Source organism: Sinohyriopsis cumingii, chromosome 5 (assembly GCF_028554795.1).
Source record: "Sinohyriopsis cumingii isolate HCF-2022 chromosome 5, ASM2855479v2, whole genome shotgun sequence".
Taxonomy (NCBI): Eukaryota; Metazoa; Mollusca; class Bivalvia; order Unionida; family Unionidae; genus Sinohyriopsis; species Sinohyriopsis cumingii.
The window spans coordinates 92,253,627-92,392,277 of NC_142965.1; the positions used below are offsets into that span (position 1 = coordinate 92,253,627).

General features: G+C 35.7%; 2 protein-coding genes across 4 annotated transcripts; both read right to left on the reverse strand.

Annotated features, from left to right (window-relative positions):
• Positions 1 to 27,357: 27,357 nt before the first annotated feature.
• On the reverse strand, positions 27,358 to 27,897 carry LOC149799763 (general transcription factor II-I repeat domain-containing protein 2B-like). The gene has a single exon (XM_089958272.1). It carries the CDS (start codon positions 27,895 to 27,897, stop codon positions 27,358 to 27,360), a length of 540 nt encoding a protein of 179 aa, XP_089814398.1.
• Positions 27,898 to 44,117: 16,220 nt separating this feature from the next.
• On the reverse strand, positions 44,118 to 98,228 carry LOC149799764 (galactose-3-O-sulfotransferase 2-like). Of its 3 annotated transcripts, none has more exons than XR_016421233.1 (4): positions 97,976 to 98,228; positions 57,066 to 57,106; positions 47,693 to 54,643; positions 44,118 to 44,482 (listed from the first exon to the last, which is right to left on the reverse strand). XR_016421233.1 is itself a non-coding variant. In XM_089959153.1 (4 exons), the coding sequence occupies exons 3-4, from the start codon at positions 57,104 to 57,106 to the stop codon at positions 53,485 to 53,487; spliced, it is 1,200 nt and encodes a 399-aa protein (XP_089815279.1). In that variant the 5' UTR covers positions 59,793 to 59,883; positions 97,976 to 98,228; the 3' UTR covers positions 44,118 to 53,484. The 3 variants fall into 3 exon arrangements, 2 of the variants coding, with proteins under 2 accessions (XP_089815279.1, XP_089815278.1); XM_089959153.1 differs by adding an exon at positions 59,793 to 59,883 and having other exon boundaries at positions 44,118 to 54,643; XM_089959152.1 differs by having other exon boundaries at positions 44,118 to 54,643.
• Positions 98,229 to 138,651: the final 40,423 nt, after the last annotated feature.

Consider the following 138,651-nt stretch of genomic DNA (forward strand, 5'->3'; position numbering starts at 1 on the left):
TTAAGGATTTGTACCACTTTAAAAGTAATCAAGTAAAAGCATGCGCTACTCAAAATTTGAAATATAAAAATTCAAATCATTATGTGGTAAATACATTTAATGCTATAACAAAATCCATTACATAAAATCTGAATTTTGTATACCATGATTGCATATGTGTGCACATACGCCTCTGAGGTCATTTGAATACAATTCAAACGTATTTGAAAGACTACGTGATATTTTTCGTACTATATGCCTAAAATATACAGAGAAATACTTACGTTTTGACTCGTGGTGAGAGTAGTAGATTACGCTTCGGTTTGGCTTAGTACTGTCCCAAATACTGAATTAGTTTCACCCTGGTTAGGTTCTGATTATAGTTTAAGAGCACTACAACACAGGTAGGCTATTTCGTGTTGTGACAATTGGTATGAGATACTCTACCCCATGAGGTACCATTGTAGTACTCTAGCAGGTACTGTTATAGGATTTGAACACGCACCCTTTCAATTGTGAGTCGGGTAATCTCACCTGACTCTGTGAATGGCTAATCAGATATCAGAAACACAATGCTACATTGTGCTGAAAATGCATGACAACGTCACATGGGTAAATAACAAAATTTTATATTTTGGTGGCAGGAAGGTTTTTATCGGCGATGGACTCCATTTTTGCCGTTATAGAACTCTGTTTTTGTGATATCGAACTTTTGTTTGTTTCTGTCCGTTTCTCTGTGCATAAGTGCAGTTTTATGTTGGTTTCGGTACGTGTCTGCATTCAGCGTTTGCGACCGAACTTTGCGTACTAAGCTTTTGAGATTTTGTTTAATGTTTCCATAATTTGTATATTCCATAATATTTAGCTCCACAATTGTAATATTTGCTCATATTAAATTGTTATTATGGACCAACTGATTAGTATTATCTGCAAGCTTTTATCCATCGTAACAATATCAATACATAATAGTTCAAGTTGAACAACATCAATAATTAATTCACTATTCTATGATGGGACACATATGTGCTTATTCCAAATATGAGCTTTCTTTTTTATAATCTAAGTAACTATACCCGTGTGCAACATAAGATAAAGTCATTGCAACATTCCTTCAGTAGAAATTTACATTATCGAAGAAAATATATCAGTAATAAAACCAACGTGTTTTCATTATTTTAACAAGGTTGAATTTGATTTGTGTTCAGTAATTCAATATTCCTTTAAGAAAATGTCTGTTATAAATAAAATACTCCAGATTTAGAAAAGGACAGCTTGCTTACCATAATGGCGTCAAGTACCCAGCTTCAAATTCCTTTGTAAAACAAGAAGGCCTGGACTCCACCTAAACCTTTAAAAATCCTTTGGAAACAACCAATTGCCAGCTGGGAAAAAAGTCAAAATATTCCAATGACAAAATTATGAACAGAACCACAAAGTTCACCGTCCACGTACATTTATATCCAGCTGAGCAAAGCCTGGAATTTAGAATAATTAGAGCGACACGCCTTCGGTGAATTTGAGCATATGTGTTGAACATTGTAATACAATCATGATCTTGGTCCGACCTCACCAATCAAAAAGCATTTCAAAAGTAATAAGCCAGGTACATGAACCAATTTTTCATCCAGAACAGAAAAGCGTATGAGGTATTTAGACTGGTTATAAATTACGGCCAAAGATGTACAAAATAATTTCAACTGTTTTGATAAAGAAGCAGTTTCTCCACCAAATGACAAGGAGCATTAAACAGCTATATTTCAGAAACTTGCGCAACGTTACGCTCAGATTAGGCAAACCCTGTAGCGAAAGCTTATGTTGATAACAAAACAGCTTAGAGCAGAATAGTAGTCTACAATTATTAAATAAACTCCTCGCAACCTGTAGTCTTATGTGAGCTGTATGAAAGTAACACAGTACATGTACACAAATATAGCAAACCGGTGGCTTCTAATAGTTCAAATTTAGTAAGGGAGTGAATGACGAGCACACACACACACACACTCGCGCGCGCGCATTAAAAATAGCATGGTTTTAAAAGAGTTGGTATAAAGCAATTTGATCTATAAATACTATTTGTATATCAAATTGTGATCCAACCGGAGTACAATAATACAAATATTAATATTCTTGCAAGTGTGCTGTTGATGATAGATCAATGATTAATTTCCACTCATTATTCATTAGTGACGTATGACAAAAACGATAAAACGTATTAATAATCCCCGTCTTCTAATGACTTTAATATGGCACATACTTTCTTCGCAATCCTTTCAATTTTCCGTTCCCCCTCCTCTTTTATGTAAAAGGGACAAAAACATGCAGAAATCTGGAGTGTGAGAGAACCAGAATTAGGGCAGGATGAAAGACTTGAAATCGAACGTATACCAAGTAACCTATAAGAATATGGTTCGTCGTAACCGTATGTGTACACTTTCCTTGGGCTTGATATATACAGTGTTTATATAATCAAAGATACAAAGTTGCAATGGCCTGTCGACAATGTAAGATAAACATTTTTGGTTAAAGGCACACAAAATGTATTGCACATAATGCTTTATTGTTGTTGTTGTATTTGTTTTATAAACCTTTTATACTGCTCTAACAATATACTGGTATTAGTTAAATATGAAAATGTATAAAGGCCGCCCTCTGTATATCTCTCTCTCTCTCTCTGTCTGTTCCTGTCTCTCTGCCTCTCTGTTAGGTCTGTCTCTGTCTATCTCTCTGGACCATCGTAGGAAGATACGGACGAAAATACACGAAAAGACAAGGGTACAGGATTATCCCTCGAATTTTAGCTTGTGTCTTAAGACGATGTAGTCTCTGAACATATGAATGATGGTAAAAGTAAAGTCAAACCGACCAAAGGAAGAGAGAGAGAGAGAGAGAGAGAGAGAGAGAGAGAGAGAGAGATTATATATTTTAAATACCTCTTGTTGGTTTTGTCGTTTCGCTTAGTCCTATGCCACGTTTATTTCCATGAGCCAGAACATGAATGGTTGCGATCTGCTTTCTTCAGTAAACCATCTTTCAATTTTAGATCATAAGTGTGTCTTATATTGATTTATTCAATGGGAATAAAAAAGAAACTCAACAAAAGAAAACAATCAACTTATCAGAATGCAAAGAAGATTGTGAGTAGCCACATAAGGCACAGAACTACACTTTGTAGCCGACACACTCGGCAGGGACGTGAGGGGTTCATTCACTCGGTATATACACAGTTGACTGTAGTCAGTCTTAACTCCGTTCAAAGGGCAAATACGTGAATTTGCATGTGATATAATATATATATATATATATATATATATATATATATATATATATATATATATATATATATATATATATATATATATATATAATATGCATGTTGTACCAGAGATATGCAACTCTCTGTGTAAATTTTTCAGCAAAAGCAGACTCGGCAAGCCCCGTTTCCATTTGATGAAACATTTATACATCTCGTGGTGTATCAATGTTACAGCGTATATATATATATATATATATATATATATATACGCTGTAACAATATATATATATATTGAAGCATTCGTATGACCCTTACATTCGGCCTTGTATGCTTTTATAACACATGTTGTTACTGTGCATTACATATTTATTATAAATACAGTTATTTACATATTAACTAGAATATCAGTAACGATTATGCACACTGTACGAGTTTGATTGAAAGGAAAAAGTAAACTAAAAAACGGAAACAATGTTTGCCGAAAGAGTGCACTTTTCTTTTTAAAAAAGTGAAAAAAATATGTGACTTCTTTTGCGAAAGGGTGTTTTCAGTAAACAACTATTACAAAATCAATCAGCCTTTGAATTTTTCCTCACCCAATATATATCCATTGGTACAATGATACATTGAAATTTACCAAAATAATACAAAAGTATTCTGCATATTTGAAATGTATCTTCTTCTGTATGGTTCTTCTTTGAATCTTTTTATTAATCAGATTTAAGAAAGAATAGTTTCATCTCATTTTTGACACCATTCGTCGTTAGCTAAGAAAGAATAGTTTCATCTCATTTTTGACACCATTCGTCGTTAGCTAAGAAAGAATAGTTTCATCTCATTTTTGAATAGTTTCATCTCATTTTTGACACCATTCGTCGTTAGCTAAGAAATGGAATTTGTTTCTAAACAAATGATGGATAAACCGTTCTGATACTGTCAGAGACATCGGAAAAAGTTCTAATTATCAGATTATTTATAATCTTTATTGTTAAATGCATTGTAATTAATGAATTTTAAACATTTAACATGAAAAAAATCTGCTAGTCTCTTTTTCCTTACGTATGTTCTACCAGTAAGTAATAATACTTTTATAACCCTAGACCGCTTCTGTTGCAGGGTATAGTTTACTTTATCTTCAAAGAAACATCCAAGCTCACTACACAGAGTTCTGCACTCTAACAATTCGCAGTCAGCGTAAAACATTGGAAGGAACTCAACCTGAAAGACGACCTACTTTACATATATAGGCTACTGTAGTGGTGGTGGTGGTGGGGGAGTGCCGGGTACATGAGTCAGTTATTACATTATATATGTTGGTGTACGTATGAGAAAGAAAGTTGAACAAGGGAGTACTCTGCTACTTACAGAAACGAAGAAGGCCTGACATCACAGAGATGTAAACTAAAATTCGAAAAAAGAGGACGTTCTGAAAACCAGAAAACACACATAAAAGTATTTTGAAAATGTATGTTTACTTAACAAAGTTATCCACATGTTTAAAAAAAAAAATTATTTTTTTATTTCCTTTTTTCTTTATGTATTTTCTTCGTTAGTTATAAGTATGCTTCTTCCTTCGCCAACTTGTCTGAATACTTTGATACAGTATCAAGATTTTCATTATAAATAAATATATGCTCGTTTAAACACCTTGTACACGCACATATTATCTTGTACAAACATATTACCTTGTACACACTAATAACATCAACCAAAATCAAAGTAAGAATATTCGTTGGAATTGTCAGAGAAACTGAGAGTAGTTTTATATATCGAGTATTAGAATGTGAATGATTTACAGCATTTAACCAAAACTAAATCTATTAAATCTCTTCGCCTGTCCCCGTCCTGTAACATTTACACGAGAACGAACGATAGTATCGGTAGCTGATGACATGCCATCATAACTATTTGGCAAACGGGACTCACAAACGAAGAGTATGCTTCCTGCCAATAACTATTTTTGAACTGGCATATTAAGATGTACAATAAAACAAAAATGTAGTGTTTCAACCGACTTTATTATGGAAGGACGGACTCATGCTCCTCCACTAACGACCCCATCTACTACCCCAATTTCTGGCACTAAAACATCCGTTTCCTCAAATTATCTGATTTTGGTTTGAACATTACTAATATTTCAAAGACTTCACTCCGTTTCAAACTGCACCTTCATTTTATCTAATGACATAGGTGTTAAGCAAGCAGATAAACTCTCTTACATGCATGCATGCATGCATACGTACGTACGTACGTACGCACGCACGCACGCACATACACACATGCACATACATACATACATACATACATACATACATACATACATACATACATACATACACACATATACATACATACATACATACATACATACATACATACACACATATACAGACATACATACATACATACATACATACATACATACATACATACATACATACATACATAGTTGTCTCACTCATGTGTTTATATATTGCGGTTTCTTTAGTTTTCTTGTAATACAAGTAATTCATTTTAAATGCGAATTATGATCAAAACAAAAGTATGTTTAAGTGATTTGGCTTGGGGCAGTTAAATAAAGTTTAACATGGCTGCTAATGTGGTTTTGTTGTTATAGGTTTTAACGTCATTTTTCAGCACAAGATGGGCTATATATGGCGGCCAGTATAAATGGTGGAGGAAGAACCACCGACCCACGAGAAGCTACTGGCCAGCTTTCTCACATGCCCACATTGACCGAGCACAAGACTCTAACCCACGCAGGCTGTTCAGTACCGGAATACCAAATAGATTAGGCTCCGGCCTAGGGTCCCCGCGACAAAAGATCAAAGTAATATTGATAATACGTACAAGGAGATAGTTTGCGGGGGTGGGGTGGGGGAGGGGGGAACTCCGGTACTGAGGCTGTTTATGTGAATGACTGTTATAAATCGCTACCACAAATGTGTTACGGTTGTGCCTCTACGATCGGAATGATTACGAACATATGTAATTACTTCAAGTAATTTTTACCGAATAAGATAATAATTTCTCTTGCAGAGGGTACAACTTTCAATTTTTTTTTGAGTTGAATGTACTGTATTCCGATCTTTTCCGAAAGCAAGTAATTTATATGTTATTGCTTTAAATCAAACACTGACAGACAAATTCAGTCCCGAACGAAATATTTAAACATAACCTCTCGGTCAGAAATAAAAAGAGTGCTCTTCCTCAACAAATTTTCCAATATTTGAATACGCCTTTCTTGTAATAAAGACATTTTTATTTATTTCAACTTTGGATCAAATCGCAAAAAATCACTGATTTTCTGGTATTCGTGAATGAAAGTTTCGTCCACTCTGGTGTTTCCAAGTAAATACCATCATGCTTTTGTTTTGTTAAAATATTTAGTGGATAATTAATTTGTATTTGTGAGTTGATTTCACAAGGAATAGGTCAAGTTGATGCAAGAATTTTGGCTGTTAAGAGATAAATGCAAGGTGACGATATAACAATTCGTAACGCGCATGCACTATATGGACTACTTTTAATCGTGTCTCTCTATCACTGATATTTTTTTCAATTAATTTTTTTCTCTCTGATTGTTTTCACATAATCACTTCTGCGTTCACTTTACAGCCTTAATAATAATAATAATAATAATAATAATAATGAAATATTCATTTTCTTATTGATTCTTGGCATAAATTTGAAACATACATGTATTAGCCATTCTTTGATTTAGTCTAATTCTTATATACTAGTTCACATTATTGAAGAGGACCGATGCTAGATTCCCATATCAAAACTATAACATATTATTTACATGGGACAAACACTGTGATGGTTCCGTACACAAATTTAAGAATATACCGTTTTCATATAGAATGGGAGATTGCTAAACTTTTCAGATATGGAACCTTTCAAAAAACGGTGGATGAAGAAACACTGACCCACGAGAAGCTACTGGCAAGCTTTCTCACATACCCACATTGGCCAAACCCCCTCTGATGGTGTTATGCGGTGCGATCCTCACCCCCGCACGCCACCCCAGTGACGCTAATGTATCAACTAGAAGATAATAAAAATTAACTTCTTTGTTTACCACTGTTTTACATATCAATTTGCTTAGGCTATGTATAAAATAAACTTGTTCTTCACCTACACTATCGTTTCTTGTTGTCCCATTTTTGCCAAGTCTTCCATTATAATTAAGAAACTATGTTGATGAGGACAAATAAAAGGCCAATCTCTCTATGACTGGGAGGTATATTTATAGTCCCGTTTTGTCAATGACCTTGATAACAGCCATTGTTCAGCACTACGGGATTTATCGGAGATCAAATGTCTTATTGAAATAGATACTATAATTGGTAACATGATATTTCTTGTTGCCTTTAAAAGGGTCATTCGAAAGGTCATCAATAATACTTTATGTTCCCTATATTAAACTTTTTATAGAATGTTTCTCTTCGTCAGTTAGTTACCGTCCATAATTTAGGGGAGATTATGCTTTGTTTCATTTAATCGGAAACCTTGGTCAATCTCATAATGAATGTTAATTACTTTTGAAAACTACAGGTATCATCCGGTACGGTTGTTTCAGTTATCTTGAATTTTTTGGTGCCATTTTAAAGGTTTTAAATCTTTCTCTGAGGGCAATTTCAGTCTCCCATATTTTTTCGTATTTACGCTCCAGTTGATAGATATTTAAATTATGCGATAAATGACCTTTAGCCCAGACAGCTCCATGATAACGTTTTGTATTACGCTCTGTCCATGTCACCTGTGTAACTTGAGAAACCATCTATATCACTTTTATCATCAGCATTAATCTCGACTAGTGAAAATATATAAAAATCATGTACAAAATGGATAAAGTTACTACAACCCACATTAGACTGTTCGCAATATATTTTTCTTGTTATACCTGAGCAGCAAGGAGGGCGAACAGACTCTAATAGGTTTACCCTGGAATTGTGATACCCTGGAAGTGTAAAAAAAGCCCCCCTGCTGCTGTTCATTTCATCCAAATATTTTATCAAGTCCGATTCTATAAATTAAAATCATTATTATATCAATAATGACAGATATTGGAGAAGCACATTCTGCTAGATTAGCACGAGCGCGACTAGAAGCAATAAAAAATATCTTCGCGTAAGATATTCTGTTAGACTAAAAATACAAGCGAGAGAGGAAGCATGGGAAGATTTCGCAGAATCATCTGTATTATTATTTAAACCCATAACTACAGCTACTGAGAAAGTTGCAGCGACTACTGAAAGAGTTATATTGGGGGATATTAAAGATGAGGAGGAAAGAAAGAAGGGTATTCTTCCAGTATTAAAACAAACCGCAGCGCAGGCTGAAAAAATAGCAGGGAGAACTAAGAAAATAAAAGGGATTTTACGAGATCTTCCAGCTGATATAGCTGCAGCTCAACCTCCACCTCCACCTCAACCTCAATTTCAACTTCAACCTCAACCTCAACCTGATGACACTGACACTGCTGCTGATGAACTTGCTACTCTTATAGAAAAATTTACTAATGATGGTATACAGACAATAAGAAAATATCCATTTGAAAATCGTAGAGATATAACTGAAGTTGCTGCATTTGCACGTTCAAGTTTTCCATATAGGCGAAAAAATTTAAAACCTGAATATATTACAAGTGTTAGTAATTGTAGGACATGGGCTGATTGGTTGTATAAATTAAGACGGAATATTACCCTGATAACCAGGGATGATATTTATTATGCTTTTACTGAAGGAACAAGATCAAAAGAAATGTATGATCAAGATACAAAAGAAGAAAAAAGAAAGAAAAAGTAGAAACAAAGAAAGAAAAATTAGAAAAAAGACAAAAAAGACAAAAAATGATGCTAAGAGATGATGAGGAAATAATACAAGAAATGAGTAAATTAGCACAAGAAAGTGAGGAGAAATTGAAAGTGATCAAGAGCAAAAACTTTTATATACACATCAACTTTTTCCATTTTTGCAAAAACAACAATCTCCACCTGAACAAACAGAACAAAAACAACCTCCTCCACAACAACCTCCACAACAAAAACCTCCTCGGAAACAAACAGAACAACAAGAATTACCATTTCCTGCGACGATGTTTACCGACGATGCTTTTGATACTTTTGAAGATCGGGAGAAATTAGTTAATATTGCTTCGTATTGTTATCGTTCCAGAAAGAATTATCTAAAACCAAAATTTGTTGATAAAATAAGATATAATGATTGGATTCCTTTAGTATATTTTGCCTCTAAAAGATTAGATTTTGTTCTAGAAGATCCAGCGTTTAAAAGATTTAAAAGTGATGTGTACACAATAATAGTAAAACATTCTGAACAATTTCAACGACTAAAATCTCCAAAAGATGATGAACCTGGTACTACTGGTAGTGATTTGGGAAATAATTATGTTTGTCCTGATAATATTTTCAATGACGTCTCACGATTGGAAGTTCTTATTGGAGGAAAACGAGCTGGAAATAACTCACCGGAAATAATCACTGAAGCAGCTGATATCTGCCGGCGATTATTTCAAGGCGGTATCATGGGTATTAGTGTTTATCGAAATCTCATTGATGAAATTGTTGATGATTACAGTGTCTAGTTGTTAAATAAATTATTAAATAAAATGATTACACACAAAAACAATCGTAAATCCAAACCTGTCCTAGTAATGAACTCGCGTTTATCAATATACAGGATTACTTACGGAAGCGGAATCGGTGATGATATTAAAGGTTTTATTACGAGGATAGCTCCTAAAGCAACACCTATTGCAAAACAATTATGAAGGCAATGGATTTTGTTCGTGATAAAGCCACTGCTGTTATCGGTGTTGTTGCTAGTAAAGCGTTTAATGCGGTCAAAGATAGAATAGAAAAATTAATACGCCGACGAAAACAACCGGTCAAATTGCTGAGCACTGAGGTGATGCCTAGTGATGTTAGTAAGGTAATAAAAGAGGCAGCAAATAAAAAACTAACAGAGTTGATAAATCAACAAGGAACCGGACAAATAAATACAAGTCTAATATCAGGAAGTGGTCTTCGTTTTAGAAGATAACAAATTTATAATAAAATGTTTAAACGAATGTCCGACCCAGCTTTTAACATGGATGAACCGGTATATAAAGATGAATCAATGCTCGATTACCAACATTATTCATATGATGCAATATCACCAAATCAAGATGGACGAATTGAACTACGAGTTCAGGATACAAGCAGATATTTTCTACCCTGTGAAGCATTCATTGAAGTTGCGGGTGAAATTGTAACAAACGTCATCGCTAATACACCATATGGACTTAATTACATGGTTGGTTTTGTCAATAATGGTATTATGGCATTATTTAAAAGTGCAACATACATGATTGATGGAAAAGAAATTGAGTCAGTTCATGAAAATGTTGATGTTGCTACAACGATCATAGGCCTAGCGAGGTATTCAGATGATTATACTAGATCAGCTGGTCCGACTATGATGTTTGCCAAGGATAATTTTGACGAATCTGATTCGAATCCATATATTATAAGACGACCAAGAAATTTTGCTGGTAACGCTGACGCTGATACGGAAACAGTAGTTATTAGTGCTAATCCTAATTATAATTTAGGAGTTGCTACGAGTAAGTTAATGTTAAAAGATGATCGTAGACGGTTCTCATGTGCGATTCCATTATCTTACATCTTTGGATTTTGCAGAAATGTCACAAAGGTTATTTTTGGAGCTAAACACACAGTTGTTCTTCATCAAAAAGGTAGTAATGATGCTATCTGGAGAGACGCCGGTATTGGTGATGGTAAAGTAGTATTATCTAAACTTACACTATGCATGCCGGTAATGACTCCATCGATCGTTGAAGAACAGAAGATACTTTCTTTTATGGATCAAGGCGGTAAATCAATAATGTCGTGGTTAACAACAATTACTGATAGTATTACTACTAGAGTAAATAATATTTTTACTTGTCATATATCATCACAGCAGGGTATTTCTGCACCAAGACATATCTTTATTGCTCTTCAAAGGGCTGATCGATTAAATGATCAATTACTTAATCCAATGGTATTTGACAAATTTGATACCACTGAAGTATCATTGAGAATAAATGGACACCAAGAACCATCTGAGGAGACATTATTAAATTTTGATAATAATTCTGTATCACGTGTTTATTATCGTTTGATGAGTTTTATGGGACGCGATCAAAATGTTGATACTGGTTTACAAATATCACAATTGGATTTTACAACATTATATCCGATTTATTATTTTTCACTAGAACATATTGATTTGATTAAACAATCTGTCGTTGATATACATTTCCGAGCTAAAATAAATGATGCAGTTCCTGATGAATTTAAAGCAATTGCTGTTATACTTAGCGATAGAACAATGTTTCTTGAGGGTATTGGTGGACGAATGACAGTCATTGATGCTCCAGTGGAAAAAAATGTGAGATTAATTTAAATCAATCGTTTTTATTATAAAATGCCATACAGTTATGTCAGTGTGACTCTGACTCCGGGTCAGGTGAAAAAACTTCAATCAAACTCAAAAAATAATCTGTGGGACAAAAATAGCATTAAAACAAGATCAAATTTCTAATGGTGGTCCAAATAAATTATCGCTAACTAAAACCCAACTAAAAATTTTTAATAAGGCGAAATCAGCAAAGACTGGAATTCAAATTGATCTTTTTCCGAATGATATCAAGGATATGATTAAAACAGGTGGAATATTTCCTCTCTTCGCGGCATTACCAGCGTTAATAGCTGCTGTTGCTCCAGCCGTAGTAAAAGCGGCTGCATTAGGCGGTGTTGGATATCTTGTTAGTAAAGTAGTAGAAAAATAACAGGAGGAAAATATAAAATAAACAAAGGGATCCGGCCTAAGACTACCAGGAACCCCACCATCGTGGTACGGAAAGAGTCGTACACGAATATACCGCGGATAAATTAAATCAATCACTAATAAATAATGGTTTATATTTACGGAAAATCTCTCCTATCACGAATGAGAGGTAAAAAAACGCGACGACGTAGATTTGTCAAAATATGCAACAAAAGACGAAATTGACAATCTTTTAACATTATCCGGAACAGATCCAGACGAAGTTATTATTTTTTAAGACCAGCATGGAAAAATAAAAACGAGCAATATCAAATGGAATGATATAATTCGATGGAAGGAGTACAACAATCACGTGAATGATTTTACAAATCTTCAAGGAAACCTTAGAAAAACCGATGAAACTATTAATAAATTTTTGGTGTTCCAAATAATATTAGTATAAAACTCGCTGATATTAAAACCAACATTGACACGTTTGAAGGAATTAAAGTATCGATTCCTGGAATTATTGAAAAAACTGGTTTTATTACAATTCCACCCGGAATAACCTCGTCAAATGTCAGTAACATCGTATACACGATGTCATAGGGATCCGCAACATGGTCACAAGAAAATAATGCTATCAAATACACTGCAGCGGTCACTCGCGTATACAAATTATATGTATTTAGTTCTGTGAGATTCAGAAGAGTTACCACGAAATATACCTGGCGACATCCCAGAGATAGATTTCTCGGATTTTTGACTGTTTTATTAAATAAAGGAACCGAAGAAAGAAACACTAGAAACTGATAAGACAACAAACCCAACATCGTTCTGGTCGTGTATGGAATTTATAGCTGAAACACCTCAATAGTTTCGTCAATAAAATAATAATGAACGATGCATCTCAATACAGATACAATCAAGCGCGTGAATGGCAAACATCGCTGAAAAATATCATCGATGTGTACACGATAAAAAATATCTACTATGATTGGTAATCGTTGATGTAATTGTTTATTCAGTATCCGCCGCTGTTGCCGAAACCGGCGTAATATTATCAGCGGTGACAATGATGGCACCAGTAGCTGTAACTATTTGTATTTCAGCTACAACAACGATTGGAGGTGTTCTTAATATCATTGCAAAAAAATATGTACTTGTACGAATGAAAAATTATTCGATTATATGATAAAATTACACACAGCGACGGTCACATACTCCAAATTATTATCGTTGTTATCGGCGAGTCTCAGCGATGGAGTTATATCTGATTTTGAATTTTCATCAATGATTAAAATATACAAGTAAGTTGATATTAAAGATAGAAATATTAATAATGGTGGAATTACTCCAGCAGATCGCGACAAACACAATCCCGTACAGGACCACGATGACCTCGGCAAGTTCGACTAAACCAGAATTTAGTATTAAATTTTCAACTGCAATTCAGACAATTGAAATCGCACTAGCACAATTACGAGCATATCACAGCTGGCCAAATATTATATCAAAATCATTTGGTGAATTACTAGCAAATGATTCATTTGTATTTGTTAATAAGAACAAACCCGACGGCACTCCTGATAGGACTGTTGTTGGATTACCAACTGGCAGTTATCAAATCGACGAAATCAATGATGAATTAGCGCGTAGAATAAAAAATATCACCGGGGAAGAATAAAAAATAATAATATCTACCCATGAACCAACGTTGTCTTCGATCATCGAAATAAATTCACCTATGTCGTAGATATTTATCAATCTACGATAAGAACTGTCCTAAGATGTCCTGAAATTAAACCACGGACACCACCGCATCCACCAGAACCAAAAAAGTCTGATTATACTACGGACAAACAATCATATCATGATGTTGAACTAAATCCAAGTTACAAACGATATTTACTTTATTTTAAAAGATTAACTTTAAGTAGTAAATTTTACCACCAACACGATCACAATTTATCGTGGTATTTTATTAGTAGGATACTTCCCTCAGGAGCAGAATCTGGTTCCATTTTTCTCGATGATTCATATTAATGAATTATTCAAAGAAATTAATCAAGAGCATAAAAAACAACTACAGCTGCTACGAGAGAATTTTCAAGAGTATGTTTTTAATATATCAGGTTCATGTAGCGAGATTATCAAACGTGTAGAAATATTAAATCAGCTCGCATCCGACATGGAATATATTAACCAGCGGTTAATTCAGGCAATAATTGATGAAAAGTCAGACAATAAACAAAAATTTTTAGACACGTATTCGCTGACAGAGGCATTGCTGCCAAATTATAAATTGTCCGTATATACAGTACTAAAAAAGTAGGGTAGTTTACTAGTCAAAATCGTACAAATTATTCGATTTGTTTCTCTTGATAGGGTATTTACTAGTCAAAATCGTGCAAATCTAACAATTTTGTTCTCCTGATAAGGTAATTACTAGTCAAAAACAATATTTTTCAGTAAAAAAATAATATTTCAGAAAAAAATAAAATAATTACTTGAAATATTATAAAATTTTTAGTTCTTGTCATTATCTAATATTGTTTTTAATTGTCTCACACGAGTATTAATTATCTTTTTTGGTTCGTACTCGTGGGATAATCTGATCTAATTATTTCAATTGCTTGAGATAAATCAACAAATTCTTTTATTTGTGTTCATCTACGGCAGCCAATGACTGATACATTACCGATTGAATTTTCTTTATGAATCTGTATTCGGATGGTAGAATATATCTTCCTTCGTGTTTATTCTGTAGTAGTGTTTCAAAATCAAAAACAATTTTTTCAGGAATTAATTCATCAGATATTTTTATTCCATTATTTATTAATTTTTCAATAGCATTAATTACATCATTGATATTTTCATTATTCATTATACTAATATTTATATCTATAAATAGTATTTATAGTATTTGAAAATGATTTTTTGTTTATATTTCTTCGAATACGCTGATCTGTACATATTCGAAGCGACTATTTGTACTGATTGTGTGCAAATATCAAAATATTTGCCAGCCGAATACATTGATTGAAATATTATTTCTTCGTTAGTTTATGTATTTGTGGATTTAATCGCTCTAGGAATTTTTGAATATTTACATGTTTCTCCATGTGTAGAATTCTCACTTTGTGTAACCGCACAAAGGTTGGATATGGAATTATTTAATTTATTTCCATCAATATGAGCAATCACAAGACTATGTTTGATCAATCCAAAGAAACATTCATATATGAAACGACGACAAAGACAAGTTTTATCAAACGCGGTAAATATTAAATAACCACGATTACTAACCACACCAATAGGATTTTTCAATCTGCAATGTCTAACCGTGCCAGTACAAGATGCTTCGTAGTTTTTAATGATCGGATGCTTCACAAAGAGTTCGTTCATTATAAGAACACTATTTGTTTAAATTATAATTTGTCTGAGAACCTATTTGGATAATCCTCTTCGTTTTTGACAATTTTATCACGTCATTAATTTTTTGTTGCCATAATGTCTTTTAAGTTCTCTGTATCGTTTTCCACCACAGTTTGCACATAAGCGTGTTTTTCATCGGACTCCATCACCACATTGCTGGCATGGTATTGGTCCTAAACAACCTCTACGAATACAATGAGTCATTGAACCAACCATTAGCCATTTGCATTGATTCATTATTATATTAGCTATTTATCTAAAATATAATATGACTACAAACAAGCCTTTATTCGATCTTGATGATGTTGAACATGATTTGACTGATTAATGCCAAAAAAAGTTTTATCATGATGGAGCATCTCATGTATGGTCTACATGGAAAATTGTACACAACGACGAAATTATTGATAATACAATAAATGATTTACAAGCGAAAACAATCATTAATTATATCGGTACTTATGGTGAAAAGAAATTTATTTTTAGATTAAAATTCATTGCACAAATGATTGATTCTGATGTATGGATTATTCGTGATAAACGTGATCCTGTAGTTGGTGGGGAAAAAAAACTTATTCTAAGTGGGGATTATAAACCTGGTCTATTGACTGGCATTGATAAACCGTATTATGAACGATCGTATCCTGTAACTGCAGTTGTTTATGGAATTTATCAGCTAAATGATGAACCTAATGTTAGAGATCTTGCTCCGATGAAAATTTCGTCATTGACTTCGTCAGGGTTAAATTGTGTAGCCGAGCGAGTGATGGAATATTTTGCAAATACGAAACGTTGTAAAGGTTTAACAGATTTACGACGTGAAAAAATAATCACATGGGCTGAATCAGTAAATTAAAATTTCCTATGGTAGTAAAAACTCTATCGGGAGAAATTTCATACGAATCAGTAAATAAATCAAGAGGAACACCAATTATGATTATTGATCATAATGCTCACGCGTGGACATCCGCGACAACAATATTTCCACAAAATCGTGTTGCGAAATTTTATTCGTCAGAAAATTCTCCTAAGAAAAATATATTTAATTTTATTTACGAAATAAGTAAATCCGATCCAGTGTCAGTATGGTTATTTAAGAGCTCTGAGGAGGAATATGATCAATATGTAAGACCTAATGGTGATTTATACCGAAAAGAATCTTTACAGGAGGATATGAAAAAACACGCGGAAAAATATTCTATGAATGCTGAACAATTATTAGTTAATTGTTTTACAGTTCCATCGGTTGCTGCTCATGCTGCTCGAGAAAAAACTCATGGAAACCAACACGTGCTGAATGTCCAAATGAGTTGTATCCAATACGGACACGGTGGTTTGTGGAATACTAAATATGATTACAGCAATAAAATATCCGTAGATATGGTCGCGGGTTATCCAGGGAGTTTTCTAGGAATGGGTGAATGTGCTGAATACTTTAAAAAATTCGGACATCCTACAAACGAAATGACACGAGTATCAATTAATGGTCCGTTACCAGATTTTTCCATTGACAGGATTCGCTCGTGTAGTATCATTTGAGTTTGCTAAAGATCTCCATAGGATTTGTTATATTTTGGTTTGGTAGACATTTCTTGGAGCGACGCTGAGTTCAAATAGCATTATTGAGATATATGATTGATTGTGCGATGTTAACATCGTTGACAGTTAGTGAGGCGATTATATCGTATCAAAAACAAACTAATGTTTGGTTACCAACAGGAGAGCGCAATTCACATTATGAAAAAACAGCAAAAGATCTCGGTAGAAAAATAATTGGTAAATTTACTCTAGGTGGAGCATACGATCACCGACGGCATCATTCACGATTGATCATGGATGATGTTGAATTGGATTTTATAATCGCTGATACCGCTGCGAGAAATATATTTTGTAATCGAGAAAATATTTACTTACCAGATGGAAAAAATTAGGAACAGTTGTTAGTTACATTGATGGAGAATCTCCTCAATATACTCATTTAAGATCTTCAATGCTTGCTTATGTTTCTATAAATTTACTATCGATGATAAATAGATTTTCTCGTGACGCAGTTAGAGTTGCTACGGATTCGTTTTATATCAATAAAAAACATTCAATGTTGTTAGATCGTTTTACAAGCACTGATGATTCATGGGGTTCATGGAGAATCCAAAAAGAGAATATACTCGATTATTGTGAATCAGCGGATGTTTTGATTAAAGATAGTTATTATCGCGATGAAATGTTAGAAATGTCGTCAGAACCATCTGTGTATGATCCAGCATCTAGAAATAAAACAGTTTACCTAAATAGGATAGGTAGTTCTGGTAAAACAACACGAGTAATAGAATATTTCGAAATTCTGATATGATAGTGTTGACACATACACATAGACTCGCGCGAGAGATGAAACAACGAGGAGTTAATTCGTGTACTTATCATAGTTTTTTCAAATATAGCGGTGGTACATGGACTCCTGGTCGAATTGGAGAAAAATATATTCATAAGGTTATTATTTGGGATGAAATATGTACTCTGTCGTTGGAAGTATTAAAAACATTTCTTGATTGGTTATTACTGAAAAATACAGCTGTGATAATGTGCGGCGATCACGGTCAACCACATCCTATCGACGGAGCATCTCCACATGATTGTCCTAGGAATTTTGTTGATTATTACGAAGAAATTGATACCGATTATAGATCCCTTGATGCCGAATTAAATAAATTAAAAAAAATAACCAGACTACAGCCGAATAAAATTCAATGTGAAGTAATGCGCGGGGTAATTTCAGAAACATCCATGAAGGACTTTTTACAATCGTGGAAGCCAGATGATTTGATAGTTGCAAGTAGAAATATAATCAGAGACACACTTCAACGAAAATTATTTCAGTTACAACGAGAGAAATTTCCAATGCTGCCTGTTCCGCTGTGTTATCGACCAGCAGATACGCGACGGCAAAATATTGACGTTGATGTACCAGGACAAGGAAAAAACAATCTCGTGTTGAATGATATTGTTACAGTTGATATTGATGCTGTTGAAGATGCACTAAATATGGACAAATCTCCGTGGACACCTGGATATGCAATGACGATTCATTCATCTCAGGGATTAACTATTACTGATACAGTTGTTTGGATTGTTGATGATCGTATATAATGGTCAAATTTAGTTTATCTTGCAGTATCTAAAGTTCGAAAAATATCTCAGATACGGAAAATCGTTTTAGATAAATCAATAATTAATGGTGATATTGACTTTGATATAATAAGAAAAAATTATCTAGTTATAAACGAGATGACAAAACAAAAAAAAAACAAACAAAAAAAAAACAACAAAAAAACAATACGAATTTGATCTCGAAGTTGAATTTATTATATCGTTGAAACAACAGCAGAATAATCATTGCGCAAGTTGTAATTGTATAATGTTATGGAGATATCTGAAAAATGATCTAAGACAATTTACCGTAGATAGAAACAATAACCATCGTGTTCATACACGAGAAAATACCACGTTGACATGTCTTGAGTGCAATCGACGTCGGTTTGCTAGTTAAGTGATTTAGGTTCTAATTGAGTATCCTCGGGAATTACTTGTAATTGTTAGCGTGTAAATCCACGTTGAGGAGCAGTTGAATCAAGTATATAAATTGCTGGTCTACCAGTTGATCTTGTTACGCCAGATATGTTATGTGTTGTATGCTCCAAATAGGATCAATCGCTCTTTTTCTGCCGCCTTCAAGTTCATCCGGTTTATATGAACATCTCACGGTGATATTACCTATTACCGATTGTGTTGAAAAATCACGTCGTTGTATTGGTATTTTTTTTTTTTGTAATTACTTGAATAGGTATCATATTTATTGCCCGGGTTGTTTCATTATTTAATGCGGCTATAACATTTGGTAATCTTTCAACCCATTCATAAGATCTCATATTCTGAATAAATTCTTTCGCATATTGATATCCAAATTACCGCTCAGCAAGTGTTCGATTAAATCGTTCAACAATTGCCTGATCATTATGAATTCCGGTATGTCCTCGTCGTATTCTAACATTATGTTGTTTCATTAATGATGATACTGCACCAAACAATTCTCTCCCAGAATCAGTTTGTAACAACTTTGGCCATTGTAAAGGTCCCCGCTGATAAATTCTTTTAAATGCACCCGCTACCTCAACTGCAGTTTTTGTTGATAATGGTTCTGCTTCTTTATATCTACTTGCAATATCAGCTATTGTTAGCACGCATTGGTATGTTTTTTGATGAATAATATCATGCGGTAAAAACATAATATCAGCTTGATGAACTTCATTAGGAACACTAACATCAAAATGTGCAAATTGAATTCGTTTAGGCGGTGGTAGATAAATTTGCCATATTGCCTGTTTGGATAACCATAATTTAGCAGTAAAATATTTAACCGATGCTGCTTTAGCAAGTTTATTAATAGCTGTTTTACCCTTTCAGAATCCAATTGGGGAATAATAAATTGATTCCATTTTTATATATTACCAGCTCCTAGCGCTAATTTACCTTTCATCGCGGATTTTATTAACCAACTGGTTAAATTTTCCTTGAAGGATTTATCAGGAATATAATTTAATGTATGAATTAATTTTACGTCCGCGAGATGCCTTTGTTGCAGATCATTACTTCGATAAGCAATATCATGAACATAACATGCTCAATCAATAACATTTATTGGTTCTTCACTTGATTTTGGTTGATCTTGATTGTCAAGTCTAATATCAAGTCGGGTTCCGGGACCACAATAACTATAACCTGGAAGATGTTTTTCTCCTGGATATTTAGCCTAGGGAATTCCTGGTAATTTGCTAATTTTGCTGCAATATCACCTCCGTATTTTTTTATTTTTTCTTAACACTGACTTTGTCCCTGACTTTGTTACTGACTTTGTCCCTGACTTAGTAGAAATAAATCTAAATTTCTTTGTACCACACCGCGTACATTTACCCGTAGCAGCTGATCTATTATTTTTTGTTGTAACCATAGTTAAACCAATTGTTGGAGTACGCGTTTTACATTTTACACAATATAAGTCCATGATATAATTATATCATCAATGTAATTGATTTTTCCGCGACAAAGAAAACGAGAACCAGTTAAACATCATGCCGCGTTACCAACTTCTAATAGAATGATTCTAATAGGTCCATCTGGTAGTGGAAAGACACAGTTGTTGCTTAATTTGATAATGAGATGGTTAAAATGGGATAAATTGTATTTAGTAGCACCATCAGTTGATGATCAGCGATGTTATGAAGTACTTAAGGATTTTAATGAAAATGCAAAATTGTTAAATGATCACGGTGATGATATTGAATTTATTGCTGATATTAATGAAGCGTCATCAGTTGATTCTATTGATGGACTTATTAATAATTTAGTCGTGTACGATGATGTGATGCTAGACAAACAATCAAATCCAGCTAGGATATTCTCAAGATGAAGACATAAAAATACTGATGTTATTTATGTTACTCAGCGGTATACACAAATTCCAAAGGTGATCAAGGATAATCGAAATATTTCAATTGTATTTAGTGGAGTTGGCACACACACGCTGAGAAATATTCATCAAACTTGGTGCAGCGGTGACATGGATATAATTAAATTCAGAAATCTACTTAGTCAGGTTCAGTCATCTCCACATGGATTTATAACGATAAATTTACATGATCCTCGAACAAGATATCGAATCGGACTTGATAAAATATTTGGATGAAATGAACAGCAGCAGGGTGACGCGACTCCGACTTGGTACCATTCATTGCTGATTTTTTTTATACAATTCCAGGGTATCACAATTGCAGGATAAACCTATTAGAGTCTGTTCGCCCTCCCTGCTACTTACCTGAAATATGTTTAAATACATAACTTACGTTCATTGATCCTCGCATTGTTCATCATTCATACTTTGTAGTGCATCAATAAACACATATTCAGTTGTATTAATAAAACAGTACGTCATATCTCAGAAAGGCGGCTTTACCATCTCTGAGTGACTTGATGAAAATATGACAGATCGCTCTTTTTGCCCGATTTACTCTTCCAGGAAAGTCTTCGGATACTCTGATATGTGGGTCAATTACCTCTGCTAAGTTAACATCATCGTGGTCAATCCCAGTTGTTCTTCCTTCTCCTTCTCTCTCTTCGACAATGTGTTGTTTTGTGCTTTCTTGTTAATTTCTTTCTACTTCTCAATGTTTCCTTTTCATTGATGCGAGAAAAACTAACCATTGCAGGCCTTGGAATACGTTTTGAATGTAGGTAGCGCGCTAGTTCTTTTCAATGGGCTTAATGACTCTTGTTAGTCAAAGTTTAGCAGCTTCCATACTTAATATTAAGTGAGGTAATTTACGTTATCTTGCAAACCGTTTTTGGTACTCATTTGATATCCTTAATTCATAATTGTCTTTGCCCGAAGTAGTTGGATGTGTTCAAGCGTCTCGCGTCAAAAGGCCCATCACTCTTGATATGTATAAGAATGATTGATCTTCGAGAACTTGCATAGGGAAATGCTGGTCACGCATCTTCATGTTGCAGAAATTGTGATTTAGTAAAGTATAAAAATGTTATTCTCGCTGGACCAGCAGCCACCGATACCTGTTGAGATATGCCGCTGACACTCCATGTTTGATCTCGATTTGAGTCATGCGTTCATTCCTGCTAACTTGCAAATCCGTATTTGTAATTCTCTGTTTCTTTCGGTGGCAGGTTCCTAAAACCGACATTTAAAAAGGTAATTGCTTTCTTGGTGTCCTGCCTGGACTGATGGTTCTAGGTGATGGGTTTGATTCGATTCCATGTTAAACGAGGACAAAAAAGAAACGTAACAACCATTGTTAAGTATATTTTGCCAATCGTGAAATCGTATCCAAAGAGAACACCGGTCTTGTCTTTAATAACTGTGAAAAGTAGTTTATTCTGACCCATGTCCACTCACATACGTAATTCATGGCCCACACTATACAAATGAATGACTTCAACGACATGGGTATATGCACACTTTCAATGTGACTTATCTCTTTTAAGATTCAAGGTTATACAAGCGTATAAAAGCTCAGAATAGTAGCCTCTAAGAAAGTTCACCATAAGCATACGCGAGTCAGTGTTGTGATGTGATTTGGATTTTTAATGAAGCTTTAACAATTTTTCAGCCATATCACTACGATGTCTGCAATGTGGCAGTTGATAGTAATGTCTACCACTGGGGTATCATGCTGCAGACACGTAGCATGATGTCCCACCCATTCACATTATCCTGACACCAGATTGACCATCCCTAACACTAACCTCTTAATGCTGAGCGCAAAGCGAGGCAGCTGTTAGTACAATTTTTGTAACATACGCGATTCAGCTTATCTGCAATGTATACAACAGCTGAAGCCACAGTGTGTCCACTCACTGTTTACTTACCATGTGTCAATCTTCTTCTTCTTCTCATAATAATAATAATAATAATAGTAATAATGATAATAATAATAATGATGATGATGATGATGATGGTGATGGTGATAATAATAATATGTGTATGTGATTAGGATTTATAACGTAGCTTTAACAATTTAAAGGCACACAACATGTATTGCACATAATGCTTTATTTTTGTTGTTGTGTTTGTTTTTTAAACCTTTTATACTGCACTAACATTATACTGGTATTAGCTAGATATGAAAGTGTCTAAAGGCCGCACTCTGTATCTCTCTTTCTCTCTCTCTCTTTTTTCTTTGTGTCTGTTTCTGTATCTCTGCCTCTCTGTCTGTCTCTCTCTGGACCTTCGTAGGAAGATACGAGCGAAAATACACGAAAAGAGTAGGGTACAGGATTATCCCTCAAATTTTAGCTTGTGTCTTACGACGATGTAGTATCTGAACATATGAATGATGGTAAAAGTAAAGTCAAACCGACCAAAGGAAGAGAGAGACAGAGACAGAGACATAGACCGAGAGAGAGAGAGAGAGAGAGAGAGAGAGAGATTATATATTTTAAATACCTCTTGTTGGTTTGTCATTTTGCTTAGTCCTACGCCACGTTTATTTCCATGAGCCAGTACGTGAATGGTTGCGATCTCCTTTCTTCAGTAAACCATCTTTCAATTTTAGATCACAACTGTCTTATATTGATTTATTCAACGGGAATAAAAAAGAAACTCAACAAAAGAAAACAATCAACTTATCAGAATGCAAAGAAGATTGTGAGTAGCCACAGAAGGCACAGAACTACACTTTGTAGCCGACACACTCGGCAAGGGTGTGAGGGGTTCATTCACTAGGTATATACACAGTTGACTGTAGTCAGTCTTAACTCCGTTCAATGGGCAAGTACGTGAATTTGCATGCGATATAATATATATATATATATATATATATATATATATATATATATATATATATATATATATATATATATATATATATATATATATATATGTACGTTGTACCAGAGATATACAAATCTCTGTGTAAATTTTTCATCAAAAGCAAACTCGGCAAGCCCCGTTTCCTTTTCATGAAACATTTATACATCTCGTGGTAGATCATTTTACAGCGTATATAAATAAATAAATATATATATATATATATATATATATATATATATATATATATATATATATATATATATATATATATATATATTGAAGCATTCGTATGACCCTTACATTCGACCTTGTATACTTTTATAACACATGTTGTTACTGTACATTACATATTTATTTTATAGACAGTTATTTACATATTAAATAGAATATCAGTAACGATTATGCAAACTGTACGAGTTTGATTGAAAGGAATAAGTAAACTAAAAAACGGAAACAATTTGACTCTGATAACTTAGACTTATTGTAATAATAAAGTCACAATCACAGAGGCATGATTTGTATTTTCGTACGTTAGGGAAGTATAATGTTTCCTGTATACATGTATGCATCTTAAAGTTATGGACCTTTTTTGGCACACTACATGTATGCATCTTAAAGTTATGGACCTTTTTGGCACACTACATGCATGCATCTTAAAGTTATGGACCTTTTTGGCACACTACATGTATGCATCTTAAAGTTATGGACCTTTTTGGCACACTACATGTATGCATCTTAAAGTTATGGACCTTTTTGGCACACTACATGTATGCATCTTAAAGTTATGGACCTTTTTGGCACACTAGCATTACGACTGATGAGGTTAGATTGTAAAAAGCACCTTACATCATAAATACGTTTCACATTTTAGATTAGACACGTTTTCCAAAGAGAAAGAAAAAAACGAATTTGGATCTCAGTTCATCTCCATCTCGCATCTTATTTATTTAGCTGTCAAGTATTTATAATACATTATTGGCGATATCATACCCTTCAAAGTGGGGCTAAATGCCATTTGTATAAACTTAGAAACAGCTTACTCATGTATTTTAGGAAAGGCTCCCATTTCCTCAGCATGCTATCGACAAGAATGTTTCTTTAAAGTTTATTCAAAATCAACATCAACCAAAATCAAAGTAAGAATATTCGTTGGAACTGTTAGAGAAACTGAGAGTAGTTTTATATATCGAGTATTAAAATGTGAATGATTTACAGCATTTAACCAAAACTAAATCTATTAAATCTCTTCGCCTGTCCCCGTCCTGTAACATTTGCACGAGAACGAACAGCCGATGACATGCCGTCATAACTATTTGGCAAACGGGACTCACAAACGAAGAGTATGCTTCCTGCCGATAACTCTATTTGAACTGAGATATTAAGAGATACAATAAAACAAAAATGTAGTGTTTCAACCGACTTTATCATGGAAGAACGGACTCATGCTCCGCCACTAACTACCCCCCTCTACTACCCCAATTTCTGGCACTAAAACATCCGTTCGCTCAAATTATCTGAATTTGTTTGAACACTGACTCTTTTCGATGTGACGTTTAACAAAAAGAAACGATTTTCAAAATAATATTTCAAAGGCTTCACTCCGTTTCAAACTGCACCTTCATTTTATCTAATGACATAGGTGTTAAGCAAGCAGATAAACTCTCTTGCATGCATGCATACATACATACATGCATGCATGCATGCATACATACATACATACATACATACATGCATACATACATATACACATACATTTAACTCGTTACGGTCGAATGTAAATAATTCCAATTCCTCTATTTTCCTATTTTAATCTATGTTGTATATATATCTCGTTTGTAATGAGTTCTCTCACTCGTGTTTAGATACTGCGTTTTCATTACTTTTGTTGATAAATATATATATATATATATATATATATATATATATATATATATATATATATATATATATATATATATATATATATAAGTCCATTAATGTCAAGCTATGTTCCTATCTTTTCTGTATTAAGGAAAAATTAACTGAATAAAATCTCTTCTGAAGAGAAAATAAAGAACGTCAGGCAGTCAGGCAGGCAGGCATGCATGCATGCATGCATATATACATACATACATACATACATACATACAGACAGACAGACATACATTGTATTATAAAGCAAGCTCATATTAAAATGGTTTACCTCAACGAAAACATCTCGGATTTGAAATCAATACAATAAATGTCTAAGTGGATCTGATAACCTATTTGTAATACAAGTAACTCACTGCAAATGCGATCATGATCAAAGCAAAGTTATGCTTAAGTGATTTGGCTTGGGGCAGTTAAATAAAGTTTATCATGGCTGTTAGTGTGTTTTTGTTGATATAGGTTTCAACGCCATTTTTCAGCACAAGATAGGCTATATATGGCGGCCAGTATAAATGGTGGAGGAAGAACCACCGACCCACGATAAGCTACTGGCAAGCTTTCTCACATACCCACATTGACCGAGCACTAGACTCTAACCCACGCAGACTGTTCAGTACGGACTACCAAAGAGACGGATTAGGCTCTGGCCTAGGATTCCCGCGACAACAGATCAAAGTAATATTGATAAAATGTACAAGGAGATAATTTGCAGGGGAGGGACAAAATTTTGACTGCCTAAAGCAGGGGTGTCTAAACTTTTTGCAAAGAGAGCTAGATTTAATAAAGCGAAGATGCCCGGGGGCCAATAGTTCCTTCTGATGTTTTTGTTTAACCACAAAAGTTACATGCAAATGTACACTGTTATCGAACAATAAATAAATAAAAAACAAATAAACAATAAATAAATAAAACAATTTTCATTGTCACAATTATCTTTCTTTTTCAAATGGCGATGTAACTAAATATAAGCCAATCAGGTAGACATGAACAACTCTAAAAACACAATTATGCCTTTCAATCATATCTGGAGAGTCAGATAACATTGAACTGTATGTAATACCTTAAATTTCCATGAGTTAGATAAATATCTTTGCCTCATAGTCATTTTAAACAGGAGTTATAACTAATGCAAAGTTTTCTGTTATCATTAAAGTTTAAAACAAGTGAATTTTGTTTTTTCAGAAAATAATAGTTTGTGCCACATATACAGGTACATAACATCAACAGTTATAACCAAATCTTATTCAAGAGCTTAGCAAAATAAGCGTCTTATGTCCAAGTGTATAAGTGTGCTTTTGGCTTTTCACTGTTAATAGTGACATATGTTACCGTTCAAAACACTCAATTTCAGATTGATCAAGAAACCGATAACTTGCTGACACTAATGAGAAGGGTGATACTGAGATCTGGATTTCACTAAAGAGGCCAGGTCTGGTTTGAAGGCAGTGGTTGAGATGCGTAAAATGTCACGTAAGTGGGAGTCACTTAGTCTTGACCTCAATCGGTTTTTGTTTAAGTTCATGACAGAGAATGTCTGCTCACACAAATATGTGGAGCCGAATTAGCTCAGCATTTTCTTAGCAAATGTTCGCATTTCTGGAAATCTTCCTTTATCCAGCTGCCCGTAAAAGTCAACAAGAGAAAGCTGCTTGTGTTTGGCGCGCCACTTATCGTCACACTGCAGCTCAATGAGCTTCAGCTGCAGCTGTGGAGGAGCATCATCAAGGTCCACGGAGAAGGGAGAAGAGAAAAGCAACATGTCCTTTTCAATAACTGCAAAATCTTGAAAGCGTTTGTTGAATTCCACAGAAAGATATGCGATAGCTGTTGCATAACTCTTCATTTGCACGCTGATGTTGTCCTGTGGGAAACTGTCAATTACTTCTTTCAAAGCTGGGAAGTGTGCAGTGCAGAGCTCTGTTTGGGACAAGTGTCTTTGGAAACGTTGCAGATTCGTTCCAAAGTCCTTGATGTGAGCGTATAGCTCGCTCACCACTGCATCTAGTCCTTGAAGATTAACATTCAGCCCATTCAGATTTTTCGCTATGTCAACCAAAATAGACACATCTGCCAGCCAAACAGGATCGGACAATTCTTCCATCAGTTGCCTCTTTTCACACAAAAAAATGCCTTATTTCTTCTCTGAGGGAGAAAAATCGCTGCATTGCGGACCCCCGACTTAACCACCTCACATCGTTGTGATATATTACGTCTCCGTATTCAACATGGATGTCAAGCAAGAACTGATGAAACTTTTCGGTGGTGTAGAGCTTTAGAGCGAATATAACTGATTGCCTTTACCACTGGTTTCATAACATGATCAGATTTGAAATGTTTTGGCGCAGAGTGCTTGCTGATGAATTATACAGTGTAGTTTAATAGCGTTACCTCCTTCTTCGCTGACTTTATTGCAGATCAGTGTGGACAATCCACTTTGCTCACCAGCCATGGCAGGCGCACCATCGGTAATGATCCCAGAAACTTTACTCCACGGTTGTTTCATATCATCAACAGCATCACAAACAGAAACGAATAAATTCGTTCCTCTGGTTTGGTCTTTAAGGCTTTGGAGGTCAAGCAGCTCCTCTATTACGTTCATGTTGTCGTCAACTCCTCTTAAAAAATCAAGAGTTGTGCAGTGTCAGAAGCACCGGTGCTTTCATCGCAGGCTAATGAGAAATAATCAAAAGTCACTCCCCTGTCCCTCAGTTGTCTCTGAATATCTGACGATATGTCCTCAACTCTCCCCTAGGTCAGAAAAAAAGAGTGCTCTTCCTCAACAAATTTTCCGATACTTGAATTCGCCTTTCTTGTAATAAATATGTTTTTTTTTTATTTCAACTTTGGATCAAATCGCAAAAAAATCACTGATTTTCTGGTATTCGTGAATGAAAGTTTCGTCCACTCTGATGTTTCCAAGTAAATGCCATCATGCTTTTATTTTGTTCAAATATTTAGTGGATAATTAATATGCATTTGTGAGCTGATTTCACAAGGAATAGGTGAAGTTGATGTAAGAATTTTGGCAGTTAAGAGATAAATGCAAGGTGACGATATAACAACGCGTAACGCGCATTCACTATACAGAATACTTTTAATCTTGTCTCTCTATCGCTGATATCTTTTTCAATTAATTTTTTTCTCTTTGATTGTTTCCACGTAATCACTTCTGCGTTCACTTTACAGCCTTAATAATAATAATAAAAATAATAATAATAATAACAATAATAATAATAACAATAATAATAATAATAATAATAATAATAATAATAATAATAATAATAATGAAATATTCATTTTCTTATTGATTCTTGGCATACAATTATAAAATTTATGTGATTTGTATTAAGGTAAATGTTCATTTCTCAAGTTACGTTACATGGGTCATTTAATAGCAAAGTGAAACTCTTCAACTCATCTTCTATATCTACACACAAAAGGTATAGTCGTTCAACGATGGGAATAATTTGAAGCATACACGTATTTACCATTCTATGATTTAGTTTAATTCTTAAATACTAGTTGACGTTATTGAAGAGGACCGATGCTATATTCCCAAAATAAAAATATAGCATATTATTTACATGGGACAAACACTGTGATGGTTCCGCACACAAATTTAAGAATACACCGTTTTCATATAGAATGGGAGATTGCTAAACTCTTCCCACAGTGTCCGCTTACTAAGCATGTTCAGTTATGGAACCTTTCAAAAAACTGTGGATGAAGAACCACTGACCCACGAGAAGCTACTGGCAAGCTTTCTCACATACCCACATTGGCCAAGCCCCCTCTGATGGTGTCATCCGGTGCGATCCTCACCACCGCACGCCACTCCCAGTGACGCCAATGTATCAACTAAAAGATAATAAAAATTAACTTCTTTGTTTACCACAGTTTTACATATCAATTTGCTTAGGCTAAGTATAAAACAAACTTGTTCTTCGCCTACACTATCGTTTCTTTTTGTCCCATTTTTGCCAAGTCTTTCATTAAAATTAAGAAACTATGTTGATGAGGACAAATAAAAGGCCAGTCCCTCTATGACTGTGAAGTATATTTATAGTCCCGTTTTGTCGATGACCTTGATAACAGCCATTGTTCAGCACTACGGGATTTATCGGAGATCAAATGTCTTATTGAAAAGAGATACTATAATTGGTAACAGGATATTTCTTGTTGCCTTTAAAAGGGTCATTCGAAAGGTCATCAATAATACTTTATGTTCTCTATATTAAACTTTTCATAGCATGTTTCTCTTCGTCAGTTAGTTACCGTCTATAATTTAGGGGATATTATGCGTTGTTTCATTTAATCGGAAACTTTGGCCAATCTCATAAAGAATATTAATTACTTTTGAAAACTACAGGTATCATCCGGTACGGTTGATTTTTGTGTGCTAATTAAAAGGTTTTAAATCTTTCTCTGAGAGTGCTTTTACAAGACTTGTCTTTTCATTTCGGTGGTATTTGTTGCATTTGTTACTGTACAAATTGTTGTGGTGATTGTTTAAAACCAAGTTATATGTCATGTTATTTCCGAAGATTTTAACTGCATCAAGCGCACGATGTTTTTCTGCTTTACAGTTTGCATTGTATCAGTTTTGTATGTTGACCTAAACTCAACCTTCATTGTCTTTGCTGATCCACAAGTTCTCTCCATGATTTTTTTAAAAAACGGTATATAATTAATTTTGAAAAATTAAAGCAGTATAGAATTAATTATGAAGCATTAAAAGAGTATAGAGTTAATTATGAAAACTTAAAGCAGTATAGAGTTACTTATGTACTATCATTGTACACATGGCATGAGATTTCGCTGATAGTGAAGAGCTGAAGTTTGGGAAATATATTCATTTGTACTTCGGGAAACATATATCTCTTTCTTGAATAAATGCTTGTATTATTTTAAGATGAGAGTGTAATGGGATTAGTCTCATCCACGTGAAATATTACAGGTTCACGAATAGATTCAATCTTATTACAAAGTGTGAAGGTGTTTATGCATGCAAATACTAACGTATTATTATTACAGAACGTGAAGGTGTTTATGCATGCAAATACTAAACGCAACCTTATTACAATACGTGAAGGTGTTTATAAATGCAAATGCTAAATGTAATTATATTACAAAGTGTGAAGGTGTTTATGCATGCAGATACTAAACGTAAGTCGTCTATGGATGTAGCAGAGTTATCTTGTAAACATGTAAAGTTTCCAATCCCTCTATCATCCCATATTTACTTTTGAGCCCTTCCCCTAATCTACATCCTCGATATAGGCTATATTCTTATTATTGATATTATTACTAGGAATCGCAATAAAATCAGGTTCTGTATTGATATAGGCGTGGAAATCTAAAAAACTAATTAATTTCTGGATATGATAAAGGTCTCTATAATGTGCCGATTCGTCCTTTTCGTTTTGTTCTATTTTATGCTTTGTACTTTTTCGGTTTTATTTTTTGTTTTTGTAATCGTGAACATGTCTAAGTCTTCATGGGGAATTCAGGTGACATATATGCAATACCAAAAACGCTGGTGTTCCAGAACGGTTTCTATATAAGGGAGCAATTTCAATCTGCCCATAATTTTTCTTATTTACTCTCCAGTTGAGAGATATTGAAATTATGCGGTAAATGACCTTTAACCCAGACAGCAACACCTCCATAATAATGTTTTGTATTACGCTCTCTGTCCATGTCAGCTGTGTAGCTTGAGAAACCATTTATATCACTTTTTCATCAGCATTAATCTCGACTGGTGCAAATATATCAAAATCATGTACAAAATGGATAAAGTTTCTACAACCCACATTACACCGTTCGCTATATCTTTTTCTTGTTATACCTGAAATATGTTTAAATACAGAACTTACATCCACTGATCCTCGCATTGTTCATCATTTATATTTTGCAGTGCATCAATAAACACATATTCAGTTGTATTAAAAAAAACAGTATGTCATATCTCAGAAAGGCGGTTTTACCATCTCTGAATGACTTGATGAAAATATGAGAGATCGCTCTTCTTGTTCAATTTACTTTTTCAAGGAAAGTCTTCGGATACTCCGATATGTGGGTCAATTACCTCTGCAAGTTAACATAGTCGTGGTCAATTCCAGTTATTCTTCCTTCTCCTTCTCTCTCTTTGACAACGCGTTGTTTTGTGCTTTCTTGTTAATTTCTTACTACTTCTCAATGTTTCCTTCTCATTGATGCGAGAAAAACTAACCATTGCAAGCCTTGGAATACGTTTTGAATGTAGGTGGCGCGCTAGTTCTTTTCAATGGGTTTAATGACTCTTGTTAGTCAAAGTTTAGCAGCTTCTAGACTTAATATTGATTAAGTGAGGTAATGTACGTTATCTTGCAAACCGTTTTTGGTACTCATTTGATATCCTTAATTCATAATTGTCTTTGCCCGAAGTAGTTGGATGTGTTCAAGCGTCTCGCGTCAAAAGGCCCATCACTCTTGATATGTATAAGAATATTTGATCTTCGAGAACTTGCATAGGGAAATGCTGGTCATGCATCTTCATGTTGCAGAAATTGTGATTTAGTAAAGTATAAAATTGTTATTCTCGCCGGACCAGCAGCCATCGATACCTGTTGAGATACGCCGCTGACACTATATGTTTGATCTCGATTGAGTCATGCGTTCGTTCCTGCTAACTTGCAAATCCATATTTGTAATTCTTTGTTTTTTTCGGTGGCAGGTTCCTAAAACCGACATTCAAAAAGGTAATTGCTTTCTTGGTGTCTTGCCTGGTCTGATGGTTCTAGGTCATGGGTTTGATTCGATTCCATGTTAAACGAGGACAAAAAAGAAACGTAACAACCATTGTTAAGTATATGTTGCCAATCGTGAAATCGTATCCAAAGAGAACACCGGTCTTGTCTTTAATAACTGTGAAAATTAGTTTATCCTGACCCATGTCCACTCACATACGTAATTCAAGGCCTACACTGTACAAATGAATGACTTCAACGACATGGGTATATGCACGCTTTCAATGTGACGTCTCTTTTAAGATTCAAGGTTCTACAAGCGTGTAAGAGCTCAAAATAGTAGCCTCTAAGAAAGTTTACCATAAGCATACGCGAGTCAGTGTGTGTTGTGATGTGATTTGGATTTTTAACGAAGCTTTAACAATTTTTCAATCATATCGCTACGATATCTGCAATGTGGCAGTTTATAGTGATGTCTAGCACTGGGGCATCATGCCGCAGACATGTAGCATGATGTCCCACCCAGTCACATTATCCTGACACCAGATTGACCATACCCAACACTAACCTCTTAATGCTGAGCGCAAAGTGAGGCAGCTGTTAGTACCATTTTTGTAACATACGCGATTCAGCTTATCTACAATGTATACAACAGCTGAAGCCACAGTGTGTCCACTCACTGTTTACTTACCATGTATCAATCTTCTTCTTCTTCTTCTTTTTCTTCTTCTAATAATGATGATGATGATAATGTGTGTGTGTGTGTGTGTGTGTGTGATTAGGATTTATAACGTAGCTTTAACAATTTTTCAGTCATATCGCTACGATGTTTGCCGTGTGGCAGTTGATAGTGATGTCTAGCTCTGAGGCATCATGCCGCAGACATGTAGCATGATATCCCACCTAGTCACATTATACTGACACCTGGCCGACCAGTCCTAACACTAACCTCTTAATGCTGAGCGTCTAGTGAGGCAGTGTTAGTACCATTTTTGTAAGTCTTTGGTATGACTCGGCCAGGGTTCGAACCCACGACCTCCCGCTTCCGAGACGGACCACTAGCCACTAGGTCACCTAATAATAATAACAATAATGACAATAATAATAATAATAATAATAATAATAATAATATAAAAATCTGAAGGCGATTTTCAGATCATTATGGTATCATAAGATGTACATTCACTATTTACTTACCGTAAGTCAGTCTTATAATAATAATAATAATAATAATAATAATAATAATAATAATAATAATAATAAGGATATCAGAAGATGTTTGAAGCTAGCTGTAAAAACCAATACAAAATTGATCTGTACTTTGATTATATGCTTTAATATGTATGTATCCTTATAACCTATGTTCCCTCAAGCATATGGAACTCCTGAAACACCACTGTTCCCAAGTTGTGACTGAGAGATGGGCAGTGATTTCTTTTTCCTAATAACTCTTTAGAACATATTAACACGTCTCTCTGAGCTGTAAATACAATGATTAGGAAGAACTTTGGGTTGAGATTTTCAGATAAAACTGTGCATGAGATCCGAGTTAAAAGAATGCTTTACTCTAGTGGAAACGGGATTTGTTTTAGCAGTGTAATAACATCATGGATATCGGAAATTTTTTGTTTCGTTGTCATACTCGGCAGCCGGTTATTTTAATGCACATACTTCTTACTAACACAGGGACTTTCTGTAATGTCTAAAATATAGCCCTCACTGCTATACAGTATAATCGGGAATCTTGATTTACAAAAAATGCATAACAATAAGTGTTTGAGTATTCTAGGGTTTTTCTTTTATGCGAAAAGGAACATCTTATGAGCTCAAAGCTACGTGAACGTAAACTATATATTAATAAGTTAAGACTCGAACGATTCAGTCGATACATGTAGACGCTGATTCTGCATTGAAAACATATGACCCTTATTGTCTAATCAAAGCCTGAATTGCATGTATCTATACAGCGGTACTGCAACCATATTATCAGTAAAACATGCAAATTGCTTATTTATCAGCACCTTACTGTCAGTGGAGAAAATAATAGTAAATGCGAAAGTGTAGAATCTCCAAATACGAAAATATCATGCTTTTTCAATATGGCATTCAATGTGATACAATGATGTTATATGGATGCTTCCCTGCTTGTTCATGTCTTTATTTTACATAAATTACAAATAGTAGTAGATAAGAATATAATATGTGTAGCAAGTAAGCTAACAAGTACACTCTGAAAACTTTACAACAAACTTTTAAAGACATTTTACATAATGAATCTGCGTCTCGAAAATAGGTTACACCCCCACATCTCTCTCTCTCTCTCTCTCTCTCTCTCTCTCTCTGAAGAATGCGAGGATGCGATACATTGTATGTCAATTGATTTTTACCTGACAATAAAACCGAAAGCTTCTGATATTCTATTTTGGTGATGACGATGCGTCTTTCTCTCTCTCTTTCTCTCTGAAAGGAATGTGTGGATGCGATAATTTGTGTATCAATTGACTTTTACCTGATAATACAATTGATAACTTCTGATATTCTATTTTGGTGATGTTGATGCTACGCACATACACTCCTTTTGCCCCATAGTGTATTCCTTCTCTTGCACTATTTGTGTTTTCTCTATCTCTTTGATATTCTCGAGGCTTAATTTTACATGTTTTCAGTCATCGGTAGGTCAAACTAATGAAACAATGGGAACCAGTCTCGAAGTGGATGAAGATAAAATACAGTATACATGGGTTTGGCTGTCTTAGAAAGGTTGTTAATGAAAGTTAGATTTGAGTATGAAGAATCTTTAAAGAGCGTTGACAAGTTGTAAATAAAGCGAAATAGAGACCTTGTTTTATTGATGGAATGTCAGTCTCTTTAGAGACTTGAGGTTGGAAAACTCATTACTGAAATCAGTACCTGAATCTTCGGTACGGTATTCAAAGCATATGTTTTAAACAAATGTAGATCCAAAAAAATGCTATCGGTTTATACTGTTTTCTCCTTAAAGACGCTGTCATAAAGAATGTGTCTATACCGATAACTATGAGCCTGACCACTCTGAAATGTAAACTTATTGAATTTGTAATACCATGATGTTTGCTGAGGTTTATTATGGGAACAGATTTAATACTATAATTCCTTCAGCACATTCCCAGCAGCCACTCTCTCTCTCTCTCTCTCTCTCTCTCTCTCTCTCTCTCTCTCTCTCTCCTGTAACTTAAATATACTAATTATTTTTTTTTTCTCACCGTGTAAATGTATTGCTATACTTGTAGGTAAAATATATTTTCTTTTTATGTGAATTTAACTTCGATGGACATGTTTCAAGAAACATTTTCAACCAAAGGCATGCATATGAAAGTAACCCATTTTACGAAGAGAATTTGACTGTATGTATTGTGAATTTATGAATAAAGATTTACTAATCTTAAGAAATGGGGATCATCGTCGTTGTCTTTGATGATTTGATACACTGCATGTTCATTGTTAGTTCAGCTGATAACGAAGTCAGGACGTCCACAGTGTATGTGACCCGTTGGTGACAGTCAAGTTAGATATTATTAAACAGTGAATGAAATAACTTAGTTTTGTGCATTTTGTATATGTCTGATGCTTTTCGGTTTTCAAATATAGCAAGTGAATGAATTAAAAATATCCTTTGCAATTTAATTTATAAGGTTTGAGTTTATTTTATCTACCACCACTAATTCTGACTCCACTGAGTGTTATGTGGGAAGAAAATATAGTTCGACATCATTTCATACATTAGTCATTAAGAATAAAACGTGTTAATGTAAATGTGAGAAAAACCTTTTATTTTGAAATTTTGGTTTATCGTGCAATGATGTTGACCTATAGCAGAAACCTTTGCTTGGCGAGATAACTCTACAAAGCTTGATAACCCTTTACTTTGCGGAAGCTATTGTTTTCAATCCTTTAAAAATAAATAGTGTTACAATTGAAAATTCTACTACCTTTTTATATTTGCTTGCTTGGATTGACACTGTCGGTCGACACGAATCCTGTGACACATAAATGGTTATAATTGTTGTTCATAAAACTACATACATACATACATCCCCATCCATTCACCCACCCTACCACCCTTTCATTCATCAATCCATCCATCCATATACATACATACATACATACATACATACATGCATACATACATACATACATACATACATGCATACATACATACATACATACATACATACATACATGCATGCATACATACATACATACATACATACATACATAAGGAGTCCTGAGTGGCCGAGTGGACTAAATCGCTCACGGTTACGGATCATTGCCATCTCTGTTAATGGTGTTATATGCATTCATGTGTAGCAGGCACACTAGCATGTGTCCACCCCCACACAGATATATATATATATATATATATATATATATATATATATATATATATATATATATATATATATATATATATATATATAATTATTACTACATTTGGAAAGCAGAATATTACAGAATAGACACGTATTAAATTTACTTATGCTATCGTAGTTTCCTTTCAATTGTATACGAATTTCTTTCTACCTAAGGGTGTATAATAACAAATATCACAAAAAGACAGAATGTAAATGATTTTCCGATAAAAACCATTAATGAATACGCAAAGGTAGTTAAACAAATACTGAATAAGATCTATCATGCGCATATCACACTACCGAAGGAAACTTTGAACGTGATTGCGTCATGCGCGCTCAGTGATCCGTTTAAAATTTTGCTCTGTTTAAAATTATAATTTTGTGTCATACTGTGAGCGAAAGTGCCTTGAAACAACTTTACCAGTAGGATTAGAATGGAATGATTTTGCTTTTCTGTTTATCAAGATAATTCTGCATATTTTTGTAGTTGACAATAGTTATTACCTTGGTCAACTCAGTATGATGTACAGGTGATTTTAGGTATTTGTCCCGTATGAAAGCCGCATGTATGCTTCTGTTGGCCACTAGATACTTTAGACACAAATGCCGCAAATGTATAATATTCCTTCAATTGAAACATTTAAGGAAATGCAGAATTAAATATTTTTGTTAGTATACTTTTTCTTATTGCAGTGCAGTAAAATTCTCATTTGGAATGTGTTTGCTTTTATGGGTAAAATATTATTTTGGATTGCAGTAAAATTTCCGATTGAGGACTTGTATGGAACCTACTTCATTATATGTAGCATAAATAACTAGGTAAGTACATTTTGAGGACATTCAAGAAGTATAAAGGTAATTACGCGTATTGTCATTGTTTTGTTACTAGTTACAAACGACATACTGTATCCCATGTCACCTTCATGGACAGGTTTCGATTGGGTTGTCATAGTTGTCTTCCACACTGAACGATTTTTGTAAATTATCTCCTGCATGTATGCTCGTTGTGCAGCCGATTTCTTCATAGATGCCACTTGAATAACTTCCATTAATTCAGTGCTATACTTGCATTTCGATTAGTTCCCACTATAATTATTATTTTTTATCATTTTTTTTTCTTCAGGGTACACTTTTACTGTCTGGGTTTTCATTTATAACTAATTTATATGTGAATCTCTTAAGTTATTATATTTTTGAAGAATAATTGTTCCATTTGATTCAGTAATTCAGGTTGTTTACAATTTCTTTTTTGCTTTCTTCGAAATCTCACTTTTTTTCTTTTCTTAACTTTCATTCATGATGTCATTACATTACTTTACATTAAAAATGACTCTGTTTTTTGTGTCTTTTCATTTAAATTAATTGGTTAGTTTCAACAGAGAGCTGTGAAAAACATACCATTTTGTAGAAATAAACTATACTACAGTATTTGACCACACGATATTAGTATATAGCACACAAACTGGTAGTTTTAATTAAAATGCGAATGGTTCGATAATTTGCCAATTCAAATGGTGTGTGACCAACTTGGAGTGACTACAGCGAAGGAAAATATCGATGGGACCTGGAATAACATCAAGATTGCACATTACAAATGGAAAAGTAAATTTCGAATTTATGTTAGAAGTTGTGAAAATCCGCGCTGTAGAAAGTGCATTGGCATAATGACTGTAATGAGATTGAAAAATTGCGGAACGATTAAAAATTGCGACTAACCACTGTAACTGTTTTAAAAGTTAAAGTATATGTACTAATTTATCTTCTACTACCACTGCAGCAGTTTCGACAATAACAGAAAATAATAATAATAATAATAATAATAATAATAATAATAATAATAATAATAATAAAATCAATGATAACGTATTCTTGGAAATCGTAATTTGCACCCTCAAAATGGCATACTCGTCACTTAGAAGAAACAATAAAGAAAGGAAAGGAATTTATAAAAGTAATTGCACAGTTAGTAAAATGTATTAAAACTGATTAGAATGAAATGAGCTTAGGTATACTTCAACATATGAAAACTCGGCTTGAATAAATAATACATGAAAAAATGAATGGTGTGATTGTGCGTTCAATGTGTAAGGGCAAATATAGAAATACAATCGACAAATGTTTCTGTAAAACAAAATACATTATATGAACATGATAATAACAAAAGGGAACCATGACTCAGGGCAAACACTAACCAATCAAGTCATATTTGAACGAAGTGTAATAGGTTTCTTATACATGACAAGGAAGACAAGAAAATAATGTCCGTGAAAAAATATATAGGTCTTATCCGTGTAAAATTTGACGCATCTAAATTAACTCAAGATAAAAAATATAAAACTGTGAAATAAATTTCGCGGAGATTTCTCTTTGGAATTCCCAAATTAATGAGCTACAGTAACAGTCCAGAAAGTCATGGGTTTGATATTGCATTTTATACGTTCTTTTGGTAGGACATGAAAAGCTTTTGGATACTTAGAGGGATCAGGGGTTCCAAATGGAAATTGTCTCTAACGCTGAATGAAGTTATTATATATTATCGCAAAAGGAAAACACATTTTGTGAATGTTTCCTTCAATGTACCTTTGAAGCAGCGCAATTATCCAGTAAAGGAATTGTGCACCCTTGAGAAGAGAAATTATGTTAGCATAATCATGCCTTTGTTAATAAGGAACGATGGGTCACAAACATCAACTCAAGAAACTGAGGAGTATTTTGAATATTTTTTTAAATACAATAAATTAATTTCCATCAGTTTAAATGTACATCTTTAATAATATGAATGTTGGTATACCAAAATATGATTGCGCATGCAGAAACTATTTTTAGAAGGTTCTATATTTCGGGGAAAGATTTGAAAACTTTGAACAGATGACAGATAATAAAAATCCAGGCTCAGATGGTTTTAATACTGGGTAGGTTAAGTTTTTTTCTTATGATTTCTCTCAGGTCCTTGTTCGGTCCATAAACTATGCTGACAATATTGCATAACGTACATGAACAGGAAATAATTTATTATATACTGAAAGGCTACAAATCAAGACCGAATCATTAACCTTTGGGACCAATAAATTTACTAAATGCTTCATGTAACAGCCTCTACATTTACACCTAGATTACACACACATATATGTGTGTGTGTGTGTGTGTGTGTGTGTGTGTGTGTGTGTAATCTAAGTGTAAATGTATATATGCGTTGATTTTGAGCCATTACCGAATACCAATAATGTTATCGTTTCGTCATTTAATCATTCAATAATTCTTCTTTTTCTTCTTCATATTCATATTCGTCTTCTCCTTCTTCTTCTTCTTCGTTAACTTAATTTAACTTCTAAATAATCAAATGCCATATTCACCAAAATTATAAAATACGTCTATATGTTTTTGTCTCCCGAAGCCACTTTCAACACAAGATAATAGTAGTCTGCTGACTTTAATGCATTGTATAAATTATTTAACCCGTCGTTTAACTAAATAATCAGTGATATATTTCTTCTTCTAAATCACCGGTCTTTGTGACATGCCACATGAGAGCACATTAACACCATTACTAATTGAGAGATACGTCTGATTCTGAAATTTTAGACTTTCATTAGCTAACGCGAATAATCAGACTTGAAACAGATGTTCAATTTTCAGAACAATATCTAGATTAAACAGTTGCTCAAGAGGCCGAGATCACACGAGTTGCCTTATGTGAGAATCCCTTGATGACTAGCAATGAAAATATGATGAATGTTGTCATTGTTACTACATGACTCACCGTACAAATGATACTAACCTGCGAACTAACCTGGAAATGAGCAAACATAACAACACTATACACGCATTTGTTTGCCCGTAATTAGTTAATAATGAAAATTAACAGTTTTGTAAAAACAAATGTTCAGGGAGCTTACACTAAAATGAAGTTGGAACAGATAACGACAAGATTACAGTGATGCCTTTGTACAGAACTTTACCGACTTGCCTTAAGAACATGAAACAATGAAGGTTGTAGCTGATTCATTAGGTGCACAATGGAAAGGACATGTTTCATTCACATGTGGATCACACAGAATGCCGCGGCTCATATGGTGTTCTTCGTACAGACATTTGCACCAAAGGTGCCTCTGTACTGATAAGTATCGATCTAACCATGTGCACCCATATATTTAATTTTTAAATTTTGAATATCACGGCACTTTATAATGGGAGTTGAATTAGAACCCTTAGTCCTATGGCAATTATACCATATTACGAGCCTGTTGATGCCAAGGTACCACGTGCATCCAGGGTATCAATTTGGTGATTGACGCCTTTGGCAATAACAATGGTGTCTTTTATTCATAGACTGCACATGAAGAAACATCTCCACAAAGAACAGATGGAAAGAGTTCACTACAATGGGCACGGTCGTTAGATTGCTCAGGTTATGACAAAAAAGATAATAGTATCGCTGAAGGCGGAATTTCAGATGTTAGTGCCAATATGTTAGGTTGTACGTCTAAATGCCTTTTAAAATATGCAACGATTCCTACGATATGAAAAGTAGGCGGAAGAAGCACTTTAATAATATGCCACATGATGTGTAAATTATGATCATTTAACCTTAGATACAAATTCAATGAATCAAACCAGAGAGTATTGTAAATAGCATGGACTGTGCAGATAACTGTATATGCCAAATTAGATCAATCTGTAGGATAGAGTTAAAATAATGGTGGTTTATGGTAAGAGTGTTAATATATATTTTTTTCTTGTTTTATTCGAGCCATATCACACATCAATTTGCCTTTGTCATAATTCTTTCCTTCTCGATATTTTCATATAGAATTTGATAAAATAATATAATTTTTGCTCATATACTTATTTGTTATTTACATTTCTTGTTTTGCACGTTGTTACTCTGAGATATATATATATCTTGCTTTAATTTCAGATGTTGTGGCACAGAACTGCAAGCTGAAATCAGATAACCGATAAATGTACATAGCTTCACCATCGATTCTATAGGTCTGTGATTACAGTTATAATCCATACCTTCGATATTTCTCTTAAAAATTATATTCTTAGGTAATCTATGTTTTGTCCTTCTATTGACTGAATTCAACCTTCTAGTTGTTTTTCGGCAATTTTGTTTCTAACATTGTAGATTAATCTAATCTATACTCAACTTCAAATGCATATTGTCAGCTTGAACACACTTGGCAAGAACGTACTTCTATCTACCCAGCTTGTACAAACTACCGAGTACAAATCATACCACTCGTGGCAGAGATCAATTACTTCTGAATTTCTTTGTACATGTATTATCTTTCTGGAACTATTTTTCGAATTCTTATTTAAAACAAGTGCAAAATTACATAGGTGCAAAACGTTTCCCTCAGCTTTTCGATTCTTCCTGGCATCAAATCAGTTACTTTGTTCCAACCTTGGATGCCATTTCTATGATTTTGACCTATATGATGTATATCAATATGAATGTACTGGTACTGTTTAGGTTATGCCGTCTTTACGAAGGGCTGCGCAAGCCCGGCAATTCTCACCAGTGTCTGCAAGAATTGTTAAGCTGCTTAACCATTTACTGTATGATTTGTTCAAATATATAAAACCGTTTTTGCACAATGTTTATTTGTCTCGAATATTTCTTTGTAAACGTATATGTGCTGAGCAGTGAAACGTTGGAATCATCGTCTGAAGCGTGCATTTTACCAAATGTGCACATTCTATTCTTTGTTGTCATAGTATGGCCCTTTTCTCGGGAGTAGTGTCTTCAACATGAATGTTTGTGCACTGGGTAGTTGGACGTAAGGGCGTCTTACCTATCCCTCCTTAGACACAAAATCCATACGAATTATATTTGTCTCATTTCTTGTCATAAAGTAATATTTGTAGACACCCTTCCTTATTTCAGCCATGTCTCGCATGTACTTACCTTCAATTTCTTTGCTAGAAGTATTATAACTTTCATGCATCCCGTAACTAGAGGGAGCAGGGACATTTGCTCTTCGTAGTATAGTTATTACGCCTTCATCTGCAACAGATGTCTTTGAAAGTCTTATATGCGTGGATCTCTTTACACAGGCCGCCTTTCTTCCACATCTTGACTTGGGTATCGCGTCATACGGTTTAACCATTTTAGACGTATAAATGCATGTCAAGCATGTTACTCTCTCCCGCCGTACCTGACCTCTTTTCTCTTCATGACTAAAATGCCAGGAAAGAAAACCATTGCAGCCAGGGTGTTGGAACCTGTATTCTCAAAACAAATTATTCCACGTCTGTGCATTATTTCCCGTGTGAACTAATCGTGATGTGTTCTCTTCATCAGATCATAATAGATGAAAACATAAAACATGCAACATGCCAGAAAGTTGCTCTCAGATTTGAAACAGTGGCTTGCATTGCCATATATTTAGCGTCAAGTAGCTTTACAGATTCATTTAGCTGTACATTAGAGCTTACTATCTGGAATACCACATCAATGTCAATTACCTTTCCTTTCACACCAAGGCAGTGCTTGCATAATCTATTTTGTTTCTAAATTTTTCTCTGACGTATACATTTTAATAAGTTTTATGTTGACAGGTAAATATGCAGTCAATCCTTGGACACAAATCTATCATGTAGTTTATGCAGCCGTAGATGATATCATTGTGTGAACATTGCATACAAAGGTAGATTTACCTTGGCATTTCAAGATGTGACACATGTTTAGCCACCTCCAGCTAACTGCTTCCATAAGGGCCACAGCAAGGTGCACACATGCGTTCTGTCTCCAATATCAATGTAACCACTATAGTGACATTGGAAAGCTTTTGGAAATTTGTAGATTGTGCTTATTTAAGAGCTCAAGTGGATTTTGTCGTTTGGTTGATGCACTTTTTCTCCATGTTGTGGGGAATATTTCCAGGCTAGAAGAAATGGTCAGCATCTCTCGTTTTTCATTGTTGTGTTTCATTATTTTTAGCCACAGAAGGACAATGACCCCTTATCATTATCCTCTGTCATCTTACACACCAAGATTAATTGTTTGTGAGGAAGAACACAATGGCCATTTTCGTTGGTATAAGATTTAAAACACGTCTTACAGCCATTTAGAGATGAAAAATACAATGCGTCGTGTAATTTCATACCTATGAGGTAATACTTGCTGATGTAAACAAGGTTGAGTTTCTTTTGTTTAGCATATTTGTCATAGAAAGATTACATCAAGACACAAATGCAGAATCATTTACTTTAATAGCAAAATTAAACCACTAGTACGTGCTATACAATATAGCAACAAGAAGTATGAATACGTTTTAAATCTATACAGTGGTATACGTAAAATGTCATTACAATAATATCTTTGCACGAACATGGCCAATTCGTTGTTATAATTAGTATCCAACAATAATGAGTAACACGTGAATTCATAAAAAGTTCAGATCTGGTTATAGAACTAAGGCTACTAATGGTATGGAGCAATGGTGAACCAGTCTTGAAATGGGTAAACAAACAAGAGTTAATACGTGTTTGTTGGTCCTTAATTAGTTAATAATACAAATTAAAACTTAGTAAAACTTATCTTGAGAGCTCACTCTATCTGCAAATAAAAAAGAGACAAGATTTTGTTAATGTAATTTTATTATTTTTAGGGACTTGACATAAGAACACATAAAATGAATATATTATTTGACCCATTAGGTGCAAATTGAATAACGGATGTGTTCTAAACACAGAATGGATAACACATGTGTTCTAAACACAGAACGGATAACACATGTGTTCTCAACATCAATAATGCTCTATACTGAGAAACAAAGGTCTGATCCTGAGCATCCAAAAATTTAAAGTTATTGAATTTTACATGTCACTGTGTTTCGATATGATTTTAATGGAATTGAATTAGTACTCTGAGTACTATACAGCAATCTAACCATCGCCTGCGTTTACCTACAGTTTTGGATATACTGAATGTCCCCATTGCTCTAAATATATGATATATTTCATGTCTCTCCTTATAAGATAATTACATCAAATAATAATTCAGACAGTTCTTGTCACAAAGACTCAAAAAGACAACTTTCATTTCTGATGTTGCTATATGACAATTTCCCCCAACATCCATCAAGCGAATTATTTAAGATACTTTTTATAAAATTTTAAAAGCATGGTACTGCATGGCAAGTAAACTCAGCACAACTGACAAAACGAGGTATAGTTAGTTCCTCATGAGCATCTTCCATACGAGTTACTTCCCTTTACCTGCCATCACGTATGCTTACCCCTGTGATTATTATTAACGCAGAAAAGAGTTAAACTTCTGTTTCTTCTTCTTATAAATGAAAGTAGAATTAATGTCCTTCAAATATGAAAAACTAAAAACTAAATATTTTTCTGCCCATTTATAACAGTAATATGTTTAATTTAAAAAAGGTATCTTATCATACAATGATGATGTTGACCTATGGAGGATACTTGATACAAAGCAACCTCTTTGGTTGGCGCAGCTTAACACTGCTGTTCGATTACAATCTTCTGACACGTAACGGTTCTGTTTGAACGTAACTAGTCGTGTAAAACAACACGAAGAAAAAGAGAAAAACAAAATAAAAGAGTGATATCATCAGAAAATGTTTTATAAATGGATGTGGATGTCGTAAAGGCCAAAGCTATGGTGACTTAAACAGGTTCATAAATTTACCTCTGATTCGTGCACATATTTATGGTACAATGCAATGTTTTGTGTCCGTTTGTTTGTGTAATTCAAGATACAAAATGTAAATGACAGGCACATCATATTGTAGGAGGTGTCATTTACCTTGAGATGATATGAATAACGTTTTTACAGATTGAAGTAAAATATGATTTAAGGTGTTAAACTTGTGATACTTACATTTTCCTTTAAATGTTAAATATAGATAGAAAGCAATGTGAACAATACTGAGATGAAACCATGAATTAAAAACCCAAACATTTTTGAGAGAAATGTTTCTTTCGGACACGTTTCACTCTATCCGACATCATCAACAGCTTGTTTTTATTATGATTCTGAGTTTGTATGCGCAGCGTGAAAGATGTTTTACTTGGTTGTTTTTGTACGAATTGTGCATGTCGTTGAGATGACATGCGCTTATTCGCAAAGGGTGCAGGTAAATTGTTATGTATAGTTTCTTAGATCTACATTGAGGGAAATTGGAGAGGTAAAATAGCAGTCAAACAAATCACGTTAAGCTATTACAACTAACGTGTTTTAAAGTTAGAGTAATGTGCTATTTGATTGTTCTCGTCTGATCTACACGCTCTGATAATCAATTGCGTGTCTCGTGTAAACTTAACATAAGGCTATTTATGTTTGAGGTCCTTACTAATTTCAATAGCCAATTAATTGAACTGAATGCCAACCAGTATAACAAAAAAGGGTATCAGTATCTATATTGTACAATATTTCGAAGAAACATGCTAAGAGACGAAAGAATATAGTGAAACTAAGGCAGTATATGGTATCACGGTACCAATTGTTTTTCCATATACCTCAATGCTAATGTTTTGTGAAATAAATATACTTTCTGTCCTACTTGGGCATGCATGTCACACGCTGTCATATAGAACAATGCTAGATTGTCAATTTGACAATGACATAACCAGGTACTCCATTGCATTTAAGAGAGATAACTCTACTGGAACTAGACAGGGGTAAGAGTTATCTAGTCACAACAAGCACATTTTCAGTTATGTGTACCATATTTTAAAAAAATCATAAAAAATACAAAATATGATCTAGATAGAAATTAACACAAGCTCACATGTTGCCAAGAGGCTCAACTTTTTTTTAAGCCAAACAGAAAGCACAAGTCTTACATAATGCACCAATCACAGCTAGTTTTGTTCTTTAATTCTGAATACAATGTTCCATACACCTTAAGCTCCGCCCACCTGGACTTGCGCAATTGGTACCGTTATACCTATAGCAAACCTTAATTTTTCCAATAATCTGTGAAATAGTTCGGGACTGTATAAGTAACAAATATACTTAGTCTCACTTGTGAAAAACAATTTGATGAGGTACTAACCTATGTCTTATATGAATGTGTATAGAAATGTCATTGAGCTGTTTGAACTATTGTTTTCATACTTTTGCTTCACCATCAAAATCATCTTTTGAAATAAAATGAATTCTTTCAACTATGAGTTCTATCTTATTCATATCAGCAATTATTGAACTTCACATAGGTGATATGGGATAAATCACATTATATCATATTATGTAATAACTAGGTCAAAGGTCAATGTACCAAATAGTATGCACCTGTCCTACTTCAAAATGTACAATTCACCTAAAAGAAAGGAATTTATATTTGTTTGGTAGGTGCAGAACTTAACATCAGAGACAGGTGGACATGACCCAATCTTATTATAAAGTATAAGCTTTGACCACTTTACACTATCTACAGATACAAGAGGTCACTAACCACCAGTCCTCACACAAAGGTCCACCTACCCATCCTCTTTGTAACACAAATAGTAAGCTTTCCTCCTTTGTAATGTGAATAAAATTGTTTCAATAAGCCAGTCAGTCACCAAATATAGTAAATCGCAGCTTCTAAGTGGTTATGTTTGGATTGGGAGGTGAAATTAGGGGAATAAAATACAGAAAAATGCCAAATATAAACACTAAGTATAGCACATCAAATGGAGTTAAAAACAGGAGGAAAGTGTTTATCTAAAAGGGAGAGGTAGCTTATGATAAAGGAATTAAAGGTGGCAAAGTCAGCAATGCGAAAAATGAGAAGTGAAAGTTTGATGACCTTACCTTGGACAAATATATGGGGCAGGGCCCAACAGGTCCAAGGACAGCCCAAAGGCCACTGTGCTATAACATCCCTTACAGGACCCAAATTTCAAGTGAAGTTGTGTTCATTTCCATCTAATATAAAAGGGTGAATAATTTAGATAATATAGATACATATAAAGTATATTTCTTCTACATAAGAATTTAATAATAATTGGCATAAGATAGAGAGAAACTTATCTCAGAGCCAAGCAGAACATACCTTATCAGTTTTTAAACTTGTAAACTTTACTGTGAGAAATTATCAAATTGCTTCTACTTACATTTGCATCAAGATTGAGGGCTAATATAATACTTCACAAATCTTCTCTTTATTTTCATAATCAGTCACTGAAAATGTGAGATTTTATTTCCTTGAAATGTTATGACTGGTGTAAGGGAGATAACTGAATGATATACATAAGGTGTGGTAACCTTGAATACATTATCCATGTAATATAGATGAGTTCATCAACAACCTGTATTAACTTCATTGCAATTAAATTATCTCAAAATACATTACTGACAAAGTGAGAACCTAACATTTAGGCTCCTATGTTTAGTGGAGACCTCAAGAGTCATGTAATTTTAATTTCTAAGATGACGCAGCTCTTTCATATCACATAGTTCATATTTTCTACAATGCCGGCATGTAGAGTGCAGCCTTCCATAACCATGCAGATATCATCTCATGCCAATTTGGATTCTTGCGATGGGATGCAAAGTTTCAAGAACAGTGTGGATTTGAATGGAATGAATACGCACTGTGTGACTAAAATGGTTATCATTCTGTAATGTTGGACCAAACATGGAAATTCCACAGGAGCAGCTTGACAGAAAGAAATAGGATTAATTGAAAGTCAATAGTAGATTATAATTGGGCTTATATAAGTGCCAATGGGAAATGCTGACTTAAGGAAACTGTTCTTGTTTGTTGGTATTCACTGCTACTTCAACAAAAGGGAATGCAAGAGAACTGAACTAACTACATGAACAATTTCAAAGCAGGAGAGTGTAAAAAAAAAGGGACAATTAGAGCAGGACAATTCAAATCAAAATGGGAAGGAATACCAAATCCTTAATAAATTACCTAAAAATTATTCATGCCAGAACATCCCACATGATACAAGTGATCTATCTACAAGTGTACTTAGAATGTTCTCTATCCTGGTTTATGGCATGCCTTACAAGAACAAGATAGTTGTTTTTGTACACATGATTTTTCATCTTTTGCAGGTACAATAACCAATATTTGGCCAAAATCAACTATATTATGTTTCCATAACTTATTTTGTTGCATGCATTCCAATCTAGGAGGTAACAGCACATACATAAAGGCATCAGGTAACACAAGTCTATATCTATCATAGCTATAGTTATCAAAAGTCCCCATCCAAAGCCATCTTGTGCTATTTTCTAAAGATTTCATACATTTTATTCTTAAAGAACTTTCAATATTTGACCAAAAGTGTTCAGCATACATTTGTTTTCCTACATCAAACTAGTATAGTTCATAAATGCCGCCCACATGTATGCGTTTCTATGGAAACACTGTGAGGCTATTCTTTCCTTTAGGTATCACGGTACCAATTGTTTTTCCATATACCTCAATGCTAATGTTTTGTGAAATAAATATACTTTCTGTCCTACTTGGGCATGCATGTCACACGCTGTCATATAGAACAATGCTAGATTGTCAATTTGACAATGACATAACCAGGTACTCCATTGCATTTAAGAGAGATAACTCTACTGGAACTAGACAGGGGTAAGAGTTATCTAGTCACAACAAGCACATTTTCAGTTATGTGTACCATATTTTAAAAAAATCATAAAAAATACAAAATATGATCTAGATAGAAATTAACACAAGCTCACATGTTGCCAAGAGGCTCAACTTTTTTTTAAGCCAAACAGAAAGCACAAGTCTTACATAATGCACCAATCACAGCTAGTTTTGTTCTTTAATTCTGAATACAATGTTCCATACACCTTAAGCTCCGCCCACCTGGACTTGCGCAATTGGTACCGTTATACCATATGCACACGAGAGACAAAATCTTAGCTAGTCAACTGGCGATATGCAAATACAAAAAAAAAAAAAAAAAAACTTGTACAACTTGTGTGCGTATTAAAATAATATGTTTATGTCCTTTATAAATACAACAAACTAAAGACCCAAATAAAGCAACACTGAATTGCACACTTAGTCATGAATGTTGCATATATATATATATATATATATATATATATATATATATATATATATATATATATATATATATTTCTCAGGTGGCCTAGTGGTTAGGGCATCCGCCTCGGATGCGGGAGGTCCTTGGTTCGATCCCCAGCCATGACATACCAAAGACTTACAAAAATGGTACTAACAGCTGCCTCGCTTGGCGCTCATCATGTTCTAGCAGTCACGAGATAGTCAACATACAGTTACTATAAAATAAATCGTAAACACACGCAGCTTATATATTTAGTTGCTTGCTTGTTGATTTCACTGACGGGTTTCTAATTAACATATCATCTCGATATCAGAAAATACGATTTGTTATAGCCAGGATTATTTGCGTTTTGTTTTGCAATGACATGAATCATCTAGCGTTATAGAAATTACCTAGGTCTTCAATATTGTCTTAAAGATCCTTTGAGAATTAGAAACTTCTTTTGCACTTGAAAAAATATTTCATTAGTTACATGCACACATTAAGGTCATTCAATACGAAAAAAAATTATAGCAAGATAATGTCTGCCTATGTTTGACAGTTGTATATTCTTCTAACAAACAACGTTACTAAAATTATTGAGGATAGCAGTAATACTGGACTGTCATCATTATATGTAGCACGAGTCAGTGAAAGCAAAGACAAGCAACAAGAAATTGCATACGTGGATATTGCTGCTTACACTTTTTCAGGTACTGTCAAATTCTACTATATATTTATCCAGTAAAAGATGTTCCCAAGCCTAATCATGCAATAATAAACAGGTATCCAAACTTAAAACGGGTAAAACAGTTTCCTTGGAATAGTCACCATCATTAAAACATTAGATATCAACAATTGGGGTGGTTATGTATTTTACCATTTGACATAACACTTTTGTGACCATTTAGAGGAGGATATGACTTCTCTTCAGACACATGACCTAGCTTGATCCCCACTTTTAAATGCACAGTTAAATATCTTTGATTTTTCAAAGTAACGGATATGCATCATTCGATAACCTATTTGTACAAAGTACTATTTCGAAATGACAAACTGCCACATATCTCATATAATCATTGCTTGCTTTAAACGCATAATATAATAATAAATTTAAATGCATACGCACCGAGTGCAGCAGTTCATACTGCAGTATCTTAATGATTAACGATAAAAGCACTATAGAAAGTTCTGAAAACCCAAAACAATTTTTAAACAGTACGTATTTTATAAATATTAGATATCATACATGCAATATACTTCCGTTACGTTAAGCTCCAAATATTAAACACATCCAATGATCATATGATTTTAATGCATCAGTTAATATCGCATCGAAGTTGGGCGTTGCAGTCAATATAGCACAATATTTAGCTTTAACAAAATAAGCAATCTTGAAATGGTCTAAAAACTAACAACAGTTTTTTGTACAATACGTAATAAGTAAAAAAAGTCTATTAAGCATTCCATATACTTGAGCATCCGAATAAGATAACTAACATTTACATATAAACAAGTTTCTAAAAGTACACATTTACAAAATTTGAATATACATATAATGATTTTTAACAGTTGTTTTGAAGAAGCTAAATATTTTCCCAATAAGACAACCGGTGTCAAAAAAAATGTGATGCAATACACTGGCGAAATCAATCTAAATGCACGTCCCCGCTTTAGTATATCTTGTAATAAAATAATAAAAACTGGCGTTACGTTGCGTAACATAAGCATGTAGCGAACTACAAAACTACCATATCATGCACGAAATAAACCTGAGCATCGTGACAAGCCAATGTCATGAATTCAGCAATAAAAAATAGATACAAATCATCTTTCCCTGTCTATCTCAAATAGTCAATGGAAAATAACTCTTGCCCATTACCTCCCCTTGCCACCACCAATTGTTGCTCGTTTCTAAGCTGAGCAACATACTAACAAGAATGCTTGCATAGTAGGTTGGTCGGGAGGGTGTTTAATTAATGTGATTAGATATGTTTCCTCGGAGAAATAAAATTTACTGAAAAATTAGCTTTCTCCTTCAAATACATTCCCCAAAGACATTAACGTTAGAGAGTATGTAATAGGAGGGTGGAATGCTGAATAATGCCAGATTGTTTTAATTTCATGTTTTCGTTTCTCATGCCGTAAATGAACACACCGCCTGATCGTTGCCATTAATATTACTCAATATAATTCGTGTAAGCGTTCAATTGCAATATTAAAGTAAATTGGAACTGAAAAAAAAGAACTTATATTCAAGTCATGATTTTATCACATGCTTATTCTAGTCTGTTCATTTGCGGCTGCACGATTTAAGAAAATCCTGATCAAATTATTAAACAACTTTCTTTTCAGTTTGTGGTACCACCTTATGAACTACCGTTAAAAAGTTATTTGGTGGATCCAGGAATATGTTAGTTGATGAAATTTCTGGAGGGTAAAATCGTCAATATATATGCAAAGTGGTAGGCTTATATAACTAACAACCCGCAGTGAGACTTTCTATAGAGGTTTTGAAGCGAGTAAAATTATATTAATGTATCTCATGGATGAACATTGGTTGTGTTGGGTGAAGACGAGTCGTCAGAAAAATGAAATACAAGTAACACACTCATATAAATCTGAATACTGTGATGCATGATATTCACCAACCGTTAGCGAGTTTGCAGAAATGGCATGACGTGCCATGCATATTCAGTACAAGAATAACAATTTAAAAAGAATGAAAACATGTAGCATTGTCTTAAAAATTTTGGGTACAGATTTAAACCCTAGTCTTTAGTAAAAGTCATAATCGGCAGAATGGTGTAAAAAACCACGAGTACCGAAACAAATGATGATAATACTTTTTGCACTTTGTAGAAACTGGTAGACGTAGAAACTGGTAGACGTCTCAAGTAATATAAAAGGCGTTGCTTCACCTTTTGCCCCTTAGTTTTAATTTTTTACCCCATCATTTTATGAGCAATGCTTTCAATTTCACGAGGATAAGAAAACAAAACTTGCGCAAATCATAAAATAGGTGCAAATGTAAGTTCAATATTTAGATAAAAGCATTAGAAGATTTGTGATTCTGAATAGCCATAAAATATATATCTTCGGACTAGCGCGAAAAAAATACGTCTGCTGCATTTGATAGAGAAACTTGTATGGTATATAAGTATTGTAGGCAGGTGTAAAAAATCGACACATGTCCGTGCTCTTCAATTGTGGAACGCCCTATTGGAAATATGGTCACAAAAGACTTATAATGCTAAACATTATAGGTTACAGATGTACATGTTACAGAAATGATATGATTTTCATCATCGTGGTCCGTAACAAAGGGTAAACTATTATAAATCATACAAAGACGTAACAGAAAGGAATTTCTTGAACCATGTGTCTGAACGTTTCAGTTAAATAATGCATAAAAATCTCCATTCGCAATCATCCGTATGCGGTTCTTCAAGATCTCATTTTGTCGTTTTAGGGAAGAATGAAGATACAATTTTGTGCTCACTTAATGTTAGCAAAGATGTTTCTCCATCTAATGTAAAACTCATTTTATTCAAATGCATATCATATATTCTCTGCTCCATATTGGCGTTTCCTAACCATTTGAATGAATTCTATTTCTCCTTTCTTCAGTAACTGACAATCGTCTCCAGTAACATTGAAAGCTTTGCTCCACTTACTTGCCTGTACCTCTATTTTAGCATTACCTGTTATTTTCTTCTGAGTACAAAATTCTGACACCATTTTTTGGATTTCTTTAAAATGTAGGAGTTCGTCATCAAAATCAGTTCCTTGTTCGCGAATTTGCTGACGTAGTCGTTTGAAGAAGAAGTCATAGAGCGCGTAGTCAATCTTGGCCCATTTTCGATACAATTGTCTGTCATAGGGTCCCATAAAACTAGAGTCGTTCTTCTTCAAAGAAATATTCTTATCTAGATACAGCACATCTTGCATACTCCACCTCAAAATTCTCCTCATCAAAACGATGGATTCTTGAAAGAGTTCGGCGATAATAACGAGAGAAAATTCTTTATTTAAGGTTTCGATATAACTTGCAACCTTTTTGAGATTTTGTGATTTTATGATGTTACTAGGTATTCCAAACTCTACAGCCATTCTGTTGTTTGTGAAAGACCAAACCGCTGAGCTTTTTGGTTCATATTTCAATGGGTCCTTTAGATATTCCGACCCCGGAAGGGAACTCTTCAATTTAAACACGTAGCCAGGTCTCAAATAATTCAGTGTGGACTTAAACTGTTCGTAGGGCTCTCTCAAAATGCCAATGTAGACTGTATCTTTTGGCAAAAACTTTTCAAATGCTGTTCTGTTGTAAATAACATGATTACATAACACGTCAAAGCTTTTCCCCTTAGGTGCAGGAAGAGTATTGTTCTCGTTAAGACTGTCTCTTAAGCTAATGATGTTTGGATATCCAAACAGATTCTTAAATGGAGGAAGGATGAATGTCAAGTTACGGTTGAATCCAAATCGAAGGAACATATTCTGAGCTGTTGTACTTCCAGATTTGTGGACTTTAAGAAAGGCAATATGCTGTACCTCTGCATTCTGTTCAGGGGCTTTTTGTGTTGGATCAACGACGATACGAAACCAAGGTTCCTCAAAGGTGTCAGCTTGTAACTTCCGAATAACTGTTTCCTTGTCAACACTTCTTGGGATTTTAAACAGTTCAAGGGAAACAATAATAATTAAAGCGACAAGAATCCTGAAATGAAATTAAATACATAATGCAATTGACCTATTGCCATAGCAGAGACAATCAAACGTACATCTAAGATGGTACAGCATTTAAACTTTAGCAAGGTTTGAACAAATCCACATTCTAAATAATCATTAATTTGAAATAAAAAAGACGATATAACAGTGGTCGATCATCTCGTAGTTTGGATCATCGTTTCACTTATATCATATGCAGTGTAGGTGACCTACGTAGACGACTGAATTAGTTCTGAATGAATTAAACTCTTGTATCGTTCGAGTCATTCAGTGATGCCAAACACCTGTACAAACCGTAGCATTGCTTGGCAGTCCATAGGTATTATCAAATGTATAACTGTTTTGTTGATAGGCTTATTTTTATCAAATTAGGGAATATATAACATATAATGTCCTCGCGTGTTTCTTTGATATGGAGGCCTCGATAACACAATGGTAACATGCTCGATTCGTATCATTGCGATCCTGAGTTTAACCCTCCGCTTAGGCATGTGCAGGTAATGTTATGAATAATCTAATGAAATAGTTTTATCAAGGTTTTCCGGTTTCCCAGTTATAAAATAGACACTTAACTTATCAAAACCGTAATGAATGATTAATATAAGTCATGAGAGCATCTACTTGTAAAATAGCTTTAAATGAAGATTTGCAATAAAAAACATAACTTCAATATCTGATTTATGTACATGCCCATTCTCGACTAGTTTTCCTGCTTTTGCCATTTACGAAAATACTGATAATATTATTGAACACGCTTGTCTTCAGTTTCATGGTAACATTGATGATCATAGATCTTTTATGTTAACCATGAACGAGTTATATAATTTATCAATGCATATGGTAATTTATGAAACTTCTTGAGCGTAAAGTCGCTGATGTGAATCTAAAGCGATTGATAGTTTAGATATGTTGATAAATACAGAGATAATTTCTATACGGATTCTAAAGCGAATAAAATGGTATATTGATGCATATGTTACACAACCATTAACGTGTTAAATTGTTCGACAGGGGACCTAATTGACCGAAAAGCACTCATGCAGATAAATAAAATAACACATGAAAAGAAATCTGCGAACGAATACGTGTAGTATTCAACGGCGGTACAGTTTTGAAAATTGTTTAATTGCCCAAACGTATATACAACAAATAATAATATTATTTCGAAAAGAAATCTTAAATGTGATAAATGTCGGTATCATATTCTTATTTTAGAGCTAGTTAGAAATCCTTACCTAGCAATCGGATGGTAATAAAATATATTTACTGAAGAACACTTATTGTACTTTGTACTCTTGATGGATTCATGGTGCTAATGATATTAAAGAATCGTTACCAGTCTAGAAATGGATAAAGATATGATATAAATGGGTTTGACTGGACAGGATTGGTTGATTAGGAAAGAAAGATTTTAGTAAAAAGAATCTTTTGAGAGCCTAATCTAGTAGTAGTGAAAAAAAACAAACATTGTTTTATTAATAGAATTTTAGATCCTTTATATACTTGAGATTTTAAGACAATATTGAAATCAGTGAAAGAATCTTTGGTACGATATTGAAAGAACACATTTCAAACGTAAGTTCAGAAAATGCAGCGGATCTTATATTTTGAGGTTTGGTTTTTGGAGGGTGTGTGTTTATTTTTCTATACAGAAAGTGTCATCAAGAATGTCACTATATTCATTAATATAAGTTTCAGTCTTGAGCAATCAGAAATTATAAAAAATGTATTATGGGAACTGAAATAGTAATGTTTGTTTAATTGAAAACAACAGACCTACCGTGATTCCACACATGTATGTAAAATTACGTTTACCGTAAAACGCAAAATTATGGTCTTATGTTCAATAACAATCAGATTTAATATATTTTGTAAAGCTCGGAGTGATTTTCAGTGAGATACTGAGCACACTTTCAGATATGGCAATTTTAAAAACAGTTGTTGTCATAAAAGGGGCGGAGTATGCAGTATGTAGAATGTGTATCTTTGGCTATGCTAGGATGAGTGGTTTTTACATTCGTTAATATCTATTCGGTTAATATCCATTCAGTCAGATATAAAAAGTTTATACGATGTAACGTTCATTGTGTAAGCGTGTTCAGCAATATGATGTTTCCTAGTTGTATTTGAAAACATTAGTCTTCATATGTGCTATTTAGGTCCCTACTACCATGCTTAATGGTGATCACCTGTCATGATTTTGTTGAGTGTGCTATAATAACAAGGACTGTATTCCATTACTGAAGGGTATAATATACGTCTTACAGACGCAACAGTTCGATTGTCTTCCGTCTTAAAGTTAAAACAGATCCTTGTCTATTAAAGTCAAACAATGTTATAATGTCGCCAAAACTAGTGTCATAAAATATTGGGAAACTAGATGTGCGCTGTAGATATAGTTGAATACTTACACCACACCATTCCGCTTCAAGAATTTCATTAATTGCCTCATCTGAAATGAATGAAAAGAAGATTGAAAGGTTATCACACAAATATATAAACACACACACAGAGAACTATACATACATACATATATATATATATATATATATATATATATATATATATATATATATATATATATATATATATATATATATATATATATATATATATATATATATATATATATTACAACCCGATTTAAATACCCTTGACCAAAGTCATGATGCACGGGTATTTGAAAGATAGAAATACATTGTCATTAGCGACCACTCACTGAACGTGATCAGCGGCTACGGTATTGAGACAAAACATGATTCAATACAATTATGAACAGCCACGTCGCATCAGTACAAAAACACAACCACCTAGGTAGCCTAAGTGGTTAGAGAATCCGCATCTGATACGGGAGTTTTCGAGTTCGAAACCCGACCGAGTTATGCCAAAGAATTATGAAAATAGCGTTAGCAGCTTCCTTGTACTCATCATAGCGAGGTCTGAGTTAGAATTAATCGGCATATATTCCGAGTTTCCTCTAAGCAGCTACCCTATGCCAAATGGTGTCGGCGAATTCCACCTGTTCGATAGGGAATGGACTTGACCCTACACCACAACATAAATGTCCAAATACCAAAAATAGGGTGGTAAGGGTCAGAGTAACTTGGACTAATCGGCATGGTGTCAAGATAACGTGACTTGGTGGGTGATGATGCCACACGTTTGCGTCATTATGCCCCAGTGCTAGACGTCACTACATATTGCCACATTGAAGACACTGTAGCTATTTCACTTAAATTGTTATAGCGACGCTAAAAGTCACAAACACATACACCCACACAAAAACACATTTATTCAACCCGTTATAATCACAGTCTCAGATGAACAAATGCAGACGAAGTGTTGATTGTTCTGAACACGGATGAAAGAAATAAGAATACATTGAGTCTGGATATTGATTTCATTTTGCGACATTTGGTGCAATTTAACGTGGATTAGACCTAAAGTACATATCATTAAATGTCATTGTAGTTCTGAAGCACTGTAAATTTCTAATGAGATTAACCATTTCTATTTGAAGGATGGGCACATTAATGTATCTATTTCAAACTTAACTATTGCTTCTTTCTTTGTTGTAAAATATGCATCAACGTGGTAACCGTATAATGAAACAATGACATCTCAGTCAGATTTCACTGAAGCCCGTCGGGTTCGTCGTTTGTTTCTGAATATAATACGTAATGCATAGGATGAATCAGAGCTTTGTCTCTTAAGAAACTTACTAGCATTTACTGGATGAGCTAATTATACAGTCATTATAAAAGCTGTCACGGATATGTTAGCATCCTCAAAATTGCTATAAATTTGAATGCTGTATTATAGCTGTATTGCTAAAAAAAATATGACGCTATCTATGCATACACTATTATTATTTTTTTTAAATTATGAAGAATGAATAAGATACATATGCGGTACATTTTGTCGACATGATAAATCCACATGAATTTGTAAAGGGATAGCTTCCAGATATCGAGACAAGTGACATTATAATCAAACAACCAATACCGAAAGTTACCTGACAAACTGCAACAAGTCTTAGTAAACTCCGTAACTAGTGAAGAGGATTGCCGAGTCCTCCAATATTACTACTACTACTGCTAATGGTAATAGTAATGGTAATTATATATATATATATATATATATATATATATATATATATATATATATATATATATATATATATATATATATATATATATATATATATATATATATATATATATATCTTGTTAACAAATAGAACAGGTAATCATACATGTAAAACTCACAATAAGTCACATCACTTTGAAGCAATTGAACAATGATACAGTTATATGACGGACATGCAGAACACACGATCCGCCAATAATTAAACCCAGCACAATCTGATTTGATCTAATGTGCATTACTAACAAACAGTTGTAACTGAATTTGTGTTAAATGTTAATGGAAAAGAGGATAATGGGTACTAATTTATTCATGGCGTTATAACAGCATGTCCATAAAGCTAGGCTTTAATATAATGTGTAACAAATATGTCTTCCTTCTAGTGGCAAACCATATATGCGCATTAATTTTTTAAAAATCATCGTCTCAAATGAAATGATTGTTTCTCATTTCTCATTGTAACAATGTATGGGGATGAGTTAGTCTCAATTGCTGCACTCTGTCATTTACCTTTAGTATTCCAACGCTATCTAACTCATAATGTCAAATGTTTATATGTGTTCAAGGTTATTTATAAATTTGATAATTTAATTCCGTGTTAATTGAACTGTGTTAAGAAATTATTTATTTCTTCACGCTTGAATGAATAAACAATCTGACTACTGCATAAGGATGATGGAGCGCAAACTGCGGTTTTCTAGTAAAGAATACTGTTAAACTCTTATAGTAAGCTGACTGGTAATTAAATTTGCCATTTTCGTTAGCGTTCATTGCAAATGTCTGAAAAATTGGAAAACGCACATAGAGTACCATAACAATTTCCAGTGTTTTAGCTTTGTAGGCTAACTACCTCTTTAGTGTCGCATGTTTTTTTTTTTGCGACTTGGAAAGATTACATCATATTTCCTCTTTCGTTTATAATGTCCATCGACTCGGTCGTCAGCCTTAAAGCGTGAAGTGGAGATAAATGAAATATTTCGACCCTCAATTACCTTCTAAATGCGTTAGAGCGTGATGAATATTTCAGTCGTTTATCAACCCTTTGAAGCCACACACATGAGAAGACATCCAGGATACTCAGTTCTGAAGGAAAAAAGTGACTTAAACTCAGTGCCAACACAACCAAGATGATACGTGTGAACAGCAATGTCAACATAACCAAGATGATACGTGTGCACAGCAATGCCAACACAACCAAAATAATACGTGTGAACAGTAATGCAAAACAAACCAACAAGATAATACGTGTGAACAGCAATGCCGATATACCTCTCAAGAATCAGCTAAAGTGAACATTGAACACTGTATATGAACATGAACATGATGACAATAACGGTGAAACAAGCTAGGACATAAGAACAATAAACGTAACAGCAAACTCAGGACTCTTGTAATCCACCTGAAGATAGCATAGATATAAAATATGGTCAGTCTCCTAATCAAAGATAACGTCAACAACATTCATGTAAAATCAGTGGTGTTTTATTGAGCAGACTATAGGAAACGAGCCATGGAGACATGGAAACAATTTTAACCTTTCATCATAAGTGATAAGTATAATCTACCTTAGGATATAGGCAATAAAGACCTGCTTTTGAGAAACAAACAATATAGCACGATTACAAATTTATTACGATAAGAAAATAGAAAATTATAGACTACGCAATTAGAATGAACAGTCGTCAAATAATCAGCAAAGTTGCTTAAAGATTAACACCTCCAGAAAGGGGAAAAACATAGACCAAAACAAAGTGGCACCACACCAGTGGAAAGACTTTTTTGTCTCAGTTTTATGCCTCGTGATAGCTGGACACGACTAATAAATAAGCATGAAGCAGATTATTTTGTTAATTTGCTCTCTATCACGGAATGATTCACTAAATATTATACTCTACACTCGGGCCGATTATGGCATGTTGCTGATGATTACAAGTGCAATAAGAGGCGGAATTAGCATGATACCATGCATAGATGCCTAAGTCTATTTTGAATATTATATAGACTTGAATGGTCAAACAAAAATGGATTGAGAGTGCAAGACATCAAGATGAAGACCATTCATTGTTATTGTAAGCCATGATACGAACAATTCCATCCAATTGAAAATGAACCAAAAACATGACTGTAAAGAATAATGACTGGCCGCCAATGAACATCAGTGACCTATAGTAGAAAATCTGTTTGACAAGCCAGATGATTCTGATACCTGTTGTATTTTAAAAGTGGATTTTGAAATTACACGTCCTTGACTATTTCGAAGTCCACTAATTATATTAAGAGAAATTAATTCACGATCAAAATAATTTATGTCCGTCAAAAATGGAGTTGATTGAGGACAACAGAAGTACAAAACTAATATTTCAAAACAATGTCAATACATTGTGAAGTAAAGATAAATGTATCATTTACTGAACACAGTTGAGCCTCTACAGGCAGGGTTATTTTTAAATAAACCGAGTTGCCTTGCTTAAAAGAATGCCGTGGTTTGAAACTTTCATTTTAACTGAATACACGTTCGAGATGGAGCACACCTAAAATGTTAAAAAACAAAAGCTTTTATAAATTGCTCAATAGATGGACGACTTGAGGAATGATCCGTACAAATATGGACTAGTGCTAGAATCTATTAATATACATCAGTTTGTAATTCTTCTGTATTCAGCTGTAAATGTGTGCACCAAAATCATTTAGATATATCCTTGCTGCATCTTTGTTTATCGTTAATCAATATTAACATGTCCCAAACGATATTCATTATTTATTTACCAAGCCATACAGTATGTTATTTCTTTTCGGCATATTCATTTGTATCTGTTTCATAATTGTCAATTTTAATGGATAATCTGTTGTGCAGTTCAGCAAAAGTTTTAATTTTATCTCTCAATGTTGCAGTATAACATACATAAGCTGTCAATACAATTGTGTCATGCAAAATTTATATATTTAGTTTGTCCCCACTATTGCTATTATATCTGCTTAAACATTCTTATTTCACTGCTCGGACTTGTTATTAGTGTTAGCAATAATCTGATTGTATAATTGGCATCCAAAACTAATTTATTACCATTCTGATTTCTTGTTAATTTTGTTGGAGCTCATTAACAGGATTTCTCTTTAACTGCTCCAACAGCCCGAGTAAAGAGTGCAAGTCTTTCATAAATTTCTGTAACTTCTTCATGACTCTATCGAAAGAATATAGCTTACTGTACACCCAAGTTTCGATTGACTGTAAATATTGCGCACTGTTGAGCGACTCAGTTGCTTCTCCCCTTGCACTATATAATTTTTGGAAATTCTGCACAATTTATGCGCTTCTAAAATTGTTGTTTATGTTTTAATCTTTCAGTTGCTGTAAATCCTTAGCTTTTGTTACCTATTTCAGCACCACACTAATACTATGGATTATAAAGAGTTTGATCTCTCTTTTGTTTGTTACATTTGAATAGTTAACCTTCAGTGTCTTGCATATCTCAACATCAACTCAATGTCTCACAGACTTTCTGTTTGGTCGATCAAGTGTGTGTGCCGAATCATATTGATAGGTAATAAGGTTACTTTTGAAGTTCAAATTATTACTTTAATTGCTTTATTTATTGTTGCATTCAATCCTCTTGCCGTTTAAATGCTCACAGCAATTTGACTCCTGTAGGACATCTTAAATATATTGTAATTTATGTCATCACGACATGCATTAACTACGCTATTTCGCTAAGTTGAAGAATTACAGAAACAGGAATGCCGCGATAATCTTGAAGATTTTCATCTTTTGAAACGACAGAAATGACGGGTTAGAATTAATATAGATAGTATTCACTACACAAACATAATAAACCATCTAGCACCTGTATATTCCATTCTAACCGTATTTTAAAGGTGTGAAAAATAATTGTACCATTTGACTATTTTGAACTAAGTGAAAATATAACAATTACCTGTAAGAGTGTTCGATATATATATATATATATATATATATATATATATATATATATATATATATATATATATATCCAACTGTGGATTTGTTTCCATGTATACTAACTTATTCACACTCATGATGTTCGCAATTGTGAGAACAATGAATTTCTTCATGGCAAATGAAATTAATATTGTACTTGGTCTTTAAAATTTCTTACTAGAAAAATGCTAAATCATTTCGTGATTGCTTTATATGTAGATAACGTTTTAGTCACATCAATCTTCGTGATGATAGTTCATTGTTAGCTTCAAATGATTAAACAACAATTAAATGTTAAAAACAATGTGAAGAAATAAATTATCTCATTGAGATTATGATCGAAATACAGTCTATATTAGCTTGTACGACGAGGCCAGATGCAAACTCGACAGACCAAGACCTGTCTTCGCATTATGCGCCGGCAGGTTTGGGTCTGTTCACTTTTTTATGAGTAATCAGTAAAACAAACGACATAGACCCTGATCTGCAGGTGCTTTATGCTAATGCAGATCGGGATCTTTGCTGCTTGTAGTTTGACTCGACTTGCAGTGAGTTTACACAGGGACCGCTCCGGTGGCCAAGTGGTTAGAGCGTCCGCCTCGGATGCGGGAAGTCGTGGGTTCGATCCCTGGCCGAGTCATACCAAAGACTTACAAAAATGGTACTAACAGTTGCCTCACTTGGCGCTCAGCATTAAGAGGTTAGTGTTCGGACTGGTCGGCCTTGTGTCAGGATAATGTGAATGGGTAGGGCATCATGCTAAATGTCTGCGGCATGATGCCCCAGTGCTAGATATCACTATAAACTGTCACACTGTAGACATCGTAGCGATATGGCTGTAAAATAGGTTAAAGAATCCAAATCATGCAGTATACACAGGACCTGAAACAGATATACCACCAACGATTACAAACTATATCATGTTGTTTTTTTATGTGTGCGTGTATGTGTGTGATTTTGATTTTTAACGTAGCTTTAACAAGTTTTCAGTCATGTCCCAAATTGGCGCACAAATATCCGGCTTGATGTGAGAAGAAGAACATAGACGTTTTTATATTTATAACGCTTCAATAATCAATGTAATGCCTGCACATTTAATACTTATTGTTATTCCTGTTACTTTGTAATCAAAGAAAATAAAATGGATGATATAGTTCGGTTTCATTGTTAGCCTGCACCTATTGTTTAAGATGCTTGTTAGTCATTGCACGTCATTTATTTATTGTGACATTATGAAGATATTATGACGCAATTAAAACCAAGGGCATGAGGGTGGTTCAAAATAGCCAGTATTTACATCAGAGGATTGTTTTGGTTCTGATTGGTATAGCAAAGGTCCTTGCCATGTATGGGTTTCAAATGTGTTGGCTACAAACAAGAATGAAATGCAAATAAAACGCTATATCATGGAAACCCACTAGGTTAAACAGTTTAAATCTATCTAGAAAAGCGATGAACCGGCTCCTCACTGGGTTGAGCAAACGAGCCCACAAATAGGTGCTTCTTGTTGGCGATTATGAATATGATTATCCTATAAAACTAACCTTTTGCGTCAGACAAGCAAATAAATGTACCCTCTAAGAAACTATGATGAAAGAGCTTAAATATACAATTACTCAGATCAGAAATAAATTGCAACGATTGGAATATGAAGAAAAAAAAATCAATTGCCGGATAAAATTGTAAACGTTACAACATTCATTTAGAGATACGCGATTATTTGCTTCCAAACCAAAAGAGTGTTAAGGAATAACGTAAGTTCTGAAGTAACTATGCACTCGGAAATAGAATCAGAGCACTATGTTATCGAAATGTATGACGAACAGATTCAGGAGAGATAAAGGACTTCTGGAAAGAAAATGGTCCTGACAAAAGAAGGCGTTATGCATGAACAGTCAGAAAGCACACAGGCTCTAGAGGCTTTACAACGGACGCTGTTGTAATGAGCTTTCCGTTGTACAACCGACAACGCTGAAGAGAATGTTCGTACAAACGACACAGTTGTGGAGATTTTAGTTGTACAACTGACACAGCTGTAGAGATGCTTCAGTTGTACAACTGACATATTTGTAGAGATGCTAGTTGTACAACTGACGCAGCTGACGAGTTTTCAGTTTTACAACTGACACAGCTGTAGAGAGTTTTCAGTTGTACAAATGACAGTTGGAGAGGGTTTTCAGAGCAGATATTGAATGGTCTAATAAAACAGTTAATAAAACATTACCATTAATCGACGGGCTCAATAGTTTATTTAAATATAACGCTGTAGTGATTTGCTTTTATAAAGTTAAAATTGGTGAAATGGTATAGATGTACAAAACTGATTTTTTTCTCTAAAATACAAAATTTTTACTTTAAAGTGTAAGATTAGAAAGGACTATTATCCAAAACTAAACATGTGATATTTTACAAAGAGGCGCGCAGATGTTTGGGTACATACCATGAACTTCGTCCGACAGAAAGTTATAAATAGACATGGAAAGAGATAATACAGTATCATCACCCCATACCTTAAGGATAGATCACGGTGTAAAGTTTTCATATGAATTTCTTAATGTGTGCAGATTGCCTGATAATACCTGAAAGATTAAATATTTCAATGGTATATATGTATTTATTTGCTAGAAAATAATGTATAACTTGGCAATTAAAAGGTCTGTGTGGCATGGGCGTTTACACTATTTATATGAAATATGTTTTGTGTCCATTGATATCCTTGTTTAACGTGACCCATGTCTTTATTGTACTAAACCTTACAGCTACCACGTCATTCTAGGGTGTGTTTAGTCACTACTGACCTCAAATAATGGTTCTGCTAAAAACTAGAACTCACAAAGCACGTCTGGCTCATCTTAGTTCTAAATATAAATCCGTTGCTATTAGGCATGATAAAAGTAACCAACACAACTTGGCAGTAAATTAAACGTGTAGCAAATTTGTCATATCTCAAATCACACCCGCCGCCCCGCCCACAGTAGAGCTAAATAAGCATATCGCATACCAAACTTAATTTATCGTTTTACGCTTCACTCAGATATATGAACTAATGGCGTTTGCAAATACTGTTGCTGCGTATGATTCGTTTTGACTTATTGGGGTGGACTCTTTGTAATGAATAACTTTGCCATCGTCATGGCTACTGTAATGGAAATTCGATGACACGCCACTGCATATCTCACTGTTTGTATATATTCACTAAAAATAGTGATATCTCCATAGACAGCTTGGACAATACCCACGGCTACTTCCCAGCCACCGAACCCAAGCTCCCTTAACCATCCTATCCAAAGACAAAGACTCATATTCATTACATTTGTAATATACAATCATGCTTCGTATCCGTATACATTGTACAAAGTTCGATCAAATACCACTCTTCATACCAATAACACTACGGCAGATTCCATACACCTTCATTCCCTGACTTACAATGTTTATAAGTTTTCAGTGACTAAGATTATTACCATGCTAACTTACTAGCAGAGACCTTTTGACTTAACACCCGTGCTGAAATGCTTTGGTATTGTCTGATGTTTTGACCTTCTGAAAAGAGCTCCGGAGGACTTGTGGGATTAAAATAATACGGATAATATGTCTAGAGTTATTTACGAACGGTACCAAAGGATAAATGCACAACTTAGTCAACAAAGAAAGACAAAGCGCGATGACTGACCAATTACCGTACCCAGATGCTCTAATGGGGTGGGGATACTGGGGACTGCAGATGGACTACTATTTTCAAGAAAAACGTCTCACTGCCGGGCTACATATCACTAAATGTCGTTTGCCATATCAAAGATCCCACATTCTTCAATGTAATAAACCCTATAATGACAACAATGTTTTGTGAGAGTCTATTTTCCCTGAAGCCATTGACCTCTGCTCTTGGACTCCAAATAGTCAGAGAGATAGAACTAAAACACATCATAGATTATAAATATACTCAAAGACTTTTGATTTAAAGCTCAAAATGAAATGTCTTAATGCTGCGGCCTCGTCTCTACACCCCATGGACCCTGGTGACACAACGCCATACATCACATATCTTAAGTGACTTAAGAACCTTACTAACACGAAAATGAAAAACCTAATCAACAGAAGGAAATATCATTACATGTAATTATGTAATATATTAGATTGTAAAGCATAACAATTAGTATACACAATGTTTTCTTGTACCTATGATGCTGAATAATTTGTGTTCGTTACATTATTTCAAACGATCCTTGCGTATCTGTTTCTTTTCTTTAAAAAAATAAATGCAAAGCATTAGTCGCGTACAATTTACTCCACTTTTTTTGTACAGTCAGTTTACCATTGAACTAATTTTCCTTGTGAGATAGTACGTTAGTCTTCCTCTGCTTACACTACACGATGGTGTATTTTGAACCAGAAGAAGTACACTGCACTCATCTATCAAATGGAAGTTGTTCAAACTTACTGCTTGTTGCTAATTAACACCTGCTACTTTAGAGAAAATCAAGACAATTAATAACGATGCGAGGCTAATTTGTATATTTATATCTCTGCTTTCAATGCTTCCATCTTGTAATTCTGCATATAAAACTAGGTCGAGCTTTATTATCTAGGTCACGGTATACAACAGCAAAAGAGTAATTTAAAAATCAAAACTTAAAAGCAGGTTAGAATCGAAGATAATAATTTAATATGATGACCAAAATGCTTTCTTTTATTAAAGGTGCTGATCTTTATGTGGAAGGTCTCTTCATAAATATCCAAAGTACAGTGACATTAATATCGGATTAGAGATGATCATAGTACTAGTAATATCTTATTCTGTGTCACTTCCTTATCAAGAGAACATATATGGCGGATACACGGATAACATATAACGTTTCCATGATACATGTGAACAAGTAGACTTTGTTATCAAACTGTTATCACTCCATACGAATTCTATTTGCAAACGTGATTTGCAAACTTGATTTTCCTGCACAGGATGTTACAATGTTTCCCGCCGGTAAAATCATTTTGTTAACTTCATACCTCATCGACGATTCATTATGAAAGTGTCAACTTGAAGAGAAAAAAAAAATACATTCGGAGAAACTTAAGTTTAAAGCTTAGAGAACGGCGTAGGACACTGTATGTATTCAAAATTGGATTGAACGTTTCCGTAAACTTCATAAAGGCGTCGAGCACTTAGAAAAAATAATTGATTACCGTATATTGTTTTAATGTATTGGTTACGGTTATTAATGTGAAGCTAATTCAAAAGACTGGCTTGAAATTCAAATCACAAATACTTTAGTTATCCATCATGCCGGCATCTAGTTATGAATATACTCCATGTTACTAGCAAGACTGCATCACATTTGATAATCCAATCCACAGTCCCTTTCTATCTTCTCTGAGGTAGTTAACTTTGCTAAAAGGAAGCATATCTACAAAAAATAACTTTTTTCAGGTAGCGGTTTAAGTGTGAATCAGATTTTATGACTCAATAAATTGGATATCAAAGAGTAAACAAAATGTACAGAACGCTTATGATTCGACAAGACTAAGGTAAATTATTTCAGTTCTATTACTGATGATCACCCTTCCGTTGCGAACAATATTAGCTGGTTACCCAGGTACCGGAATGTGCATTCAACAAGCCCTGTCGGATATGAATCTCGCGTACATGTTAACATTTCGTCAGTAACAAAGAGTACCCTAGTTGTTAGAGATGAGAAAGTATGGTGCAGTATTTTAAACTGAATACATCTATTTCCACGAACGACCTCTAAAATATCAGTTTATTATGACCACCACACAGAAAATGAAATAATTTTGCTATACATTTTTTACTCCGACCACGCAGTTGGGTGCACATATGAAACTAATAAAAGCAAACAATTCTTCTTTCAGTGTTTTTCCACAATTTATTGAAAAATAACCCAAAACCCCAACTTAAAACAGAATTACATTTGACCCGAAGAAAAGTATTACCGGAACATATCCATATATACTTTGCCACACGGTGATAAATAATGTGGATAAAATTGTGTGACTAACTACGATATCCGAAAGGAAGGTTTTGTCAACAAATGATACAACTGTCCTTCCTGTCTGGATAGTGTCTATTCAAATGCGCTTTGAAACAAAACCTGATTGTAGTCGATCATCCTCTATGCTTTAAATGTTCGTTATGACGCGATAAAGGATATGTTAACAATATTATGCATTTGCGCACATGCGCATGTGTTCGAAGTGATATGATCAGGTTACGCTCACAAGCTGAAAAACTCAACTATATATGTACAGAAGTTCAGAAATAAAGATCATTGCGGCCTATACACGTAACTGGTGAGTGGGTTTTGTTGAATTACTTGGGAAGATATTATCGCAAACTTAGCATCGGATAAAAACATAATGACTGGCTGTAAATTTGTCAAGGCTGCAACGGAAAGGATAAAAAAAATCTTCTCATTCAGGCCTAATTCCCTATGAGTTTTTAAGTATAGTATCCAGTATCATTCCTTACATCCGCGTATTGTGTCTCTTTGGTTCAATCGGTAACATCTTGAGAGACTCGACTGCATGTCCGTTTGTATTGTAGTGGTTGACGACTATCGGGTTGATATTGTTGCGAATGTGGCTTTTGTGATTATTCATTCGCTTTCCGAAATCAATATTTTTTCCACCGTAATGAATGGCACACATCTTGCATGTCAGAAGATAGGTTGTACTATTGTCAGGACGTCCTAACTTCTGAATGATCATGTAGTTAACTCCTGTTGTCGAACTTCTGAAAGATTTGGTCTCAGGCATGTTTGAAAATTGGCAACGCGTTATATTTCCAATTGGGTGTTCCTGAATCCGTGGTCATGTTTAAAGTCACTCTTCCACGTACCAGATGGCCCTTGATATTTTTAGTTCTACTGTATCCAACCATAGGAAGTTCTTGAAATATAACTTTAAAACTTTCAGACCATTCAGAATGGTGCCAATGCTTGCGCAAGATCTATTGTAGGTTTGGGGAATCGGGGTGATAAGTTAGCACCAAGAGGAAACGCTTGTTGGCCTTCTTAGTTTTATATTTCTGGAGTATTCCTCTGTCATGGAGTCTAGTTTTATTAATAGCCTTATCAACGTAGCTCTTTTTGTATCTTAACCTTGTAAGGTAACCCTTAAGCTCTCCGAGTCTGTTTAAAGGCAGCAGGATTAGAATATGTGCGTTTGATTCGAACGCACGTACCGTAAGGGAGATTTTCGTATTACGTGCTGGAGTGTCAGCTGGCTTGAAAGTAGATAATGACGAGTCAGTAGATTCAGAGTATATGTCAGTTTTTATGTTTCCCTCCAGAAGGGTAGATTGAGTATCCAAAACAATACTAGATCTGATCGATGACTCCGATGTAAATTTAATCGTAGGGTCAAAGTTATTGGCTAATTTAAAAAATGGTTTGAAAATGTCGCCTGTTTCGATCCATTTTGATTCTTTGTAGTCAACGTATCTACACGAGCTTAGGGTTCTACATGGCGCTTCGCTGAGAAGTTGTTGCTCTAGCCTTCCCGTAAAAACATTGGCATGCGAAGGTGCCGTTTTAGTGCCCATCGGAGACCCACTAATTTGTAAGACGTGTTCGATGTTGAATACTTAAAGTTGAGAACCTGTGTTAAAAGTTTAATCAAATAGGGCGTAGGAAGAGACGGATCAGATCCTTGCAGGTTGTAAAGAGACAGATCAGATCCTTGCAGGTTGTAAAGAGAAGGATCAGATCCTTGCAGGTTGTAATACCTTCCTCGCGTGGGACGGTGGTATAAAGGAACATGCATCCATGTTGACGAGGACAGTTTTATTTGGAAGGTTAATGTTTTGTGTTCTGTTCAGGAAGTCTGTAGTGTCTTGGACATATGAAGGTATTTTTTCCACGAACGTACGGCGAAAATCAACGACCTCAGGCATTGTTTTTCTTCAGTAGGATGGATGTTTCCGGAGATTACTGGCCCCTCCCCGGGTTACAATTATTGAGTATTTTATGGAGTAAATATAATCGCAGTGGTTTGGAGTCAACTTGTAGCAGGTAAGTTAGTATGTTCCAGCCTGTTTAGTTGTCGGATAAAGACTCTCTCTGTCTCTGTCTCTGTCTCTCTCTCTCTCTCTCTCTCTATATATATATATATATATATATATATGAAATATTTGTAACGGGATTGTGTTTATTCGCGTTTGGCTACCGCCTACATCGTTAGCCGCCATTAGTTTATTTGCGACTTTATTTATTTCAATATTCAGTTCACCCATTGCTGCATAAGCATAGTACTTCCAGTGGCAAACCCGATCCTATTTTTTTGACAATTGAGTTTCAACATTATCCACGGTAGCTATAGAGTAAACTTTCGTCTTTTTATCGCAACACAACGGGTTGTGTAAGGAAGCCGTCCCCTTTACGGATAGCTTTCGGACCCATAAAAAGCCTAGTAGGCAAAATACCTAAAATAAGGCTCGGCCCAAACAGACATGTATTGATTGTACGTTCAGAAATGCATACATCAGTGCATCAATAACCTTAACGGGAGCCATCTGCAGCTTTAGAGAGACATGAAGTATACAATCGTATTCTTTTGCCCAGACATTATTCTACATTTTACACACTCAGGTCTACGGACTATGATTAGAAGACATCAGATAGATTATAATCTGTTTCCAATTGTCCAGTTTATAACTGATGAGATAAATTCAATTCAAGGATGAGAAATGTTCAAGTTCTTAGAATTCAGTAAAATTGTTCTTGTCCGACACGGATTCATGTACGAACATAATTATTATAATGAAACAATCTTGGGCGGTGTTTCTTATGATTCGATATGCAACGAAGTAAATATCGTCTGCACACATGTCATTGCATTTCGGTACTAGGACAAAATGGTAGAGGAAAAAACGGTACGGACAAAATGATATGGACAACATGTTAAGTGGACATAATAGTACTGGACAAATTGGTATGGATAAAATGGTGCGGACAAAATGGTACGGACAAAATGGTATGGGACAAAATGGTACTAGGATTAAATGGTACAGGCAAAATGGTACGACTATAATTTTATTAATACGAAATGTAAAAAAAAAAATTACTAAATAACATTAATAGGCTGCTATTGTGAACTGACCATGGACGATTTATAATAATTACCTATACAACCATTTAAAAAAAAATTAAAATAATAAAGCAATTCAAGAAAAATAAAGCTCAAACTATAAAGCTACATGACAAAAGACAAGTACAAACCTTTGACTACAATAACATATTTTAGAAATAGAAAAAAATAAACTAAAACATATCACACATCCAAGGCATATTCAAACAAAATTTATCATATGAGGTCAAACTTTTTAACCTAGTCACCGTCAGATATCATTTGTATTGAGCACTCCAGCAATATCTCCCAAATATGTAACCGGATCTCGGTTATTGTAATCGACCACTATGGTATGAAGTGCTTCGTTGATGCGAACATATGTTTTCTTCTTCTTGATCGTATCCACTCGGGCTGACTCGAAATGTGCCATCGGCAAACCAATATTAGCATCTCGAAAGAAAATCCAGATCATCGTCGGCTGTAAAAATGATCATGTTATCTCGGTTGACGCGGATGAATGGGCGGTTGCTCTGTTTCTGATAATAAACAATAATGTATTGTTGATGGTTCGGTCCAACCATTTGATGATGTCTTCGTACAGCTCGTGATAAGGTTGCTCGTTTTGGAAAATTTTGCACGGCAGACCGTCACTAAATATACGCAATATACACAGGTCTCGTAAGTCTTACCAGGCTTTCTAGTATGTCACTTTTCCACTAATAGCAAATGTCACAATTGCTGCAATATATTGTCGGAGCGTTTTTGATATGCGCGCAAAAGACGGGACACCAAAATTTCTAATATATGTACCATTTTATCCCGTTTTGTCCAATGCCATTTTGTCTGCAACATTTTATCAATGCCATTTTGTCTATACCATTTAATCTTATTACCATTTTGTCCCATACCATTTTAACCGTACCATTTTGTCCGCACCATTGTATCCATGCCAATTTGTCCAATACCATTATGTCCACTTAACATTTTGTCCATACCATTTTGTCCGCTACCATTTTGTTCGGCCACCTGCACTTGTACTTAACCGCGTCTCGTGTACTACACGGCAAAATTATTATATTTCTTGTTGCTTATCGGTGATGGTAAGTCTTAGATCTATGATGGGTTTCGTGCAACCCTTATGATGATGTCCATGGTAACACTGGCTCGGAGGACGTTATTGGTTTACAAGCAGTGAGGGCCCAAATCTTCGGGAACAACGCATCTGCGGTAAATAGGAGGTTCCTGTGAAATCCTCTGGCAGACTGGGAGGCTTTTTGACCATTCGACGGTAGCTGTGGAATCCGAAATGAGTTGTAAACGTCAGATGAACGCCACGATGATCTTTGTTTCATTGTAATTTAATATCATTGTGTGAAATAAATAAAAAAATTAAATACCGCTAAACGAGTGATCATCATAATACATTCGGGCTACTTTTTTGTACAACTTCTATATAAACATGACTCTCGATGATAGAATCATACAGTGTACATATATGTGTACAAATTGAATAAACTGGTTACTCATGGGGATAGATACACATATCGATCATATTTGTTCCATACGCTGAAGTTGAATGTTCTGAATAGTTCGAGTTAGGAATAGTTCGAGTTAGGAACTATATCATTTCCTTATATCAGTTAGTCAAATCAGTGCGAGTGATTCTGTGAAATTCATTAATACACACGAGCATGGTGACGAATTAATTTATCGTTCAATTGCGTTTTTAATACACGTCATATTCACGAAAGTGCTTTCGTTGGCTTAACTTAATCCAATCGCAGCCCGGCTTCATTCTGTTACAATTCTGAAAACCTCAACAGTTTACAGGAGTGATAAGTTTCAGGTCTTGTCCATGGAGTAAATATTGTTTAGTGGGCATAACGTTTCTCTTTGTATAGACCAGGATGATTCGACATTCCCCTATATCATCATCTATGCCCAACTTTTTCCCCAAACCAAAAGTCTATCTAAATCATGTTGAAGAGTCTGACTCTGTCGTAATTTATAGTTAAACATAAGTCGGTGCCTCAGACGAAATAATCTTACTTGTTACGTTATAGTTATATGCATGTTATTTACATAGACTGGAACTACTAGTAGTCTTTAATAACCAAATAGAACATAACAGGAAGAAAATAACAGAGCAAGACTTTGGTGAAGTTCCCACACAGGCCATAAATATGTCAGGCGCTTTCAGTTATGTTATATAAGACCCCATTGTGGTGTAATATAAATACGCGTTAGAAGAGATTTAACGCAAAGAAGCATACAATATCGGAAAGTGTGTGAGAGAGAGGGGGGTGGGTGGGGCAGCGACATACAGACTGAGTATCCAAAGAAAAACAAATTATCAATAATTTAAATGAAAACGCTTTTGATATATTTCACTAAATATAAAAGAGTCGCAGAAGGGTGGAGTGTGAGATCACTATATGTATCTACCCATGCCTCTATGAGTTTCCTAATTCGTTCATAACTTGGCAAACAAACATGCGTAAACTTGTCACAATTATTTCAGTTGTATGTGTCATTAAATGCATATATTTAAAGGTATTCGGACCTATGTAATAGTATGTCTTAATCAAATTAAATTTATCCTCCCTAGAGAAGTAAACCTCAAAATAATGTAATTCAACATCCGAAACAGTATTCTAGCATTTGGTACATTATCTTTCTTCCTATTTCATTATTTTCCATCTACCAGTTTTAACATCTAAATAATGGTTTCTTATGCTAAATGTCATGATACGGAGGTTTAATTTGTCTAGGGAAATATGATTGAATACTTTTTCCGATTGGATACCAGTTTTAAGGGGGAAAAAAATCTTTTTTTTTTCTTCTCTCTCTTTGATTTGCCAAGAATAATAATCCAATTTTTGATAGTAAACATAAGAGGGAGAAATATAAAAAAATGTTTATTATCTATATTCATTTTGATGGCCAAATACGGGATCCTTGTTTAACTGTCATCAGGGTTATATCCGGCATATACCAACAAACTCTCACCTAACAGACATTTCAATAACCCTAGGACCCCGGTGAAGTTGTCTTGACATGCGTATACATTTTCCTTCTTTCATATTTACAAGTATATTTTGGTGAAAAGCTTTAAAATGTTTTAGTCATATCACTACGATGTCTGCAGTGTGGCAGTTTCTAGTGATATATATCACTAGGGCATCATGCCGCAGACATGTAGCATGATGTCCCACCCAGTCATATTATCCTGACACCAGGCCGACCAGTCCTAAAACTAACCTATCAATGCTGAGCGTCTAGCGAGACAGCTGTTAGTATTATTGTTGCAATTCTTTGGTATGACTTTGCAGGGGTTCGAACCCACGACCTCCCGCTTTGGATGTGGACGCTCTAACCACTAGGCCACCGGAGCGGTCTACATAGCTTGTAAATTTTCAAATCTACATATCTATGAACGTTCTACCTAATTTAATATAATGTTCAGTTTGCTTATATTTGATCATAATTTTTTTCAGGAAATAATTTGTTATGAGTATATATGTTAACGGTTAGAGAATTATCCTAAAATCAGATGGTCTAACCGTTTCTTTTATTTGTAATGAACAATCATTTTTTTGTTCTTTTGTTCAAAAGTTGCATCTATCTTTAAGCATAAGTAAGGACACTATCAGTTTGGCCCGAGATAACGCACACATGTCTGGTGTTTAGAACTACTAGAGAGCTGTATGGACCTGATCGCAAGCGTCTAAACGTGTTAACCAGTAAAATGGAATGTCATCTCAGATTGTGTCGGTTAAAATTGTGCGACATTTTTCTGACAACTTGAATTAAAATAAGACAATACAAAAAAAATATTGTATGGCTATGTAGGCAAAAGACGAAAGTAAATCACTTTCGTTGATGTAAACACTAGGGTGTTCTATTCCACTTCGCACATCATCCATGGTCAATAGGAACACCTGCTTGTCGACAGCTCCTATGAGCAAATATTAGTAGTCTAGAAGGCGTGGTTTTGTCCAATGTATAACTATGAAATAATTATACACTACTGCATCTAATAAACAGATAAACGGTCAACAATGGGGCTCGAGTGGCCGAGTGGTCTAAAGCTCTCTCCGTTATGGATCACTGCCATCTCACTTCTGTCTGCGTAGGTTCGAGTCTCGAATTCGGCCAATGTGGGTATGTGAGAAAACTTGCTGGTAGCTTCTCGATGGTCGGTGGTTCTTTCCGGGGATTTCCCGGGTTCTTCCTCCACCATTAATACTGGCCACCATGTATAGCCTATAGTGTGCTGAAAAATGTCGTTAAACCCTACAACAACAACGGTCAACAATGTTAAGTTTTTCAAAGCTTACTACTAAATAAACATGTAATTGAACGAAACAAAATAAACATGTAATTGAACGAAACAAAATAAACATGTAATTGAATGAAACAAAATAAACATGTAATTGAACGAAACAAAATGATGTACCAAGAGGTGTTCTCTTTACGTGTTTACGTTATTAGCAGTCAGATCATGAAATATAAGCCACAGTGATCTACTGTTCCTCGACAGCTGTGGTACTTATTATACAGTTATTTATGTACCTAGTCATGGGACTACTCAGGCAAACGTATCTGTTTAGACTTTTGCGTTAACATCAATAATCCCAAGCATGTAGCATGGGATTGGTTGTAACCTGGACAAAACACAAAATTGACGGATGGACTGTCATACAGACAAAACGACAGACAGACAGGCAGACAGACGGACGGATGGATGGATGGATAGATAGGTAGCGAAAGATATAAATGATAGCTCGTTGAATTGAGTGGAATTTCAAACTTTGAACTATAAACGTAATTATTGAGTTTGTCTTTGATGTTAATATTTCCTCTTACCTTAAAGTTACCATTAACTATGACCATTTTTATAAAGGCCACTTATACTTGAGGGATACTTCCATTAACGTGTCTAATACGGTACATTTCTTAGCTTCATTGTTTTGAAGAATTTCCCCAAAAATACATGAAAGGTACATAAGCCATATTCATTACAATATTGCATAGATAAATAAATAGCGGCCATAAAAATCCTGTGAATAAACACATGTCCATGAGAGAGAGAGAGAGAGAGAGAGAGAGAGAGAGAGAGAGAGAGAGAAGTTCGACATAAATTTAGTTATTTTACATTCTGAAATTTGTATATCTAAGTAATTGTAATAGTTTACACGTGCTTGGCTTCTACCAATAGTAACAATTGGACTACGATTTTCTAAAAGAGTGGTGTATAGGACAGAATAAAACAAAATGGTACTCACCTTCAGAATCAGTACTTACACAAACTTCATATTTCATTTTATGCCATTCTTTGCTTATATATGTACCAGTCTCGGTACAGGACCGAATCCGGGTCATATCAGACGTATCCAAACCTAAGAACAGTCGTACCTTTCTTACATTAGAAACACAGCATTGATAATTCTTCCTTTTGATGTCGGTAAGCATTGATTTGTATATGTTTCAGAATAATACATTAATTTTTGCATTTAGCAGTTTGAACTAGTAGTTAATGTCGAGCGCATATCGATTTACATGAATTAAATATCACCCCATCTCTCCAAGTAAAAATATACTGTTGGTGGAAAGTTGACATCCAGCAACTACGCGCAATATTTTATGTTTCCATATTTACTACTTACCGTTCCATATTTTCTACTTACCCATTTCATATTTTATACATACCCGTTCCATATTTTATATTTACCCGTTCCGTATTTTCTATTTACCCGTTCTATATTCTTTACTTACCCGTTCCATATTTTTTACTTACCCGTTCCATATTTTCTGTTTACCTGTTCCATATTTTCTACTTACCCGTTTATATTTTCTACTTACCCGTTCCAAAATTTATCTTTACCCGTTCTATATTTTTAAATACCCGTTCAATATTTTCTACTTACCCGTTCCATATTTTCTACTTTCCCGTTGCATATTTCTACTTATCCGTTCAATATTTTATATTTACCCGTTCCATATTTTCTACTTACCCGTTCCATATTTTCTATGTACCCGTTTCATATTTTCTACTCTGAATAATCGCAAAAATTTCGTAGTAATAACACAAAATTAGACATAACAAGCACCAAAATGAATAACACTTTCTATCTGCTGGATATTGTTAATTATAAGTATCGTTCCGACGAAAGTTAATTGCTTTGTCACCTTAGTCACCAATAATATATGTAGCACATCGAATCGAGCTTCTGTTGGCAATACCAAATCCTAATAAATTCCTAAAAACACATCTTCCTACTTGAGTAAAACGCCTAGTCTTCAAACTCTTTATAAAAAGAAAATATTCTTTGTTTTATCAATATTTACAAATTTATTAAATCTTATATTTTGTTCATATAATTTAGCTTAGTATGATTGCAGACAATGTGTTGTCTCTAAAAAAAATACCACCGGCAAACAACAAACAGTATAAACATAATTATTTCAGAATGATTCCCGCCTGTATGCATTATTCAGATCATCAGTACAATAAAAATATTTATATAAAAAAACAGAAATGGAGACGGGCTTTCAACTTGAAAAAGTCCAGCGAAGAGCCGAAATAGTTTGAATGCGACTTTAGGTGCTTTGCAAATGATTACGCTGAGCTTTAAATACGTATTATTATTGTTAACATTTTCCCAGTCATTCCTCAGTTTAATACCTTTTGGTGTAGACTTGTACTTTCTATGTCCAAAAACCCAACTCAAGCACAAAAAGAGTTTCTTATTATTATTATCATCAAGCAGATTTCGACAATAAATATAAATTTAAAAATGCGTTTACTGTACTGTATTCGTATTAACAGCAAATTTGCTAAATATCACACTTAATGACACAAGCGGGACGTTTGATTTATAATAATGGTGAAAACGTTTCATATACAGCAAACAATGCTGTCCCCCAACAATTATTTGCATCGGATGGATCACATTTTTTTAAACATTGGCATCATAAGACCCATGCACCAAGTTCAAGGAAAATTTCCGCTGCTAAATATCATAATACAGCGGTGGTATGACTATGATTAATACGAAATTCCTTTTGTCCACATCGAGGCACATATTTAGGGCAGTCATTTAAATTCGTTTTGTGCTGTTAAATGCATCAGTGAATAAAAGAAATAACTGAGTGGGACAAAAAAGTAAATAATTGACCAAGTAATTAGGATAGTGTTTCGGCTCCTAGCAGCCGAAGGTAAACCATTTAGTATAGAGAGGGTTTTGTTCGCGGACATGTGATAACACGCCATGTTAGGTGCGGGATGAAATTGCGTATATTACAAAACGGTTGAGCCCGTTGTCGCCTGTAAACAGGTCCGAGATAGGCAGAAAGTACAAAGGCGTAAGCGCTAACATTTGGCGCACCGCCACCTTGGGAGATTGTTGTTGTGGGGTTTAACGCCATTTTTCAGCACGATAGGCTATACATGGCGGCCAGTATTAATGGTGGAGGAAGAACCCGGAAAACCCCGGAAAGAACCACCGACCCACGAGAAGCTACTGGCAGGCTTTCTCACATGCCCACATTGGCTGAATCTTAGACTCGAACCGCCGCAGACAGAGGTGAGATGGCAGTGATCCGTAACGAAGAGCGCTTTAGACCACTCGGCCACTCGGGGCCCCCACCTTGGGAGAAGCATGCTCTCTCGGCCAATTTTTCGCTCCCAAATCAAAACTTATTGTGGATTTTAGACTCTATTTACCTTTAGAAATCGGTGTTGTATTGATGGACTAGCAGGAAATGGGCAAGACTTAGCTAGCTTAGTAGAGAGCCTTGACAAAACCGCTGCAGTCTATGGCATGGAAAGTGGTGCCGAGAAGACCAAAATGATGACCAATAACATCAAGGGCATCAGCAATGAGATCCGGGTCCAAGTTACAAAGCTAGAAACACTCCACATCTTCACGTATTTGGAGACAACTGTAACAGATGAAGGATCGAAGCCTGAAATACTTTCCAAGTTTGCACAGACAACAGCAGCGCTGGCAAAACTGAAGCCCATCTGGAAGGACAAGAGCACATCACTCAGCTCAAAAGTCAGACTGATGCACTCACTGGTGACCTCCATATTTCTCTATGACTGCGAATAATGGACCGTAACAGCGGACTTGGAGAAAAGTATACAGGCTACAGAGATGAGATGTTCCCGAAAGATCATCAGCGTCACATACAAAGACCATATCACCAATGAAGAAATACGGAAAAGGATAAGACTAGAAAATGGGCCTCACGATGACCTCCTGATCATAGTGAAAAAACCGAAACTGCAGTGGTACGGGCATGTCTCACGATCATCAGGACTTTCCAAGAGAATCCTACAAGGCACTAAACAAAGAAGAAGAAAGAGAGGCAGGCAAAGAAAGAGATGGGAAGATAACATTCGAGAGTGGACAGGCTTGACACTGAGCGACTCACTGAGAAAGATGGAAATTCGAGAGGAATGGAGGAAGCTGCTTGTTAGTTCTTGTGCGGTGCCCTAACAATATTCTAGACTACGGGACTGATCTTGATAATGATGATGATGCTGATGGCGATGATAATGATTGTATTGCTTGCTCTTTAAGATTAATATCAACTTAGTGCAACATTTACTTTAAATTACTATTAAAAAAATCCCCGTCCAGTATAAGCTTTCACTCACAGAAAGAGAATTTGCATCTGCCTAGGAGTTACTCAAAGTTGTGTCATTAAGATACCATAAACGACATTGACGTAAGATTCAGATCAAAGCCAGTATTCATTGCACGAGCGGGAAAATGAGAAATTAACGAATGGACGCATCTCAAATAAAATAATCATTCGCATTCTAATAGGTGGTTTGTTTAATATGGTGTTTTACTTCGTAGCAACACAGGTAGGTTATTTCAAAACAACGGAAGTGGAACAATGTTGCTAACCACCAAACCACCGTCACTCCTGCTCTTGCCTAGTTTTCTCACCTGTTGCGAAATGCAAGAGGGCGCAAGGGGCATATATATTCTACATCCCCGAGCCCGCAAGTGGTTGAAAGTGTGCCGGAATAGGCTTATACAAGTGGAAACTATAGATGGAAGTTATATAATCTATAACAGAGCATTTATAAACTAACCTCCTCAAGGTCCATTACGTCGAAGACCCGGACCTTTCGATGTCGTCGACCGATATACTTTTAAACAGCATACAAAATATGATCAATATCATTCTGTGAGTACAGTCTGATTCCAGCTTACATACAAGAGCCCATTTTACCCACGAACAAGGATATTTCTTTTTCCGAAAATTCCACCCTTTAAGCTTCTACGGCAGTATTCTTGATCTAAACTACCCGACTGTATCATCTCAACCAGATGAAACATCATAACAAATCTAATCACTATTCCTCAACTTGTGTGGTCCGATTGCAGGTTACAGTGAAAACTGATTGACTAACCGACGTATAGACGAACAAATGTATACAAGGAAGATCAAACATTACTGGATACAATATTTTCATTTAAGTGTGGACATAGATAGGCAAATATTGCCATTGATAATACGCATGTTTCGTTCCATATATTGTTTATATAGGTTGATAGGCGGGATATACGGGTACATATTATCTGCGTGAGGTTTATACATCGCGATTCGTAGTCAAGGGCTAGTTGCCACGTATACCCTCCTTCAAGTACCATAACGACAATTATAAGCTGCTGAATCATTTCCTTTCATATGAATTTTATTTAGCAGTATCCCTTCGATAATTCGTGTATCCATGTAATGTTATGTGACAGAAAAGTTCGAGGATAGTCTGCGTTTTAGATACAGATTAAAACAATATTGTAAAGGAAGTCGAACACTAAAATAATGTACATCAAAAAGATATAACGTGTTTAAAATAACAAATATTACATAATAGAAAATAGCCTTGTCTTCAAATGGTACATATTTTAGCTTCCTCATGCGTCACGCCATGTACATTGGACTACATGTGTAATACGTTATATGGAGTGTAGGACTACCATTGAAATATAAAGACCACAGTTCTCTTTTCACGTTTCAGAAAATATTATTTTCAGTTGACGAGAACTGACAAAAGACTCATTATGGTGATCAATTAAGATAGATCTTGTAAACACCACACAGACACACACACACACACACACATACACACACACACATTAACTTTTCCATTTAATATCAAGTACGGTTTATTGAATGATATTAGAACATGTAGGAATACAGGATAACAAAGATTGCATACATACATTTCCACATTTAAGATCAGAACGTTTAACACGAAAATAATCAAGAATTATAATTTTTCAACCAGTAAATAAACGTGTTTACTCTGACACCAGTAAATAACCTCTTCTCGTATGTTTCTGTCCTCTTTCATTCATATCGTTATATTGAACGTTGACTGGTTTAGTATACTGGCTTTAAACTCCATCCAGGGCAAAGAGGAGCCGTAGAAGATAGAGGTGTTCCAAAGGGAAACTATAAGTTGAAAGTTCAATGTCTTATAACGTCAATTCCAATTTCACGTGTGCAATAAAATTATTGTTATAGAAATTGCCATTTCAGATCTCATGAGCTTTTCATTTGTATGTGTGGTTTAATGCTCCATTTTCTATATCGGAGTGTGAGATTTTAACTTTTAAAATTGCACACACATGCATAAGTATACTATGGTCATGATGGGCCTAAGGCAAATAGAGAGGACTGGCCTAAGTAAGTACTGAATAATGTAAAAGTATGGAATGGCGGGCTTAGAAATGGTAACGTTTTTGAAATTTTCAGTGATGTATGTCGAGATTATATACTCACATGTTGGATCAAATTGTCGGTGGTGAAGGTTCCATTTCACGTATCCATTTTGTAATAGATGTTTTATTTGTAGAATTACACGTGTGTGCTTTGAAGTTTCCATTTTCTTTTACAAGTTTTGACGTTTGTCAGTTGAGCTGCATGTTTGTCAGCTTAGGTTTGTAGTATTATATGCAAGACTGAAACTGTGTTTTCGGTAGTGTGCCTCGAATGTTTTGGACCATATTTTACATCTATCTGTTGTAAGACATTTAAACTCATAATCCAGCGGTCATTGGTTCGATACCCGCCCAGACCAGCCAGTTTCAACTGTTCAGGTGAATCAGTGTGATAGGCAATCAGTTCCCATTCGTTGATATGATATAGTAATAATGCGCTAAAGGTGCCTTCTAATGCTCCCCCCACCCCCCACCACCCAACAAAAGAAAAAAGAAGAAAACTCTTTAAATCCACGTCGGCGCAATTTAATGTTCTGCTTTCCCATACTTACATTACATTGCATGTGGTTATTAAATAATATGATATTTACTGGCACAAGAAGAAAGTCTGATTTATTATAATAGCAAAAACGTTTCCTCTGCAGCTAAACAATGCTATTCACAAGCAAGTATTTGCATCTGTCGGTTCGCCCTTTTGAAAAGTTGGCATTATACTACCCTTGTTCCAATTTTAAGGATATATACCGCCGCTAAATATAATAATAAAGCAGAGGTGGTGTAACTACGATTAATGCAAAATTCCGTTTGTTCACATCAAGTCACATATTTAGTGCAGTCATATAATTACGTATTGTGATGTTAAATGCACCCGTGAATAGCTGCCTTGACTTGATTGCCCCTGTACATGGCAGCAAGTGTTGGCTGATGGTTCATTGTCTGGAAGCAAATGAGTGGGATACAAGATTAAATATATTAAGCAAGTAATTAGGATAGAGCTTTGGTTCCTTTAAACTGAAAGTAGAACATTTAGTACAGAGAGTATTTTATTCACGGGCACGTGTCAAGATACCTTGTTAAGTGCGGTATGAAAATATTTGCGTATGATACACAAGCGTGTTTCCCGTTGATGAGTGTAAATGGGTCCACGTTAACATTTGGTGCACAGTCATGTTAGGGGGTCATACTCTCTATGCTATTTTCTTGCCCCCAAGTCAGAACATATATGAAGTTTAGACTGCATTTACCAATATAAATCAGCATTGTATTGCGTGCTCTTGCAAAGTTTAGTTGAAATCGTTATATATTTTCACACACCACTAGGAGTTAATCAAAGCTGCGTCATTAAGATACAATAAACGTCTTTGTTGTAGTAGTAAAATCGAAAACGTAATTCGTTGGACAAGCGAGATGATATGAAAGTCATGAATGGATGCATATAAACATAACACAAATGCGCATACTAATGGTTGGTTCGTTTGATCTGGCTTTTACCGCGTAGCAACATGGGTAAGTTATTTCAAATTGGGGTGGGGGTGGGGGTGCAGAGTGGCCGAGTGGCCTAAAGCGCTTACCGTTACGGATCACTGCCGTCTCACCTCTGTCTGCGAGGGTTCGAGTGTCGGGCTCGGCCAATGTGGGTATGCGAGAAAGCTTGCCAGTAACTTCTCACGGATCAGTGCATCTTTCCGGGGTTTTTCAGGGTTCTCCCTCCACCGTTGATACTGGCCGCCATGTATGGCCTATCTGATGCCGACAATGACATTAAACCCTACAACAACAACGTCAAAACAAGGGAAGTGGAACAACGTTGCTTACCATTGCACCACTGCCACTCCTGTTCTTGCCAACATTTGTCGCCTGTTGCGAAATGCAGAAGGGCGCTAGGAACATATTTTACATCCCCGAGCCCACAAGGGACGGTATAGTGGGCTCTTACAAATGGAAACTAGATATGGATGTTCTAGAATCTAAGACACAGTGTGTATAAGCCAACCTCCACAAGGCCCGTTAAACTGATGATCCGGACCTTTCGATTTTGTCGACTGGTATAATTTAAAATAGCATACCCGACCATCAATTACCATAACGAATTTTTATACGCTGCTGAATCATTTTCTTTTAAATAAGGTTTTTCTTTGCAATCCCTCCTATAATTCCTTCATCCATGTAATGTTATATGACAACAACTTCCATGATAACATGCGTTTTAGATGCCTTTTAAACAATATTGTAAAGTAAATGAAACACTAAAAAATGTGCATCCATTAGGAAATAACGTGTTTAAAATAACAAATATGAAGTACAAAATAAATATTCGCTTAAGCTAATAGTACAAGTTTCAGGTTGCTCAAACGTTACACCACGTGCACGAGACAACATGTGTCAGAAAGTATATGTAGTGAAGGACTTCTATTTAAATAATCAGACCAGAGTTCTTGTGCCACGGTTCAAAAATATTTTCAGTTCACAGGAACTCAGAAAGACTACTTATGGTGATCAAATAAACACAGATCTTGTACACACACACACACACACACACACACACACACGCGCGCGCGCGCGCGCGCTCGCGTATGAACTTTTCCATTTAATGCAAAGTACGGACTAGTGGATGATATTCGAATATGCAGGAACACAATATAGCTAGGATTGCGAAAATATTCATCCATATTTAAGATCTATACGTGTAATACATAAATACTGCAGCATGACCGTTTCAATAGGTAAATACACGTGTTTTGTTTGACAAGATTCTTAACCTGTTGTCGTATTTTTCTATACTCTTCTTTCATATCGTCCTATTCAATGTTGACTGTTTTATTAGCCTGGCTTTCAACCTTGTCCCGAACAAAGAGGCGCCGCAAAGGATAAAGGCTGATCCAAAGAGAAACTAGAAGTCGAAAGTTCAACGTCGACAATTCCAGTTTCACATCTTGAGTCAAATTATTGGTACAAGAGTGTTATTTCAGATCTCGAGTGTTTCAATCGCATTTGTGGCTCAGAGCTCCATTTCCTATATGGAGCTTTGAGATTTTAACTTACACAACAGTGCAGGGTCAGATTAAGGTTATGTTGTGCCTAGGGCAAATAGAAAGGACGGACCAGCGTAGTGTACATGTGTGGAATAGAGGCATTTGAGATGGGTAGTGTAGGTTGAATTTTACGTGAGACCTGTCGAGATAATATTTTCACATGTTGGATGAAATTGTCGGTGTTGAATGTTCCATTTCAAGTGTCCTTATTTATATTTTTTTATTTAGAAGTACACACAGTTTGCTTTGACAGTTCCATTTCCTATTATTAGTTTTGATAATTATCCGTTGGGTTGCAAGTTTGTAAGATTAGGTTTGTAGTGTTACATGCAAAACTCTAACTGCTTTTCTGTACTGTGCCTCTAAAGAAATCAACATATTTTTTGCATCATACCTTACTTATATAGGTTGTAAGAGATTTAGGCTCGTAAATCAGTGATTGTTGGTTCGATCCCCACCCAGACCAGCCCGTTTCGGCTGTCAAATTGAATCCATATGATAGGAAATCATCTCCCATTTATTAGCATCACGATTTAACTAATAATGCGCTAAAGGTGCGGTTTATATCCTCCAATTAAAGAAATTAAAAACTCCTTACATCCACGCCGGCACAATTTAACGCTCTGCTCTTCTTTCATTTATATTAAATTGTGTATAGTTATTTAATATGATTATTTATGATTTGTATTTGCAAAACGTGTTGACACGCCCATGATTGGAAACATGGTAGTCTGAAATATGTCAACACTAGACGGATAACCAATATTTTCTCAGATTCAGTGAGAGTGGTTACGGATGGTGGAAACACGATCAACATTAATGTGTGCGCGTGTGATTTGGATTTTTAACATAGCTATACTAATTTTTCAGTCATACTGAGACAATTTTTGCAGCGTGTATTGTTGTCTGGTACTGGGAAATTTTATCGCCGCAGATAGGCAGCACCATGTCCTACCCAGTCCCATTATCCTGACAACGGTCCTAACACTATCTTTTTAACCCAGAACACGAAGCGAGGTTGCTGAAAGTACCATGTTTTAAGTATTTGATATCACTCGGCCGGGATTCGAACCCGGGACCTGGCTCATCTGAGGCTGATACTTTAACCGCATAAGCCACAGGAGCGGATATATCAGCTATAATAAATATGTTTATACATAATTTTTAAAAGAAACAATTAAAGGACAAGTTGATTGTGATCATGCAGACAAGCAGTATGGAACAAAAGCCACCATTGTGTGTGTGTGTGTGTGTGTGTGTGTGTGTGTGTCTGTGTGTGTCTGTGTGTGTGTGTGATTTGGATTTTTAACGCAGCTTTAACAATGTTTCATTCATATAGCTACGTCGTCTGCAGTGTGACATTTTATAGTGATATCTAGCACTGGGGCATCATGCCGCAGACATGTATCATGATGTTCCACCCATTCACATCTTCCTGGCACAAGGCCGACCAGTCTTAACACTAACCTCTTAATGCTGAGCGCCAAGCGTTAGTATCATTTTTTTATGTCTTTGGTATGACTCGGCTAGGGATCGAACCCACGACCTCCCGCATCCGCATTATGTTATGTCGGATGGACGAAGAAGCGACACGACACCAATAATTTTGGAAGATTTTCTTGTTTATCTTGGAATACGAGTTTGTTTAATATTAAAACAATTGCAATACTCGACGGCGTTTGTGACGCATAAACAAAGTAAATATATTATGTACAAACACCGTCGTTTATTCATTATAAATCGCCATTTAGTGATGACCAACTTTATTTAAATCACCTTCCATGACGTTAACGTTATTTCACATTAATACATCATATTTCAGTTTTACGTGTCTTCACAATGTTAAAGAAATGGAAATGTACTGGAAAATCCCTAGCAATGAATTAGAGTAGGGCATCACTAGACGGGCGTGTGATACTGTCATCATCGTGTCCTGAACTTTACTCCTGAACAACAGGTATAGTCCACGTGCCCTTCTAACTGAACAATGTTATACGTACGTATAAACGATGGAAAAATAATCCGTAATGCGTAAACGTTGAACAAATGACGATGAACATATGTTACAACAACGCCCGCATAAGCACTTGGCTTTTGATTCATATTCGTACCACAAAGACACACCATAAGTCCATGCATAGTCCTAGTTGCTCCATCACTAACAGGGGTATGAAATTAAGCCGACTTCACCTAAAATTGGCATCAGAATAAGGGGTGTGTATATATATATATATATATATATATATATATATATATATATATATAGATAGATAGATAGATAGATAGATAGATAGATAGATAGATAGATAGATAGTACCATATATATACTTAATGACTGAATCGTTTTCATATGTTTGCATTTCTGTATTTTCACAAATATATCCTTATACTTTCTCAAGTGACAATATCACATTTCCCAACATGAAATGCTACGATTTATTGTTTGTCTACATGCAAAAATTGCACCTGCGGCAGCAAAAACGAGTACTTTGTGAACTAGAACAACTAAATAGAAACTAACTTCCATTTCAGCCATGGAAATAAATCGTTCATACAGAAATTTTACCAGACGCGTTCACGTCGCTAGGAAGTTATTTCTCCTTACCAGCTGACAACAAAGACAAACAAGCTGTGATGCATTGCCGAATCGGACCTGCATTTTTCAGATATGGTCAGAGGGTATACTAAAATATATTTTACCGCGGCAGATTAAAACAACCCAAATCTACAGCTTTCTGTAGTCACGTATATTATTAGATCGGCCTGTCAAATGAGGTGAACTTACGACATAGAGATGGCGAGTGAGCACCTTGTGGTGAGGAGTGACTTTAACCTTCTAAACGTCGATCCTGGATCACGTTTTGTACAGAATGAACAGATCTTAAAATGTGTCATGTCTCTGTAGACTCTTTAGTGTACATTAAACTTAATCTGTTAAGGTGGCACCTTCAAACAATGCATATAAACGAACTCCCAAAAACAAAAAGTAGATTGCAACTGTTAACGTTTCATATTACTTTTCCATATGAATCTTGAAAAATATTAGTGATATGTTGCTATTCGATATGACGTTACCATATTGTATCATATGCCTTTAACCCGTACGTCAAACACAGACACATTTTCCATGAAAAACGCTTGGTTAAATATATAATAAAGTTTGTAAGTAGCAACTTTAATTTTCAGCACAACGACAGTTTTGTCTGGAAGCGATGGATAAATCGGGCATTGATAAGTGTTGATTCAAAAATGAAAAAAGCGAAAATCGTTATTTGGGTGAAGCCCCTGTTGCTAAGCTTGAATGCAAGCTTACCAAAGTCACCCATTTTTCACGTTTCGGTATAAATTACAAACGCATCCCATACATGGCTAACATATAATCTAACCTAAGCTTGACACAGACCATTCACAAATGTTGGCACCAGATCGATCTTGCGATCACCTTAAGGGAACCTTTCAATAATATCCTCAGGTTGCGTAAAGAAAACCGATCTCATGAACTCTTTGCAGCGTGACAAGGTTCTGACAAAACCACGGATGCAGGCACCTACATTTTCGAAGACAAGCGATGTCTAATCTGCAACAATATGATCGAAACCAAACCATTTTCAAGATCGACAATAAAAGATACCTTTAATACCAATTTAACATGTCGAACCTAACAGTGGTCCCTTCTTCGGAAATACACCAATGGGAATCATCCAATATATTGCGGAAACCTCGGAGTTAAGAAAAGAGAATGAATGTGTGTGTGTGTGTGTGACTTGAATTTTTAACATAGCTTTAACAATGTTTCAGTCATATCGCTACGATGTCTGCAATGTGGCAGTTTATTGTGATGTCTAGCACTGGGGCATTATGCCGCAGACATGTAGCATGATGTGCCGCCCAGTCACATTATCATGACACCGGGCCGACCAGACCTAACACTAACCTCTTAGTGCTGAGCTGTGTTGTTAAATTCAGCCCTAGAATGCTACCGCTTGAGTCTAACTGGACATAAGCCGATAGAAAATGCACAATTACGAAACAACACTAGATTCTGCAATTGAGAACTCAGTTTGAATTCTAGTACATAGTGCCTCGTGTTTGATGGCGTTGTGTTTCAATATGTATTGTTTCTATTCTTTGTCTATAATACGAAACAGTATGTACAGATAGCACGTGTTTACGTGGATCTCCCCACTTTGGATTATTTTATTTTATTAACCTTTGTTATTCAGACCCCAGAACAAACTAGACATGGAACTTGAACATTTTTAAATTATTGTTCTTCCGTGATTTTATTTACGATTACCTCTTTATTTAAGACTGATTTTCCATGGCTGTCAAACATGTAAATAAATCCGATTTTCTATCGGTTTCTGATTTTACTTTAAGCGTCCTTGCATTTAAGTTCACCACATGAGGAGAGACCTTGGATGGCTGTCAACGAAAATCCCCCTCCACCACTCCCCTCTCTCTCTCTCTCTCTCTCTCTCTCTCTCTCTCTCTCTCTCTCTCATGGATTGATATGTATGTTTACTTCTCCAGCTAGCGTGGTGATAGTACATTATATGATACCAGACGGAAGCACCGTATTCTAGTGTTCTTATAACCTTGTTGACTAGAAAGGCGTACTAACAATTATGGTCTTTGTGCCTGGAGTTAGATTCTGTAAACATACCCAATGTTCTTTTCTACGCTGACCTGTCCATAACATATATGCATAAATCAAAAGACCTCATGATTAATAATACAGAATGCTTGTGTACGTCCAGTTGGCCCCCTTCGGAGGCATAACTTGTTAGAGCGTCCGCCTCGGATTCGGGAGTTCGCACTCCAGCCGAGTTATTCCAGAGACTTATAAAATGGCCCTAACAGTCGCCTTGCTAAGAGCATTAACAAGTTAGTGTTAGGTGTGATAGGCCAGGTGTCAGGGACATCGTGCTACAGTTCTAAACGTTACTATAAACTTACACACTGCATATATGACTGAAATTATTTTAAAACTACTTTAAAAATCAAGCTCACACACGCACACACACACACGCATTTGTATAATTGATATATTTTCCAGTAACTGCTGTACTTCACCTATTTTGATGCACATTTTGGTGTTTCGCATAAAAGCACAGAGTCGATCATTTCTTTAAAAAAATGTATATTAACTGTTTCGTATTTGCTTAATGCCAGTTACGTAAAGCTCAATTATGATCATGCGTATGTTGTAGTGAGTAAATGGTTGTGTTTACTGTCTCTCTAACAAGGAAGAGCTAATCAATGCAGCGAAAGGCTCAGTCTTTCACGGCGTTGTATCACAATGTTGACCTACAATTCAAATTGATATAGTTGAATAACCTCTTTGCGTGTGCTAAATGTTTCTTAAGAGAAGACCCTCTATGTTACCTTATAACATTATTGAAATATTTAATAAGGTCAGAACGTGTCCCTCAAAAGTAATCCTATACTAGATTCAAGGGAAAATCCTAATTGTTTACATCAAAGTACCAGACTGGTATCCCCAACTCTATTCCGCTTTACCACGTTCCATGAATGGAATGAAGGTCAGAGTATTACACTATCAAGCCTTCACCAAAAGTTTCGTTGTACAAAGTAATCCAAGTCCACCATATGTGTTGGGTATTTTAAATGTTCTTCTTGATGCATGTTTGTTTCCTAGCAACAACGGCGTATGATCCCAAACTATTCAGCTGTGAAAATGACTCATATAAATAACGTGTAGATGTGAAATAATCTCAGAGCGAGTCCAACCATTCTCAGGACTGAAATCTTACTGTAATCAGTCTCCATAATCAAATCGATTTAAATGACTATATGTCTTCATTAGAATTATCTCCTATTAGAAAATTTATATATTCATTGAATAGTGGGGTTGTCAGAAAAATAGAGCAATATCAGTGCAATTGTCGTGATATATACGGATAAGCGAATCCCATAGGTTCATAGTAATACCAGTGTTAGATGTCGCGATATATACTATAAACCGATATTAATGTCAGTGTAAGTGTCGTGATATATACGGATAAGCGAATCCCATAGCCTGACGTCTACTACAAGTTAAACTCTTGGTCGGTCAAGTGAAACTTTCATGTCTGGGACAAGACCATGTTTGTCGATGTCAATAACGGGTACAGCTCACTATTTCTGAGTATGATTCTCAGCTAGCATTTAAATATTCTCTTTCAGATGAACTAGTTTCTGTCACAGTTTAATTGTCTTAATATATGCGACGTACCGTAATATAATTATCAGAAAATCATCAGTCTAGTAATATTACTTAAGATAACACCTGTCAAAATGTATAGATTAAAGGATAGCTCCAAGCTTTATTAGATACTTAAATTCTGATACGTTGTGGTGTATCTCTCAGCCACATTTTGTGGTCAATCTGATTAAAATCATATCACAGGACTCACATCCTACGTCAAAGGAAGTGATGCGTTGCAGAGATATTTAAGCCGCCATATTTGAGTGAACAGTTGATTCGAAATATATTCTTTAAAATGTATGTATTTTGAAGAGTTTTTTATTTTAAAAAAACAGACAACAAATTCCTAATACACCAAAGTCAGAAGGTTCTCAGAGTAATATCGCTGTTAAATATTTGTCCCAAGCGCTGCTGATAAATTCAAACACCTCATGACTGGTTGAGGTATATGAAGAATGTACAATACGCAAGGAAAGATAACTCATATTCCGTTAATCGATTGTCTTTGGTATATTCACCATAGTTTATCTCAAAAGATTTGAATGATACATAATTTCAAGCAAAACTACCGTCAATCGAAGCGAAAATTCTCCATGGCGTCTTAAATTTCCAGCAATGTTTCCCTTCCGATGTCGTAGGTCGTTGTGGGTGGATCTACGCGACAACAACCGCTTCCTGTCAAGTTCTGGTGACCTATGTTATTACCATAATCGCTAATTGTATCAGCCACTCAGATGAAGTCATACATTCGCTATTGGCGGACGGAACATTATAGCTGAAGAGCATCAATGTGTGCCGAACGATATGTTTCACTTTCAGATTTCTGAAAGCTATATTTCCATTGGCTATTTCAAAAGTCACCAGCACGTTAAATGTAAGTGGTCGCTGTCAGATCCCCGCGTGTGACTGTGATCTGATTTTAATAAAATGGGATATTGTCAAATTCAAACAGGTCTCGCGCTTCTGCACAGACACTGACATCAGTCAGGGTACGGTTTCATTGCTCATGATACCAAGTGAAACTACATCACTAACTCCTATACTTCTTTCACTAGTAACAGAGACCATGCCCTCGTTAGAGATAAATAAAGTGCCTTTGCCAAGTAATGCTTCGTGTTAAACGTACCAATCGTAAATTTGGCAACGTATTAAATATACGGGGCACGTAGAGTTTTATTAGTAGAACTGAAATCAGCTTCGTATTAAAACTTACGATAAACAGCATCTTACGAGGAATTAAGTAGTCTAGGTGTTTATAAAGGAACACAGTATGGTCAGAAATCAATATATAAATTCACTATATAAACTTTTAAACCACACAAACTCAATTTATCTAGTAATATTGACATGTATACTGTATAAAGCTACATATTGCATGCTATACAATCATAATGATATTATTTTGAGACATTAGTATTTGTTTGGCTTTGTAGGGCTTAAAGCCAGTTTTCGGCATAATATAGGTCATATATATTTATATTTAGGTGAGAAAGAAGCCGGGACAACCACTACCCCAATGAAAGTTACGCTAGCCTTCTTTTGCACCCACATTTGTCGACGCGACAAGACTCGAAGACACTGGAACAGAGGAGATATGTATGAGCAACATGTAAAGGCGAGCATCTTTAGCCAGCCGCCCCCATCCCCCGGGACATTCGGTGAGATATTACACTTTATAATGTTCTGGTGAGATACTTAGCAAAGGAGGTTCGTATGTGTTATACAATTAAAACGTTTAATTAGATGTTAAAAGAGTAAATTGTTATGTGCTACAGATCATAATGATATGATCAAATATTAAAGGAGGAAGTTTATGCGTTGTATATTATCATACTTATTTGGTCAGATGTTAAAAGGGGAGGTTTATGTGTGCTATACAATCATAATACTTTGGTCTTATGTTAAAAGGGGAGGTCTATGCGGGCTATACAATGATAATGATTTGGTCAAATGTTAAAAGAAGAGGTTCATATGTGCTATTCAATTATAATGATTTAGTCGGACATTACATGGTTACTATGATATTGATGTATTATTTGGTATAAAGAAAATGGCGTCCGCGTATTACTACTAGATGTACCAATGGGCATGTAATCTTTATTTAAATTGGTAAGTACTATATATTAACTTAAAGCAATTAAATATGCAACAGAAATACAATACGTCAGAAACAAAGAAGTTAAAAGTTGTTAAATTAATATTATGTTCATGTGATAAGGATGCAGGACAAATGTATGTGCATATAACTTGCTCTGACCATGGATTTTGAATACAGGATAAGTGGGTCAAAATAAAAGTTACTGTAACATTATACGAACGTTTGAATTCATGCGGCCTAATGGTATCTTAGGTTACAGTACACTATACCTCGATGCATGTCTGTTTGTTTGTGAGTGTTCTATTGAGAGGTTTGGCAGTCCTTATATTTATTATAACTTTAGGCTTGTTTTAAGATGAACGGTAAAATAAGTTATTCCGTTTTATTAAAGAGCGACTTTTTATTTAAAAATAGCCATTCCCACCCTTAGCTTTATTAAAATACTATAATTTCGTACTTTCCTGCAGAAATACATGTGAATTATTGGTACAGGGAACCCCCTGCCAAAAAGGTGAGATGGTCTTTTTCTCGTAGTTAGTATGTACCGCAATGAAAATAGTATCAAACTGAAAAAAGCGATGCTCGAGCCAAGAATGCCTAGAAGAAGGAAGTATCAATTCAAGAAACAACACATAATACTTCTAAGTTCGGTGAGATTGTATATACGACCTTTTAGACAGACTTTGCTTTAATTCCTTTCATATATTCATTTACAAAACTACCTTGCGATAGGAAAGATTTCTTTGCTTTGGCGTTTTACGGCACAGATACACGAATAGTTTTTTTTTTTAATGACGAGAACATCTAAATAAAGAAACACAGGAAATCCAAAACGATAAGCTACTGCTTCGCCACGGCTCTTGCCATTCTTACGCACCTATTACGACACGCAAGAAGGCATGTAGGGCCTATTATATTACATCTGACCTACAGGCTAGGTGGGAGAAGGAAGAGTAAAGAAGTTAAAATAATGAATGCTTTTAACCACATAGTCTGCTGTTATGGCCAAGCCACATTGGTGAGTGCTACATAGACTTGAAAAAGGACACAACATAGTATAACATTAGACATAATATGGCTATAAACAGGTTGTGCTGTAATACATTTAATACAAGAATGATGGACCACATTAACTAGAGCTGAATAGACTATCAACTGTCCGTCTCTCTATAGCTTTTGTTTTAAAGTTGCTGCAATATTATTTTCATTTTGTTTTCTTTCTACAACGAGAGAAAGACAGAGAGAGAGAGAGAGAGAGAGAGAGAGAGAGTTAAAATGAGTCAGTACATTCTTAGAGTCTCGGAGTGTGGTGTGGTGAGGGCGAGCATTCTAAAGCGCTTGCCTTCTCACCTTTGACCACATGATTTAGAGGCCCGAGCTCTGTCAGTGTGGGCGTGTGAAAATGCCAGTACATTACCGTGGCTCAGTGGTTCTTATTATGTTTTCCGATGTATTTTTATCCACCAGTTACACTAGTAGCCACGTATAACCTGTGTGAGAAATGGCGTTAAAGCCATGGCAACAACAACCCAATTATATAAAACAAATTAACCGTAACCAGTCTAGATACATTATGTTCACTACCATATAGGTATATCCCATATACATGCTTTCCTTTGAAATAGTTTAACTGGTTTTATATAGTTCCACACGAAATATGTTTATGGAACACATCGGACGGGTTCAAGAAAAAAGTAATTGATTACAAAAGCTCATCCAGAGTTTGTCTCTATGAAAAATAGTATCGTAGGATATTACTGGCCATGTATGTATGTATGTATGTATGTATGTATGTATGTATGTATGTATGTATGTATGTATGTATGTATCTATATGTGTGTGTGTATGTATGTATGTATGTATGTGTGTGTGTGTGTGTCGTAAATGTAGTAAAATCTGTCTGTCTGTCTGTCTGCATGTAGTTAGGTAGGTAGGTAGGTATGCAAGTAATAGTTATCTATCGTCACAGAATATAGTGTTTTTCTGGATTATATTAATTAATACCATAGTGCTAATGTAGTACTTTTTCTTTGTATTTCAGAAGGGAGTAAAATGCATATTTATATATGGCTGTCTTTTTCATTTCGTGTTTATTAATATATTCCCTTGCATTCTCTGTATATGCATTTTTGTCTATTTACGGAAATGATGAAGTTAAACTTCAAGGAAATATATATATATATATATATATATATATATATATATATATATATATATATATATATATATATATATATATATATATATATAGTAATACAATAACACAGATAAACAGTCAAACATACAAGTATATTTTTTATAAAAGATGCACAACATATAAATTATTTAATTAACATTTTATACAATTTTATATCGTGCCTTTGCATTAAGGCTATTCTGATATATATATATATATATATATATATATATATATATATATATATATATATATATATATATATATATATATATATATATATATATATGTATAAAACTATTCGTCAGATTCATTGTACAGAATATCTACAAAGTTCGAACCTAGAACCTTAGCATCAAGCCAATTAAGTCATCAACAGATTAACATAGCCAGAGAAAAAGAAACAGAACTGTTGAAACACCAGCAGTCTAAAAGCAAATATTAGGAAAGGTTCAGAACCCCAGTTAGGTTTTTGAAGCTCTGTTTGTCTCTCTGTCTGTCTGTCTATGTTTATCAACGGCGTAATTAATACAATATGGAGAGAACATATGTTTCAAATAGCCTTACGTTGTCAAATAAATATGACTCATTAGCTTAATTTTGAGTTTAAATCCAATCATTAATATGAAAATTGTATGCTTGATGATTCTTATTTTTTCAATAACATTGTACATGTACATTATTATAAAACCTCTTACCATGTTCTACTATTTTAACGTTCATTACTCTTTATGTATTGAGCTGTGTTTGTCCTATCATTTTGAAAGGTATGTATTAATTTTACAGGTTCATTTTCAAATTTAAGACTGAGCTGATGGCTAAAAATATGGGTGTAGACGCACACGAGATCACATGTCCTGTGCAATCTAAAGCCAAAGGTGCGACAAGAATAATAATGATATACCTTGATGACGCGTGATTCAACAGGTGGGGCGGGCTCCACGCTGACAACGGTGCAGCTGTAATGGACAGTCATTTCCCAAATATTAATTTGAGAAAGTATTAGTAAACAAGTTTCTGATAAACGTGTAATCTTCGGTAAAACTAAATAAAATGCAAATTCTTCATCTTTCTTATTTTCGTAGCTGAATTCGATGATTCTGATCACTTATTTTGCTCCGGTTGAGAGACATTTCGATGATTTCCATTAAATGTAGTAAAATCCATCTCTGTATAGGTAAATTGGATTTAGTTCTGGCGATTTTGAAATTTTATGTTGATGGTAAAGCCTCAGTCTGTGAGTACTACAACTCTGTTTCGGTGATTTTAATTTATTTTTGATGATTTTAGGCAGATATAGATCATATAGATGCTGTTCTAAGTTCAACAACTCAAATTCGATGGTTTCGACTTCTTTACGATGTTGCACAACTCGAGATTTTTTGATACCGAGTTTCTGGTTAGGTTACTTTCCGTCTGTATCAGTGCGTTTATGATGGTTGTGATAGTGTCTGTACTGAGATTTTTGTGTTCTTTCATCGAGTAATAAGTTATGAGATATAGTATTACAATGCAATAGTTTTTAATTCTGTCAAATTGTGCTTGCAAGCTTTTGTCGATTGTAAACAAGTTAAAATGTTCCCAAGTCCAAACATATTGGTCCAAATCGGAAAGTAGCAATAATGAACTGGAAAACAACAGACATCGACTTATTCTACGTAGAATATTATTTTTGCCTAAAACCCTAACCGTCTGCATTATCAGATTAATACACTAGATCATTCATTCAATATAATCTGACATAGAAATAAACAAAAAATATGAACTTGTATTTGTTTTAAAGAAGATTGAAATTGATTTTAGTTGAGTAATTTTCGTTCCTTTAATAAGACAGATGTTCTAGATAAGAAGTACGGTTTACTTACCATAATTGGGTCAAATACCCGAGCTTAAATTCCGTTTTCAAATCACGGGCACTGGTTAGCATGTATGGTAATCAGTCTCTTTTTGAGTTACAACTTTACAAATCCATTTGGAAACAACAAATGTATAACTTAAAATGACATATCCTAAAAGCGCAATCCAAAATTTATGAAGAGAACAACAAAGGTGACTGTTCACGGGTATTCACTGAATGTTGTACATGACATGGAATTTGGTTTCAATTACAGAGACACACATTCGGGGTACTCGAGCTTGTTTGTCGGAGATTTACCATACAATATCGTTCTAGCGGTAAAGTTCGACCAATCAGAAAGCATTTCAAAAGAAATAAGCTAGGCACATGATCAGGTTGTTCACTTTGAGTAGAAGCGAGTAGGGGTGTTTAGACTGGTTATACAAATTAAACACAAAACTTTTCCCTAGAGATGGTTTCTTAACTAATTTAGAAGTTTTAACAAACAAGTAAAATTTCAGAAACTTTTATTTGGTAGATACCAATCCTACGATTAACATACACTGTCTCCATACAAAACAAAGTTCGGTCAGTATGACCAGTTACAATTAAGTTGCGTTGTAAAGGTGGCATGGGTAAATTCATTCATGCGATAGAAAAGGTGAGTTGGCGATATTTGATGTCAAACGTGTATATTATATTCATGAAAGGACTGGGTCTCGAAAGGTATAGCTAAATTAACAACAATTACACAATTAGCTTTTGTTAACACCGCGATCAAAAGAGTGCCGTTGGTGAACAGGTACAATGCTGATCTAATCAAAAGCCATTGGCTAAAAGGCACGTTCAGATTAGACCTGAACAGGAGTCTATATGTGATTTGTATAGCATTAATACAATATACAATATCAAAATGGTGACTAATAACATTACGGATTTACGAATAGAATGGTAGGCGAGAACGAGCGTCTGGAGCGCCACCCTCTACATCCAGCTGGCCAGTCATGGGTTGGTGGAGATATGACAACATTTTTGCCATTTTCTACACATAGTCAACGCTACCCAGAATAAGTCATATATTACAAAAGTTACCTGTCATGTATTACAACATACACGTAAGATACAACAGTTTTTCTTCTTCAGCTCTCGATACGCTTAACGATGGATAACATGACCTACTTTTCTATTATAATTCTATATTAGAAACATTCATACTGCATGCACAGGGTCCTTCAGATAATGGTAGAACTTGCGACATGTCAAAGGGGGACAATGGCGTAACGTCTTAATTACGTTTTGTGCATTAATGCTAATTATTCTTTGCAAAATTGTAATTATAGGCATGGATACCGAATTTATCAACGATAAAAAGTTTTGATTTACTGAGTATCTTTGACAAAGACTTTTATTATTATTAATGCTAGGAATTGACAAAGATTTACATTGTATTATTTTGCTTTCCTCATATCAGTGTATACAAATAAGACACAAGAATATATACTTTTTTAAAAAATATTGTAGATTATTAAAAAAGCGATTATTTTGCTGTCTTTTACGACACACGGTACTAATGGCATCGAAAATAGGATCCAGCCTTGAAATGAGTGACGATAAAATATGTTGTGTGTGCGTACGTGCGTGCGTGCATGTGTGTGTGATTTGTAATTTTAACGTAGCTTTACAATCGTTCAGTCATACTGATACGATGTCGACATTGTGACAGTTTATAGTGATGTCTGGCACTGGGGCATCAGGCCGCAGTCACGTAGCACCATCTCCCACCCAGTCACGCTGTCCTGACACCTGGCCGACCAGTCCTGACACTGACCTCTTAATGCTGAGCGTCTAGCGAGGCAGCTATTAGTAACATTTTTATAAGTGTTTTGTATGACTCGGCAGGGGATCGAATCCGCTACCTATCACATCCGAGGCGCACGCTCTAACCACTAGGACACTGGAGCAGTAAGAGAAAGTATATATGGGCATGGTTGACCAGGATTGGTTGTTAATGAAAGATTGATTTTAGTAGAAAGACTATTTTGAAAGCTTATCCGAGCTGTAACTATAAGAACGGACAACTTGTTTTATTGATGGAATTTCAGTCCTTTAACAGTCTTGAATTTGTAACAATTCTTACTGAAATTGCACCTGAGGCTTTGGTAAGGTACTAAACGCACATATTTCGAATACATGTAGACTCGGAAAATGCGCGTTTCATATCCTTGTCTCAACACATAAGCTGTTATTAAATGATGCATCAATACTAATAAATATGTTTCATCATGATCACTTAGAAGTTTCAAGTTTTTGAATTCTTAAGATGATGGTGCTTCTATGTGTTTACTATGGGAACTGATTAAGTACCGCAAGTCCTATGGTCCTCTATTTAGTGCAGATTTGCCGCTTGCAAGCAATATTGGGAGTTTTTATTTTGTTGTGCCTAAAGGTTAAAAACGTAATGTGTTTAATTATCTCCCTTTGATTTCTAGAGATTTGTGGCTTGCCAGCAATATTAAAAGTTTATGTTCTGCGTGGTTACTGTACACATGCTGAAATAATAGGAGTTGTATTGTCTTCTACTAATGAGGGGATATCTATTGCTTGGCAGCAATATTCAAAAGTTTCATCGTGTTTGTCTACGTAACAAAGACTAACAGGATAACTGTTTATTTGTCTTTCCCTAATATGTGGAGATCTTTGGCTTGACATTCTTGTTGCAGGTGTATACTATGTGTGCCTTCCGGACAAAGGCTGAAAACATAAGTAGAATTATTGTATATCTCTAATCATAACACGACATAAAAGCCCCATTAAAGGTAAAATCTTTCATTCTGATAATTTACACCTTGAGCAATGTTTATCTTTCTGGTCTTACCATTGTCCATTTGGTAAACGACGTCTCATTGTGTTCATAGAACGAGAAAGCTTTTCTATTTGATCTTATCATCTTGCATTCTTGTATTGGTCGTTCAATTATCCTCTTTTATCGTTCTCATCCGTCCATAAATTTACATCTTTTGTAGATCCTACACTTGTCTGATTTCGTACAATCATTGTTTGATTACTATATTATTTCAGTCTATTTTTAAGTCTACACTTCACTTACCGACTGAAATGCTTCTACGTCTGTTTACTTTTTTGTTTAACTGTACACACTTTTTAATGAAAAACAACCATGTCAATTTATTTAATTATTAATAGCAGTTGAAATGATAATAATCGTGGGGCTCCGAGTGGCTGCGTGGTCTAAAACGATCACCGTTACGGATCACTGTCATCTCGCCACAGTTTGCCTTTGTTTGAGTCTCGGGCTCGGCCGATGTGGGTAAGTGAGAATGCTTGCCAGTAACTTCTCCTGTTACGGTCGGTCTTCTCGTGGTTTACCCGGGTTCTTCTGCCACCAGTTATGCCGCCCACCTATCTCGTGCTAAAAATGGCGTTGAACCCCATAAATCAACAATAATACTCGTGCTGAATAAATCGTCAAAAACATATTAAGACATTCGGTTTGATGCAGTCGTCGCATAAACATTGTTGATCAAAACATACATGTGACGTTAATCTCAAGACTTATGTTACTAGCACCTTGAAATAATAATAATAATAATAATAAAATAATAATAATAAAAATAATAATTTTTAAAAAAATTAAATGAACCGTGTTCTCCACACATGTTAAATGAACAGAAATATGTGTAACAATAGTGGTACACAGAAACATACATGCATAACTTACTAAAACCAGGTATTCATTTCAACATGTCAGGAGACATATGTAACATATAAAAGATCATACGCACATTATTTCTGGACACAACGATACATTCTTTATCGAGAAATATGCATATATAGTATCAGCTAATCAAGAAAATAATTGTGTAATTACATTTTAAGCAAATCAAGGAAATTTGTTAAAAGTATTCGCAGGTATAAGGATTTTAAAAAGTTAGGTTCTGATATGATAAAAGAACTGTTCAATATGATGGTATTCTACCAAGGAATAATATGGCGTTGTTAGTCGTTGATCGGCGATTACGCGCAGTGTTTGAAGATCTTAGTTCAATTAGGTAGCAATAGCAGAAGTGAAATTAAGCATTGAAGCGAATCGTAATAGGAAGTTCCAGAATTTTCTGGAGTTTGGCAGTTCTGCATAGCTTGTATTAGGATGTGTTTCCCCTTATGGTACAGCCGTAATCTTTCTAAGATAGTATATGTCTCGAAAAGAAGGTTTAAGCGATTGAGGTCGTAGAAGTTTCGAGAGTACTTTTAAACGGGTATTCCTTTTCGACGAGAATTGAGGTTATGTGGTTGATCAGTGTATTGCAGCTGCTATGTTAAACAATGTAGATACTGAATGGTTTTGAGTTTCAACACTAGACATGTCTAAGAACTTTAGAGATAGAAGTATGTCCATTTTCGTGGATAGGCACTTGCCCTGTTTCTTTATCATTGATTTAGTTTTACAGTCATTATTATTTTGCTGTTTTGCTGACGCCAAACAGTAATATTGTCGATGTCATTTCGAATCTTATTTTCAATGGAGTCTTGATATTTTGAGATGAATGCAGTGAAGTGTCGTTATGGAAAATATCGATGTTAGAGTGAGCAGTATGCGAGGCTAAGTCACTGACATTCCTTGCAAGAAGAATGGACCCTAATACAAATCCTTGAAGAACATCACATACAATACGACATTAACTGGAGGTATATTTTACTATGCAAACAACCTGGGGACTTCTGTTGAGATACAGTGTGAACCACGTAGCTGAGTTTGAAGACAACTTGTAGGCGGATACTGTTTTAAATAGTACCAAATGGGCAACCAAATGGAAATATTTTGTTGGTACCTTTGTATTTTAAATCAATGAAGAGAGCAGAAGTAAGTTGGCCTGATTCGATCGATAGTAGCCACTGGTCTATATGTTTCTCAAATGAAGTTTGACGTGCATGTTTCTGTCGTAAAACCTTTTGTGGAGGTGTTGTAGTAGTTTGTATATCGGAAAAGGTGCTTGCTGTCATATAGTTTTGTTGTTCTTTAAAGATTATTTGTGAACATATATACAGAACAGATAAGGGTCGATTGTCGGAACCGTCATTTACGTTCCCTATGTTTGCTAATTTCAACGACTCTGGAAATGTAGAGGAATTGATAATAAAGTAAATTACTTTTTTTTTTTATCACCAAGACGTAGTCAAGGCCGACTCTTTTAGAGTTTGCGGTTAATTCATATAATACCCGCTTATTTGGTATGGTCTATCGTATCGATAATATAAATATTATCAGTTATTGTAGTCAGGGAGATACTGAACTTAACATGACCTGCTTCCATTTCGTCAAAAAAGTCAGTAAGTTTGTCAATGCTAGGTTCTATACAATAAGACCTGTCAATGGTTTAGGAAATGTAATGCAAAAGAGGTTATGTTGGTTTGCAATAACATGCTGATTTGTAAGACTATTATAAGTAAATATAAATTAACATTATCATATAAATACTGGTTGTGTAGAGGTAAGGTCTCGCATGCGATTCCAGATTGATCTTTTTTCAAATGATCTATCTGAAAATGGAGTGTTTGGGATGCGCTTTGTGTTTATCGACTCGGTTCCGTTGTAGTCCATAATTCGTAAACATTTTTTATGTTTGATGGTAGTTGCGCCTATCTAACGCTACCGATTTCAGTAGCGTACCATTATTGTTGTTTTGATCTAACAATTCTTGTGTTTTATATGGGGATATGTTTAAACTAATCTTTGACGAAACCGGTTGCTGAGTTGATTCGCATTGCATTCAGGATGAACGTTACAGCTATAGACGGTGTGTAATAGGAAATAAAGGCTCGATGCCTGAATGAAAGGTCTCGCAATTAGGATATAAAAAGATGCTTTAAGTAAAACCGCTATATTAGATACGTTGATACATTTAATTTGCCCAGATCGAATATTACAAACCTTGCCAAGCACAAATTATTAAGAACTGAACAAGACTCTCTCTGGCTCTGTGCATTGCTATCTTGCAAACTCTCATTTAGCATTCCAGATTTGCGCTTGTCTCGGGCTTCTGGTAAACGGATTTGTTCATCGTTTTAGCGCCTCAAACAGGCGTTATGATGGCTTTTCACGCAGACAGATTAGGATGATATAATGGTGCGAAAGTGCTCCCTTGGTATCTCGCATAGACTGAGAAAATATTAATTTAAAACTAATCTGAAATAAAAAATAAACCGGAATATGGTAGTGTGTGTACTTGTGCTCTATGCCAGATGTATGTACAGTAAAAGAATTCTCTGTAAGATGGATGACGCTAGTCGACCGTATGAAATTTTGGTACTAACCCTTGACTTGTAAAATGAATGAAAAAAGTAACAGGAAACAACAATTGAAAAAAAACCCCACTTTAATAGGTTTCAACCAATCCTGCAGTGAACCTAACTCACTTATGAAACAGTAATATTGATGTTCGATTTCGACAGCCTGGCATTTGTTTAAATCGGGTAAGTCTATACCTCTATGACGTAAAAACAATTACTGTTGACATAGTGAAGGTGAAATTACTGGGTTGACAGTGTTGATTAGTGAGACCCGAGTTTGAATATTCTGTGACATGTTCGCTTTGCCATCAATTCACAATGCGTTTACTAAACATTAGTTCTACCTTTTGCCATTTCTGGAATATGGTGTAAAATCATAAATGTTTCAGATGGAACCCAAGGTAGATAAAAAAACATACAAACAATATTGGTTGCAGATGGTTGAATCTGATCATGGTAATATCACAATATTAAAATTAGTAACAACTTGCCAAAAAACCAGCCAAGAATACTGCAATAGGAACATATATAAGAGTCAAAATATGATGCTATGTTATCATCCAGAAAGTATAGAGCGATCCAACCTACTGATGGGGAATGACCGTCTCCTTTGTAAAGTATATAGCAATCCAATCTATTTGTGGTCGATGAATATCTTTTGAGCGAATCATGCAGCAGTCCGATGTATACAGTGATCCAATGCATTTCTGATGGATGAATGTCTTCTGTGTTCATCACATATATCTAAACATATTTGGATTTTTAATGAAGGAATTAAATCTTTGACGCAGTGTACTTTATTCCATAGTGCCCTATAGTAACGCCGTGTGAATAGGTTTGAAATTTCCAGATAGTTTTTTAAGTTTCATAGCCTCGAAAGGAAATCTAGGTCAATGCTTCAAACTTGACGGTTTGACTTCTTTGTTTAATGAAGGTCAGTTCGAGAGGCAAAGGAGCGGAAAGGATAGAGTACACCGATGCAAGATAACTTCGAAGCCTTTTGTCTTGTGTCTGTTAATGGGGATTTATAATATTATAGCAAGTCTTTTTGCCAATCATTCATAAGTTGTGCATGTCCGATGAGAATCCGGGCCTGGACCATTTTTTAAGTTTGATTTATTATCATACAGCCATGACAATGTTTTCTCTTCAGGATTGGAACTAATCAAAGTACGGGCGAAACGTTGTTTTTTTCTTCCAATGATTCATTGGCTCATATGTCACAGTAAACCAGTGTTATGAGCCAGACAAAGAGGACGGCAACATAACTTCATATATTTATAGTTATTAGATTTTTAATATCATGGTATTTCCATAGGTTTATTATAGGACTTGAATTAGTACCATAAGTGCTATAGTGATCTAATTAGGACAGATTTGTCGCGTTTCAGCAATATGGAGAGCTTTATGTTGTGAGCCTAATAGACAAAGGCTACAAACGATACCTATGCAATCGTGCCTGCCTTTAATTTGGGGGAATGTGTGGATTTCATGCAATATTGAAAGTTTATGTTGTGTATGACTACGAGACACATGCTAAAAGAATACGTTTTATCATATTTCTCTCTAATTGTGCTGATATTTGTGGCATGTTTGCAATATTGAAAGCTTTCATTGTGTGGGAATTCGTAACACAGGCTAAAATGATACGTTTATAGATGGCTTGCAAGAATACGGGGAGATTTGTGGCCTGCCAACAACGTTGCAAGTTTTTATTGTGTGGGCCTTCGGGACACATGCTAAAGACATAAGTATTTTATTGTACACCTCTAATCATAACACAAAATAAAAGCCCGATTCAACGTAATATTGTTTAATCTCATAATTGACACCTTGCAGCTTGGTTAACGTACTGTTTTTACAATGGCTAAACTATCAATTTGGTAATGAAGTCTCTTAGTGTTAATAAAACAAGACAGTTTTTCCTTTCTATCTTATTATCTTACACTCTTGTTCTGGTCATTTATTGTTCCGCATTGTTTGTTCTCATCCACCTATAAATCCGTGTGTTTCGTAGTTCTTAGACTTGTCTCTTTTCATACATTTATTTATTGATTTTTGTTTGCTTTTTGTTGCTTAATTATTTAATAATTTCTGTTTTTTTTTGTTTCGCCTACACTACACTTACCCACTGAAATGACTCTAAGATTGATTATTTGTTTGTGTAATTGGGTATTGCAATTAATTTAAACTACCTTGTCAATTGATTTTATTGTTAATAGCATTTTGAACAGAAATGGTGGGGACGCGAGTGATGGCATGGTTTAAAGTGATCGCCGTAATTGAACACTGTCATCTCGCCACTGTCTGCATAGGTTTGAGTCTCAGACTCGGCCAATGTGGGGACGTGCGAATAGCTTTTCGTGGTACCTTAGATTTTCCCGTGGTTTTCCCGGGTTCTTCTGCCACCAGATATACTGGACGTTGCAAATGATACAGCCGTCGCGAAAACGTTAAGCCGACTTCCACTTGTGTTAAACCACACCTGTAATACAACACACCTGTAAAATAAATCTCAAGAACTAGGTTATTAGCTCCTCGACATACTAATGATGATGTTCGTCCATCGATGTCAATGAGAACCATTTAATATCATCGATTCACTGGAGGTGGGTCCGGAGAGGGCTGATGAATCCGATCCGGGCCCTAAAAAGTCAGCTGTAGTGGGGACATGGATGTACAAGTTGTTAACTGTGAGTTGCGGAACTGTTGTTCCTCGATTTGCGCTTTTCTCCTCAAATGCCACCGCACAAACTTGACTGCGCAAAGCAGATCGATCAGCACCGACACTCTCTCAGCTATCATAGTCAGTGCCTAAGTTCTTGAGTGAGGCATTGAGGGTGTCCATGTACCTCTTTTGTGACCACCGTGCGATATCTTGCCTTGCTGCAGCTCTTCATAGAAGACCGTCTTAAGTGCGCGTTCTCCTGGCATATGGACAACATGGCCAGCCCATCGGAGTTGTGCCTTGCTCAGCATGGTGTGGATGCTTGTCATTCCAGCCTGAATGATCACGTCTGTATTCGGTACCTTGTCCTGCCATCTGATTTTCATTAGTTTTCTCAGGGATCTCATATGGAAGTTTTTCAGTTTTTTTAACATGGCGGCTATACATTGTCCAGGTCTCGCAAGCATAGAAGATGGTGCAGAGGACAACGCTGCGTAGACTTTGAGTTTGGTGGCACGCTTGATATCTTTTCTGCCCCATACATTTGAGCCGTGTCTTCCAAATGCTACGCTGGCTTTTGGCAATCCTGGTGTTGACCTCATCGTATATGTAGACTGCTTGTGAATGCGTGCTGCCGAGGTAGGTGAATCTGTCTACATGCTTGAGCTTTTGGCCATCGACCGTGTTGGATGGTTCCAGGTAATCTTCTCCGGGAGCCAGCTGATGCAGAATCTCGGTCTTACTGGTGTAGATTGATAGTCAGAAATAGGTGCATGCTGTGGAGAAAAGGTTCATGCTTTGTTGCATCCCTGCCTCCGTGCTGGAGTTTAGAGCACTGTCATCTGCAAACGGGAGCTCGCGAATGTATTCAACATGGACTTTGGATTTGGTTTGAAGCCTCCTCATTTTGAACAACTTCCCATCTGATGATATCGGAGACCTATTCCCACATCACTGCCCTTGAAAGCATCCATCAACTTTGCGGAGAACAGGAGGTTGAAGAGAGTGGGGACTAAGACACATCCTTGTTTCACATCATTCGTGACTGAAAATGGAATCGGAATAGTTGCCTTGGTCCTGGACTCTGACAAGCATGTCGTTATGAAAATGCCCCACCGTCTCAGTGAAGACATCTGGACATCCAAATTTGGCCATGATCTTCTAAAGGCCTTCCTGAATGACAGTGTCGAATGCCTAAGTCAGTTCCACGAAATTGGTTATAGCTGGACATTTTGTTAAAGACTCTTTTCGTGCATCTGCCTGGCAGCAAAGATCATGTCGATTGTGCTACTCTCCTTTCTGAAGCCACACTGATTTTCCGACAGTAAGCCATGAACAAGGTGCTCTGTTAGTCTGTTCAGCTACAGCCTAGCGAGGATCTTGCCTTCCATGCGGAGTGGAGCAATTCCATTATTGTTGCCGCAGGATTGGCTATTGTCTTTGTTTGTAAATGTTGAAGATAGATGCATCTTTGAAATCATGGTGTATGCGTTTCTGTTTTCATATAATACAGAACATTTGTGTTAGTCTTACAACTAGCTTAGGCACATCAGACTTGTAGATTTCAGCTGGGATGAAGTCTGTTCTTGGAGCTCTCCCACTAGACAGGAGCTCAATGATCTTGGGAGGTTTCAGCACTGTTTGATGGTCAGCCAGTCTCTCGTTGATCTCCACCTAGGGTAGACGGTTCATCGCTTCATCGTTGATAGAAGTGGGTCTGTTGAGGACACCATCAAAGTGTTACTCGCAGCAATCCATTATCTTCTCCTTCTCGGTTATGAGAGTATTGCCATCTGTGCTCGAGAAGGGCTGTGCCTGCTGTTACTGGGCCATACACAGTACGACGAACACTATAAAAGTTCTTCCTGTCGTGTCTGTCGTCAAATAACTGAATATCATCAATCTTATGGCTCACCCATGTGTCATGCATCTCGCGCAGTTTCTTCTTTTTGGTTACACTTTGCTCTTTTCTCGCATCCATTAAAGTCTGTTTGGGATTGTGTCTATCGATCAGCCCATTTTGAATTACTTTGACTGAAAGTGGACTTGACTTTTCAAAGCACGCTGTCCTTAGTGAACGTTAGGTTTCAAAATGAGATAATACGAAATGATGGATGGAACATACCACACAAACAACGTCTTTGTTGTCGAGCTGCTACTAGGTCACTGGAGGAGAATTTTGTGCGAAGGGATAGTTGCATAATTAATATTACTTCGATAATATAATTATTTGTCTGACATATTATGTTATACCATCATACACACTGATAAAATAAGTTTCACTAATAAAAGATACGGTAGACGAACATATCATCGCAGACAATACATGCGTCCATCTACTACTTTACCAACCGCACGAAGAATTCACCTTAAAGTGACTCATTCTAAGAATTGGACTGCTGCTTCCCACCACCCTCTACTTGATAATAGATGAATAAACAAAGGTTCAGCCATGTGCTTCGTTCAGTTCAAATGGGGATCGAATGTACTAAAAGAATATGATGCATGATCATCTTGGTGTCTTTCGACTGAAGAGCTCTGTTCGTATTTCCACACAGAAAAGAAATTTAGCTGGGAGAAAATGTTTTCAGCATGTTACTTTCTAGTAACTACATAAGTCAACAATGTGTAAGTACATACAACATTTTGTATATCGTAGCGCCCATTCAAAAGATTTCCGTTTAAACAGCTCTCCACAATTGGCGAAGGAACAGCTACTCATGGCCGCTCCTCCCAATAATGTGAACAATTCCTTGAAAACCCTTTTCCCCCAACCTTTGAACACTAACTGCGTTTACACCGATGCTGACATCTAAGCCAAAGTCAACATCGAGCATGGAGGTTACAACAAACCACACGACTCCCAATGCACACGTTAAAGTAATGACGGATCAGTATTGTATAGGTCTGCCACGTTCGTACACGAATATGTGTCCAAAAAGAATGATCGCACTTGGTTATGAGGAAATATAAATTGTATGTCATTTAATGCATTAAAGATATAATTAAATTGAACGTTTCAATTCGGTTATATAAAATGGCAAGCTTAAAACAGACTAAAGTTAATCTGATTGTATGGTATCATGTGAGATTGGTCCAACGTTCTGAAAAAAAAACCAATCATATCCCAAAAGAAGTATTGCAATAAGAATACGTATTAACATTTACTTATCTCCTACAGCGAGAATGGAGACTATATGTAGCAGACAGGCAACTTGAGGTAATCGGACTGTCAGTTTGGAAATTTTACACGTGCGGCAGCATGTTATGTATATTTAATTTATGATGTACGTTGAATTTTCTCACAATAATTGTATGTTATCTTTATCTGTGTTTTGTAAGTGACCCTAGTCCAAAACCAAGCTACTTGAATACCTGACCAGTGACATAAATTTTGTAAACAATATAATAAAAAGCTAATATTTATATATGATTATATTGTTATCATTATTCATGGAAGTAAACATGTTTACTTCTATCTCATTGTGGTATATTAGTTTTTCACTTCGGAATTCCTCAACTTTGAATGTTCTTGGGAGGCGACTGACCTACATCCAGGTTATATTACTGTGGTTTAGTTGTTTATCTCAATGCCCTTAGCTTAAAAAAGTATTAACTCTTGCATTAACAGCTGAAGCGGAGTGAATCTTATTGTTGTGTTTGGTTTTTAATTTGAATGGATTTCTTTGTGGAAATTATTATTTACTCGAATTTCAAGGTGTTCAATATTATTCTTGAACTGAAACATTAACTGGGAATTATAGTGAATTCATACAAAGACATTTTGTATCATATTATTGTGATACATCACAAGGCTATTAATAGTTTTCTATATTCCAGGCAATTTCCACATTAGCATATTTAAGACTACAGTAGTATTAGCATATTCAATATTGGCATTTATTTGGACTTCAACCGGACTTTAATAAGAACTTCCACGTTTTGACTTCTGAAATAACATGTTTGACTATTTTAGATTTAATTCACTATATTTTATGTTCGTTTTAAATGTTCACTTGTATTCTGGAGAACTAATTTTTTTTAAATTTTCGAAACGTGTTTGAATTTGCTCTTTTCTGTTACTTATTATAAGACCATATAGTACAAATGGCTCATCCCGGGATATGAATGTGTGTTTTTGAAATTTGGATTCACTTTGTTTCCGACGTTTTACGTCCCATGTATTTTATTTTCACATTTTACTAACCTAATCAACAAATCTTCACAATGCCGTGAGAAAAGACGAATTAGTTCATCTTGCCAGAAACTATGATATTTCTGGGGCAAAACTGAAATAGGCAAATGCATATTGAAAAGAAAAACAAAGAGAGAAAGGGACAAATATGCAATTTAGACTAACAGAATTAGAACTGGTAAGTGGAAATAAAACACTCACATACTTTTCATACAAGTTCATGAGTGAATGTTACCATTGATATTATGTTAGTACCCACCCTTAAAAGAAGAGAATGTAGATAGATATTTTACTCATTCTATAGATACTGCTGATAATTGTAAATAGCCCAGAGAGCATTGGGTTTTATTATTGCAAAGTGTACTTATTGGATAAACTCGTCAAGTCTACACATTAATGTCGGTACAGCAAAGTGCATGTTATGATGTGAATGGAAAACTGTAACAGAAACTGTTTGAATACGTAACGCAGGCTAAAAGGATAAGTGTTTAATTGTTTCCAAGAATAAAAGGAGAATTGGGGTTTGCCAGCAATGTGGCAAGTTTATATTGTGTGTGCCCTCGGGACACAGGCTGAAAGCATAAGTATTTTATTTTACATCTGTAGTCATAACACAGAATATAAGACCCATTAAGAGTAACATCGCTTACTCTCATAATTTATATCTTGCAGCTATGTTTACCTTTCTGATTTCACCATGGTCCATTTGGTAAATGAAGTCTTATTGTGTTATTAAAACGAGAAAGCTTTTCTATTTGATTTTATAATCTTACATTCGTTACTGGGAATGTATTTATCCCTTTATTGTTCTCATCCATCTCTAAATGTATATGTTTCGTAGCTTTTACACTTCTCGCTGTTCTTACATTCATTTATCGATTTTGTTTCTTGATATTGTTTGACTATTTAACTATTTTAATCTTCCTTTACGTCTACACTTCATTTACCGACTGAAATGCTTCTACTTCTGTTTATTTGTTCGCTTAACTTTGTCAAATCGATTTGATCATTAATAGCAGTTAAAATGATAAGTGATCTAAAGCGGTCACCGTTATGTATCAATGTCATCTCGCCACTGTCTGTCTGTGTTTGATTCTCGGACTCTGCCAGTGTGGGTACGTGCAAAAGCTTGTCACAATCTTCTCGTGTTAATGTGGTTCTTCTTGGCTTTTCCTGGGTTCTTCTGCCACCAATTATTCTGGTCGTCATATACAGCCTATCATGTGTTGAAAATTACGTTGAACCTCATAAATCAACAACAATAATCGTGGTGAAAAGAATCGTCCAAAAGATCTTAAGGCATACGGTTTTAAATGATACAGATGTCGCGTAGATATTATTGATCATTAAAGCCGAGTTTCTCGTGTCACAACACACCTGAAACAAAACCTCAAGAGTTTTATTATTAGTCCCTTGAAATCATACTACTACTACTACTACTACTACTACTACTACTACTAATAATAATAATAATAATGCCTTTTATTTTTAAAAATCACTTGCAAAGAATACTAGATGAAACATTACAAAATTATATGATCTGCATTCTCCACACATATGTTGAATGAACTAATTATTTTAACTATAGTGGCCAACATATACATATATGAACACTCGTTCCGGATCAAGACTGTTGACTTTGAAAAAAAGCAGTAAGATGTCCTTTATTCAATTCATCTTAGCATTGTCATTTGATAAACTTCACTCAATTATTTGCTTACAACTGCTGTAAATAGCAATCACTTTCGACATGATCTTTTGAGCTCGCGCTAAATCGGAATCTATTTCGGACGTCAAAGGTACAATTCAAGCATATTTTGAAAACATATCGTTCACAGAAAATTCTTTCTTTCATTGCTTTTCCTACTCTTCTCGCTTTTTCGTGCTCTGAACGGGAAATGGGGTGCGTAAACGTTATCATGTAGACCAATGAATTTTCCGTCGAAGTGCAACAGCTGTCAACGTCACACCGCACGAAGTCAAGGGTTATACAGCTGATGAGTTTCTGGATTATTTTCATTTTCTGATTCAATTACTGCGTGTATCACGTCCTTGTTAAAATTATGGTGAAGTGTACTTTTGCGCACAGCCAGTGGGAGTTGCCGATAAGGCCAAGTGATATATATACCTGACTTTATATATATATATATATATATATATATATATATATATATATATATATATATATATATATATATATATATATATATATATATATATATATATATATATATATATACATACATACATACATACATACATACATATATACATATATATATATATATATACATATATATATATTTATACATATATATATTTATACATATATACATATATATATATACATATACATATATATATATATATATATATATATATATATATATATCTGTGTGTGTATGTGTACGCGTGTATGTGTGTGTGTGTGTGCAGATATATATTTTTTATTTGCTATTTGTTTCTCCATGATTTTATGCATAACTGTGTTTAGGATTTAACACTTTATCCTTTATAAAGGTCATTACGTACCTGACTAGTAACCTTTATCTTGTTAACAAATAATATATAGTTATTATTTCTCTATGATTGTGGGTTATATGTTAGGAAGACGGTCGATGAAGATTATGTTTTATTTGGGCTGGGACTAGGAGAGTGGAAAGTTACACATAAAGAACCTGCTGGGTCTGCTGTTTCCCATGTTCTATATTTAAAGTTTTGTAAAAGACCTTGAATTGTTGACAACTTAAAATATTCTAGAAATTAACTTTTTACCCTCATCTTGGTTCATAGTTTGTAGTTTATACCTTTATACAATGTTGCTGACTTGAGAAACTGCTCATTCTTCCAATTAATAATTGAGGCATAACCATTCTTATTGTGGTATTAAGCATTATTGATAAATGGGGATACCATAGGGATAATGGAACGTTAGAGAGGCTTTTACCTTAGGGACAATGTCAATTTATCATGAGTAATTTTAACATGGGTGGGACTATGGAGGGATGCAAAGTATTGGGACTGTCTATGGGACAATAGGAATGGAACAGGGGAGGTTACGTCACGGTACTGACGATTAACAACAGTGTTGAAAGGAGACGACCTCAATCGGACCAACTAGCAGAGGATACAAACCTAGAACGCTTGGCGGGAATGGGATTCGCGGGAAAGATACAGAAATAACAGACAATGTACATTATACAAACAACTGTACAACACACAAAATAAAAATTTGAGACACGAAAGCAAATCTGTTCGAGGCATATGAGTAGCCCTGAAAAGGGCCTTTGGATTCTTCTTTTTTTCTTCAGATCTTCCACCATATCCTCACCTTTTCAATGATTCCTTTCCTCTTCTTCTTCATTTAGGTCTCTGGTATCCAGTCGGGATGGCCCATCGTTCTAAATTTCTCCTGCACTTTCATCCAGTTTTCATTTAGTCTCTCAAACTCCTCCTTTTGTTTTCTGTTTTCTCTTCCCTTTCTTTCCTTAGACCATCTTTCTTTTATCTTCTTCACTTCTTCTTCCAGCACTTTCGTCATTAGTTCTTCTGCTTTGTTTAGCTGGTCCAGTCCCCACTTTACAAAAGTCCACTCAATTCAATATATCTTGTAAAATACACCTGATTTTCATCACATTAGCTTTGGCCAGCTTCAATGTTCCCACTCTCAAATACTGAGGGTGAATGAAGCCTCAAAATTTCTTCACTTCTTCCTCTATCATGCCTTTCACAGGACCCACGGCTACTTTTAGGCTTGTCACTTGTCTTATTACATAGTATTTTGTTACTGGATACCTCCATTCCTTCCCAAGCATTTCCACTACATAGGCTGCATCTACCATCCAGTACCAACTGTGCCTCAAGTCATTGAATAAAGTGATTGTCATCTTCTTTTTTTGTTATTCCGTAGAATGGCGCGAACGGTGAACGCTTTGACTTTATATTTGTCAGACACGGATTTGAAGCAAAACACCCCGTACATTCACTTCTCATATTGTCTAATATCCACACACGCAAAGAGGAAAAAATGTATTATATTCTATCCACAAACGAAAATATACTATCTAGACACACAAAAACGGGAAGAAGAAAGACCAAATATACTATCCGCCACACGGGAATGTGCAAAAATAAAACACAAATATACTATCCATACATGTGAAGAAGCAAAAACTAACCAAACATATACTATCCACACACGCTAAGAAGCAAAAACTAACCACAAAAACACGATCTACACACGCGAAGAAGTAAAAACAAACCACAATTATACTATCCACACACGGGAAGGTGCAAAAACAAAACACTAATATACTATCCACTCCACGCGAAGAAGCGAAAACTAATCACAAATATAATATCCACAAACGCGAAGAAGAAAAACAAACCACAAATAAACTATCTACACACGCGAAAAAGAAAAAACTAACTACAAATATACTATCCACAGGGAAGAAAAAAAACCACATTCTTACTATCCACACAAATTTACGTGAGATCATTCAAAAACAATCACACACACATGCACACACACACACACACACGGACACATAATCACATCATTAAAGGAGTGAGCGTCTATAATCACACTACTTCACACTCACACAAATTGGCAAAATGATCGTCTGTTTTCTAGAGATTTCGTTAGCCCTGAAAAGGGCTGTTTTTAAAACTCCAAATGCACATGTTCAATGCCTGCAACTTCAAGGCCGAGCACCACACAGGCAGCGCCGACTCCAATCATTCTCTCAAGTGATTGCTGTTAATGGGAGTGAAGATGGTCGATGAGTGGTCTTATCATCACAATTTCACTTTGAGGGATAGTGAAGTTTCTCTCCCTCACGGCCTTTACGTTCTGCCGGCGGATGCTGTGGTATCCTCACTTGCCTGGGTTGCTGAGGCTCACACTCATGTCGCTGTCTCTCCAACTCCTCATTCCAGTTCTCAGGCGGGGGAACAGCAACTCTCGCCGGTGGTATCGGTTGTGGATGACGTGTTAGTGGTGGTGGTGTCCTAACCACATGCTTTTCCTCAAAACTTTGCCTCAGCATGAGGTGAAGTACGATAGTTTATTTATTTGCCACCTCTTCTTTATTTTTCTCTCTCCTCCTCCTCCTTCTCTATCCTGGCTTCCTCTGCAATAGCCTCCATAGCCAGCTCATCCAGTACACACCTGACATACTCCAGGTGCATTTGGAGTTCAAGCAATTTGCTTATCCTGCTACTCATTCTTTACAGTTGTGTCGTTGACAACGTGTAACCAGACTAATGAGCGTTCCATTTATATTTGTCAAGCACGGACGTGAAGGAAAACATACCAGTTTACCAAAACTTACTTGGCTCATATCATTACCCAAAGAAACATGGAACGCACGGACGTAAATGAAACTGTCTGTCACGTTTTTACTTACAAACATTATTTAAAAATTTCACAAGCTACTGAAAACGAAGTGCTTAAAGACACACTTCTAACAAAATACAAACGAAGTGCTTATGACCGAACTTATGTTATTTTTCTCATTTGCTAACATGATATTAGCAACGGAATTAGTATCTCTTTTCTAGAGTATATGGTAGCCCTGAAAAGGGCAGTTTTTGTAGACGAGGAGTGATGGTAATCTTATATTTTGTCCAAGATTACTGTTGCTGTTGTTGCTGATGCTCTCTCTGTTGTTTCTGAAATCTGTCTCTCTCCGTCCATTCTTCTTTCTCTTGATTTCCTATCTGAAGAGCTGTTCGATCAGGTCTCCAGTCACTTTCAACGTTCTGATATTATGTCTCTTCAAGTTTCGGTATCAGGCTTTGCCTGACACGATATAAATTCACGTGAGCTTTGTTTAGCTTGGCTAGTCTTGAGCACATCTTCACAGGAGGATGAGTCAACAATGCAATGGATGGTCAGATTGGAGACTATTTCGCTTTATATGGTTCAAGCGCGGGCGCGATATAAAATATACATACACTGTTTAGAGTCAGATCGCTAGAATAGTTTGATTTAAGGTGAGAGTAGAGAGAAGTCAAAGAGCTTGGTTCATGATACAAATGGCAAACAAACGACAGACGCCTAGTTTTCAAAACACAAAATTTCTTTTTAGATATCTAACAAACAGCAATGAACAAATTATTGAATTTAATATTTCAATAAACAACAAAACATTTTTTTTGAATAGCAATCTATTTTGGACAAGGTTGACAACGTTTTGAACTGAAGTTAGACTTCTACTGTTGGAAGTCATTGGGTCATTGATGTACACTACGTTTCCTAGCTAAAGACAATATGAAACCATAATGGTCACAAAATTATTGATCTACTTTTTCATCGTTTCTAGATGAGTGACGATCAAAATAAGTCACTAATTGTTCTAAAGAATATCCATGACTGCGTTGATGAAGAAAATACACAACATCTTGTCCATGGAATCTGTGTCTTGTAAGAGCATGTCTTCCTATAAAGTCAATGATATTGTCTTCCAAAGGAGGTAATCCATACGAATCGAAATATTCCACACAACCTTCTTTAGGAATGTAGACATCTACCCAGTGGGTTCCTGGGAGATGACTGTCGCCTTTGTCTTGCGGTTCTACTTCCACGGTATCCTCCCATACCATTTCCTTAGCTTCTCCACTATTCAGAGATGGATTACAGCCTTCCATAGCTTCTAATAGTCTAGAATTACTTCTCTAGAACTGTTGATTATTATGGTATTGTCAAATTCAGCATACAGAATGACATTCACTGTCTGCTTCAGCTCTTCTGCAAACTGAAGTTCCACACGAATCTGACCGGACTGTATAGGATAGAAATGTCCCTCGTCTCTGCATTGGTCTGGAGTGAAATAAAAAGCTCCAAAAGTGTAGCCATCTGAATATTTTTCATTGTTTGATTGTCTCTGTGATATTTAATAATGAAAAAAGTCTAAGTCTCGGATGGCTTTTCTTTTCTTAGTCTTCCTAGTTCTATGAGTACCAAGACTTCTGAGGGTGTTGTTTACTTTGTCGCCTCTTTCTGCCTTGTCCTTGTCCTTGATGTCGTGTCAGGGAAGAAGGAATGCCTGACTCGGCAGCGTCCAGGATATTTATAAGTGTTTCTCGTCGACCCAAAATGTATTTGCAGCAAGAACCTTTGCCTGCTCTCATCAATGCTTCTTTGGGGCTGTGTTTGTCAATGACGACGTTTTGGAGAAATGTTTTGCCTTGCGTCAATACGCCACCTTTCAATGCATGAAATCCTCTTGTCACCATCGGTTTCAACACTGGGGCCACTGAACGAAAGGCGAATTTCAACAAAGGTCCTAAACGATGTCCTCGCTGGTACAAATGATACATGACATACGATTTGTTAGATAGTCGTTTTCCAAAATGGAGTTTAACCGTGACTTTCCCTTTGGTGAATGAAATATTTTGTCCCAGATCTCCTTTTATAGTAATGTTAACAGTATCAAAACACGACTCGCTGACAGATAATTAGTGAGGATGTACAAATTCGCGGTGAAAGTGATAAGTGTTTCCAGCTTCCTCGTCAGTGTTCAAGACAAAATCCACTTTGAAAGGAATGACACGCAATAACGGTACCGAGGTATGTCCCACCACGTTTTACTCCACCACATCGGAATACACAAAGATCAAATTGCGTCCTTGGCTGAGTTCTAATATTTTGCACAATCCAGGTAACGGGTAATGGTTGGTATGCGTTGGCGGTACACTAAGGAAGGCGGTTTGACAATGATGCACGCTTCTTTCATAGGATCGATCCGGCCGTGTTCCATGAACAGTTCTCGAAATTTTCCGCAGCAACGCCGTAAAATGTCAACGTCGGAACGACATTACTTTACCATTTCTTCCTGAAACTCGAAGGGGTCCGAGGCGTGAGACTGGTACCAAGCGTAGAAAGCTTCTCGTTGTGCAGTACGCATGTTGTCGGGGTTGTAATCGTGCGCCTCGGGCAATTGGAGTAGAACGGCGTGTGTATTGGTTTCGGTATTGAAACAGTGAGGCATATAACCTTTAGCCATTTCTGTCATTCTAAAAGTTGAAGGCATTCGACTCAAAGGCATGGCCAAGTATCTCATTGAATATTTAAACTGCATTTGACCCACTCGCATGGAACTGATTTTAGCTCCGTTCAAAGTGACTTTAGGACGTTCGGTTCCTTGTTCCGTATAGTATTTCAAAAGAAACTGTCCATCGTATCCCGAGCAATTGTGAGCCATCACTGTGGCATGGCGATGACAATCTCCGTAACGTTGGATGTCCTCTTAGCTCCACATCTCGTCGAGGGGGTCTAGGGTCCATTTGGCGAAATCAGCCAGCGTGTTAGGTCCCTAAAAGATTTATTCACGTCCTCTAGGAATCTTGCTACAGTGAGGGCAATGAACAAAGATGGGCTCTTGGGTGCACTTTTCACTCGCTCGATGAGCCACACAAAAATTAGGAATGTGAATGCCGGTCTCTTGCATGCACTCGAAATCGAAAAAGATGAAATTTCCTTTCTTCTGGTTATATTCCTACTCCTCTTCTTGGAATGGTATTTTTGATTGTAGCTTTCGTGTTTCAAGTCCACAATTAGGTGACCAACGTGACATCGTTTCGTTCCTGAACATACGTGCAACTTGGCACTATCGGTACATATGCCTTCTCCACAAGTAGGGAACATTCTCAGGAGTTGACAAACACTTTTCTGCTGAGAACCTTGCGTCTTCAGATGTTATTGGTGACAGGTAGGGCTGATAAAAGTGCGCTGACAAGTAGGGCAATCAAGTCTTGGTTGTCCTTCGTCCAGACAGGGCATAGAGGCCAAACATACCTCACAGTTCCATCCACAATGCTTGTGTTGCTCTCGATTGTTATAGCCATAGTCACATTTCTCACAATAATAACCGTTTGCCAAGAATGCAGTGATACTGGTGATGCCATCGAAATGTTCATCGTGATAATGTACATACATGTATTTTCCGTCCTTGCAATATTTGCATCAAAACAATAGAGGTGCGCGCACTTCTTGAGTGTGAACTTTCAAGGTGGAGCGTGGAGCCAAGACGTCTTGGAATTTTTACATTTCAGGAATAACACAGGATGTCTCTTTTGGATAGCCCCGCTTGCTGTAACATGAGTGCTGCTTCACTTCGTTGCTTGGCTCGGTTCGAGTTTCGAATGTTGTCCCGTGCTCGTTTCCGTTCTACCGTGTCGTTCTATGTGGCATACGTTCGTCCCATCACGATGGCCCTGGCTAAACAGATGTGGTTTTGAGGGTTGTTAATTCGGACGAGACTCGTGTTGGTGCTACGAATGTCGTCGATCAATAACACCCTTTTGTGTCCTGTTCCTTAGGAAGAGACACTTTGGTCATGAACACTGTAGCTTTTCCATCGGTGATGTGAAACTTGTCGTTGGATTGTTGCATGTTTTGAATCTTGTCGATGACTTTGGAAGGTGTCAGTTGTTCTGGGCTGCTAAACTCGATCCAAACCGGGGACAAAAAAATTGTCGTGATTAATGGAAAGTCTCAAGTGATCGTCTTATATTGCTTGACATAGTGATTTCAGAGTGGTTAACAAATAATTAAAATATGTGTACGTGTAAGCTGTCGTTCTAAATTTGCTAGAGGAGCGCTTTTCCGTCTCTCGAATGTGTATTTTTCAGGGTGTTTTAATGGTGGTGAACTTTGGCTGGGCGTACAGTCTCTGGGTCTGGATTCGGTTTCACTCATGACATCTCTACTATCACTGGCATGAACTTGTGCCAAGACTTCAGCTACTGTACGAGGCGAGAAATCACGTTTCTGCCTCTTACTTTCTTCTCCATTCTCCACGACATGATGCGATAGTTTGATCTTGACTGCGAAAAGTCAAATGACTACATTTTAAACACCATGGGTAACTTTATATCAATGTCAGACCATCATATATATAAAGGGTGTGTCTTCTATAACGATATTCATTTCACTCTCAAACCGACCAGAACGATGGAAGAGCCCACACAGATCGAACTTATGATCAGAGCTTTGTTAGGTGTCATAACATAATTTTCTTCAGACAAGCCGACGGACAAATCACTGTCCTTTCGAGATAAAAGTCAAGATACTTGTTATATCTGTGAAAAGAAAGGGCAATGTATTAATATAAATAGTAGGTCATTTGGGGACCTAACACTCGTCTATATATAGACGAGTTAAATCGTAAGCTCGGTCAGAGTTACGTGGGGTTACGTCTGCCACCAAATGAGTTGTTTCTTAACAATTTTAGTTTTGCTGTTGATATGTCTTTGATAAGTCCTTCTATTACAGGTTTAAGGAAATTATTAAAGATATGTAAACAATACACATTTGAGAATGATATATAATACAAAAAAATCCGTATGCATGGTCTTTCAACCAACTTCTTTCAAATTACCATCTGCTCCCCCTGTACATCTCAACGACATTGCTCTTACAAATGTCAACATTTATACATATTTGGGTCATATTTTGAAATCCAATCGGTCAGATAATGAAGATATGATGAGACATTACCGACTTTTGTGTACTCGAACATGCTTGTACGTAAATTTAAGATATCTTCATTGAATATCAAAATTAGAATATTCCAATCTTATTGCTGCACTATGTATTGCGCTCATCTGTGGACGAACTTTAGTGTATGAATGAAAAGAAAAGTAGTTATTGGTTGTAATAATAGTCTTCCGTTTTTATTAGGTCTTCCTAGGTGGAACAGTGCCTCCAACATGTTTGTAAATCATAATGTATTCAATTTTGATGAAGTAATGATAAAGTATGTTTTCTCAGTTATGACAAGAATATCTAATAGTGCGAACTTTATATTGAAATATCTTTGGAACTAAGACATTCATTTAAATTCTCAAATTATTAGTAGATGGAACAAATTACTCTTAAAATGTGCCACTTAATTTCATTCATAACAATGCATGTCACTATTAATTTGTTTTAAATGTAACTGTATTACTTGTATGTATGATATATATGTTCTTTTATGCTTACAATGTTTTTACTTTATAATTATATTTAAATTTAGGGGTATGGACTTTGTAGTCTGAAATAAAGAATTCTTATTGTTATTATTATCTAGACCGTCAAAAAAGCATGACAGGTGCTAGAAGAGACAAAAGTCAAGATACCTGTTATCATTGTCAAGAGAAAGGGCATTAGTCTTCAGAATGCTTTAAGAAACAACAGGTGCAAGAAGAGAAAAATGAGAAGAAAAGACGACGAGGAGAAGGTGAGGATTAAGAGGCGGAAAAATCTGTGAAAGTGAAGAAATTAAAAAAAATAACAGAGTGAACAAGGACAAAGAAGAAGTCTATGCACTTTTTAAAGAGTTGTGTTGCGCTGTGACTTGGATTGTAAAATTTGTACCAGAATAGAATAGACTGAAAACGTAAGTGTATCATGGTTTTGACTTTATAGGATATGGACCTACACTCACGCACTTAAACACATACATCGTGGGTAAAAAAGGACTTTTGAGTTTCAATTTATTTTGGCAATTGAAATTCTATCTCCTTTAGAGAGAAGTGGGTGGCCCTGAAAAGGACCGTTGCATATTTGTTTGTTTAAAAAACAAACTCATGGAACGGGACTTAATCATATTTAACTGCCTTAAGCCTTTGTCACGGCCATCGCCTGCTTCTGGACTGGCCCCAATCGATGATGATTTGGTAGAAATCACAAGCAGTCTGATACATTTGTTTCAGATTCCTTAACCATGCTAAAATGTCTAAACGTACCATAACCGTTTGGCTTTCACTATTATCCTTCTCACCTAGGTCTTGTTCCTTCTCTGCTGTTTCTCCCTCTCGTTTCCTTTTCTGCCTCTTATTCTTCTCGCTGTTGCTGTTGAAGGAGAAAAACTTGATCTGATTCTTTATGCTGTTGTAAAAATGTCTCTAATTCTTCTGTATGTCTCTGTTTAAAATCCTCGACGTGTAAACAAGGAAAAGGTACCGAAGGTACTGGTACCGGAACAAATTCTTGCGAAGAAAGAAAATCAACTAAATCCCAGTTTAACTCGACCTCTTCTGGAAGCAAGCCTGTGTTGACTTTGGTATCCACTGCTATACAATTGCTTCTCGTCTCCACGGCAGTTGCACTCCAAATCATTGTCTTCTTAGTTTCCGTCATGTTTGAAAACTGTGTCGCATAGATTGACTGAACAAAAACGCTAGCGCATCTATATAGGGAATGTGACATCACAGTCCGCTCTCTTCGGATTGGAAGACTGGCTCCGTGTTGTGACTGAATTTGTTAACGCGTGTTTGGATTGGTGAATAAACTCAATCCTTTTTGATCCGCGCTTCCCCTATACCTAACCGCATTTCACTGCATTCCCTTCACCTATTTTAGTCACAAGATGTGGACAAACGTAGAATCATCTTCTCCTGTGTCGTCAGTGTTGTTCCGTATGAACTTGCCCATGTATGTGAAGTCATCATGGATAATTATCAGGAAGGTTTGGAAAGAAGGAATGATGTGGAGAGACAAGGCTGGTTGAAGAGGGTTTTCACCTACGGACCAGAAGGCAGAAGAAGTTTGAGGGAGAGAAGAAGACCTATGTGATGCCTTCTATGTTAATGTAATGATGTTAACATAAACCCAAAGGCCCTTTTCATGGCCAATAATATTCGTCGAAATGATTTGCTTTCTTGCATATTTTTTTTAGTGTGTTGTATAATTGTTTGTCTGTTTTATATTGTGTGACTTATATCTGTATCTGTTCCGCCAGTCCCGTTCCCGCCAGGCGTTCTAGATCTTTCCCCCTACAGTTTGGTCCCATTGAGGACAGCTCCTTGCAACATTGTTGCTAATCGTCAGTACTATGACGTCACTTCCCCTGTTGCATTCATATTGTCCCTAGACAGTCCCACTACTTTTTTGTCCCTCTATAGTCCCACCCATGTTATAATTCCTCATGTTAAATTACCATTGTCCCTAGGGTACAAACCCCATATTTTAACATTAAAGTCCAATTGTCCCTAGGGTATCCCCTTCCGCTACTAGCATTTCATTCGGGTAGAATTATTCATTCATACAATTAAATAATTAAAATACAAAGTGCTCATTTATAATGCTCTTGGACTTGAACATTAGTTTGTAAATATAATGATTTCAGACAAGAACATTTCCGATTTTGGCACATCGCCACACTACAGGCCAATGGTAAATTAGCATTATACGAGATTACATGCATTTAAGCACATTGAGCATGGAACACAAATTGAAATCCTGCTGTATTCAGTAACATAATTATACTTTATGCATTTGGACTTAACTGATAATTCTTGTATGGCTATTTGATATATAATCCGCAATACCGCAAGTTCCTTTTATATTGTCACGTTGAGTGATAAGGATATAGATTATTTGCTGAATTTGTTGTGGTAACTGCTCTTGTCCGTCACTTAGATTGATACAATAATTCACGATTTATTTGTTTAGCACACTCACTCCTCTTTCATGATATTTATCTCTTGCTGACATTTTATTATATGCTATATGTTGATGTTGGACGACATATCTCGTAATGTATTTAACAGTGTGTTGCTGTCGACAAATTTGCCGATTCTTTGTTTTCGGCAAGGGAATAGTTCCGTGAAATTGATTTCGACAACATATTCAGCATAAAGGATTTTGCTTAGGAGCCTGTACAATGAGTTGCATGTGCATTCGCTCTGCTTCAAATAAACAACACGTTACAATGTTTGTCTACAGTGGATTTGTATCGAATTGTGTTGCTGCCTTTTGAATTTTGGGGTTGATGACTTGTCAATGTGAGCGAGGAAAACTATATCCAAACATTTTCTTTATTAAAGAAACTGGTGTCAAATTTTGGCGTGACCATATACGAGCCTTTATATTGGACGAATGGACGTCCGGAATAGTTGAAGCTTCCACGTGAGTAAATCCCTCGAATTCTTGTTGAAGTAGATCGATTAAATTGCTCAATACATCTCTTTTTCTTGCAATGCATTACTTTCGATTCAGAGTAGCGATGACAACAGAAGACGAAGATAAATAGGCTAAGATGGAGATATTTTGAAATCTGTATCCATTTGAAGTGCGTGTTCAAGAGATTCGAAAAGACTTTCTTAAATCTGGCTTCGCTATTATTATTACCGGAGATAAGGAGATTGTCGATTTGTTGTGACTGAGTGTCAAGATTTAATCACGTACGCATTTTATCGATTTGTGTCAAGATGACCGTAAATACATTCTGATACCATTGCGGAAGTGAACGAATACCCATTCATCGAAGAAATCCGCTTTACTCTCATTTCAAGACTATTTGCTTCTTGAGTCATGCATCGATCCTTGGATCTGCCAGTTTTGTCTATGGAGCACTAAAGTTCTTTTAGAACGTCGAGTTTGATTAGGACTTGAACGATTACCTATGGTATTTGCCAAGACGTCAAACGCTATAAGTAATCGTTCAAGTCCTAATCAAACAAGACGTCAAACTCAAAAATTGCCCGACTTCTTTTCGTATGAAACTAAACACGATAAAGTGACGGTAATGATACAACGCATGGTAACTTTGAACATCTAATAATTCTTTGATCACTTTGAAAACGGAGGCTTCATTCACTGACACTGAGCTTTTGATTTCTTAGTGTAAAAAGATGATACCGTACATTTTATACATATTATGAATATTGTTTTATATTTCTAATATATATGTGTGTATGTGTGTGTGCGATTTTGATCTTTAATTTATCTTACATTTTTTCCGTCATAGCTCAGTCTGGCAGCTTTCACTGATATCTAACTCCGAGGCATCATGCCCCAGACATGTAGCATCATGTTCCACCAAGTCACATTATCCTGACACCAGGCTGACCAGTCCTAATGCTGACCTCTTAATACTGGGCGCCAAGCGAGGGAGCTGCTAGTATTATTTAAATAAGTCATGATTTGAACCAGCAACATCCTGCATCCGCGACAGGCACCCTAATCACTTAGGCCACCGGAACGGTAATATTTCTAAACTAGAAAAAAAAGTGAACACAATATTATAGCGTTTTAGAGATTTTTATTTTTGTTCTTTCGTTGATGTTTCTCGGTACGATTCGGCCGGATGTTTGTTGTTGCTGTTGTTATTATAGATATCAGCATACATATTTACAAAACTACTTTGTACGATGGTCTGAGTGTCGTCTCCAAGCCTCAAATCAAGTGTAAAGTCTGTAGTTGCTTATCATTTCGACACACAATTATTGGTAAGTGTGAAAGGTGGCAAAGGTGCACGGATCTCTTCCTCAAGCAGGAAGAGATCGGTTTGCATCACTATTTACAACACTGTGAGCAAGACCATCAGTTGTGATTTCGGTACATGTTGTTGCTGTTGTTTTCAATGTCTTAATGTATTTTCATGGAACAGCATGTCTCAGATTCAAATGTGTACCGTCCTTTTTAACAATAATTATTCTCAAGATTACTTTGTGATGCTACAAATCTTAAGTCGTTGAAATTGCATTTCCCTAAGGTATGGGTGCGCCTCTGTATGCTTAAGTCGTGGCATCATGTTCTTATGATTTAATTATTTCTTATAATGAGGTTTTTTAACACTGTCTGACACTTGGAATAATTTCAGAACGATGCACCTTGCTATAAGTTTTGGATACCAGTCCTTAAAAACTCTATGTCGTATTGCATTGCCCTTACATCCTTACATATTATCTGTAACGGTGCTCTCGCTGATCCAAAGGTAAAAGTCTTATTTAGTTTGCGTAACGTATCCACGAAGTCTATGTAAGGATCACTGAACTCCAGCTTTTCTCTGCGAGTTTCTTCTTAAACATAAACATTCAGTGCTTATCAGTGAGTATGTCCTTCGTGTAATATTTAAAAGTTTTTTTTTTGTTTTTGTTTGTTGGAAGATGTGCTGACCGAACTGCACCTCACAAGCCATCTTCCATATTTATTATAAGTTGGGTCACTATGTCCGCAATAGTAGTGTTTCACGCAACAACTAAAGGAATCATCGGTAACGTGTCTGCTGCTCTGATCAATGATTCGTTCAGGCGAACGGTGTACTGAACGAATCAGATTTGCTTAAACATGTTATGTAAATGATGCTTTGTAACATTTGGGATATATATTGCAGAGAAAATGGTTTATATTTTGAAGGTCATAGTCTTTGAGAAAAACGATGACCTCGTTTGGACTCCGCCTTTGCATACTCTACGGCAGTCGTAGGATATAGTGTTTGTCTGGAAGCTACAGTTGTTTCACGGAAATAGTTTCCATTAATTAGTCTTAAAGAACGCTTTGCGAGCTAATATATGTTTGCTTATTGATAAAATAAACGCCTCTGTAACTCTACATTGAATATATTACACGACACATTACACAGACGTTAGAAATTGCGGGTTGTTTGTTTCTACACAGAGTGGCAAATTTGCCGTTTTATTATACCGATTTATCCTAACGCGCATGTGGAATTACTTAGCACAAATTGTCATCGAACTAACCAAACATGAATGTATGTGTTCATCGATATGTCAGTATTCAGCGTACAGTGGATAACGAACTTACCTAACTGCTCCGTAAGTGCTCGTTGATTGGGTTACGTATCACACATTCAACAACATTTGGCAACAAACTAACCTAAATGTCTGCAAACTGTTCATTGATATTATGTAGCTTGTGGTCGACAACGAATCTATCTGACTGCATTGTAAATATTTGGTCATCAAATATTCCGCTGTCGACGAAAAATGTTTCTATGCATATTGCATTGTGTAGTGTTCATTTGACAAAGAACTTACCTAACCGATTTGGAAGTGCTCATTTATGCGTCACAGTGTAGCTGTCAATCGACAATGAATCAATCTTATTATTATCAGATCTTCACTGATCTGGCTAATTTTAATCAGATTGACAATGAACATACCTATCCGCACATTAATCATTGTTATCAACATAACATTATGACATGCATAGTTGACAATTCTTTTTATCTAACTGCATTGTAAGCGTTGAGACATGCGGCATAATGCATCATACAATCGACAACATACTCGTGAAACCACACTAAAAGTGTTTGTCGACTTTGTGCAGTACAGAGTCGACAACGAAATTACCCAACATCAATGTAAGCGTTTATTGGTATGATGGTATGAAGCGTACTGTCAACCACAAATATACATAATTTAACTGTAAAGGTTTATTGATGAGGCATTGTTTTGCTCACAGTGGTCATCGAACTTCAATGATCGCACTGTTAATGTCATTCGATGCAGCATTATGCATTGCCCAGTTGTCGAAGAGCATAAATAGCCGTACTATATGCATATATCAATATTGAATTATGCAGCGCATATCAGATAAAGAAAGCATGTAATCAATAGATAAGAGTTTGTCTATATGGTATTATGTAGCAACAGTAGTCAGTTCATTTACTTAATCACTTAAGTGTTTACTAAAGAAACATTACGTTGTGCAACTGAACATGGGATTACGTAACTACGCTAAATATGCATCGATGTGGCATTATATTCGGCTGATTCGACAACATAGTTAAACAGCGTCGTAAGTATTTATTGATGAGGCATCTACTCATCCGCTAGTGCATACATTTATACACCGAAACGGTAAAGAATCCTTATCCCCAAATGTAATTAAACTCTACAAAATTGTAACATTATATTTTTTATATACTGTCACGTTGTTTGATAAAATTCTTTTTAAAACTTTTTTATTATTAAATAATTTGCTCATGTTTATAAAGGTCTTCTGATTTAATTCGCAGGTCAAAGTATTTTTGGTAATGTCAATACGTGTTATATAACAGTGCGACTGATTCTGAAACAAAGAAACTACCTGTCCGTGAAATAGCCGTTACTTTACGGTCACATTCGTGGTAACTTCCTTAGAAGAATCTTGCCATTGGAATCGGGTCACAATTAATACTTCCAGTTCAGTACCCACGAATGTAGTTCTAGTCTATTTTTAGAACATTTTTTCCTCTCTCATTTTGGTGGTGATAGAAGAGTTTTATTTATGCATTTTTGGTAGGGATTTAAAGGCAATTATTTATTCTTGAGAATATGAGCTCAGGGTGTTGTTGTCTGTGTGTATTTCGGCGACAGTACACAGTGAGTAATAAGGCCTTGGTGATGATCCGGAAGTGAAATCTGTGTTCTGTTTACATGTTGCTCTGTTGACAGTCCAGCATCTCAAAAAAGGGCAGGTCAACCTTTGACGAGAACTTCACCGTGAAGTCATCGTTGAAGGTATTTTAGATTAACATATGATTTATATTGATTGTCAAACAGCGGAAAGGTCAGTACTGAGAAACAAATGTAGAGAACATGTAGTAAAATTAATTGTGTTCTATGTCCTGTCAGGGCAGTATTGATTCAACTTTAAATTGCCATAAAAATTGTATTATTAATGATAGACACATGAGATTTTCACATCATGTGTATATTGACTGTAGCAAGATATAATTAAAATTTAAAAAATTTAATTTAATTTGTTTAAAATAATTTAAAAATTTTAAACATTTAAAAATTAATTTTTCCCCTATACATTCACAGAAATGGTATCTGTTAGAGATGGCACTCATTATTATTAGCAGCAATGTATTCCTACACCATACAGAGGTTGCAATGGAGGATTTTTTTAAAGCCTGTAATCGAAAATCTCTTTAAAATCTGTGATAGCACATAATAGTGTTTGTAAAATATGGACAGAAAATGTAACAGCCAATGGCTTATATGGCCTATTATCATATAAGGATCCCGTGACAAACACATGGAAGAAAAATCATGTTCACAGACTGGCACTAATGGTGAAGTTGAGAAGTCTGACTATACTGAAGGAGCTAGATGCATCACATTTATGCCATAATAATTTGTGTGTGAATGTGGATCATCTGATTCTAGATCGTCATTCCGTTAACAATAACAGGCAGTATTGCACAGGTTATGGTCATTGCATTGGCCTTGGTGATTATCCAGACTGCATGGTAAAGTTGAAATTGTAACATGGAATGAATTCAGGTATCATGATATATCCTTTATGCCAACCCACATCCAGATCAATTTATGTTTGGCATGGAAGAAAGGAAGGAAGGAAGGAAGGATGGATGGATAGATGAATGAATGGATGGATGGATGGATGGACGGACTGATGGTTGGACGGAGGGACGGATGGATGGATGGATGGATGGATGTGTTGTGTACCAAGGAGAAAAGAAAGAGTGTGGTCTTTATTTTAGTAGACCAGGCTGGTATGACAGTGCTTTCTTATATACATTCCTCCATTCCTTCCTTTCATTCATTCATTCATTCATTCATTCATTCATTCATTCATTCAGTTAGTAAGTCATGTCTTGTAATGTCATGTCATGTCATGCTATTTTAATTTTGAATGTTTTGATCTTTATTCATTTTGCTTTATAATTTCTTTTTTGTGTCTTCATATACAGAAAAAACTGTTTCGACCTCTCCATAGGTCTCTTCAGGTGGAAATAAGTAACACAACTGCACATAACATTCGTTGTGTTACCTACGGATTTCCCCACTACAGTTTTCCCTTCTCTACAATGTGTTTTTCACATGGTGTCTTTGAGCAATGTCATTTTGTACGTGGAATTAAGATAACCTTTTCTGTCTGCAGTGTCCATTGGCTCCTGCTATACCTTTGCATATCAGTGATCGCCCTTGGTGTCTAGCAGTCCTTTGCAGTAGTCAGACTTCATATTGCCTTGATGTGTCCTGTACCTCAGATGGCATGTATCATATTTCCTCGTCTTGCTAGAATACGTTTCCTGGTTTGTGGATGCTTTAGATACAACTGATGGCAAGTAGAGTCTTTATCCATTGTCTCCAGTGATCTCAGAGTCCTTGTTGAAAGTTTACCTCCCAAGTGTGTCACTTTTATTTTCAGTGATGATCCCAGTCTGTTATTGAGTCTATGTATTGTTGAATGCACTCTTGCCTCAAAGTTTCTGGAATGCTTGACATTTTTAGGTAATGAAACACTGATTGATCTGTTCACCGCCTCACATTTATGTGTGTTTGTGTTCAATCGCAATCTTTCTACAACATCACAGGAGAGTTTCATTTTCAGAACTTCTAGCAGGATATTCTTATCATTTTCTATCATGTTGAAATGAGTCACTTGATGAGGGCCCAGGAATGCTGATCGCATCCACCAGCTGTTAGTACTTCCTCCACCACCGACCTTTGAATAATGCTGGCATTTTGAGCAGTCCCCTGAATAACAGCGCAGACTGGCATCCAGTACTTGTGGAAATTGACATTTAATTTTGGTAACATCACCACTATTGTATTTGTATTGATTGTCACACAGCGGAAAGGTCAGTACTGAGAAACAAATGTAGAGAACATATAATAAAATTAATTGTGTTTTATGTCCCACTGGTCAAGAAACTATGTTTACTTGCATTATAAATGATGTCGCCGATTGGTTTAGGCTTAGAGACCGGAGACCCGGCATTATAACACCTCAGTGATACCACCCCGGACCGTTTCAAAAGATTGGCATCCAATCAGAACTAAGATAGTCGAATTTAGGGCCGGTTTCTCACGCAGCCAGACATTATTCTGTTGTCTGTTTGGTGTTTTTTTTTTCATTACGAAAGAATCAGTGCACATCTAGACATCGGCGAGAAAAGGTCGCAGGGGAGACACTAGACTGCGCTCCGAGTGCTGAAATTGCGCGCTCGTTAAAAAGGCGAAAAAGGAAATTCTGGGAATTTCGAACGAGAATAGAACCAAGGCTTCGGAGATAAAATATCTGCACCCGCATCTGTCTCATTTTCCTATCTAGGTGTCTTAAGATTTACTATGTGCATCTAATTTATTAGAAATTAATCCTCCCTGTATAGCTGGATTATCATGTCGTAATGTAGTGTACAGCGAACTGATAATATTCCATATTAAAATATGCCGTTTTTAGGATAAAATCGAAATGGATGATGTAATCTGCTAGGATGGTGCATCGTGGTGCCGAAATGAATTAAATAGTGATTGGTGTTAACCTTGTACTTGTTTGTATTTGAATATATAGTTGTAGATTTTGCAGAGCTAGGCATTGTTGACTTTGTGAGCGTATAATTAGACAGTTATATATGTATGTGTCTTTTATAATTTGTAAGGTAATAAATGCGTAGGAATCTTGTTCATGTTTATAGTTTACTATTTATAGAATTAGGGATATGTATGTGTATATCAGATGTCGTGATATTATTGTTGTTGTTATAAACTTTCTTATGGAAGAAGCGTTTGTGGAATATTTAGTGTATGAGTTGACCTAATGATTTAATTGCCATTATAAAAAATCGGTGACAGTGTGTTAATTCCCCTGTGTTCGAACAAGAAGGCACAATTGTACGTACCTTCAAGTCCACGTGAAGCTTTCCGGATGGGATCGGACGCCACCCGAAGATTATAGAAGAGAAGACGTGGAGAGCACGTATATATAATTGTGCGAGGAAGGATGGCTGGAGACGGACATGAGGGTACCGGAAGTACTGACAAGGTTGCCGAGAGAACGGAAAAAGGGTACCGAAAGTACCGAAAGGAATACAAGGCGGAAGTTAGATTAGCAACATAGAAGTGACAAGGGAAGGAAACAGTCTTCAATTTCGCGAGATGAGATAATTGACCATTTGGATAGGTTATGTAGTGATTGGAAGCAATTGCATTGAAAAAGTGTGATGTAGTTGTTGAATACCATGATATAGTTTATTAAACTGTTATACCTTTCACATTAATCATTTGGTATTTTAACATCTAGACTGTCGGCTTTACTGATTGGGGGCTCGAAGCTATATAACCTTTGGATTGTCCGTCCTTCTCCGGGGTTAGTAATAATTCCGTATTGGGGCACGTGACATACTCTCAAAATAAATAAGTAGATTTCCTGTCTTCTAACTTAATGTAATGCCGATAACTTGAACATATAAATTTAGATAACTTCATACTGTTCAAATACCCTTCGAAGATATCTGAACATATTAAGAGCATAAGCATATTGTGAGAAAGGAACATCTACATCACGCAATTTATTACCTCCAATCTCTAATCATTGTTCTTATCATCTCTAGAGTGAGTATCAAGTGATTCTCATTGTATGCAACCACCATGAACGTTAAACCATGTGATAAATGAACATTCGCTAGTGTACAAGTTTAGATATTTGGCCACTTTATTTTAGTTCAAGTAGTTCAAGTAGTCTTGAATATACTTCTTTATCTACTCCATCTCCATACAGTTCCCCTTTGCTAGAGTATTTCGGCGATGTCCAAGAACGCCATCCAGAGAAGTGACAGATGAGTTGATAAGACTCAGCCCTGAACCTAATCTTCCGCCACTCCTCTCTCGTCTGACAATTGCAATATCAGAATTCCTCGGCCACTTGTAGATAAATTCATACGGCTAGGTCCTGTAATCCCGATGAATCGCAAGGTATGTCGACAGGTCTGTGCATGGTATTTCCGCAGGTAGTTTCAAGACCTAACATCTATTCTGATGAAATACATAGACAATTGGCCGATACTTGGATAATTCCCTCTCATGGCACACGTAAATTCAAGTTTCAAAGGGCACTGTCAGTAACGCAAAATATTAGACGACCGTATTATATAATTGGTGTAAGTGACCGTCGAGTTTATCACATGCGCATGCGTCCACAGCGTCAACTCACACTTCAGTCACCATGTTGTTTTCTCTGCCACTTAACAAAACACGTGCTAAAGAGAGACAAACGTAACATGTCCGTCTGCGATTTGAAAAATATACTTTGTATCAATTTCTGTTAACCGATGCATTTATAAAGTTTTCAGATGCTTTGGTTCCAAGCTATCTGACTTAAATCATTAGGAACAAAGACATCATAACTACGCGAATAGTTTTATGGTATTATTTGGGTCATTACGGGAATTTATACTAAACCGTTGGTTTACATGCGGGAGACGGCACAGAACACTACTGAATTTCATACGCATTTTCATTTCTTCTTTCGGTATCACATACTTTTGATATATACATTTCATGGAGGTAAGCACACAGAAGACCCACACGGGCTCCTTTTTTGTTAGAAATTGAAGTAGTGATAGAGATGCAAAGATCCGAGCCTGCAGTCATCGATGCCAACAGTTAAAGTACTGAATACAAAAAAGGTGAACATCAAATAAACAACTAATTTAATGCCATTCAATAACAGATAGTCCTTCCACAAATGAAATTCAATATTCAAAACCCTATCACTCGTCTTTCACTCGACCAAGTGACGGCCTATTTCATCATCTGACTTAGTGTGATAGATTTTCCTCCTGTCCTGTGTTTCTACTCATCTGTAGTATTTCTTGACTGGTACCCAGTACCCCTTCAGTCCAACACCCACGTCCTTCACCATTCCACTTCCTCCACTTCCGTTCTCTCCTTTTTCTTGTCTCCCAGAGACTCGGGACCAACTGTACCAGGGTATTTCCCTTCTCTGTCTCCTACAACTCCTCCGGTCCCTAATAGCTTCCTGTCCGAACACACACAGGGGCATTAGTATATTCCTCTAGCTATCTAGTCTCACACTAAACAACAATCTATCATCATATAGGTCATTACCTGCTTTGGTCAGGCATTCGTGCACATCGAAATATCCATACTTTCTGGCATGGTATACACGGTATCAACTGATTATCATTCATTTATCAATAGATTTCATCACATCGGTAGATATAGATTCTCAATCTTATTATACAGAACAATATCGCATAATCAGACGCATTTCTGTACATTACACTTTAACAAAGTGTACACAGATATCCACATATCCATGCGCTGATATATCCTTACACATTATACTCCTACAAAGTATACACAAATAGGCAAATACCCTTATTAACTAATGTTGCACACTGCAACCATTATACAAATTTATAATTCAACATTTGCAAATCTAGAATAGCACGAGGTTACTACGAATTAACCAATTAGAGAATTGCAATATTAATTCTTTACATAAACATTCCTCATATCTCAAAATATGCATGTATATCTAACACTACAAATGATAATTCTACGTACTAACGATTTTAGTAATGCCATAATAGATTGCGACAATCAAGCAAATAAGTCACTGACCTGTCCGAAGTTCCTTTGTAATTCCCAGAATAACAATGTTTCCCGCCAATTTCGAATGACGTCGGAGTAGCTTATAACTTCCTTATATAATTCCCGCAAGATGGCTTAGCGATTGCTAACGTTTAGCTTCATACACTAGATTTAAACTTGCGATTCCAATGGTGGCCACGCCTTGCTCAATTCCGAGTGGATGTCGATTCACCCATGGTCTGCATAACTAGCAGACACTGCCCCCTCCCCGGCAGTTTGTCAAGGGTGGATTTACGACCCCCACTTGGTGTTCCTTTGAGCCTAACACCGGTAATACATGCCACTTACCTGTGAATCGCACGCAGCTAACAAGTTCCTATGGCCATGTTATATGCAACTGGCTTCCCACCCGTCCTTTAGATGTCGGCTTACACTATTGTAACATAAGCCGGTCGGCCAGCTGTGTACACATCGCTTTGTCACTCACTCTTCGCAAATCTGACACTGGCAACATTTATGAAGCGAATAATTAGCCTCAGGGTCAAGCATATAGATGTTGCAATCTGGCTATTGTTCCTTACTTATAACGTGACAGCTTCCAAGGCATGGAATATGGCGCTAATATAAACAGAAGGAACGTGATCCTATATGGATTAAAGAATAAAAGGTAAAAAGCTGATAACAATACGTTTACTCTGTATAGCAATTTGTATGAAAAAGTACCCTTTTTCAGTTCTATGACGTGTGTGTAGCTTTCGTCAAAGAATGGTATTCTTTGCAGTTTCATCTGAACCTTTAGATGCCAGGTGCTGAAAAACTGGAATGTGTTGGTTTCAGATACCGTATCGCAGTGCAAAGAAGACAGATTTCTGCGCTTGTGTATTCGTCGAGCATTTGTGTTGTCCTAAAATTGATATGAGCGATATTTGTTCCGTAGTTTCAAGCTAAACCTGTTGGTATAAACAGTTCATGACGATACATATAATCTGTATGCTTAGTGCCACGTTTAGCGTCTTATCGACGATACGCCTCGCTAACACTTATGTCAGGAATATCCCCCCAAACGATAAATCGTTCCTTCTGAAGTTGTTGATTGAAAAATTAGTCTCATTTGTTTGCTTGCTTGACCTGGTACTATAGATGTGATAATGACCTGGATATGTTATTGACAGGGAGCGTAGCATAATAGCATAAGTTACACATAAAGTTAACTGTAGAATACCGATGTATCGTAGATGAAAAATGGTTGAGCTAAAACTAATAAAGAGGTAAAACTTCAAAACTAGCCAAAACCAAATCGTGCATATTATTTAATTTTATTATTATATGAATAGATTCACTCGGCAATAAATATCATAAAATAACTTCTAAGTTTTATATATATATACATACATACATATATATATATATATATATATATATATATATATATATATATATATATATATATATATATATATATATATATATATATATATATATATATATAATAATAATAATAATAATAATAATAATAATGAGGACTTTGTATAGCGCCTAATCTTTAGAAGCTCTAAGCGCTTTACAACATTACACAACACAAATAAGATAGACAAAAAACATATAATGATATGATTACAAAAACAAACATCATGAAATTAGAAAACATTATATATAAAAAACATGCTGAGAATATTTAAGGTAGAAAATATTATTAGGTCTTTAAGTTTGTTCTTGCAGTCGAAATAAGTGAGTTTTGAGTGCCCTCTTGAATGTGATCACTGTGTCTCTCTGTCTAAGTTCAGTGGGCAATTCATGCCACGTTGCTGGGCCCTGGTATACAAGAGAACGCTGTCCATATTACTTTGTTTTCATAGTGGGAATAATGAGTATACGATTGTCAGAAGAGGATCGTAAGTATCTTGCTGGTGTATACACGTGGGTGAGGCTGGATGGGTATGTAGGACAAGAGTCCGACAGTGAAACGTAGCACAGAGAAGAAATGTTGTGTTTGATTCTGGATCGAATGGATAGCCAGTGTAGGGTACAGAGCAGCGGGGAGGTGTGCTCTGATCGTGGTACTCTAAGTATGATCCGAGCAGCTGTGTTTTGAACGTTTTGAAGTTTTTGGAGCAGATATTAAGATGAACCAGATAGAACTGAGTTACAATAGTCCAGTCTTGAAAGTACTAATGAACACACAAGTGTTTCAGTGGCATCAGCTGAAAGATATTTGCGAACTGAGCTGATGCGTCTCAGCTCCAGATATGCAGCCTTGCATATGTTCATGACATGTTGGTGCAGTGTGAGAGTACTGTCCAGAGTAACACCTAGGTTTCGTACTGATTGTGTGAATTTAATGTTGGCGTTGCTGATATTTATTGTTTGAGGTAAAGGATGTGAATGAGAAAGTCTCTGTGTTGTGATCAGAATGGCCTCAGTTTTATCATCATTCATCTGCAGCTTGTTATATGTCATCTATGATAACACATCAGAGATGCACCTCTCTACACCTTGGATGGTAGCATCAACTTCAGTTGGGTGGCTAGATTTGTATATTTGGGTGTCACCAGCGTACAGTTGGTGAGACATAGGATGATGATCTCTGACACTGGAGAGCGACTGAGTGTACAGAATGAAGAGAACAGGTCCAAGAACAGACCCCTGTGGAACACCACAACAGAGATCAACTGGGGTGGAGTGTATTCCATTTGCAGATACAATACGTGTCCTGTTGACCAAGTAGGACTTGAGCCACAGTAAGGCTATATCATGAATGCCAAATACATGCTGGAGACGGTGAAGTAATATATCATGGTCTATTGTGTCAAATGCTGCAGACAAATCAAGGAGGGTGAGGAATATAATCTGTCCGCTATCCAACGCAGAGAGAATGTCATTAACTACATTTAGAAGAGTAGTTGCAGTACTGTGGCAAGGGCGATATGCAGATTGTAAATTGCTAAAAAGACTGTTTGAATTTAGATGAGATACAAGCTGGGATAGAACAACCTTTTCTAAGAATTTTTTATATGAATGGGAGATTAGAAACTGGGCGCTAGTTCTTTAAATCGTTATGGTCTAGTGTTGGTTGCTTCAGCAGAGGCTTTTCAATGGCAGTTTTGAAAAAAATGATGGGAATTCTCCGGATGAGAGAGATATATTAATTACATCAGTTAGTGAAGGCAATACTGGATCTAAGCACTCAAACAGCAGTGATGTTGGAATTGGATCAAGTTCACATGACTTTGGTTCACTCTTCATCACGATTGTACGTACGAAATCCATAGACACAGTTTCAAATGCTATTAATAGTTGCCGCTCAAATTCTGTATCCCAACTGTATGGTGACGACGAACCAATTGAAATTGTGGTGTCAAGCTTATCTCTAATGGTTTGTGCTTTTTTCAGGGAAGAAATTTACAAACATGTCCGGAAGGTCAATTGGAGAGAAGGTGGTTGG

Bases quoted from the DNA above. Each gene is read 5' to 3' on its own strand.
- LOC149799763 (XM_089958272.1), bottom strand. From the start codon at position 27,897: ATGGAAGAATTGTCCGATCCTGTTTGGCTGGCAGATGTGTCTATTTTG.
- LOC149799764 (XM_089959152.1), bottom strand. The intron at 54,644-57,065 runs GTAAGTATTCAA...ATTTCATTTCAG, and splicing joins TTGAAGCGGAATGGTGTGGT to GATTCTTGTCGCTTTAATTA.